The following is a 144,179-nucleotide window of genomic DNA, read 5'->3' as shown; positions in this document are numbered from 1 at the left end:
ATTGTATTGTGACATTATTGGACAAATGGGTTACATTTAATCCTGGCCCTAAAGGCAAAAAAGGACACAAAAAAACATTTCATTTGTCTAAAAAAAAGCCCTCTTGAAGGAACGTTTAAAAAAACACATAACGATGCAAATTGCACATTAAAAAAAAAAAGGGGGAGCTAATTAAAACATGATGACATTATTGTCACAATAGGCCATAAACAACAAATTGAGGCAAAAAAAACCCCAAAAAAATGTACGCCAATTGATTGTGTAATCCTGACATTAGCAGGTATGATTTCCACCTGCGTACGGTTTTGTGCTATCCCAATAAACTGCTTTCCAAACACATACCAAGCCGGTTTTCAATACAACACTAATTGCTTTTGTGACCACCCGCGATTAATCGCTGCAACATCATGGAGTCCCGGGACGGAGGAGAAGGCCATCGCCAATGTGGTAGAGTAATCCAGACCCTAAACTGTGCGAGCATTTTGAAGGGAAAGAGGATGTTCCAGTGACGTATGTGACGGTCCGTACACATTTTACGCTCGCATCTGCTAATGTATGTACGCCCCAAAAACGCCTCGCCACGCCTGCGTTTTTCCATCTCCACCCCCGTCAACACCCAAAAACGCCCTGTTCTGTCAATCACATTTGACATGTCACTTCCTGTACGCTATTTTAGGAACGACAGATAAAAAGCTCGCAATCTGCCGTACGCACATGCGCAGTGTAACACCGACGCATGCGTGGTTAGTCAACATCGGAACGCAACGAGCGTACTGCTGTTTGCGAGTGGCTCTGAATGAGGGCCATAGTTACTGCCTTACTAATATACTCTCCATATGATAATGGGTTATGTCCTGCACTGAGTGACCCTGACAATGTGATGTCTCATCTCAGCTATAATGTCATTTTTTTGTCATTTATTAAATACTAATCATTTGGTCAGTGCATAAAAACAGGGACATTTTCAAGGACAAATCATTGAAATCTGGGATTATCCCTGAAATTAGGGATAGATGGCAATTATAATATAAAATAATGACCTCTATCACAGGAACAGGCAGTAATCCTCTGAGTGCCGGGCGAGGATACTTTGGGCCAGTGTTGCAGGTTTGGGTTCCGGGATGTTTGATGTTCTTGGGACCAGTTCCTGCCACGCCTGGCTGATTCCTGGGCTGTGACATGCCTGGGTTATTAGCCTGTAACACAAGCACATGGTTACTGCCTCAGTAATAACTGTCTCCATATGAGAGCGGTGTATGACCTGCACTGAGTGACCATGATCACATACTGTCCTCTCTATGTCGTCTGGTGTCCTGGCTGCCTGGGATAAGTTTCTTCTTCCCTCTATACTGCTAATTAATACATTACAGCCAGGGGCATATTTACAGAGGATGCGGCCCGTGTTCACTCACCGTCCGGGGTCCCCTCCTCTCTCACCGGTGGCCACGGTGCACTGACAGGTTCAATAGACTCTGAGCACTAGTCTGTGCCCGGAGTCTACTGCGCATGCGCAGGACACTGGAAAAATGGAGTGGCAGCCATTTTCCTGGCGATTGCCCTACTGTGCATGCGCAGAATGCTGGGAAAATGGCAATGGTGGCCATTTTCCAGGCATCCTGTGTAGCGCCTCTCCAGCCAATGTGGGACCTCAGAGAAGTAAGTATTACAAAGTTTGGGTGCAGGGTGTGCGGTATGGGCCCCCCGGGTCCTGTGTGCCCCCCACACACCTTGCACCCATTATAGAAATGCCCCTGATTACAGCTGCTGATGGTACGGTTGTCTGCCCTCACTTGCTCAATTCTAACTAATAACAGCGACATATCAGGGACAAATCATTGAAAGCTGGGACTCGGGACCTGAAATTCGGGATAGTTGGCAATAATAACAAAGCCAGAATGTGAGATAATTACCTGTATCCTAGGTAACCTCAGTGCCTCGCCTGCTGCGGGATGAGGTACCTTCAGGCTATTTGGTTTTATACCCTGTGTCCTTGGGTTTAGCCTCACAGGGTGACCAATGACCTCCAGGTGTGATGGACATCCTGTGGTTCTCCGATGTAACTGAGAAACCTGTAACACAGGGACACAGTTACCATAATAATAAATACACTGTACAGCAGAACACAGGTAGGTGACCAGCACGGTGTCACCATGACAATGTAACTTGCTACAACTCATCAGGATTTTTATCTGCCCTAGTGACAGTCTGGCTGCACAAGCTGTATGGTGCCACCAGTTAGGGCCACAGCAGCTATGAGACCAGGTATCTGCCAGTTATTGATGCCAGACCTGAGCGTATGCTATACATAATTATACATAATGTAATATATAGTTGTGCTCACTGTCATTTATCAGTAGGTCTATGGCATGAGATCCTGCACAGTTTACAGATGCAGAATTTGTGATGAATATATAAAAACAACAGGGAAATAACATTAATCAGCACAACTTACCAGACTGGAGGTCTGAGCTCCTAGAAACGACCGCAGGAATCCTGGGTCTCGTCGTTCTGAAGAGAACTTATCAATCGCTTTCGCAGCGGACATCGTTCTGTGGCCATTCGGCCTGAATTGAGGAAACATCCCTCAATCAAGGTGTTGTGTCCTTCCTCCTCCACTACTAGACTCACACTCAATGGTGCTTTGTATTGTCAGGTGCTTTGGACAACTCTGATCAGCTGCCCCTGTGACATCACAATACTGCAGAACATGCTGTGATGTCACAAGGCTCTATTGATGGATTACATACTGTAAGAGACATTATACAGCATTATGTACAGTAACACACAGGGGCAGATTGGGAATTTACAGTGGCCATGGAGATATTCTAAAAAATATATATATATATATATATATATATATATATACACAGTATATATATATATATAACATTTATGTTAACTAGCATTAATAAAGTAAATAAACTCTTAACCCAAAGCTTGTGATTGCACTATAGCTATTTATAGTTTTATTGATGTTATAGATTAATATTACAGGGCCTATTCATGATGTTAATTATCTGGACCCCGATAATTAACATTCTGACTCGCCGCGGCTACCGGAGCAATTCATCATTGCTCCGGCGCGGTGACAGCTGATGCGATATCTGCTGTCCCCGCGAGCGGCTTCACTGCTCCTTGTTGTTGTTCCAAATAAAGTTTCTCTCCCAAAACCACATACCGTATATACTCGAGTATAAGTCGACCCGAATATAAGCCGAGGTACCAACTTTTACAGAAAAAAACTGGGAAAACTTACTGACTCGAGTATAAGCCTAGTGTGGGAAATGGCAACAGCTGGTAGTGCCCCCAGTAGTAATTCCCCCTGGTTGTGCCCCCAGTAGTAATCCCCCCCTGGTAGTGCCCCCAGTGGTAATCCCCCCTTTCAGTGCCTCCAGTAGTAATCCCCTCCTGGTAGTACCCCCAGTAGTAATCCCGCCTTTTAGTGCCCCCTGTAGTAATCCCCCCTTTTAGTGCCCCCTGTAGTAATCCCCCCCTGTAGTAATCCCCCCTGGTAGTGCCCCCTGTAGTAATCCCCCCTTTTAGTGCCCCCTATAGTAATCCCCCCCTGGTAGTGCCCCCTGTAGTAATCCCCCCCTGGTAGTTCCCCCAGTGGTATTCCCCCCTTTTAGTGCCCCCTGTAGTAATCGCCCCCTGATAATGCCCCCTGGTAGTGCCCCTTGTAGTCATCGCCCCCTGGTAGTGCCCCCTGTAGTCATCGCCCCCTGGTAGTGCCCCCTGTAGTCTCCCCCCCCTAGTAGAGAGAGACGTGATAACAATAAAAAAAAAATTAAACACTTACCTGAAACGCCCGCTCCTGGTCCCGCCGCTGTCCGCTTCTGGTCCCGCCGCTGTCCGCTCCTCCAGCCGCTTTGCATGGGAGAGACGTCGTCATGACGACGTGTCTCCCATCACCCACTGCGGGAGCCAGAAGATGGCTCCCGCAGTGGGAGCAGCAGCAGCCGCTGAGAGTCTGACAGACTCTCAGCGGCTGCTGATTACAGCAAACACATAGCTGCCGGCTCCGGCGGCTGTGTGTTTGGCAGTGTGTAGCGCTGACCGAACTCCGTCCGGTCAGCGCTACACTTGACTCGAGTATAAGCCGAGGGGGACTTTTTCAGCACATTTTTTGTGCTGAAAAACTCTGCTTATACTCGAGTATATACGGTAGATTAGTGAAGCTTGGAGTAACTCTGGTCCACATGGCTGATCTTAGTGTCTGTAAATAATATCTGTCATAAAATGATAAAGTTATGGTCAAGGATCAAACCAATATTTTCTAAACTAACTGACTTCAAAGTGTTCTAAATTACCCTATTTTTATTTATAAAATAGTTGAAACCTTGTGTTTTCTGAGAGTGTTTGATACAGTTATATAATGAGGATGGGTGTGGTATGATTGGTCGGCAGCTACCATATCAACATGGTCAATACACAGCATGACAACATGTTTAACATTCGGAGCTTGCACAATTCAACAGGACCGCAGCCGATATCTCTGATATACATACACAGGGCCTGATTCATTGGGCGATTGTTGCACGCGCATGTGTTTGCATCGCAGTGCGTGAAGTCTCCATTGCGATCATACTGTGATTGGCAGGAAGTGAGCATTTGGGGGTGGTGATGGAGAGGGGGGGGGGCTGGACCACCGGTTAAAAATCACTGATCTATACACTAGATTATGAATTGTCCACATCTATACAATTCAAAGTACGTATGTGCAATTACAGTATGTGGCCGCGTTGTTCTGCGTATGTTTAGTTGCCGTTTTTTGTGGCCAACGCTAAATCAGGCCTTTTATGTTACATATATTTTATTCTCATTAAGTATTAAGCAGTGATGTTACCAGTATTAATGCACTAGATAAATGTTAAGTATTATTTGATAGCTTCAATTCCTTATTGTGTTGTTTGTAACTTATAGAAATGTACCCCACCCACACAAGGATCACAGAACAAGAGGGGCAGATATGTACTGTACCATGATATAACTATATAATGATTTTCACATAAGAAATATTCCACAAGTAGAAAGTAGATTCCATAAGAACAACCTAAGTGACCTCTAGTGACCTGAACACCTGGGTCGTTTATCAGGGTGCAGTGCAAACACCTATTCAGTGAGGAAACGCGCCCCGGGTGATACTGGTTTCCTACCACAGTGCTATGGTTTGCAGGGTCCGTTGGTGGCGTTTGCACAGACTAATGGAAGGAGCTGATTGGAGCTGGGGCCTACCTTGGTAAGTGTGTAAGGAGCATAGTTGCAGACCCAATTGATATTCTGTTACTAATGCTGGGTACATACTAGACGATATTATGAATGATTTGGCCGATTCCGATGCATCGGAACACCAAATCGTTCGTATCACCCAGTGTGTATGCACTATGTCACTGACGATGCTCGTTCCCGCATGCAGGTCCGATGAGCAATATCGTCAGCGAGGCCATGCCACCGCCACTGTCATTCCGTCACTGCCAGCATCAGTATATGTGTATGCACTTGCCGATGTCGGCACCCCGACACTAACGAGGTCGGTACACAATAGACATCGTTTAATGTGTACCGGCTCTTAGAGTGAGATTACATAAAAGAGAATTGATGTTAAAAAAATATAGCAAAATGTCAGGTGCTACCCATCAATGTAAGCCAATATATTACATAACACTATAATAACTAAGACCCACAGAGCTGGCTGCTGCTTCTAATACAAACAGGGGATAACTGGAACCCCAAAAAGAAAATAATTAAAAAGTGAGACAATAGAACCAGTCAGCACTAATTATTTATTAAAATGTACTATTAAGAAAACAATACATAAATCACAGGATGTATTAAAAGTTAATACATATAACTAACTGGGTGACCAACTTGTGACTCACCACTACTTTCCATGGTCATATAGAAAATAGGTACCCGCCTGTGGTTGTATCCATGGCGACCCTGGACGTGAACACAGCTTCCTGTTATTTAAGATACATGTGAGTGTTAACCTGAAAGCAGTAAATATGGTCCTAAAATAGACTCATTATTACCTGAATTACAGTTTCCATCAGCTATTACAGCCAAGCCTCTTCCTCGTGACCACCTTACTGATACACTTTTTATATACAGGTTTATTTACAATATTTACCTATGTGGGTCTATGCTAGTTGTGGTTCCATACTTAAAATATGGGTTCAATATGCTCTCTCTATAGTTCTTCCCATAGGCGTCTTTATAATGGGTGCAAGATGTGCAGTGCGCACGGGCCCCTGGGTCCAGGGGGGCCCACACCGCACACCCTGCACCCATAGTAAATAATATACTTGCCTCTCCGCAGATTCCGATGTGCTGCTCCTCAGCGCTGGACCGGCACTGCAGAGCAGCAAGACTCACTGGGAAAATGGCGGCGGCCATTTTCCCAGTGATTTGCGCATGCACAGAAAAGAGGTTGCTGACGCTGAGTAGCAGCAGCCTTCTCTCTCTCATGCAAGTGTTATGGGGGGGGGCAATCACACTTATCACTCCCCCTTCTTTGGATTAGAGCCCTTCCCTGCAAGCATTGCACTTTTTAAATAAAAAATTTGGGAGGGTGAAGTCCAGATTTCCTTGAATTGGCCATGCCCCCTCCCAGTATCGGTCCCATCACTGCTCTTGACGGCCCTGGCCATATGTAGGACACACACTGCAGGCTGATCTTTTGGTCTAATGTAACAACCGATGCTGATAATAAACACGGCTTTCAAGACTGACGCGTTTCTTTAAAAACAGGAGCAATTTCATCATCTGGGCACCCAGTCAGAGAACGGGAAAGTTGTAATTCCAGTGTCCTCAGGTAATATGAGTAATACTGAAGCTTAGTGTTTCTGTGACGCACATTAATGACTTTCCTGTGACATGTCTCACACCGATGCGTCTTGTGATACAAAGTAAAAAGTGCCAAAAAGTTGTTTAGTGTGTTCTCCCAGAACCTATCATCGTCCCACCAGTTCATACCAGTATTGTGCTCCACAAGGATGCACATTGGGGTAGTACAATGGGGGTGTAGATGTCCTCTGCTACTACTAGTAGATTACATGAGGTAGATAAATGCAGTTACATAATGTGGGGCTCATTCTGAGTCATACACAAAGTGGCTGTAATGCGAGTTTCCATGGGACTAATACTAGGATCCGTGCAGCTTTACTGTATGTGAGAAGCCGCTCTGCCTACTGGTTTTGCTTCTACAGCTGCAACCGGCATCAGTAGCATCGACACGTGCACCAGCCCCATGCTAGGTGCACGAGATCCATCAGTAACAGGCTTCCCTTCCCCATGCACATGACTGAGAATCACACAGGGAACACTGGCTAGATGCCCACGGCACTCCCACAAGGCAGAACTGTTCCACACAATTGCATTGTTACCACCCAGTTCCCTCCCCAAACCACCCATTCATGGAAAGGCAGATGCTACAAAGATCTATCCAACCAGAATAGGATGGAGACATGGAAACATTCTTAAATTCATATCTGCGCATACGCTTTATATGCTAAAGCTCGGTATTTGCCTCCGTGCAACGAGATCCATCTTACTCAGAATGAGCCCCTGTGTGTACAAAATATCCGCTTCGTCTGACTCAGAATGAGCCCCTGTGTGTACAAAATATCCGCTTTGTCTGACTCAGAATGAGCCCCTGTGTGTACAAAATAACCACTTTGTCTGACTCAGAATGAGCCCGTGTGTACAAAATATCCGCTTCGTCTGACTCAGAATGAGCCCCTGTGTGTACAAAATATCCGCTTCATCTGACTCAGAATGAGCTCCCGTGTGTACAAAATATCCGCTTCGTCTGACTCAGAATGAGCCCCTGTGTGTACAAAATATCCGCTTCGTCTGACTCAGAATGAGCCCCTGTGTGTACAAAATATCCGTTCAGACAGAGAAGGACTGATGGGGACATTACATTCTTCAGCCTATTGGGAAAGAGTTGGGTGACAGAACACCCACTAGTACAGTAGCTTGGTGGGTGCCTATGACCCTGCACAGACCCAGCTATAACAGTAGCTGGTGATGTGATCCTGGGCCCAAGAGCGTCGGTTTCTCACTTACTCAGTGGTACAAATACTAACAATAAATAACAAATAATTTTTAAACATATACTGAAAAATCTAGGATAAGGTAAGTGCACCTCTATAATGCTGGTTACACAGACACAGTTATGGCTGATATTAGGTGATGGTCCAATACTCACGTGTTTCAAGACGCCTGAGAAGGATCAATCAATTCATTCTCCAGCTTTTAAGCAACCTAGAAAACCAGCTTCGTTTTTAATAAAAGATGCTTTTACATTAACATTATTTATTTTGCATTATTGTCAGTGATTAGAGAATATACAGTATACACTGTGTGTTTTATATATATATATATATATATATATATATATATATGTGTAGACCAATGTTTAATGCTGCAGAGAGAATGAGCATCCGTCTCTATTATTTAGCAAATCTAGATTTCGAAATAAATCTAGACATCTCCAATGTGTAATAATAACACTTAATGGAGCGTACACACGGTCAGATTTGTCAGACTTGTCAGATTTGTCAGATGAACGATTGAACGATTAAACGATTTGAACGATTTAAACGATTGAACGATTTTTGACTGCATTAAAATGAATGGAATCGTCCAAGTCTGACTGCAAACCCATCAGATGTCAGATATCGTTATCTGACAAACGGGAACGCGCATCGTTGATCGTCCATCGTTCAGGCATGTCAGATATGAACGATTTTCCTTCAGATATGAACGACTGAACGATTTTTAAATCGTTATCGTTCATATCTGAAGGAAAAATCTGATCGTGTGTATGCACCATTAGAGAGTCTGTAAAAAGGTCACTGTGCATGTTTGGATGGAATCATTATACCAGGAGGGGCGGGGTTCCAGTCCCTGTAGAGTTGGCTGTTTCTGGGGAAGACGTACTGTACTAAACCAACACTGTACAATAGAATCTGCTGTATAGTAGTATACTGTACAAAGGACACCTGTACTGGAGACCAGACATGACTCCCCTTACCTTACTGATGTTTTCTGAAGGTAAGAAACAATTTTTCTTTTAATCAGTGTTACACCTGTCTCCTTACAGCAATTAGACTAGCTAATGACAGCAAATTACAAAAGAACAAAACTTTAATTACATCCACCAAATAAATGAGGCTTAAACTAAACATATGTAATTACTAGATATTCATTTGTTTAATTTTTTTTTTTTTATCAGTTTTGCTAAGAACTTTTACTGATATTACAGCAGATTATTATGATAGTATTGAGAGCTACTCTATATTACAAATTATTATTTTAACAGTAAAACTACGTTCTAGTAAGATTCAGAAAACATTGTTATTTTTTAATGTATCAAAATAACAAATGAATGTATAAAACACTAATTATACCCAGTTAGGGGCAGTTATTCATGTTTTATGAGAAAGCAGCATTTTATAAAGAATAATCAAAAACTTAATGTTTCACAGGTAATTTCCAATTTAATATTAATTTCACAAAATTTTTGTTACCAATGCTGGCACTTTGGCGAGGGTCCCTGCTTTGTAATGCCCGTCATATGTTGTATTCAGCAGGGTCTCAGACTACCCTAACCTGATTTGCCTGGAAACTAATTGTCGCTAGACACACTTTAAATCTAGCAGCTATATCGCTGGCATTGCCGGGATCAGCAGATCGGAGGCTAATACATTTGGGTGTAAGAGCCAATCTGCCGGATCTGGAGAAAGCAGAGGTCCTGGCTATTTGTAAGGTCCTCACAAGAAAATAGGTACCGCACTGATAATGTTCTGCTGCTGAATCAAAGAAATTGATAAATCTCTTACATAAACTTACAACGGACAAACAAACACATATCCATAATATTCCCAAAATAGATCGTAAGACCTCAGTCTACCAGACCTGACAATTGGTAAGTCCGTCGTGCTCCCCAGAGGCAATTTGTAACCTATAAACCAGAAGGAAAAGAACAAAAGGGACTCTTTGTGGGGGCACACAATAGGTATAGAGATTATGTGGTCAATCAGACCAATTCAAATTTAACTTTTATTTGTATATTCTTAAAAAGAAATGAGCAACGGCAAATCAACCTACATGCCAACAAACAGACAAACAAAATATATATAATACATAAATCAAGGGAGATATACTTATCTTATATATACTTATTCTCCCATTTGAATTGATATACGTAAGACAAAATGATCAATCAATATGCTGGGAATGGTATTTATATGTGCTGTAAAGCACAATACTATGTTTTGCCAACTTGATCAAAAAAACATGCACATAAAATAAAATATGTCAATTAAGGGAGATATATATTCTCCCATCAGGATTAGTAGAAGGCAGGCGAAAATAATTTAAAATGAGTGAAAAAATAGTTTCTTTATGCTATTTTAGCCACGGTTTATTGTTTCGCCAAAAAATCACAGTCTAGGCATGTACTGTATATATCAAAGAATTCAATTCAAGCATATATAGTAGTATCTCAATATTACTCTCCTCAGAGAAAAGAAAATCAATATATATGCGCAATAATGCCTGCATGCACTTTAGACTATGCCTAGTCAATACCAAGATTAGTAAATAACCAGTGAATCATACACAAGTGTCTATAATAAATACAATTATGGTTTTTATATTCCAATACACTTATAGTATAGCTGTCACTGCTCCTAGGCATTCCATCACACGGATCAACATGGTGCTGGAATACTTCAATGAGTATAACACAGTTACATATAATGGTTTCTGGTCAATACTGTTACTTAAAGAAAATGTGGAGGAGGAAAATACATCAACAGCAGATTATCCCTCAAAGAATATATCAACATCAGTTTGTTCCTCATTCCGCGTAGGCATCACTGCGATCACACTGCCATCACGCAGACCACGGAGCGGAGTGATTGACAAGGAGTGAGCGTTTGGGGGTGATGAGAGGGGGGTGGTCGGGGAAACGCAGGTGTGCCTGTCCATTTGAACACCTTTCCATGGGCGTGCATGAATTAGCCACTGCTACTATATACGCAGTTTGAGTACTCACTGCGTACAGGAAGGTTAGCGGTTTCTACGGCAGGTAAGACCTGCTGTAATTGTGCGTGAGGCTCCGATGGTGCTCCATGTTACAGATGTCTGCGCTTGTTTGCAAGGTAAGACGGATGTGACATAGCGGTAGTGGGCGTCTCTATACTGCCGTGCAACTGCTTTGTGATTGCATTCATTAACATACATTTGCAGCGGCCCTGCGTACGTAATTTCATCCGTGAATGCAATAGCGATCCGCGCAAAATCAGGCCCAGAGTGCACAACAACATAAAACACACATATAGCATTGTTCAAAATAGATAGGAAAATAACATTTGAGTGTAACTATGATAAGGAGTAAATTCTCCTATTTCACGCCGGTACCTGGTGTCTCGTAAACTCCAAAATGAAATTCAGTGTTAATATTTTGCCATTTTTTTTCCATTTTGTTAAAGAAAATTTTAGTTCCATTCAAGTGTAGAGGGACATTTTATAGCAATTTAAGTGCACACCCAACATTTCATCAGGTATAGGAATGTCATCAGCGCATGTGGCAGCTGGCAGCTCCAGGGAGGGGTGCTTCAGATCCCTCTACCGAAAAAAAGTAAAAAACACAGTGAAATTTAGCCTAGAGGCTGCAATAAGCTAATGCCTGCTTGGTAAATATGGCTCCATAACAGTACCTAAACCTATAGGGAAAAAAGTATTGAGCAAAGGCTGTGAATACTTATGTACATGTGATTTCTTAGTGTTTTTTTTTTTATTAAATTGTCAAAAATCTCAAAAAAACTTTTTACACGTTGTCATTATGGGGTGTTGTGTGTAGAATATTGAGGACAAAAATGAATTTATTCCATTTTGGAATAAGGCTGTAACATAACAAAATGTGGAAAAAGTGAAGTGTTGTGAATACTTTCCGGATGCACTGTAAGTCCCCCCCGGTAGCCCCTAACCTAACACTCCCCCCTCGCGGCTGTCGGCACCCGGCTTACCTTCGATTGGTAAGCCGGGTGTCGGGCTCCCAGCGTAGGTCTAACAACAGTTTCAACGCCTATCATTAGACACATTTGCCGGGTTTCGACAGTCGGGAAGCCTGACTGCATCCCATATATCTATCTATCTATCTATCTACATATATATATATATATATATATACCCACAGTGCCCAGCAGTCCTGTCACCTATTCACGTCTAGCATAAAAAACTGACTCCGGTGCCTTCCTCGGGGGTCAGTGGCCCCCCAAGACCACGAGGCGGCACTCAGAGATTTTCAATCGGTATACCCCAAAACTTGGGTGTTTATTCCCTGGTCAATGTTTCAGGTCGAGTCCCCTTCCTCAGGACAACATACTAAATACTAGTATAACAGACTGTTGTGCCCCGTGATGATGGTGGTGCAGAGCACCGAAACGGCCGTCGGGCTGTCCATGCATCATGGTGTTTTGCTGCTATAACTGGCTCCAGATCGAGACCTATGAAAGTCTGCTGAGGATTACCTCTGCACTTTGCACTTTATAATATGTGACTGAAGATTTTTCTTGGATGCTGTTTTCTGCTAACATGCACTATATATAAAAATGTTTTTTGCATTTACAATGGCGTGCTAGCCTGTCCTGTTTTGGATGAAGTTATGATCTTTTTTTTATGACTGAGCATCTATCATATAGACAGAACACTGAGTGTGCAATACTTGTTTTTTCCTATATATAACACTAAAAGAGATCCTATCCTCCAAATACAGGCCTTACCGTGTGTCATATTGTTAATTATGGGCTTTATATTTGGGCATCTGTAAATGGCGTCGTCTATTGATTACAAGTACTGGAAAGTTTCTCTTGGGGAATGACCCCAAACCTCCATAAACTGCAGTTTTCAGAGTTTTTACCGCATTTTGCCATTAGTACTGTACATCCGGCTCTAGTAAAAGAATGAGATGAGAGTAACATAAAGGCTGCTTTTTTGCATGTATATGGGAAAGATTTCTGGACTGCACAACCTGCTCCTAACTATCTCTTTACACTGCACTTTTCTTACTATGGTGGTGCCCTGGGGCGGCTTGGCTGGGGCAGTTTTTGGGGGGTCCTGCGCTCTGGATTTGAACCCTAGTATGTTAGGGACCTACCCGAAAGAGGTTATCTGGATATGGTGGGTAGGCCCATAACCTTGGCCATGATTATGCTAAAAGCCTCTATTGATTGCAAAATTTTATTGCATTTATATATATATATTATTAATAATTTGGAGTTGTGCACCTGAGATTTGCCTGTTTCTGTGCCTGCAATTAGTCCCATCAGGTAGCACCACCCAATATATATATATATATATATATATATAGTGAGAGAGATCCAGGTCCCAGCAGTGCACTGAGGGAGAGCCTGCACCTTGGTGTCACCCCTCGGCGGGTGACACCCGGGTGCGGGCCGCACCCCCCTTGTGATGCCACTGACTTACTCTAACATTGGGACAGACAGTGCACAGTGGAGGATGGTGCAGCCCACAGCTACAGCTTACAGCTGGAGGTTGCCTCTCTATGTGCCGGGCGGCCGGTGATTAATTCCGTTCCTGCTGCTGGCTCCTGTCCTGCTGGACTCCCTGCCCACTCCTCAGTGGATTGTGGATGTCAAAGGAGGCCAGGGAGGAGGGTCGGCACAGCGTCATGGGAATGACATCATGACGCCACACATTATGGGCAAGCATCCAACCTTCGTCGGCCACACACCGTACAAGTAAGTGAGATGGGGGCTAGGACCAACCAGCAGGGCGATGCAGTTACACTTTGGAGGGGGGACTGGAGCAGCAATGAGTAATAATATTGCTGGAATTTTACACAAGCCGCGGACCCGCAGCAGAGAGGTGTTTTGTGCCGCTGAGCACACGGGGCCCCTCGGAACCTCAGGGTCTGGCACAGGTGTGCCCCTAGTACCCCCATTACTGTGACAGCGCAGGTGAGAGAGATCCAGGTCCCAGCAGTGCACTGTGACAGCGCAGGTGAGAGAGATCCAGGTCCCAGCAGTGCACTGTGACAGCGCAGGTGAGAGAGATCCAGGTCCCGGCAGTGCACTGTGACAGCGCAGGTGAGGGAGATCCAGGTTCCAGCAGTGCACTGTGACAGCGCAGGTGAGAGAGATCCAGGTTCCAGCAGTGCACTGTGACAGTGCAGGTGAGAGAGATCCAGGTCCCAGCAGGGCACTGTGACAGCGCAGGTGAGAGAGATCCAGGTCCCCGCAGTGCACTGTGACAGCACAGGTGAGAGAGATCCAGGTCCCAGCAGGGCACTGTGACAGCGTAGGTGAGAGAGATCCAGGTCCCAGCAGGGCACTGTGACAGCACAGGTGAGAGAGATCCAGGTCCCAGCAGGGCACTGTGACAGCGCAGGTGAGAGAGATCCAGGTCCCCGCAGTGCACTGTGACAGCGCAGGTGAGAGAGATCCAGGTCCCAGCAGGGCACTGTGACAGCGCAGGTGAGAGAGATCCAGGTCTCAGCAGCGCACTGTGACAGCGCAGGTGAGAGAGATCCAGGTCCCAGCAGTGCACTGTGACAGCGCAGGTGAGAGAGATCCAGGTCCCGGCAGTGCACTGTGACAGCGCAGGTGAGAGAGATCCAGGTCCCAGCAGTGCACTGTGACAGCGCAGGTGAGAGAGATCCAGGTTCCAGCAGTGCACTGTGACAGCGCAGGTGAGAGAGATCCAGGTCCCAGCAGGGCACTGTGACAGCGCAGGTGAGAGAGATCCAGATCCCAGCAGTGCACTGTGACAGTGCAGGTAAGAGAGATCCAGGTCCCAGCAGTGCACTGTGACAGCGCAGGTGAGAGAGATCCAGGTCCCAGCAGGGCACTGTGACAGCGCAGGTGAGAGAGATCCAGGTCCCAGCAGGGCACTGTGACAGCGCAGGTGAGAGAGATCCAGGTCCCAGCAGGGTACTGTGACAGCGCAGGCATCAATCAGTAAGTGTGTTTTGCACTATCACTACTACAGATTGAAAAATGGCTGCATCAGTGTCACAGCACAGACTCCCTGTCACAGCTGTCTCTATTAATGCCTGCTTCCCAGCCTGACCGGCTTTTCAGGGACTGTCCCGCTCCTGTCACTGCTGCTTAGCATAGTATGCGCACAGCGTCTGTTCACAGTCTGTGGCACAAGGCCACGCCCACTCCACCATGTCGCCCCCTTTTCATGAGCACAGTCCTGAATTGACTCTCCAAATGTTGGGAGATATGTTAATGTACCCCTGTGAGTTAAAAACCTGAATACCTTATACCTTCTCTTAGCCTTCTATACATGTCCCTTATTGTGAACCCTAAGTTATTACACGTACCTGAGAACTGAAACGCTGCTCATATTACTGTCCCCAGTGTAGTCATATGAATTCCGGGACAGTGGAGTCAGGGAAATATACAATGTGATGACTTACATAGTCCAATGTGTATAATAAGGTACAGGAACTCACCTTAGAGGATACCTGGCATTATTAGCTCCACAAACACATTTTGGTGGTAACGCTATGATACGGAATGTGTTCTCACTTGTTTAGTGATTTTCTTTTTCGTGGTACAGTAACGCTACTGTGGGATGACTGGGGATTTTAGTTAGACTCCTGTCTCCTCAGTGATGACAATGTGAAAGGTGCGTGTTCAATAGTTGAAATAAACTTCAGTAAGCTCCATAACTTTTCCAACATTTGCTCCTTTGTGTCAGTGATAGGCTGGGAGTGTGTGACGGGAGGAGGAGACAGGAACCTCACAGCACTGGTGCGCCCCCTGCTGGATAGTGTGTGGGGCAAGAAATGCAGTACCTGGTAGGTGCATTTCTTGCATTATGTGGGAGGGGCACTCTAATCGGGGCACCAAACGTGCCCAGGGCACTTCCACTGGCCACTAATTCTGAATTGCACACAAAGGCCCGTTCTCACATACTGTATGCCCATGTAGTGAGAATACAGCTGATCATGTCTGCACTCCATTCAGGATTCATTGGTGCGGAACACAGTTGATATCAGCAAAGTGATTACATGAAAGAGCATATTGTTATTATTACGCCTGTATAATCTCATGTGTGCTACATAGTTTATTCTATATTGCCACCATCTGTTGTTCCCAGACAGCTCCACACCCAGCAGCTCAGTCCATCTCCTGGCTCCTGCCCGGCCTCCTCTCCCTAACACCACTGTACAGCTGGCCTGTGTGGTACGTGGGGCTCGTCAGACACTCCATGTAACCTGGAACATCTCTGGGACTCATCACAAGAGCAGGATGATCTCTATGGAGGAGCCAGGTGGGACCTGGACTTTCCTGAGCCTCATCTCACTTCCCAGAGACAGCTGGGGCCATGGGGAGCCCGTGACCTGTGACGTCTGGTTTACTTCCTCTCCTGTCAGCGTCCACTGGGAAATACCAGAGAGAGGTAACGATGCATCATGGGAGGGGAAGTATTTTCACACTGCTTAATTCTGATTTAAAAACTTGAATAAAAACCATTAAGACTGTAAGCTCCTTGGGGCAGATTACACCAAACTCTACTGTAGTAAAATTTCTCTAATATTACTTACTTTTCTTTTTGCAACTCGTAATTTTGCATGGCTCTGTACAACGGTCTTCTGGGCCCACATGTATTAGCCTGTTGCAGGATCCGGTGCAACTTTTGTTGGAACAAGAGGATGGATCAGAGTTTAGTCTGCACAATAATGTTCTGTGATCATTTCATAGGTGGACACCTCTTTGAATTTACCACCAAGTGTCAGAGCTACCTGATACTTGCCCTGGTGAAGATATCTATTCTTCTGCTGCTGACTCTTTCTGCTAATCTCCTCTGACATACAGGCAAACAGGTAACAAAAATGGAGTTAGAAGCAGCAGACCTAGACAGCCAAACAATCCCAGAGGCCAATTTACATGTCTGGAACATGTGGGCGCACAAACCTTGTCACCTTACTGTCTGCCCCATAACTTGTCGAAAACCCTTGAAGCTGAACCTTAAGTAAATGTTCTAGTTGTGTTATAGAGTTAGAGTATAAATTTGCCCCATGACGTGCAGTTTATTATATATCAAAACGTAAAGATCAATTTACATATCTGTATATTTTAATATAATAATAATAATAATAAAACTGGAGACTCCAAGAACAGGAATTCTGATACATAGGTAAATATATATATATTTATGAGTGCATGCAAATCAGACATTTTGTTTATTTAAGCCTTTTACACATGATTCTGTCTAGGTGACCACACACTACACTACAGTCCCAATCACATCATGTTTGCTGAACTTCATGACATCTTGAGCAAATAAATAAATATTCATGAATAAAAACCAAGAGACAGGGATAGACATGAATTGCATTTAATGTACAGACATAAGAGGAATTGCACTTATTCAGCATTGACAAACCGAGACAAGAACAATATATTTAGGAGCACAAAGTCAAAATCTGGGACTGCCCCTGGGAACTGGGAGCAGTTGGCATTTGTTTACATATGGAATATCCAGTTGCGGGAATACCGTGAGTATAAAGGGTAGTGGGCACTTCTGGGTTCCAGCGATGATGAGCGGTCACAAACCCCACCCCCTTCTTCCATACTCCGCTGCATACCCCACTCAGTGCTATAAATCAGCCTCACACACAGGGCAAAGTCACCGTACCATGCATTAACAAGGGCCTGGGAGGCTACTGTGCTATCGCCGTACCCCGGCCCAAATTTTGCTATGGGGCCAGATAATGCCCTGTGCCGCCCCTGGGAACACCACTAGTGGAGATATTAGAAACTCACTTTATTGTAATGTTACACACAATGTTTTTGGAATCAGACATGAAAATATTGTTTATTTATTTTAATTACATTTTTTTTTTAGGATGGGATTGTGTGCTCACAACTGGATATGTATCATCTCACCAGGGGCAAAAGTAGCCCATTCGGGGACACTCAATAATATTATACTGCATAGAAGTCAGCTATCTAGCCGGGCAAGATATGTTCTTCATTATTATTCTTACGTGAGGAAAAAAACAAAATTGTAGTCGATGTGTTTATGTGTCGTTGATATAATAATTAACATTGGTGTATATATATATATATATATATATATATATATATATATATATATTTGAGATGCTAACATGTGTACCAAAAGTGTTACTGCTGTAAAAAGGCACCATGCACTATACAGTAAAAAATAAGTTACCTGAGTAGAAATATTCACAATTCCTACATATTACCAACAGTGAATTTTAGCCCTTGCACATTTCTCCACAAATAAGTAGAAGTTTCACCTTTAGGTAAATGAAACAGGTAATCGCTGACTTATTTAAATAGAAGCAACCAATCGGGATGGACTCAGACCAGCTGTTGCAAATTCATTAGTCAATATGTAACACAAATTAACTACGAACTAAGAATAGTAATACACAGATCATATAGCAAACATATCTTCCTATATAAAATGTTGTAATATATACCTCTTTCACATCGCAAACCTGGCTCCGACCCCGGATTCTGAATACGGGTCTAAACCAGCTGTGACCCATGTCAGAACCCTTTCACACTGCACCTTCGACCCGGGTTATTCCTGGGTTGGCCCCGTTCACACTGAACCCGGGTCAGCCATGCAAAACCCTATGGATGTCATTAAAAATTAACTTTTTCAGGCTCACAAAGAAAAGGTCATAAAAGGGAACACAAGGGAACTGCTCACAGCATTGCAGCAATCATGGCTGATGGATTACCACTGTGTAGCCCTGAGTTCAAGAGTGTTTGTGCATTACTGCTGTGTGATCAGCCAGTGAGAGCATGATGCAGCTTCTGACAGCATAGTGTACAGGTCACTTCTTCATCACTCCAATTAGCCATCACTGTAATGACAGTAGTGGTATTAACCCCTTCCAGACTGCCCGAATGCTGCCCCTGCTGTTGTCTGCAGTGTTTTGCCTGTGTTTCTGGCTTCTGACATCATCAAGTCAGACCCAGGAACATCCAATCAGAGGTGCTTACTGAGGCCCGGGTTGGATAACCAAGGTAGGACCCGTTTACACTGCACTATGACCTGGGTCCGTCCAGTGTTGAACCCTGCTCGATACCTGGGTTCAAATGCAGCAACATCCATCACAGATCCTTCCATTATCTCAGTTCTGACTCAGAATGGCTGTAGGAACTGAGACGCTGGAGCCACTTTCACTGTGTACGTGATCACAGATGCAGGATGTGACACTCCCCAAAAATGTTTACGACACTCCTGCATTCTTTGCCACCAATCCCCATTACCTCCCCAAAACGTTCCCTGACTGGCGAATTAGACGCATATACAGTAGTTTACCAATAATCGCTCAACTGCGTGTACATCGCCATAGCGTACAGCGCTGATCAGACCCTTAGTTGTGGAATGATGAAATTAATCAAAAGCATAATATCTCCCTGATGTGATAACAAAATATCATCAATATAACGTCCTCTTATTTCATCTTAATGGACCTAATATTTACATTGTTACTAGAGATGAACGGTTCGGTTTTGCTGAAAACCAAAAACACACGAACTTTGGGGTTCCGTATCGAACTGAGTCCTGGCTCACTTTTGGGGTCCCAGCTCGGGTCTTCACATAAGTTTGGAACTCTGATCTAAATACAGGATCTCGGGTTTTGGATTGTGAATAGGTCCAAATTACCAAAACTGAACCAAAGCACTCTCTCTAATTGTTACAAGGTTAATATTAACAATTTGAATATAGTCAAAGTATAAACTTTAGGGCAGACATAGCTATCATATAATGAGACCCATTTGAAATAAAAAAATTGCGTCACTCAAAAGCTCGAAAAGAGGGTAAAGATAGAACAAAGAAATTATCATAAACATACCAATGTAATGCTTACTTCTTGAATGCACTAGGGAACTTAATGGATCATTGATTACTATAATACCTGTAATAATTCTTCTTATTTTCTAGAAAACAAAAAAATCTATAAAAATTGTAAACAATAAACCCATGTGAATTAATCAGTCATATATTTGACCTTTTGAAACTTTGCTAGATATTAGTAAGCACAATCGTGTCATTCAGACATTGAGGAGGCAGCTGTCTAAAGGTAAAGATCATGTAGGTCCTCTCTTTAAAAGGGACGTTAAAATCTCTTTCCACCACTTTCAGTCACCTTAATCTGTTGTCACTATAATACAATTTGTCACTACCATGAGCTAATTAAATATTGTTTCATAGACTATGGGCCAAATGTAATAGGGTGTCAGTTTTAGTAATAGTACAAACTTGCACTTTCTCGCACTTTTAAAAAGCGCGAGTTTGTACTGAAACTCGCAAATTCAATAGCCTGCGAACTTTTCAGCTCGAGGCTACTGCATTTGCCAGTGTAGGCGAGTTTAGGACTATGTAAACGGACACCTTTTAATGCGAGTAGCATTAAAAGGTGCGAGTTTTAGAGAAGCCATCACAGATCAGTGAGATCCGTGATGGCTTCTGTGTGTGTGTAAAAAAAAAAAAAATGTGCACCCCCTCCCCAAAAGCATAACCAGCCCCGGGCTTTATAAAGCCTGTTCTGGTTCTAAAAATACAGGGGCCAAAATGCGTAGGGGGCCCCTGTATATTAAGAACCAGCACAGGGCTTTGTTGAGCTGGTCCTGGTTCTGGAAAATCAGGGGACAAAACGAGTAGGGGTCCCCTGAAAATTCCAGAACAAGCACCGAACTCTGTCTAGCGGGGGGATAATGCCACAGCCAGGGAAAACCTTTCACCAGTTTCCCCGGCCAAAGCTTTACCCCTGACCGCTAGTCAGTCCAGGCCGGGGATCCCTGGGGAGTTGGGTACCCCCCCAATAAAGGGGTACCCATCTCCAGGGCACCCCAGGTCTAGACTGATAGCCCGGGGCTATCCCCGGCACCCTAGGGCGGTGGGTGCCGGGTTGATAGTGTAAAGTGTAAAAATAAAGTTTGCATATTGTCTTTAGTTGTAGAACCACAAGTACCAGCAAGCCTCCCCTGCATACTGGTATTTGGAGAACCACAAATACCAGCATGCGGGGCATTACGGGCCCGCTGGCACTTGTAGTTCCACAACTAAAGAAATACGTAAATAAACAAACATACACCGTGAAAGTATAATTTTAATAAAACATACATGCACACTCAGGGGTGTACCTGAAAAAAAAATCCATACTCACCTCTCCTATGCGTCGATCACGTCCTCTTCTCCAAGTAGGCAATCCAGGGGATAAAATAAAAAAACGCAAAAAAACCCCGCTCCATACGGACTGTCGCGACATTGTATCATTGATGTAACCACAAAATTAACCTCAATTAATCTTGCGGTTACAATGTAGCGGCTCCCTGCATAGACTTCAATGGTGATTTCTCACCATAGAAGTCTATGGGAGACACAGGCTGGCCGCATTCAGCTAATCAGGGAGCTGCTCCGAGGGATATGCTCCCTGATTGGCTGGCGGCCCCTTCACTGACAGGCACACGTGTGCCCCGGTCATTTACGCGGAGCAAAGGTATGTGTACACACATACCTTTGCTCAGTCCGTATGGATCGGGTTTTTTGGCTTTTTTTATTTTAACCCCTGGATTGCCTACTTGGAGAAGAGGACGTGATCGACGCATAGGAGAGGTGAGTATGGATTTTTTTTTCAGGTACACCCCTATGGATTACTTCGGATACTAGGTGAGAATGTGTGAGTGTGAGTGTGCATGTATGTTTTAATAAAATTATACTTTCACGGTGTATGTTTGTTTATTTACGTATTTCTTTAGTTGTGGAACTACAAGTGCCAGCGGGCCCGTAATGCCCCGCATGCTGGTATTTGTGGTTCTCCAAATACCAGCATGCAGGGGAGGCTTGCTGGTACTTGTGGTTCTACAACTAAAGACAATATGGAAACTTTATTTTTACACTTTACACTATCAACCTGGCACCCACCGCCCTAGGGTGCCGGGGATAGCCCCGGGCTATCAGTCTAGGCCTGGGGTGCCCTGGAGAGGGGGACTCCTTTATTGGGGGGGTACCCAACTCCCCAGGGATCCCCGGCCTGGACTGACTAGCGGTCAGGGATAATGCTTTGGCCGGGAAAACCGGTGAAAGGTTTTCCCTGGCTGTGGCATTATCCCCCTGCTAGAAAGAGTTCGGTGCTGGTTCTGGAATCTTCAGGGGACCCCTACTCGTTTTGTCCCCTGATTTTCCAGAACCAGGACCAGCTCAATAAAGCCCTGTGCTGGTTCTTAATATACAGGGGCCCCCTATGCATTTTGGCCCCTGTATTTTTAGAACCAGAACAGGCTTTATAAAGCCCGGGGCTGGTTATGCTTTTGGGGAGGGGGTGCACATAATTTTTTTTTTCTTTAAAAACATTTAACATAAGTACACACAGAAACATGTACATATCTCATGGATATGTGCATGTTTCTGTGTTAATCTGACCTGCTCAGGATATACTCGCTAGCCTGAAGCAGGTCTATTATTTGGGGACTTTCGGTAATCTTTTTTTTGCGAGTCTGAAACAGACACTCTATTACATTGGGCGAGTTGATTGTTTTCAATGTGAAAACATCTGGATGCGAGTTTGAGAATGGAGAGTTTTAGTAACTCTGAAAAATGCGAGTTTTAGTGAACAGACACCCTATTACATTGGAGAGTTGTGAAAAATTGCGAGTTTAGCACCAAACTCGCAATTTACCAAAACAGACTACCTATTACATTTGGCCCAATGTGTCTTTAATCTTTGGCAAACATTTAATCCATTTTGATAAAATACTCCACGCATCAAAACGTTTTAGCGGGAAGGGTGTGCCTACAGAATTGTTGTCTCCCTCTTTCTTAAGGCTTTTCATTCCTGCTTTCTGGTATGCAGCTTTTTTTCGTAGCCTACTCCTACCTTATATAATGTGAGTGTGATTTAAGACAGCTGTTGTGTCTTTAATAAAAGCTGTATTGCGGCAGATCCCTTTTTTCTTTTCTTGCCTGCAGTTTCCGAGCACGGCCTCCTATGTAAGTGGTCAGGCATCTGTATACGTATCCATTTTCACCGTCAGGCCTGCGACACTCCCATATCACTCCAATAAAACGGACCATCTCCCTGTCACCATCCAGAAATGGCCCACTACATTTTTAATACATTTCTGAGGCTGGGCTCCTCAATCATAACTCCGACTCTGTGCCCACGCAATCAGGACCCATGCCCAGAAGGAAGTAATAACTCCACTGCACCTGACATCAGAATCGGGCCCAAAGCCTTTTATAAATCTGACTTGATTGTTGTTAGTAAATACTCCATAACGGGGATGGGTACTGTATTTTAACTGTCATCCTTATGACCATGTCGACCTTAGTGCCATGTCAACATTATTTTAGTCAACATTTTTGTGTCGATATTTTAATGGTCTAAGTTTCGACCATCTACATTTTTACTACATCCCCCATAGTGTGCGGAACTCATTGGTTTCCCAGTCATGTTTCTGTGAAATGTGTGAAATTTACTGCACAAACTAACAGTGCAACATCATATATCGCTGTAGTAAATTACCGGCATATGTCTATGGTTTTATGTGTGGGAGAGTTTGGCTTTGAGACGAGATGCTGTTCGTAATAATGTTTTATTGTGCAACACATTTGTGGACCTAAAGGTGCGTACACACTGGGCAATTAAAGTGGACGACTGAACGATAACGATATCGTTATCGTTAAGTCGTCCACTTTATCGTCCATTTTTTACACCAAAACGATGAACGATAATGACAATGCGCGTTCCCGCGGGTTGTTCGTCATTATCGTTCATCGGGTTAACATGCAACCCAACCTGACGACGTCGTCAGGTTGCTGCATGTTGGGGAATGGGGGAGAGAGCCCGTCACTGAACGATATCGTTAATGATATCGTTCAGCGGCTGTGCTCAATGTCATGAACGACACTGAGCACAGCCTGCCAGGGACACACTAGACGATATCGCTCAGGGAGCATATCGCCTAGTGTGTACGCACCATAACAGTCACAAGCAGGATTGTGAAACAGAAGACTGCGACGCCAAGTTACGACCAATCACTTTGCATTGACCACTCAGTGTAAATCTCATACCACGTTCTCACTGTATTATCTCTTTCTGTGCTCAATGTACAAATAAAGCTTGTTTGATAAAAATAAGTGTTTTGCACAGTTACTTAATATTATTAAATGTCACCATGTTCGCTCCATGGATCTACAGTGGACTATTTCTAAATTTTCACTATTGCTTCATATTTTATGAAAGACAAGAAGCATTTAATACACACGTCGCCATCTCCTCTGGTCTGCATGCCAGGAAGTCACAGACTATTCACAATGGGTTCAAATATCAACCAAAAAGATTTTATGGTGTTCACTGCTAAAATAACCCCCCAGAAACGTGAACTTCCTCTAAGTGCAAATAAGCAGGAGAATGATCCCCGTTGCCCTACACTCCTACATTATGCAAATATAGCATCATTCTTAATAATGAACGTCATAAATCACAATACGTTAATAACCTATGACCAACAAGGCCCTGGATGGTCCCACGAGAACAAACAGGAAGTACAGGATAGAAATGATGACTTTAACAAGATGGGGCAGTGAAGAACATAAGCGGAAGGAGGGCCCTGCTCATGACACCTTACAATCTATCATGGTGCTAGGGCGTGCTGTGCAAATGGGGCCCTGAGGTTAAGGTGGCCCACATCACTCATCCAGTATCCATAAACTATTCTCACCTCTCTGGCGACACTGCAAAAATCACCAGCAAAATGGAGCTGGCACCATTTTATTGGAGATTTGTGCATGGCAGTAGACTATTTCACAGTCTACTCAGCGCCGGAGCGTGGGGGCCCCTCTCAGAGACAGCCTACAATCTCATTGTTTTATCCTTTAGCAAAGTGCTGATTGTAGTCAGTGAAAATTAATGTGTAATTGTCAGTACTTATGGTGCACTGCCACCTGGTGTCTGTAGCTGGTATTGTGGCGGATCATCACAGTAACCAGAGAGAAATAGGCGCTGCTCATAGGACTAAGCCAGACAAGAATGAAGCAGAGAGTACAGACGTGTAAATACAACTTTCTAAAAAATAACTGATATAAAATATAAAATTCGGAGGACACCCTAAAGACTCCCGATTTCAATAGAACATTGGTCCATGTGCTTAGCGCCTGCAGAGCTTATGGTGATATTTTTCTTTTTTGGCATAGTACAGACGTGTAAATACAACTTTCTAAAAAATAACTGATATTAAATAAAAAATTTACAAAATACTATATTAATACAATTAAAATTAAATAACGTGACATTTGTGGTTCTTTTAAATTAATAAATACTTTTCACTCCAAATGAGAGATGTTTCAAGCCTTGGAGAAAGATAAAGTGGAGCAGTTGCCTGAAGCAAGTATTTGAATTGACAAGTAGACACTGGGCACGATTCAATTGAGCGCGATGTGAATAGCGCCGGGAGATAGCTCTCGGAGCTATTCAATTCACCGCGATGTTAGGTCGGGGAAGGCTCGTTCTCGCGCCTTAAACAGTGTGTGTAGGCACGATAACAGGCATTCCCCGACCTAACTTCCCGGCGCGAGGCTGTTTTCCCGGCGCGAAGGGCAGAAAACAGCCTCGCGCCGGGACTTTTGTTGGATTTCTTCTCTCATCCCCGGAGGGATGCGAGAAGAAATCCTTAGTCGGACTTGGCAGCGCGGTGTATTGAATACCTCCAGGAGCTCACTCCCGGCGCTATTCACATCGCGTTGAATAGAATCGCACCCACTGATTTCACAACTGCTCCATTTAACTCTCTCCAAGGCTTGAAACATTTCCCCCAAGTCACTCTAATACTGGAAGATTACTTGAGGTTGCAATCCTATAACCAGTTCTAACCGTATTCTGGCCATCAGGATCCCATACCCAACCCAGGTTATACACAGCTTATTCTATATCCAGATATTTTGGTTTCAAACCAGGAAATACTGTAAAAGTCAATTTGTAAGACGAGTCTAAAGAAAAATAAGTTATTAAAAATGTAATGTTCTCTATGTCACACTTATTCTATAAAGAGGTTGGGGACATTGGTGGAACATCCTGTTTTAATCAGTGAGAATAACAGTTAATTAGTTTTTAATTCAAATTGAGAACACCCTTAACAGTTTTCTCATATGCAAACTATATAATGAAATACTTCAAAGTTATTTTAGAATAAGTTCCTGTCTGTGGTTGCAACCATTGAAGTACTAGATAATAACACGGCTTCCTGTTTGTAGATAATGATGAATGCTCAGCCATATATAACCATATTGTAATAAATCTACATTTTACCCAATAAGTTGCATTTCTGAGTAAGGGGAAACTGATTTTGCTGATCTCTGGTTATAGTGAACCTCAACCAAGTACAGCCATGGCCAAAAGTTTTGAGAATGACACAAGTATTGGTTTTCACAAAGTTTACTGCTTCAGTGTTTTTATACCTTTTTGTCAGATGTTACTATGGTATAATGGAGTAACGTTACAAGCATTTCAAAAGTGTCAAAGGCTTTTATAGACAATTACATTAAGTTTATGCAAAGAGTCAATATTTGCAGACCTCTACAATTCGCCATGGTATGTTGTCAATCAACTTCTGGGCCACATACTGGCTGATGGCCGCCAATTCTTGCCTAATCAATGCTTGGAATTTGTCAGAATTTGTGGGTTTTTGCATGTCCACCCGCCTCTTGAGGATTGACCACAAGTTCTCAATGGGATTAAGGTCTGGGGCGTTTCCTTGCCATAGAACCAAAATGTTGATGTTTTGTTCCCCGAGCCACTTAGTTATCACTTTTGGCTTATGACAAAGTGCTCCATAATGCTGGAAAAGACATTGTTCATCACCAAACTTTTCTTGGATGGTTGGGAGAAGTTGCTCTTGGAGGATGTTTTGGTACCATTCTTTATTCATGGCTGTTTTCTTAGGCAAAATTATGAGTGAGCCCACTCCCTTGGCTGAGAAGAAACCCCACACATGAATGGTCTCCGGAGGCTTTACTGTTGGCTTGACACAGGACTGATGGTAGCACTCACCTTTCCTTCTCTGGACAAGTATTTTTCCAGGTGCCCCAAACAGTCTGAAAGGGGATTCATAAGAGATAATAACATTACCCCAGTCCTCGGCAGTCCAATCACCATACCTTTACAGGATATCAGTCTGTCCCTGATGTTTTTATTAGCAACTACTTACCTATATAACTGAATATCTATTGACACCAATTAAACCTTTGCTCACATGTGTCACTCTGAAGCTGGGAACAAGCTGTGTGACTATTCACCTTTGATCAGTTATACTATCACAGGGAAATGCGGACTGCCATAGATCTTAGTGTGGCTAACTACCTCAAAGGACTCTTTATTGTACTGATATATGATATGTCTATCCAATTCTTTTACCTATTTACAATTTATTACCATATCCTGTCATTTTCAAGCCATTTAGGATTTATTGGAATGTTATTTACAGTTTTTTATTGAGAAGAATATTATGCATTTATAACAATTTTATAATAAATTTTCCTTACTGACTTCTACACGGCGCTGCACTATTTTTCATTTTCTAAACTAAAACTGACTTCAAAGGGGGGATTCAATTCAACGCGCTATTGAATAGCGACGAGAGGGACTCCCGAAGTTATTCAAAACACCTAGCTGTTTGGGCGGGCTAAGGATTTCTTCTCGCACCCCCCCATGGGATGCAAAGAGAAATCCGACCCAAGTGCCGGGTGCGCGGCTGTTTTTCTACATAGCGCGGCGCTAGCTCGCTCCCAGCGCTATTCAATTCGCGTTGAATTGAATCGCCCCCACAGTGTTCTAAATGACCCTATTTTTCTTTAGAAAATATTTGAAGCCTTGTGTTCTCTGAGAGTGTTCGATACAGTTATATAATGAGGATGGGTGTGGTATGATTGGTCAGCAGCTATCGTGTCGACTTGCATCAGGTCAACATGAGAATGTCAACATGGTTGACACACAGCACGTCAACATGTTTAGCATTCGGAGCTTTCGCAATTCAACAGGACTGCAGCAGATATCTCTGATATACATGTACATACATATATACATCCCAGGAATGCTTAATATCCCACAAATCATTTTGATAAATATGCTGCACTTTAGAGACAAAAGATCCTGGAAGCACGCCTGATTCCCGTATAGTGCTTCCACCAATTATGGTCCTCTGGGATATTGGCAAAAGAAGCTTGGTCAGTAGCTAACGATATCCATATTTGCAATGGAAAGACCATCTTCTATGTATTGTCTGAATGTGAGATCGATGTTGTCGCTGGAATTATAACTGACACACAGTAATTTATGCCACTTAAATGTGGAAATGAATCAACAATGTACAGCTTATACAAAATACCCCATCCACATAAGGTTCACTAGAACAAGAAAGGCAGGAATGTACTGTACCATGATATAACTGTGCATCGATTTTCAAATAAGAAATATTCCACAAGTAGAAAAGAGATTCCTGAAGAACAACCTAATTGACATCTACTGACTTGGATCATTTGAACGATTTGGTTGATTCTGACGCATCGGATCGACAAATCATTCATATCGTCCAGTATCACTGACTATGCTCGTTCCCGCAGGTCCGACGAGCGATATCATCAGCGGGGGCCATGCTGCCAAATGCAGCATGGCCGCCGCCATCGTCATTCCAAAACTGCCGGCAAGTGTGTATGCCCTTGCCGATGCCGGCATCACACCGGGTCCCGTCGCTAACGAACTCGGTACAAAACAGAAAAATGTCAGGCGCTACCCATCAATGTAAGCCAATATATTACATAACACTATAATAACTAAGACCCACAGAGCTGGCTGCTGCTTCTAATATAAACAGGGGATAACTGGAACCCCAAAAAGAAAATAATTAAAAAGGGAGACAATAGAACCAGTCAGCACTAATTATTTATTAAAATGTACTATTAAGAAAACAATACATAAATCTCATGATGTATTAAAACTTAATACATATAACTAACTGGGTGAGCAACTTGTGTCTCACCACTACTTTCCATGGTAATATAGAAAATAGGTACCCGCCTGTGGTTGTATCCATGGAGACCCTGGACGTGAACACAGCTTCCTGTTATTTAAGATACATGTGAGTGTTAACCTGAAAGCAGTAAATATGGTCCTAAAATAGACTCATTATTACCTGAATTACAGTTTCCATCAGCTATTACAGCCAAGCCTCTTCCTCGTGACCACCTTACTGATATACTTTTTCCGTACTTAAAATATGGGTTCAATATGCTCCATACATTCTCTCTTTAGTTCTTACCAATGTTGTTAAAAATAAATTGATTAAACAAAATATATATTAATTTCTCTATGAAACATTACTTTACTGATAATGAATCATTCTGGTTGCTTTGCTGTTCTATACAGTTGGAGCAGATTTTATTGTGTTGAATACTGCACCTTAGCTATAGATTTACTGTTAGTTTTAATTTTAACCCGAAATTGCAAAAAAAAAGTAAAAGGTTTTTTTACGTTGTCATTGTTTTCATTAGATTGCAAATTATTACACACATGGTTTCAGTGCATTTGTCTTAATGTATGTACAGGTTGAGTCTCCCATATCCAAATATTCTGAAATACGGAATTTTTTAAGCATGACTGAGATAGTGACACCTTTGCTTTTTGATGGTTCAATGTACACAAACTTTGTTTAAGGCACAAAATTATTAAACATATTGTATAAAAAATACCTGCAGGCTGTGTGTATAAGCTGTATATAAAACATTAATGCATTATGTGTTTAGAATTAAGTCCCATTCCCAAGATATCTCATTATGATATGCAAATATTCCAAAATACGGAATGTTCCGATATCCAAAAAACCCTTGGTCCCAAGCATTTTGGATATGGGAGACTCAACCTGTACTTGTTCCTGCCAATGTTTATAATCTGGCACATACTGTATGGAGGAAATAATAGTCATGTCACCAATTAACATCTTGGCGTTGGAAAGCACATACATGTGCGATAAATACACAGAGGTATGTAATATTACTAATATTAAATGTTGAAAAAGGAGGGGGATTTAACCCCCTATTGTACCTCAGCACACTGAATAATACCTGCAACAATATATGAAGACTATATGGTCATAGAAATTCAGAGATATTAGTTGCATGCATTTGCAAATACATGGGAGGCTGCTAGGCCATGTCACGGCTTCTCTGTTACTAGCAGTCCCTAACACTAAGGGGTTCACATCCGGGGCGCAGTGCACACCAAAAAACGTCCAGCCCAGGACCCCCCCAGGGCATCATTTTCGTGTGATGCCCTGGGGGGTTCTGGGCTGGACGTTTTTTGGGGTGCACTGTGCCCCGGATGTGAACCCCTTAGTGTTAGGGACTGCTAGTAACAGAAGCCGTGACGTGGCCCTAGCAGCCTCCCATGTATTTGCAAATGCATGCAACTAATATCTCTGAATTTCTATGACCATATAGTCTTCAGATATTGTTGCAGGTATTATTCAGTGTGCTGAGGTACAATAGGGGGTTAAATCCCCCTCCTTTTTCTACTTAGTATGACCACTCCCTTTCATGCACCTGATTAGTACTGCTAGATTGATTGAGCAGCTGCCATTTTTGTTTGTTTGTTATGAGTTGCATGAAGGAGCCAGCATTAGTAGGGCATGCTGGTTCTAGTAGTGCTAGTTGTAGTTCCCAGGGGTGACTCCCAGGTAAGCTGGCTCTCAATTTGGGTGCATTTATGTATGTGCCTTTATCATGAGGCCTTATAATTGGTAAATTTTACATTTGGGGTGAGCGTTTGGGCATAGGGCCCCCGGGACTGGTCTAGCTGGGCCTCCTCAGGGCATCACCACTTAATACACATAGTTGCTTTTCACATCACCTTTTATGTTTGTTTATTATTCATGTATTTTTTCACATATATTTTAACCTCTCATTCCACACTTAATGATTACTCGCACACATCTATACTTTACACTGCACTGTCACTCTTTTTCCATTTTCGTGTGATGCCCTGGGGGGGTCCTGGGCTGGACATTTTTTGGGGTGCACTGCGCCCCGGACGTGAACCCCTTAGTCTTAGGGACTGCTAGTAACAGAGAAGCCGTGACGTGGCCTAGTAGCCTCCCATGTATTTGCAAATGCATGCAACTAATATCTCTGAATTTCTATGACCATATAGTCTTCAGATATTGTTGCAGGTATTATTCAGTGTGCTGAGGTACAATAGGGGGTTAAATCCCCCTCCTTTTTCTACTTAGTATGACCCCTCCCTTTCATGCACCTGATTAGTACTGCTAGATTGATTGAGCAGCTGCCATTTTTGTTTGTTTAATATTAAATGTTGTCCAGGGGGCATGGGAGGCACCAAAGGGGACTCTGTACCTGCAGCCTAAAGAGATATTAGGGTTTCCTCAACCCTTAGGGTACAAACTGAAATACAAAAGGACTCTCCGGCACTGGGAGGGTACAAACATAAACCATGTGTCTATGACACAGAGCTGTCACCTATCTAGGGAGGGCACATAGGGATGTATCTGGGAGGAGCCACCAGGATGTCACAGATTAATAAAGTGCAACTGGAAATCTCAGAATAAATAGCCAGATGTTATTAACATAAGAATTGCCCAAATAGGTTTCAAAATTAATTATTTATTTATAAATGGCATTTTTATAGTACTTTACTGTTTTATATTGGACAAATGTACTAATATAATAAAAACAGTTTTCAATATAACAGACAGTATGCAGCTAAGTATAAAATAATAAAAAAATACAGCATCAAAAAGTAATACACTCTATAGGCAAAACTCATATAGACCAAAAAATATAGTAAAATAAGAATAAAACATAAGAATAAGATAAAATATTTCTCACTGACAACTAAAACTAGATGCGTTTCACATCTCCTGGCTGCTACTCCAATTTACCCTTTTACTGCTAGAGGAAGTTATTATACACAGTAGCTTAAGGAAATAAGGGAGAACTTGAAGACAAGACAATACATACATAGTATAGTGCCACTAGCAGATTTACCATTAGGCAACCCAGGCGGCCGTTTAGGCCCTGGTGGGTCCCAGGGGGCCTGCTGACATTGCGAATCACGGGGGCATGTCCAATTTCAGGCGGAGACTGTGTGCTCCGCCTAAAATATCCAAGCACTGGGCTGGCTGAGTCCTAGGCCCCTGGCAAGCTGTCAGTGATTAGCCAGGTGCCGGCTAATCACTGATCACATCCTATTCAGTGTGTTGTGTTTGTGACCAGTCATGACACATACACTGTTTGAGGAAGGAGGGCCCCAAATTGGTGTCATGCTTGGGGCCCCATGAGGCCTAAATCAGCCTCTGTATAGTGCTGGTGACACTCACTTCAAACTTGAGTACATACGTATTATATGTGTTATGTACAAATAATATTTAATGAGCCATATATATCATTATAAAATTATTGTTTATTTGCAGTCATCAGTTAATACATGTTAAAACTTACTAAACAATTTAGTGGCAGATCCAGGGGGGGTGATAAGGGCGATAGCCCCCCATAACACACAGCCCCATCCCCGCCCACCTGCTGATCCTGCAGGCTGGGGTGATGTGAGTTGTGGAGGCACCCGCGGTTGCTACTGCCCTCCCACCCGCCTGCCTCTCTGTTTGACAGCCTGCCGCTGTGGCTGTTCAGAGGCGAAGAGGACTAAGGGGGCAGGCATAGGAATCGGCTGCGGCCCGCGTACACAGTCTGACTCATAAGCCTTAGCATGGCTCTAATCTGGAGTGGAGGAGGGTGGAGGCTGCGACATTGAGTGAACATAAGTGACTACAATCAAGGAGCCGTTTGGGGGTTCCTGGCACCGACTGCTCTGTAATTGTGAGAAGAGAGGACTGTAACTGCTTCCTCTGAGTCTGCTCTAGCCACCAATGCCAAGCAGACGCATGGAGGATGCCACAGCAGCCCACCCCAAGCTCACATCCTGAGGCTGACAGTAAGAGAGACGAACATTGATATTGATTGAAATTTTTTATGTGTTTTTTTCTCATGTGGTAGCTTATATGTGTGTTATTTTTCTCATGTGGTAGCTTATATGTGTGTTTTTTTCTCATGTGGTAGCTTATATGTGTGTTTTTTTCTCATGTGGTAGCTTATATGTGTGTTGTTTGCCCATGTGGTAGCTTATATGTGTGTTTTTTTCTCATGTGGTAGCTTATATGTGTGTTTTTTTCTCATGTGGTAGCTTATATGTGTGTTTTTTTTCTCATGTGGTAGCTTATATGTGTGTTTTTTTCTCATGTGGGAGCTTATATGTGTGTTTTTTGCCCATGTGGTAGCTTATATGTGTGTTTTTTTTCTCATGTGGTAGCTTATATGTGTGTTTTTTCTCATGTGGTAGCTTATATGTGTGTTTTTTTCTCATGTGGGAGCTTATATGTGTGTTTTTTGCCCATGTGGTAGCTTATATGTGTGTTTTTTTTCTCATGTGGTAGCTTATATGTGTGTTTTTTCTCATGTGGTAGCTTATATGTGAGTTTTTTTTCTCATGTGGGAGCTTATATGTGTGTTTTTTTCTCATGTGGTAGCTTATATGTGTGTTTTTTACTCATGTGGTAGCTTATATGTGTGTTTTTTACTCATGTGGTAGCTTATATGTGTGTTTTTTTTCTCATGTGGTAGCTTATATGTGTGTTTTTTCTCATGTGGTAGCTTATATGTGTGTTTTTTTCTCATGTGGTAGCTTATATGTGTGTTTTTTCTCATGTGGTAGCTTATATGTGTGTTTTTTTCTCATGTGGTAGCTTACATGTGTGTTTTTTTTCTCATGTGGTAGCTTATATGTGTGTTTTTTTCTCATGTGGTAGCTTACATGTGTGTTTTTTACTCATGTGGTAGCTTATATGTGTGTTTTTTTTCTCATGTGGTAGCTTATATGTGAGTTTTTTTTCTCATGTGGTAGCTTATATGTGTGTTTTTTTCTCATGTGGTAGCTTATATGTGTGTTTTTTTCTCATGTGGTAGCTTATATGTGTGTTTTTTACTCATGTGGTAGCTTATATGTGTGTTTTTTTTCTCATGTGGTAGCTTATATGTGAGTTTTTTTTCTCATGTGGTAGCTTATATGTGTGTTTTTTTTGCTCATGGAGCTTATATGTGTGTTTTTATGATCATGGAGCTTATATGTGTGTTTTTTTTGCTCATGGAGCTTATATGTGTGTTTTTTTTGCCCATGTGGTAGCTTATATGTGTGTCTTTTTCTCATGTGGTAGCTTATATGTGTGTTTTTTTTTCTCATGTGGGAGCTTATATGTGTCTTTTTCTCATGTGGTAGCTTATATGTGTGTTTTTTTCTCATGTGGGAGCTTATATTTGTGTTTTTTTTTGCTCATGGAGCTTATATGTGTGTTTTTTTCTTATGTGGTAGCTTATATGTGTGTCTTTTTCTCATGTGGTAGCTTATATGTGTGTTTTTTTGCTCATGGAGCCTATATGTGTGTGTTTTTTCTCATGTAGCTTATATATGTGTTTTTTTTCTCATGTGGGGGCCTATGTATGTTTTTTTATGCATAACCTATGTGTGTTTTTCTTATGTGTGGGTCCATGTGTGTGTGTTTCTTATGTGTGGGTCCATGTGTGTGTTTTTCTCAGGCAAAGCCTATACGTTTGGTTTTTTCATGTGGGGGCTTTCTTGCAGCAGCCATGCACACAGTCGGGAGGGGGGAGCGGGGGGGGAGCAGCATGGCTGTAGCTAGGGTAGTGCGGCCGGTACCATGGCACAGGGCACCATAGGTCAGGGGGCGCTGTTTGGGCCTGTCAAATTTCTGTTTATTATCATTCTTGCTTGTAGCTTCCTCTTATTTCATCCCCAGCATCTCCTGGCCTCTCCTATCTCTTCCCTGGCCCTTCCCCATGAAGCCATGGCCCTTTTTTGGGTGCGTTATGTCCCTTTGAAAAATGAGGGGGCGCCAATGCTCTTTCTGGGACAGGGCACCAAAAAGTCTAGTTACGGCTCTGGGGAGCAGCAGCCATGCACACAGTCGGGAAGGGGAGTGGGGGGGAGCAGCAGACATGAATATAGTAAATGAATGGGTGGGTAGGTGCATTGCTTTGCCCACGGCCTTCACTGCTATTAAGACAGCCCTGGGCACATAGTGTTTATGTATGCCCCGCATGCAGGTGTGTTGTCCGGCGGTAGTGAGGAGTGTGACCTGAGATTGGGAGGCATCGTGTACACATCTGTCATAGTGATCGGTGTCTCCAATGCAGCGCTCCCACCCGGCTCACTGTGTCTGTGTGTTCGGTCACTTCATTGAGAGTGGAGTACATACACACAGGCTGATCCCTGATGTGTCCTCATGAAGATAAAGATGGAAGCAATTGTAAAGCGTGATCCCCGGAGTCATGGGCATAAAATATATAAGGGGTGAAAGGAGGGGTGATGGGCATACATTTATATAATGGGTGAGGGCAGGTGGTGATGGGCATAAAATATGTGCTCAGGACTGGGCATAATGACAAGGGAGAAGAGTGTTAAATTTGAAACGAAAGGGGAAAAAAGGGATAGAAGAAGAAAAATGATAGGACTGGATACACAAAGCTATGACATAAGGCTATTGACTAAAAATGGGAGGAGCCAGAATTGGAAATGGGAGGATGAATATGTAGAGAGGGGAAGAGTCATGTTTCAAACCGCCCCCTCCTAAAAGAAAGGTCTAGATCTGCCTCTGAAACAATCCACCATCACAAATATTGTGTTGATGCAATTAGGACCTGATTAAGGTCTCATATGCCGCAGTGAGTTCCCACTTGTCTGTGTGCTGCAGTATTACAGAAGTGTTCATAATCCACATATTAGAGAATCTAATAATATTGTTATGCTCTATGGTTTATGCATGGTCTGTGTGTTCCTTTTAAGAACGATAGAAGTCCTAGATTATTTGTAAATTAAAAATTGTGTAGAGTAGACCAATGTTTAATGTTGCAGAGAGAATAAGTGTCTCTATTATTTAGCTTTAATCTAAATTTTTAGATAAATTCTAGAAATCTCAACAAACGTATAATAATAATAATAAAAACACTGTAGAGAGTCTCTATAAAGGTCACTGTGCACTTTTGGATGATAACATTATACCAGGGGGGCGGAGTTCCAGCCCCTGTAGATTTGGCTCGTTCTGGGGAAGACGTACTAAACCAACTGTGTTCAAAGGACACCTGTACTGGCGACCAGACATGACTCTCCTTACCTTACTACTGTTTCCTGAAGGTAAGAAACATTTTTATTTTAATCAGTGTTACATGTTTCCTTACAGCGATTAGACTAACTAATAACAGCAAACTACAAAGGAGCAAAAACTACATCCACCAAATAAATTATGCTTAAACTGAATATATGTAACTACAATATTTATTTTAAAAAAATGTTTTTGTATCAGTTATGATAAGAATTATGACTGATATCACGGCAGATTATTATGCCAGTATTGAGAGCTACTCTATATAACAAATTATTATTTTAACAGTAAAATCTACATTTTAGTAATATTCAGAAAACTTTGGCATTTTATTAATGTATCAAGATAACAAATTAATGTATAAAACACTAAATATACCCAGCTAGGGGCAGTTATTCATGTTTTACAAGAAAGCAGCATTTTATAAAAATAATCAAAATACCACCAAAACGTCATGTTTCACAGGTAATTTCCAATTTAATATTAATTTTACAAAATTTGTTCCCAATAAAAGTACAAGTAATAGCACTTTGGAGAGGGTCCCTGCTCTGCAATGCCCACCCTGTGTTGTATTTAGCTTTAAATCTAGCAGCTATATCGCTGGCATTGCACCGGGATCAGCAAATCGGAGGCTATTACATATGGGTTTAAGAGCCAATCCGCCGGATCTGGAGAAAGCAGAGGTCCTGGCTATTTGTAAATGTTAAGTCATCAAAGTATCTACTGTTGGGAAGGTTGGGGATTAAGTAAAATGCTAACTTCTTATTTGTTATTTAATATCTGGTTCCATTACCTATCAGACTTCTGTAACAGAGTACGCAACAACATAAAAACACACATATAGCATTTTTCAAATAAGATAAAAAAAATTACATTTGGGAATAAACAGAGTGTACATATGCTAATTAGTCCTATTCTCCTATTCCACGATGGTACCTGGTGTTTTGTAAACTCCAAATCAAAATTCAGTGTTAACATTCTGCGGATTTTTTCCATTTAGTTAAAAAAAAAAAAAAGATCATAATTCCATTCAAGTGTAGAGGGACATTTAGGTGCACATCCAACAATTCATCATGTATAGGAGTGTCATCAGTGCATGTGCCAGCAGGCAGCTCCGGGGAGGGGGGCTTCAGATCCCTCTCCCGAAAAAAACCCTGTGAAATTTAGTCTATAGGCTGCAATAGGCTAATGCCAGCTTGGTAAATATGGGACCATAATAGCACAAACCTATGGTCAGAAATGAAGGGACCGTGGCAGATATTGGTGGTCCCTCATTCTTACAACCATAGTATTGGCAATATCCCAAAAATATATATTAATAAATGTGCCCCTAAATACATTGATGGTAATAGAGGGGTTATAGTTTCATTTTTAATATTAAAATCTATGAATCTATGAACAGTTTTGTTTTTTGTACAGATAATGGACCATATTATAGTTATTTTTTTTAGATAATTTCTAGGGACACTGAGGTTTATTGTCTAACATTGCTCAAAGGTGCAATTCTGCTCTAAGACCCAATCAGACATTTATTTCCGTTGTTTAATGTGCACAGGACATTTATAATAAATGCTATTTGCTGCACCTTCCAACAATTTCAGTAACTTTCCTTCAGTGACAGTAATTATTATTGTGCAATAACCCGTAACAATCAACATGAAATAACCCGTAACAACCAATGTGCAATAACCTGCAACAACCAATGTGCAATAACCCGCAACAACCAATGTGCAATAACCTACAACAACCAATGTACAATAACCTACAACAACCAACGTGCAATAACCTGCAACAACCAACGTGCAATAACCCGTAACAACCAATGTGCAATAACCTGTAACAACCAACGTGCAATAACCTGCAACAACCAACGTGCAATAACCCGTAACAACCAATGTGCAATAACCTGTAACAACCAACGTGCAATAACCTGCAACAACCAATGAGCAATAACCCACAACAACCAATGTGCAATAACCTGTAACAACCAATGTGCAATAACCTGCAACAACCAATGTGCAATAACCTGCAACAACCAATGTGCAATAACCCGCAACAACCAATGTGCAATAACCTGCAACAACCAACGTCCAATAACCTGCAACAACCAATGTGCAATAACCCACAACAACCAACGTGCAATCAAATAATAAATAAGAGCAAATGTATAAATGTTTACTTCGGTTAGATGCTTTAATGAAAAATATCTCCCTGTATGTTTAGATTTTATTTAATTAAGATTTACAGTATAATTCCAAGTAACAATAATAATTCCAGACATTTATTTCCATTGTTTAATGTGCACAGGACATTTATAATAAATGCTATTTGCTGCGCCTTCCAACAATTTCAGTAACTTTCCTTCAGTGACAGTAATTATTATTGTGCAATAACCCGTAACAATCAACATGAAATAACCCGTAACAACCAATGTGCACTAACCTGCAACAACCAATGTGCAATAACCTACAACAACCAACGTGCAATAACCTGCAACAACCAACGTGCAATAACCTGCAACAACCAACGTGCAATAACCTGCAACAACCAATGTGCAATAACCTACAACAACCAATGTGCAATAACCTGCAACAACTAATGTGTAATAACCTGCAACAACCAACGTGCAATAACCTGCAACAACCAACGTGCAATAACCTGCAACAACCAACGTGCAATAACCTGCAACAACCAATGTGCAATAACCTACAACAACCAATGTGCAATAACCTGCAACAACTAATGTGTAATAACCTGCAACAACCAATGTGCAATAACCTGCAACAACCAATGTGCAATAACCTACAACAACCAATGTGCAATAACCTACAACAACCAATGTGCAATAACCTACAACAACCAATGTGCAATAACCCGCAACAATCAAATCAAATAATAAATAAGAGCAAATGTATAAATGTTTACTTCGGTTAGATGCTTTAATGAAAAATAACTCCCTGTATGTTTAGATTTTATTTCATTAAGATTTACAGTATAATTCCAAGTAACAATAATAATTCCCCAAATCATTGATATAAACAGTCTGCCGAAGTTGGGACATTGGTGCTGATAACATATTAGCAGATTGCCCATCTAATTGGATTACCCATCCTTGTATTCTTGCTGTCTGTATAGACAGGGATCTGTCGGGGAACCCTACTTGGGACCACAACATGATTTACATTCTCATTTTATTATTTTGCTGCTTAATCAAGGCCATAATTCCCCTTCTGAATATTGTGCACTAGAAGCCAAATGTAATTTGTGGGAGCCATCACAACTTCAGTGAGTAACCATTATATTTAATGCAGCAATTATTTTACAGGCAAAACCTTGGTTTTGGCTTAAGCACTTGCCTCTGTTTTGCTGGATTTGCACTGGCTCCTGAAAATAACAGGTTATTTGGGGGGTTTGCAGATTGTTTGTTTTCACTTACCAACAGTGACCTCTGTTACTGACCTCTCTTACAAGTGCCACTTGGCAAATTCAATCACCCTCTGATAGTAAGTGTCAGCTGTCTATCATTGTGTTGCCCCCAGTTGGAAGACAGTAGTCGCTGCTAGCCACAGGGGTCCTTCTTACCAGCCAATGGAAACTATTGCTACTGGGTTTGAAGTATATCTGCTGCAACACCTCTGGTGATAACTCTGGCTGGACCCCCTGACTACTTGCTTTGGATCAGGCATACTGGGACATTAGCAGAATGTTGAATCAGGTCATTGGACTCAACCTACAATATCCATGGTGTATTAGTGTTGGTACTTATGTGTAGGTCACAGGAATACAGCAAGTATAGACTTCTCAAAGGCACAGAGCTGGATCTTTAGTAGTCGGCCTTGTTAATGCTCAGAAACAACTATTAAAAGAGCTGCTCCTGTATATGTTACATCGTCACTTAAAGGTTGTATAGATGTTATTCAGACTTTGGGTTTGAATGTCCTTCTTATATGGAAAAAATATATATCCATCCTTGCCATAAATTCAAATATCCGGTTGAACTCAACTCAACCTATTCTAGTGCAATATAATATGAGTAGGGTGGCCAGCCTGGGACAGGGGTTAGACTGCCATGAGCCACCCAATTGGATTATAATTGACAAGCCAATGGCAAGGTTTCAACTCATGTGCAGTTCATGTATCCTCTAACCAGGCCAGACAACAGAACCAGACTCTACTGCTTGCAGCACAACAACACAACATACTAAAGTCTCGTATCGGGAGTTAGCTGTATATAAATGTATAATTGTAATATTCTTTTATATTATACAATATAATAAAATATTAATTACAGTTTTATTTAAATATGTCAGCATGGCCACTTCCAAAATCCTCAACCAGCCCCACCACTTAACTCCTGGGACGATTTCTGCTATAAATAGGTGACCGTGAGCACAGGGTGATAACTGACTCCAGGCTGGTCAGTGCAGGGTTGGTGTATGAAATAAAACAAAAAGTCAATTTCATTTTGAAAAATTTTTTTTTTTGAAGATGCCACAAACTCATATTTGGCCTCTTATTAAATGGAAAAAAAATTAAGAGAAAATTACTTTTTCTCCTTTCATTATCTCCAACTCAAATAAATAATTTAAAAAAAGGTACATACCTACACTGGGCAGCAGCTAAAGAGCTTGTGACTTGCTGTTTGGTAATGGGTATTTTAACTCATTTAACACTGGTCAGCCCTAGTATCCAGGGGTTGTTTATGTGATTTTTATTTTGCTTCTTTCTGCTTTCTATTTGGACTAAGTTGGATTTGGAAATAATTTAAAAAAAAGAGACATTTTTAACTTTTTGTAAAGTAATAAATGTGGGACTGTTGAATCTGGAGTTTTATATTCAAAGTGTATTTATATTAGGGGTGTGCGGGTTCGGTTTTACTCGGTTCTTATCGCCACTTTACCGCAAATTCGGCTCGATTTTATTCGCTATCCAAAACACATGATCGGTGATAGCCAATAAAAAGATCCGAGTAAAACCGGACCCGCTCACCCCTAATTTATATATATATATTTTTTTACTTTTTTGTTTGAAAAATATGGGCCCTAGAGACTAATATTGATTATACTGCTAGCACACGGGTGTCGCTTCCTGGATCCCAAATTTTGTTCATTACCCAAGATCCCACAGCCTGTATCAGCACATAGTTGCAGGGGCATGCTGATAGGACAGTTGCCCAGAGTGCTGAGCATGGATGGCGCAGGTGGCTGCCTCTGCCTGCTCCCGCCCGCCACCTGCCTACCCTGCTCCCAGCTGACACCCATGGCCCTCCTCTCCAACTGTCCCCATAGTACTGTCTGCTGCCAATCCGCAGCAGCCACTGTCACCAATCACAGCAGAGCTGTGTGATGTGTACCACCGCCTCCCCTCCAGCTAAAGACAGCTGCAGAAGCAATCAGGCAGTGACATATTCACAGGTATCGCATGTGCCCCCACCATCATTTTTTGGCATATATTTTTTTATCCACGGCAGCTGGGGCGGTTTCCAGTACCCGCCTCTGGCCTGATACACTGAGCAGTTCAACCTCCTGCTCTGATCAGCACCATGGCTGGCTCCTTCTTATAAGGTGCGACGTGAGGTCACCATGTGGCGCCATGTATGAAGAAAAGAGCCAACATGTAGATCATAGTGTGAGCCTGCAGCTTGGTGAAGCAGAGGTGAATAAGGATTGAGTTACCAAAAAAGGGGACTTGTCCTTTTAAGAATATTTTTTTATTTTTTTCCCCCGGAGTATAAATAATAGGACTAAAAACGCACAGACAGGTGCCTGTTTAAAAAAAAAAGAAATAAAATAGAAAACTCTTTATAGGCAAGTTAAGAAGATCAATGTTGCAAAAAAAACAAACACTTTAAAAGAGATCCAATGAAAGGCCTTACCGTGTGACATATTGTTAATATTCACCACTAGTGTGTGAAAAAATGTGGATTACGTGCACAAATGTATACTGGGGGTATCTTGTTAAAAATCCCGCATTTGCCCCAAGGGCCTGAGGAGCTTATAACATGAGAGGAGAGAAATGAGGGGGGGAGGCAAAAACGACCCAAGATGTCTGTTGCTAGGCCTGAATTTATAGGCATTTAAGTGGAATGTAATGTTATCTTGGAAGAATCTCAAATGTGTAGTCAGTTCATGCATAGTTTGCCATTTTCGAATCAAACCACATGTACTGTAGGGTTCCCACCCGAGGCTCAAACAGATAAACCTGGCGTCAATTGGTAATCAGTGCAACCTGACTACTTGCTGCTTTCAGATGAGGGAATACTCAAAACACATATAAAAACAAAGTCAAATACACATGAAAGTGCTAGTAGTCATAATTTATTCTTATAATTAATAAAAAAATGCAGTAAAAAAAATTATTATAAAACACACAAACACTGTCCGATATAATAACATTCACCAGCTTAAAATAAATGATACAAAATGCCATCATTGATTAAAAATATCCCCATAGAAAGGAGATAGAAAATACCACTTTGTAAATGAATTGACATACTGTACATGTAGATTATTTTTTGTCACAGTCAATTGTCGTTAATAAAGGAGATTTAGTCTGAATTAGTTCATTTGGTTAGTTAGTTATCTCCCATCCTGGCCAGGGATTGTATTTGGGTTTAGTATCGAGTGTATTGCAGCAGGTTAGTATAGTTAAAAGCAGTATTTTAATCACGTCTTTTTAGATAAAGTAAAATGCCGTGTTTGTATCGGTGTACCTCCCGGTTGCTGATGCTTATCGTTAGTATGCAGCCATCTCCGGAGCAAACAGCGTGTTACAGCTCCAGCTGGTGTGAGATAAGTGGTAATTAACGCGTTTCTCCACCTCCACAATCTTTCAGTGGCATCCTCAGAAACCCTATTGGATCCATGTCAGGGAGCTATGTGGAAAGAAGCCCAAAGGCTTCTATTAGGCAAGTCCATCTATAGATGGCGATACCTATCGGGTAGAAGCTCTGGAAAGTTTTGCCTAGAGAACAAGGTCAAACCTCCATAAATTGCAGTTTTCAGATTTTTAAACGCATTTTGCCATTAGTACATCGCGCCCTAATAAAGAATGAGTTACATAGTTTTTTTGCATATAAGATTCTTTTATTTATAAAGTACCCCTGGTTGTGCAAAAGCTTGATACTAAAGGCCCCCATACACGGTGCGATATAGCAGCCGATCCGATGGATTGGAACCATATCGCTGCTATATCATTCCGTGTGGTGGGATGATATAGGCCAGTGCGCGCTCCCTTGGGATCATACATCGCACCTCCAGAACTTACTGCATGTTCAGTTGATCCCATGCAGCGTTATGCGGGTGGGGGTGCCGGCATATTGAGCGGTTGACCACCCGATCGCTCCGTGTGTGGGGACCTCCCAATATGTCGGCCATCGGATTGGCCATCGCTTCTCATGGTGCATAACGCAGAAAGCACATTCAATGCTGACATTTTGGCCCTTCCTTCTGGTAGATTGTGGTGACCTGGACGTTCCCGGTAGACCAGGAAAGTGAAAGTGCCAACTCATAATCTCTTGCAAAAAAAACATTAACATTTTGTAGGTTGAAAAGCTGGCCTCGATCTACCGCCATACTTGTTTCTGTGTAATATGTATGAGCTGTCTCTCTGCATTCGGAAATGTACAGTATTAGTGCTATGCACAATTGACCGGTGACAATTCAAATATTTTTTACTGAATGCTAAACTTTTATTTTGCAGTGATTGTCGCTCAGATGGTTCTGTACCAGCCTCAGGACACGGTGTTTGCGGGTGTTAATGTCACCGCAGTTATCAGCTGTGCGGCTAATGAAAGTCTAGAAGACCAAGATAAAATCACCTGGTACAGAAAGAGCTGGAGAACAGGAGACGCTCGTGTTATATCTTGTCCAAATAATAATGGTGCACACAAATATACCTGTAGAAGTAATACAGTCACCACTGAACTGAAGATACACAATACACAGACTGATGACTCCGGAGTTTATTACTGTACTTTTATTTATAGTCGTACTCTACGAAAAATTGGCAATGGGACAACTCTAATTGCTGGAGGTAAGATATTGTATAGTACATACATATTCATGTACTAGATGTTGCCCACAGCTTCGCCCATGATGAAATCGCTTCTATCAACTTTTTTTTAATTTTATTTAAGGTGTTCTAGTTGTATTGCTTTGCATAGGGGCTTTGTCGCGGGAGTGAGTGGCCCATGTGACCAGCAGCGCTATACAGACTGGTGGCAGCAGTGCCTTCACCCACCACTAACACCAATGTCACTGTGTGCCCTGTGCACAGACTGCTATGAAGCCTATCCTATTCATGTGACCGCGGGCCCAAAGCACCTTTCCCCCCACCCCTTGCCGGCCGTACATGGTGCCACACCCCATCTCTTGCATTGATGATGTCAATAAATGTTGTTTTTCTTAATGCTCAGCTTCAACTTGACGAATCCAGATGAAACAAAGTGCAGGTTATTTCTAGGAGTTTCCATACAAAATAAAACCGTTTTCATGAAAATCGGTTCAGTAATATTTGTGCCAATTTGGAATAGACAGACAGAAAGTTCTTATTATATTAGTATAGATTAAAAATTTCATAAGCATAACTCCTGAGTAGGGAACCTTTAGATGGTGCAGCTATAGACCCCTGGACCCTGATACAATCTCAGAGGTATGATTCCCTGTTGCATAGCAAACCCAAGTTACCCAGAACCATCTCTGTGCAGAATCTATCCGTGAGAGTTCCCCAACTTGCAAGTGATGCCCATTTCCTATAGGCTTCCCAATTGCACAGAAAAAACACACAATGTTCAACCATTTTAATCAGAGAAAAACTTGGTACACGTTAGACAATTTCTCGTATGATATCCCCGATTCCGATGGATCGGGCCGACATATCATCAAAATCGTCAAGTGTGTACCCACTATGACGGCTGTTGCGCACTCCTGTTTGGTCGCCAGCCGCATCGTCAGGTCGTCCCTACATGCAGCTCAACCTGGCGATGCGGCTGACGACCCCATGCAGCGGATGCGACAGGAGCCGACATATTGGGCGGTCGGACACTGGATTGTCTAATGTGTACCGGCTGATATGTTGACCCGTCATCAGGGGTGGGTCGTCCGTGCATCGCTGGGTACACATATCGTCTAATGTGTACCCAGCTAAACACTCAGAGCACTGTTAGTATCTCAGTTCTGAATGGGCTTTGGAGCCTCTGGTAACATGGAGGCTCCAGGTGAAGAGGATATCTCAGCGCTGGCATTCTGGCAGCAATCTAGGTAGGTGAGAGAGATCCAGGTACAGGCACTGTGACAGCGCAGGTGAGAGAGATCCAGGTCCCAGCAGTGCACTGTGACAGCGCAGGTGAGAGAGATCCAGGTCCCAGCAGTGCACTATGACAGCGCAGGTGAGAGAGATCCAGGTCCCAGCAGTGCACTGTGACAGCGCAGGTGAGAGAGATCCAGGTCCCAGCAGTGCACTGTGACAGCGCAGGTGAGAGAGATCCAGGTCCCAGCAGGGCACTGTGACAGCAGGTAAGAGAGATCCAGGTCCCAGCAGTGCACTGTGACAGCGCAGGTGAGAGAGATCCAGGTCCCAGCAGTGCACTGTGACAGCGCAGGTGAGAGAGATCCAGGTCCCAGCAGGGCACTGTGACAGCGCAGGTAAGAGAGATCTAGGTCCCAGCAGTGCACTGTGACAGCGCAGGTGAGAGAGATCCAGGTCCCAGCAGTGCACTGTGACAGCGCAGGTGAGAGAGATCCAGGTCCCAGCAGTGCACTGTGACAGCGCAGGTGTCAGTAACTGTGTTTTGCACTTTCACTAGCACAGATTGAATGTCAGTAGCACAGATTGAACGTCAGTGTCACAGCACAGACTCCCTGTCACAGCTGTCTCTATTAATGCATACCTCCCACCTGTCCAGCTTTTGACTTTTCAGGGACTGTCCCGCTGTCCCACTCCTGTCACTGCTGCTTAGCATAGCATGCGCACAGTGTCTGTTCACAGTCCAGGGAGAGCCTGGGGGCATCTTCGGGATTGCTTGGCATATCCCCAGAGTAATGAAAATGGGGGTGTGCCACAAGGCCACGCCCCCTCCACAAAGTCACCCCCTTTTCAGGCACGCACAAAGTCCCAAAATGTTGGGAGGTATGTTAATGTACCCTTGTGACAGAAAAACCTGAATACCTTATACCTTCTCTTAGCCTTCTATACATGTCCCTTATTGTGAACCCCAAGTTATTATACGTACCTGAGAACTGAAACGCAGCTCATATTACTGCCCCCAGTGTAGTCGTAAATTCCGGGAAAGTGGAGTCAGTGAAATATGCAATGTGTTGACTTACATAGTCCAATGTCTATAATATGGTACAGGAACCCACCTTAGAGGTGTTCTGGCACTATTAGCTCCACAAATACATTTTGGTAGTACTGCTACGATACTGAATGTGTTCTCACTTGTTTAGTGATTTTCTTTTTCGTGGTAGAGTAACGCTACTGTGTGCTGACTGGTGAATTTCAGGTAAAGACACCTGTCTCCTCACTTACAATGTGAAAGGTGCGTGTTTAATAGTTGAATGTTCCTTTGTGTCAGTGATAGGCTGGGAGTGTGTGATGGGGGAGCAGGAGACAGGAACCTCATAGCACTGATGCGCCCCCTGTTGCTCACCGGGGAAAGAAAATGCAGTACCTGGGAGGTGCACTCCTGTATTATGTGAGAGGGGCAATGTAGCCAGGGCACCAAATGTGCCCACAGCACTTCCACCGGCCACTATGGGCTGGTTCTGAATTGTACACAAAAGCCGGTTTTTGTACACTGCACGCCCATGTAGTGAGAATACAGCTGATCATGTCTGCACTCCATTCAGGTTTCATTGGTGCAGAACACAGTTGATATCAGCAAAGTGATTACATGAAAGAGCATATTGTTATTATTACGCCTGTATAACCTCATGTGTGCAACATAGTTTATTCTATATTACCACCATCTGATCTTCCCAGACAGCTCCACACCCAGCAGCTCAGTCCATCTCCTGGCTCCTGCCCGGCCTCCTCTTCCTAACACCACTGTACAGCTGGCCTGTGTGGTACGTGGGGCTCGTCAGACAGTCCATGTAACCTGGAACATCTCTGGGACTCATCACAGGGGCAGGATGATCTCTATGGAGGAGCCAGGTGGGACCTGGACTTTCCTGAGCCTCATCTCACTTCCCAGAGACAGCTGGGGCCATGGAGAGCTCGTAACCTGTAACGTCTGGTTTACTTCCTCTCCCGTCAGCGTCCACTGGGAAATACCAGAGAGAGGTAACGATGCATCATGGGAGGGGAAGTATTTTCACACTGTTTAATTATGATTTAAAAACTTGAATAATAACCATTAAGACTGTAAGCTCCTTGGGGAAGATTACACCAAACTCTACTGTAGTAAATATTCCCAAATATTATTTTCTTTTCTCTTTGTAAGTTGTCATTTTGCATGGCTATGTACAAGGGTCTCCTGAGCCCACATGTATTAGCCTGCGAGTTACAGGAACCGGCACAACTTTTGTTGGAACAAGAGGATGGATCAGAGTTTAGTCTGCACAATAATGTTCTGTGATAATTTCTTAGGTGGACACCTCTCTGAATTTACCACTAAGTGTCAGAGCTACCTGATACCTGCCCTGACGGGGGCTATTCTTCTGCTGCTGACTCTGTTTGCTAATCTCATTCGGACATACAGGCAAACAGGTAACAAAAATGGAGTTAGATACATCAGGCCCTAGACAGCCAAACAATCTCACCTATATGCTGAGACCGATGTACATGTCTGAAATGGGATGTAGTTATGTAGGGTTAGGCACCACTGGGTGGATTAGGGTTAGGCTCTAATAGGGGGGGTTAGATTTAGGCCCTAACAGGGAGGATTAGGGTGTGGGATGGGGAGGGTTAGGATTAGGCTACAAGAAGGGAGGGTTAGGGACAGGGGGAAGGGGGGAGTGCAAGTATACATACCCGGCCCCTGTCGGAATACCAACCATCGGGATGCCACTGTCGGTATTCTGACAGGAGTCATCCCGACAGCTGGCATTACATACCCATTCCGTCTGCAACATGTGGGCGCACAAACTTTGTCACCTTACTGTCTGCACCATAACTTGTCGAAACCTTTGAAGCTGAACCTTATGTAAATGTTCTAGTTGTGTTATAGAGTTAGAGTATAAATTTGCCCCATGACGTGCAGTTTATTATATATCAAAACGTAAAGATCAATTTACATATCTGTATATTTTAATATAATAATAATAATAATAAAACTGGAGACTCCAAGAACAGGAATTCTGATACATAGGTAAATATATATATATTTATGAGTGCATGCAAATCAGACATTTTGTTTATTTAAGCCTTTTACACATGATTCTGTCTAGGTGACCACACACTACACTACAATCCCAAATCACATCATGTTTGCTGACCTTCATGACATATTGAGCAAATAAATAAATATTCATGAATAAAACCCAGAGACAGGGATAGACATGAATTGCATTTAATGTACAGAAATAAGAGGAATTGCACAGTTCACTTTTGCAGCATTGACAAACCGAGACATTTCCAAGGACAATATATTCAAGAGCACAAAGTCCAATTCCGCTCTGTAAATCAGCATGCACACAGGGCAAATTCACTGTACCAGGCATGATCAGGGGTCTGGGAGGCTACTGTGCTATCGCCGGACCCCGGCCCAAATTTTGCGATGAGGACCGATTATGCCCTGTGCCGCCCCTGGGAATACCACTAGTGGAGATATTAGAAACTCACTTTAATTGTAATATCACACACAATGTTTTTGGAATCAGCCATGAAAATAGATATATATATTTTTTTCCTTTTAGGACGGGATTGTGTACTCACAACTGGATATGTATTATCTCACCGGGGGCAGAAAGTAGCCCATTCGTGGACACTCAATAATATTATACTGCATATAAGTCAGCCGTCTGGCTGGGCAAGACATGTTCTTCATCATTATTCTTACATAAGGAGGCAAACTAAATTCTTGTCAATGTATCTATGTGTTGTTTATATAATAATTAACATTCGTGTCCTTACATACATATATATATATATATATATATATATATATATGATATGCTCACATATGTATCAAAGGTGTTGCTGCTTTTAAAAGGCACTATACGGTATAAAATAATTTACAAATAGAAATATTCACAATTCCTACGTATTACCAACAGTGAATTTTAGCCCTTGCACATTTTTCCACAATTAAGTAGAAGTTTCACCTTCTGTAAAGGAATCAGGTAATCGCTGACTTATTTAAATAGCAAACAACCAATCAGGATGAACTCAGACCAGCTTTTGCAAATTCATTGGTCAATATTTAAAACAAATTCACTAAGAATAATAATAGACAGATCATATAGCAGATCCTATTATCTTTCTATATAAAACATTTTAATTTAATTACATTGTATACTTAAAAGCAGACACAGGGCCTGATTGAGAAATGTACACTAATGCCATCCCACTAATGCCATCGTAGCTGTCATCCCACTAATGCCATCGCAGCTGTTATGCGAAAATTTGCAAATGGCACAGATGCTGAGGAATGTAGAGAGACGCCCACCTGCAGCATTGCAAATCTAAGCACCTGCGTACAAAGTCGCAGAATCGGTTGCAGATCATCGTTAATCGCAGTTCTGAATAACCCTACTGCCACGCAGAATGACTGCGGGAACTGAGATGCCAGAGCCACTTTCACTGCGTACAGGATCGCAGACGCAGGCTGTGACACGCTCAAAAAAATGATCACAACACGCCTGAGTTCTTTACCGTCAGTCCCTATTACCTCCCACAGGCACTCCCTGACTGTCAATCACACTGGAAGTAAAAAGTTTATGCAAGCGACTACGGTAATGTACCTTGACACATGCACAGTGTTACTTAGATGCATGCATAGTTTACCGATAATCGCTCAACTGCGTAAATATCGCCATAACGTACAGCACTGATCAGGCCCTTAGTTGCAGAATGATGAAATTAATCAAAATCATGAGATCTCTCTGATGTGATAACAAAATAATCATAAATATAACATCCTCTTATTTTATCTTAATGGATCTAATATTTACATTGTTACTAGAGATTAAAGGTTTGCTGGAAACCAGAAACACATTTGGGGTTCCGAGTCAAACAGAATCTCGGCTCAGATCATTTTTGGGGTTCCAAGTAGAACAGAGTCCCAGTTCGGGTCTTCCCGTAAGTTCGGAACTCGGATCTAAATACCGGATCTCAGGTTTTGGATTGTAAACAGGTTCAAATTACATTATTTTGGGTGTTTTTATCAATTTTAAAGAAATCTAAAACCAAAACCGTAACCAAACCAAAACACTCTCTCTAATTGTTATAAGCTTAATATCAACAATTTGAATATAGTCAAAGTATAGACTTTAGGGCAGGCATAGCTATTATATAATGAGACCCATTTTAAGTAAAAAAATTAAAACCTCACTCAACAACGCTAAAAGAGGGTGAAGATAGAACAGAGATTATAATAAAACATACCAATGTCATTCTTACTTCTTGAACGCGCTAGGAAACTTAATGGATCATCAATTAATATTATTATTATTATTATTAATAATAATAATAATTTCTTCTTATTTTCTATAAAACAAAGAAATCTCTAAAAAAAATTAAAAAAACCCACATGAATTAATCAGTTATGTATTTGACCTTTTTAAATTTTGCTAGATATTATTAAGCTCAATCGTGTCATTCAACATTGTGAAGGCAGCTGTCTAAAGGCAAAGATAATGTACTGGAGGCCCTCTCTCTTTAACAGAGAAGTTAAAATCTTGTTCCACCTCTTTGTGTCACCTTAATCTGTTCTCACTATAATACCATTTGTCACTCCCATGAGCTAATCAATTATTGTTTCATAGACTATGTGTCTTTAATCATTGAAAAATATAAAATTTGCTTTGATAAATACTCCATGCATCGAAAGCGTCACCGGGATGGGTGTACCTACAGACTTGATGACTCCCAGATAAAGTTTCTCCAACCAGTGAACTTGTGGTAGGAATCTACAGAGCTCTGGAACCTGAGATCTCTTTCTTAAGGCTTTTCATTCCTGCTTTCTGGTACGCAGCTGTGTTCTACTCCTACCTTATATAATGTGAGTGTGATTTAAAGTGGCTGTTTTGTCTGTAATAAAAGCTGTATTGTAGTAGATCCCTTTTTATCTTTTCTTGCCTGTACTTCTTCCTGCGTGGTGAGAACACTTTGATGAGCCAACAGTCCAAACAGAAGCAGCATTGATTGAAATGGTATAAGTATGTTACCATAGCATAAGGGCATTATTCAGAAGGGATATTTCCCAAGATATTATATTTTTTATTTCTCCTTCGGGCTTAAGTGGTTTATTCTCCTCCATCTAAGCACAGCCTCCTATGTGAGTGGTCAGGCATCTGTGTACACAATTACTGTCAGTGACACTCCCATAAGACGGACCATCTGTGTGTGTGCGCTAAGCTGTCTTCCTGTCAATGGCCAGGAATGCCCACTACATTTTCTAATCTAGACCTTTTGTGTGTCTCCTGTTTGCCTCAATTGCCCACTTTGTGCCCATTCTACACTATCTGGACCCATGCGCAGAAGAAAAAAATAGCTCTACTGCGCCCAGGATGAGAATCAGGCCCAAAGTATTTTATAATTCTGACTTAATTGTTGTTAATATATATTGCATAGTTGGGTTGGGTATTTCACTGTCAACCTTATGACCCTGTCCATCTAATGTCCATGACGACATTTCGGCAATGTTAACAGTTTGTTAGTCAACATTTTGCTGTTAATATTTTGTCCACCTACATTTTTACTGCATCCCCCATCGTGTGAGGGGCTCATTAGTTTCCCAGTCAGGTTATTGTGTTGTGTGAAATATAGTCCTTCCAGGACACATTGGGACTCATTCAAACACATTGGTGATGTTCGGCAGCTGGGACGTGGATCTCAGCGACCTCGGAGGACGTTTGCTGGTAGTCGGAGTAGAGGCTGGGATTGAGACGCGGCTGAAGCACCTTTATTGCATCATCAGGTGAGCCGCTCATTCACTGTCTCTCCGTGGACACAGCCTCCTCCGACAATAACCTTGCTATACTTACCTGGAAATATACATTATTTCATCTATCTAAACGGAGCTGTACATTAGATGCCTCACGGGACTCCTAATAACATGGAGCCAGCTGTCTGATATTACATAGGATCAGCGCTTTGGTGAGAGCATTGCAGCGGGATCAAATGTTTAGTGTGAAACATTCCAGTATTTTCCTTGTGAACTGGATTATTATTTGCTTTTTGTTGTTTATCTCTTATATTGAGACTATCTATGAGAGACATTTAATATAAGACACCTATTGCATATTATATGCTTGTTTATGTTTTGGATTCACCTCTCTCAGCATTATATTTTTTTGATAGTGTATCTAAGAATTGAATCACTATATTATGGTGACTTTTATATTGTATATTGACCGGTCAATTTGATATTGTTACATTATATTTTATTATTAGTAAAGATTTATAAATAATTATAGCAGTGTGGTGATTGTCAGTTCATCCATATCAACCCTTAAGCATATTAATTAGCGCAGGGGTTCCTTCACATATTTTGTTTGTCCAACACACCCGATTCACAGGTGTGTAACTGTGTTGCCACTAGCACATTTTTTATCTCTGCTGCTTTATACATCAAGTTTTGCTACACACAGGTAATTTGAGTTTATATATTTAAATTTAGTCAAATTAGCGCTGGATGGTTGTTTTTAGTTTTGTGTGAAATATACTGCACAAAATAAAAGGATGACATCATATGTTGCTGAAGTAAATTACCGGCATATGTCTGTGGTTTTATGGGTGGAAGTTTCTGGCTTTGAGGCGAGATCCTGTCAGTAACAACGTTTTATTGTGCAACACATTTGTGGACATAACCGTCACAAGCAGGATTATGAAACAGAAGACTGTAACGCCAAGTTACGACCAACCGCTTTGTATTAACCACTCAGTGTTAATCTCAGAACATGTCCTCACTGTATTATCTCTTCCTGTGCTCAATTTATAAATAAAGCTTGGTTGATAAAAATAAGTGGTTTGCACAATTACTTAATGTTATTAAATGTTACAGCATTAGCTCTATGGATCTACAGTGGACTATTTTTAAACTTTCAATATTGACACACGTCACTGTTCCATCTGAGCGTGGGTGTGGGCTGCATGTCAGGAAGTCACAGACTATTTACAATGAGAACACATAGCAACCAAAATGATTTTATGGTGTTATTTGCTAAAAAAAAATCTTGAACGTTCTCTTACTGCCAGACAAGCAAATAAGCATGACAACCAGGAGCATTGCTATGCACTCCTACAGTATGCAAGTATAGCCATTATTTTTAATACTGAATATCATAAATCACAATACGCTAATAACCTATGGCCATCCCATCGCTAGATGCTCCCAGGAGAACAAACAGGAAGAACAGGTAAGAGATGATGTCTTACAGGTGAACAAGATGGGGCAGTGAAGAGGAACATAAGAGGAAGGAGGGCCCTGCTCATGACACTTTACAATCTATCACGTGGCAGGGTGTACTGTGCACCTGGTGGTCCACATCACTTACCCAGTATCCATAAACTATTCTTATCTTTCCGCTGACACTCCAGAAATCACCAGAGAAATGGAGCTGGCACCATTTTGTTAGAGATATGTGCATCGCAGTAGGCTATGTCACAGTCTACTAGGCGCATGCACTAGAGTGAGAGTGCCCCTCTCAGACTGCTGCGAGCCCTCTCCTCTAATAAACCTCCTATGCTTACAATCTCATTGTTTTAACCTTTAGCAAAGTGCTGATTGTAGTAAGTAAAAAGAAATGTGTAATAGTCAGTGCTTATGGTGCACTGCCACCCGGTGTCTGTAGCTGGTATTTTTGTGGATCCTACAGTAACCAATGGAGAAATAGGCGCTGCTCATAGGACAAGGCCAGACAAGAATGAAGCAGAGAATACAAACGTATAAACACAGCTTTTCTGAAAAAATAACTGATATAAAAAATAAATTATATAAAATACTATATTAATACAATTAAAATTAAATAATGTGATGAATCCAGATCCAAAACCAATACATGGGGCTCAGTGCACATCTAGTTATTGTTTCAGTGTTATAGGAAATAATTATTATGGTGACTGATGTCTGTGTGTGGATAATTTCCTGCAGTCAACCTTAAAGTGTTTGACCATGTATGAAGCACAGTGTCAGCTCTCTGTTAGACTATTGAGAAGACCACAGCAGAAAACAGCCCACAAAATCAGCGCTCAGGCCTCACTACATACAACTAACTGGTTCCTATGATTTATAATCAGGAATACAGCAACCTGAAACTCTTCTTATAAATGTCATTATCATATATTTCAACTGTTTCTTTGCCTACCGAGGTAAACTGTATATAAATCTGTTTTTGTTTATTGCACTATTTAAGTCTTTATTGTTTATTCTTCTATAGACATCTATTTTTATATTTCTCCTATAAATCCTATACTTTTAATTAGCTTTTTTTAAATAAAAAATTAGTAGTACTAGTCACATATTATTTATTAATCTGACCACCTTTATCGGAGTTTCATTATTTTAGTTGTAAAAAGTTGCATTTTTAACAATTGTCTTGCAGTTTTTCCTACAGTACTTTTAGAGGTCTGCAACACACCATTGATGAGTTAACCAATACACCACCAATTGAGAAATCTCCTTTTTAATTAGATAAATAAACAAATAAAACGCTTGGAACAAATTTCATCATTCTGTTATGTTTGTTAGTTTATCTATAAATGTACTTTATTATTGAAGATACCTTATGGATTTAGATGTCTACTAATAAGAAAAGAGGAATTTTGGGGTCTGTTTGTTTTTCTTAAAATGCTAAAACAATCAGCCTTTTTTAACTACTGTACTTAGTATTTTTGTGGAAGCACATGTTTCAGCCAGTCCTGGTTCCCAGGGTACACTGGTTCTTGTAAAGTCATCATGCTCTAGCAGTCCCTGGTGGGCATGCTGGTGTTTGTAGTTCTAGTTAAAAAAATCCACTTTCTGCTGGGAGTTGTAGTTCAGCTACCATACTTATTTAATCACATTTTATGAATACACTGTTACTATGGCAATCATCACCCACATAGTGCAAAGAAGAGCTCCAGTGATGTACACCTTATCAGACAAGATGGGAACAATTGAACAGGTAAAATTTAGAAGGGGCAGAAGGTGGTATGACAAAACATTCATGTATATGAAATATATTATTTTTATTAATAATAATAATAATAATAATAATAATAATATAATAGTTGGAGAAGGCAATATTTAAAAAAAAAATAACAACTCCCAAAAAATGTACATAAATATTAAACAAATACACACAAAATGAGTAATCTATATGGACCTGTAGGATCTTTTCTGCCATCTAATTACATTTTTATTTTCAGTTTTCAAGTTATCAAATATCTATTAATAGAACAAAGAAATGATGACTAACAATGTATTTCAGTTAGATCATAGTCATTTAGTACATATGTAATGATATGTAGGAGCCATTTATAGCCCATTAATCTCTGTGCTTTTACTCTGTGTTCTCCTGCATATATCAAACAGCATAAGCTCTGAGTTAGTATCACACAAGTTTTGGGGTCTGATTCAGAGTTGGACACAGTGACAATGATGCACAAGGTTGGCCGATGTTGTAAGTCTGAGCATGCATGTGAGTTGCACAGAACATGTGTCCTGATTGTTACCACTCAGAGATGCAGCACAGAATGGGATGCAGGGTCTGTTGGTTTTAGTTGGCGTAGCTAGGAGGTAACAGGGGGTTGGATAAGCTGATGCAGATGTGTGGCGGGCATGCCATTGACAGTTGTGTTATCCAAAGATGCACAGCCACTCATAGAGGAGGCCATAGTTAGGCAGAGAAACTGCACCTGCCATAGGGCTGGTTCAAATTTTGAAGGTGCCACCATTGGTGCCTCTAAGATGCTCCAAGACAAAAATGTTTAAGTTGCTCCTCTGATGAAGGCTGTTCAACCAGATGAGACCCAGGAAGTGTATTTCCACATTGTCTACCTTGATAAAACTTGAGGTTTTACAGTCTGAAGACACTGCATGTGGGCATCTCAGTTTCTAGACAATCTGCTGTGGCATTAGCATAAGACACATGTGCCACTGCTGAGTCTGTGTCTGCCCAGTGATATGAAATATGGACTGTTCTTGCAGTGTTTACATAGCTATTAAGCTCTTGGGACCACAGATGGTGCCCATTAAAGTACCTTAAAATCAGAAAGAAAAACACTCACAATGGCCCTGCAGAGATAACAGAGGATGTGGTCAGGATCCCGACTGTCAGAATGCAGACGATGAAAATACCTACAGTGGCAAACCGACAATCACAATCCCGACAGATTTCACTGGTATTAGGGTTGGGGTTAGGGACTAGGAGGAGGGTTAGGGTTTGGCTGAGGAAGGGGAGGGTTAGGGTTAGGCTACAGGACAGGAAGGTTAGGGTTAGGCTGCAGGAGGGGTGGGTTATTGTTAGATTGCGGGAGGGGTGGGTTAGGGTTAGACTGCGGGAGGGGTGGGTTAGTGTTAGATTGCGGGGGGGGTGGGTTAGGGTTAGACTGTGGGAGGGGTGGGTTAGTGTTAGATTGCGGGAGGGGTGGGTTAGGGTTAGACTGTGGGAGGGGTGGTTTAGTGTTAGATTGCTGGAGGGGTAGGTTAGGGTTAGACTGCAGGAGGGGTGGGTAAGGGTTAAGATTTGGGTCAAAATATTTACCAAAATACATCTGGATTTTGACCAACAGTATTCTGACCGTCAGGATCTTGCACGCAACCCAATTAATACAACTCACTCTGTATCCAGATATTTTGGATTTCACCAGAAAATACTTTAAAAGTCAATTTGGAAGATGAGTCTAAAGAGAAAAAAAGATTTAAAACATTATTAAATTTGTAATGTTCTCTATGTCACAATTATTCTATAAAGAGGTTGGGGACATTGGTGGAACATCCTGTTTTAGTAGGTGAGAATAACAGTTAATTAGTTTTTCATTCAAATTGATAACACCCTTAACAGTTTTATCATATGTAAACTATAATAAATACTTCAAAGTTATTTCAGAATAGGTTCCTGTCTGTGGTTGCAATCATTGAAATACTAGATAATAACATGGCTTCCTGTTTGTAGATAATGATGAAAGCTCAGCCATATAACCATATTGTGATAAATCTACATTTTACAAATAAGTTGCATTTCTGAGTAAGGGAAAACTGATTTAGCTGATCTCTGGTTATAGTGACCCTCATCCAAATACTGTATATTTGTTTTATTCCTAAGCTCAATGTGATTGTATTAATAATAACTAGTTTTCAGCACTCTGATTTTTTAAATAAGTTTTTTTTAATAAAAAAATAGTCTACTTTCATATATTTAAAAAACCCACATGACTGGATTTTAGTTTAAGTTCATCCCTGTCATTGATCATGAATATAAAATAAAAAAATTCCTAATTTATCGTCAGTGTATAAAGTGATATAATTCTGCATGACTTGCTGGAGACATGGGTTTAATTAATTGATTTAGTATCCAATGAAGTTTAATAAAAGAGTTGCTTTGTATACCACCCTGATGAAGTTATTATAATGAGACCCATCAGGGAATTACCCAACACTGTATCTAAGAAAGGAAGCTGTATCTGTTGGCTTTCAGTTAGAATGCAAGATGGTCCATGGGGGAATGCTGGATATACAACAGGAAGACTAAGTTGAAATTAGAATGGGATCTAATAAATACAGATAATTCTAAAACTAATGTTATGTACATTTTGTGTATTTTAATCTGTAAGGATGAAACGTTTATGATACTGCACTATTTGCTGTGCTTTCTCTCCACTTTTTATCCCCTGCTGTTTGTTCTACATTGATTTATTTATATCCTCACTCCATAAATGCAGTTGCAAACAACAGCAATCGGTAAAGGACATAATTGTCAGATGCAAGTGTAAATTGTAGAGCCAAACAGTTCCAATGGGAATCCATTTAGAGATGTGCGAAATCTCTGTGAATTTTTATGTAAAGGTGCAAAATTCAGCCAAAACAATCTGCAAGTTCTGCTTCCCCGCATGGCTGAGTCATATTCTGCTATATATTTCTGCACAATGCAGATTGTCTAGAACTTGTATGTCAATGGTATACAATGTTTCTAAATAAATAAAAATATCAGCGCTGAAAGAATGTTTTTCAGTGGCACCTGTAAAGAAAATAGTATTCAATGTTTCTGCTTTGTGATGTGGTTGTGGTATGGAAGATAGAAGGCATTTCATATGCCTGTTGGAATTGAAACTACTAGGATGTGTTAAAATAAATTTAGGAGCAAAGGTTACAAATTTTATTGGTGTCTCCTATTTATTTTCTGATTTTTGTAGTCCTATTACATACCATTTGAGGGTGGAGTTTTGGGGTTGAGTTGCTGAATTATAATAGTGATTTCCTGGTTCAGAGGTCTTTAACCTTTTTGGAAATTCCACTACTCTGCTTTTGTGATTGTTGGCTTTATTGTTTTGTGGGAAAGAACAGCAACACTGGCTGCCTTGTTGTAGGTTTTGAGGTCCGTCTAAGCCTTGTGTTGTTGGTGATGGCTAGCAGTTGGCCCTCATAAAGGCCTTGAGTTGTTGGTGATGGGCTGGAAGTTGGCACCATCTAAGCCTTGAGGTGTGGTGATGGACAGGGCCACCAAGAGCCGCGGCGGGTCTGGGTGATGGGGCGTGGTCTAATTGCAGGAGGTGTGACCACGCCCGCTTAGGGAAAAACACACACAAAAACAACATTTTAGCTGCGCCGCTTGGCAGCCCAGCGCACAGCCAGTGGGGGCGTGATCAGCATGATTGCTCCCCCCATAGGCATAGGAGACTGCTTAGCATCTGCGAGCAGTCTCCCACTGCAGCCCAGCACACAGCAGTGTGTGCTTGGCTGCTGTGATGTAGAAGGGAGGGGGGGTGCCGGACCCAGGCCCCACCAGCAGGCCCGGGGAATTTGTACCCGCTCCTCTCTGTGCCCCTGGTGATTGGCAGGCAGTTGGCCTCCAACTACACGTTTTATTATATTATTTGGCAAAATGGCCATACTGTGTTTAGGGTAAATTTTTCTTCACCATTATACTTTTTCTCTCCAATATATAATTAAACAAAGCTTACCCTTTTCCCCACCATTATGTTTAAATGTCTTTATTGTTGATATGTTTTTTCTCCATTAACTTGTGTACAAATGTAGTCTGATATCAGACGATAGGAAGTTTAAGTAAGAAAGAAGTCAAAGCACAAAAAAAGTAAGGCTAAATTCTTCTAATGAAAAATACAAAGTTCCACCACCTAATAAAGAATGAGGTGACTTTTCCTCAAAACAGTTGTCATGCATGTATGTCACAATGGTGGTGGGGTATATATAGGCCCTATTGTATATACAGTAAACAAATGATAACAATTCTGGAATTGCCAACAGCATCAACAATACACATGGTCTGGCCAATCTGAACTCATACCTGAATAAACTGGGTTTAAGGATATTGAGGTTAAGGTGTTTCTGTTAGATTTTATTAATAAACAATTATTTTAAAAAATAAATTATGGCTCATGGGGGGTGGTGTTAAAACTTTAATAATTCCAGTATTTTGTAAAAAAGAATAGAAGATGCAAAAAATATCCCAAATAAATATAAAAGAAATAAAAATATAATAATTAATTTAAAAATTAGCACCTTATAATTAGTGGTTTGTATATTATGGGGCTCAATTAGAAGTGGACAAATATGAGTTGACTGAGATCCCCGGCTTGTTCCGACCGGCTTGAGGTGATAATGCTTACACCAAGGACGGATTTGAGTCCCGTGCTGGCTTTAAAAATATGGGGAACTCTACGCAATTTTTCCCCCTATTTTTAAAACCAGGACTGGCTCAACAGCCCAGTGCTGGTTCCTAACATAAGGGGGAACCCTACTCGTTTATTACCAGGATTTTTTGGAACCAGGACTGGCTGAGTAGCCCAGGGCTGGTTATGCTTTTTGGGGGGGGGACCCTACGTCTTTTTGTTTTTTTTACAGTTAACCCTTTTTTCAGTTAAAACACACAAGCAGCCTTCACATATCTCACTGATATGTGTAGGCTGTTTGTTCGGGAGTGTTTGGCTACGGTCAGACACTGTAAACTCGGGGGAGAAATCTTGATCAGATACACCATCGGAAAACACAATCTCAGCAAAACACGAGGCTTGGTAAATGTGAGTGTTTCAGAAGCCTAAAATTACCCGTTTCAGCGATGCAAATCGAGTTTCTAATTGGCAAAACTCAATCAGACATGATTCTTAGTAAATTTACCTCCTGTAGTATAATCATAAGTACAGATGTGTCCTCTTGCATCTTTGCTGGTCGTGCTACAAAAGTGCGCACGTATCACACCATGCGATTACCTGCAGTAGCATATGCTATGGTACGCTATGGCACACACTGAGATTTTCAGCATACATACTGTAGCAAAGATGCAAGAGAACACATCTGTACTGCTACGTATATCAGCGTTACTGAGTGATATATATATATACTGCCAGAAAATTATTTTTATGGATTAATAGAGCCCCCCTAGTGTGTATAAATGTTTACATATATTTTATATAAAATTCAATGTTATATGGAATATATGACTTTCATGTTTCATGTGCAGCCAAGACATTATTCTCTTATGTGTATATGACACTACATTATTATATTGTGTACGAATAGGGTTACGACACTTTCACTTCTAATACTGTACTGTTACATAACTTCTCTGTGCTAATATTCTGTGTAAGTATGTATACCCATTTATACGCCTAACCTGGAAATACTGCTGTACTGTGACTTGGACATCTTGTGATACCTGCTACTGAATATACCATGTACTGTAAGACCGCAATTTTGTGGCTGTCTGTATACATGTATTCCTGATCAGAAAATATACTTTCAACTCTATTACAGGACCTTAGTAAATAACTTCCTTATATATACGTATTTTTTTAAAACTAATCTTTTAGATGGATAAATTAAGTCTACTGTATTAAGGGCAAAGGATCCTTTTTTTTACAGTGCAAAAGCCTAATATTTACTATAAGATTAATTCATACAGTAGGTTATACACATTGTGATTGATGATTAGCACATGCGTTTTATCATTTATTTTTTAAATCTTCACCAATTTTTTTAAACTGTAGGGCGACTTATCAGTAACCCCCTATACATCTTTACTCTATAAATTCTCCTGAAAAAATAAAAATTACAAAAATGTATTGTACATGCATTTTAATTAGTTAATATTTAATTTATCTTCTTATTTTTAAGCAGTTAACACACCCCTGCACTAGTCGATCAGTCATTTACTATATTTATTAATTTATACTGTAAATTATTTTATTTCTCTATAAAGTGTTTACATGGATGCTGTACAGACACTCCTTATGGACCCTCTTTGATTTCACATTACCTGATTTGATATCCAAGGATGGGCCTGGTACAAACGCGCCGTGATAGTGATGACGGCAACGAAGAAAGCCAATTGTTCGGATAGGGACATTCGGTTGCACAGATGAGCAGAACTCTAGTATGGTCGAATATCCACATTTTTCTATGTGCAGTTGTGGGTGTCTTGCATGTAACTTGAACTTGAATTGGCCTGAGTATCAACTAGTCATTAAATAATTACATTTTCAGGCTAATGTCCCAGCTGCCAAACATATTACTTCTCTTTTTAATTGATTATATTTTTTTGTTTTTGAATTGTCCCCCTATGATATTAGTAATTCATGTCTTGACCTCCCTGACCTGTGCATATATCTTTCTCATCACTACAGTGCACAACGTATAAATAAATAGACATTGCTCTTTACCAAGGACCTATATTCTATGATGTACAGTAATCTTTTCAAGACCTGTACAGTTTCCGCATGTTGAGTTTGACAGGAAGCAATACACAGCAAGCACGGATCGGGCTGTATGCTAGTAGTAATTACAGGGGGAAACATGAAAGTCTGGATAGCATTGGCTTTTTATACTTCTATCCAGTGTAAGTATTATAATTATTCATCCAGCTTTTTCCAGCTACAAATTTCTATCTATAAATCACTGAATATGTCATGGCCATAAAAGGATTGTAGCTATATTATTACTGTGGCTATGTTCTAATTATACATTTATTGTGATTGGGTCTATATTCTGATGGTGACAATTTTCTGATTGTGACTATATTATAATAACTATGGCTATATTATAACGTTGTCTATATTGTGACTGTGAATTCATTTAATTCTGATTTTGACAATATATTGTTTGTACATACATTCTTATTTGGTCCATCGTTTGATTATAACTGTATTCTGATTGTGACTATATTATAACTGTCACTATTTTCTTGTTGTGACTGTATTATAACTATAACTATATTCTGAATGTGACTATATTATAACTGTAACTATATTCTAATTATAACTATATTCTGATTCCGACTTTATTAAAATGATAATTCATAGAGAAACATTTATTTAAAGAATACAGTATGCATTGACCTTTTATTAAATCACTTGGTTGGTTTTATCATATTGTTGAAGATTGTACAGTAATTCACAATATTTTTTACATTGTACAAAACAAACAACAATTTGTGTTCATGAACATTAGACCAGTGCTAATATGGTACATAAGACCAGCGCTAATACGATGACATTAATTTTATTTATATAGCATCAGAATATTCTGTTGCACTTTACATTTGGGAAAAAAATCCATATGTCTATCATTAACAATAATATTTATCTATATATCACCTATACATATTATATTCTAATTGTGCATTATTTCAAATGTACCTATATTCTGATTCTAAGTCAATTTTGATTGTTAAATTGAGATTAATGATAAAATACAGACCAAACAATTGCTGAATTACAATGATCTAAATATCAGATTTTGCTTAGCTTTGGGAGAATTTACCTGTAGGACCAGAACTATGATTGCTCTTGAAAATCAAATAAGTAAAGTTCTCCAACAGCCATTCACACAACTATACAAATAAATACTCTAGACACAGGCATCTCCTAATACATAATTTTGCAAATAAACATACACAGATATTTTTACCAAATTTAAATTGAACAGCTTGGCAAGTTCAGGTGATGAAAATGTTTGAAGAATATTCACTTCAATTTGCATTTGTCTGCAGAATTTCCCACATTTGCCTGACAGGATTAAGTTATTCATGTATAATTTCCCCTATAATTTTTTCTGCAGCAAAACTCAATTGCTTAAATTTATTTCCTGCAATTTTGCTAATTTATTGTGGCACTTTTTTATTTTGGTTTGCCAACTCTTTATTTCCTTCTCCACTTTTTTTTTACATGTATATGGATATATTGTGACTAAATTCTGATTGTTTATATATTTTGAAATTCTCTAACATGTTAAACATCCACAAAATCTTTTTCATCCAGTACTACATATTATACCTCTAAATCATGTTCAAAACATTAGGTGCTATTTTTTAGTTTATTTATTTCTTCTTGCAACTATTAAAAAAATGGGCGTGGTGGGCCCGGTGAATAATATAAACAGAAATTACAAAAAAAATAAAAAATTGACTCAATATGTTTTCTCCAGGTATCATAGCAGATGGAATAACACAAAATGTGTTGCTGGTTCAGTTTACACAAGTTGGTGAATCGACGAACATCACATGCAGTATTGCACTTACAGGGGAAAATAACTTGCACTGGTACAAAGAAAACAAGGATGGTGGATTAGAAGACATTCACAACAGTTTTTGTACTTCACATAATATTAAGGGCACTGAGAAATATTTTTCCTACTGCAAAGAAAAAGTTGTCACTGCATTGGCTATTAGGAAAGTGGAAAAATCTGACTCTGGAGTTTATTACTGTTCTATGCCAGGAATGGACCAAGTCTTCTATGTAGCCAGTACATTAGTTGTTACGGGTAAGAATGAAAGATAAATGTATGTGTAAGTAAATGGGATATATGTAAGGATACATGTTCAGTTCCTACTGCATCAAATCATAGCTATGGAAGTAAAAGTCACAGCATGTCCTTAAAGATCTAAGGCTGCAACCCATGCACCTTGGTCCTTGTACAGTAGTTGCACAGTATCTGGTAACCTACTTGCTACCTATGTATGTTATATTGTTTACCAAGTATATTATGCCTCCTACTGTACATTAGGTAGCATGCATCAGCAGCACCTGTCACATTACACTGTAATAGGTGCATTGTATATCACTGTTATAGTACTGTACATCAGTGACTTTCTAATATACATTTATGCTAAGCTAAAATCAGCCCAAACAGATGCAGCTGATAAGTGATTTCCATTAGAATGTTACTCTTATCTGTGTGCACAATTGTTTCCTGTTTGCATTGTGGCTGTGAGTCTAATACCATCGGCAGACCCACAATGCTTGTTTATCTGCATAAGCTCTTTAGAACAATGGTTGAAGAGCACCTAGAAATAATTAAAGGGACAGGACTTGATGTTTGGGACCTCGAAATGAAAAATTGAGGCTGCGCTGCCTCCTACAATGCAGATAAAGTGTGCACCTCCTCAGACACTAACTGCAATCACCAGTGTTTACCCATAAAACTGGAGCAACTGAGCAAAGTTAATATTACAAAAACAGCATTTTTATTATAGGTTTACAGTTCATGAATTACCGTTGTGTGTTTAGAGAAATTACATTACAAATACTTTTTAAGTCAATCACCATAAACAATCAAAAACAGTAACAACTGGTAAAAGGTTTGCTTTGCAAAGTACAAGACAAACACTATGTTGTCTGTCATGTGACAACTTTTTTTTATTATAGTCACACACTAAAACATTGAAGATGCATAAGGGACTCTGAAAGAAATACAGTGAATGTGTGACACTAAATTTATATCTAAAGCAAAAGCTGTAATTGTTTGTAGTAGTATACCAGTTATTATATTTCAGCTGAATGGTTATTTTTATTTAGTTGGTCTATATCGTACCATATAGTGTATCTACATAATAATTCTGGATGGTCTGTCAAATGGAGCCGGGGAAACATGTATATTAAAACCACAGAACTTGCATTATTACACACTAAAGATGATACAATGTTCAAAAAAGTAAAAAAACAAGAAGAAGAAAAAGAAAAAAGAGTGTATTGATCAAAACCTAATATTAACAAAAACATATTAAATAGATATACACAATTCAAAAAGAGAAAAAAGGCTGAATCACCATAAAAATATACTTAATGGATTGCATTCTTTTAAGGCTTGAAGAGTCACCATCCCAAGGCGTAAAATCCACCCGCTTCCAATTTTTTGGAGAATCAAGGCCGATCTCCACATGTCAGTGGTGGTACCCAATCAATTATACGACACTACCAGTTGCCAATGCTTGTCGTACCGAAGTACGATGGTTCACCATTCTCTCGCAGAGCTTACACGTGGCCATTCCCACGTATGTCAGTCCACACGGACATGTTAACAGATATATCACATAGTCCAGCTGACAAAGCAGTTTGTAACGAATACGGATGGGGCTGCCATTCTGTGGGTGTGGGAAGCTCACACCTGGGATCATAAAGCGGCATGTGGTACACCCAAAAATACATACATTTTATTCATAAAGTAGGCTAATATTATCTATGCTTTATTATATACGCAGCACTTTACCACATATCTTCTTTTGCAGTATAGCTAAGGCAACTTAGCCAAATTGAGATCTTGTGTTAAGAATACTAAAATCACACTTGGCAATATGGTAATTTTGGCATCATTGTCTGTGACTAACATGGCAATAATGTACAGATCTGATCCGTGGAGAGCAAGGGAAACAGGTAATCCAAATTACCGAAGCATACTTGGCCCCAAGTATTACTGTCATCAGATGCTCTTATCTATCCTACACCTTTTTACACTTCAACTTTCCTCATCAGAGTGATGCCCTGGGGTGGCTCAGCTGGGCTTGTTTGGGGGTGTCCTGCACTCTGGATTTCAACCCCAGTATGTTAGGGACCTACCCTCAGAGGTTACCTGGGCGCGGTGGGTAGGCCCATAACCATGGCCATGATTATGCCAAAACCTCTAATTAATTTGTGCAAAATTCTATTGCAAAATGTATTATATTATGTATTATTAGTAATGTTGGAGTTGTGCACCTGTATCCTTCTTTTAGTGTCATCAGATGACTACACATACTGACTGTACATATCATTGCAGTCATCTCTTGACCAGATTGAGGGGGAGATGTACCAAGCCTTGGAGAAAGATAAAGATGGAAAAGTGACCAATAGCAGCCAATCAGCTTCTAACTGTCATTTATCTAGTACAGTCTATGAAATGACAGAACCCGATTGGTCACTTTGGGCAACTTCTCCACGTTATCTCTCACCAAGGCTTGATACAACTCCCCCTGTGTGATGAAACCAGGCCACATTTTGGCAGTTTTCATTATTCAGGCGTCACACATTCAGCAATGTACTGTAGGGCCAATTTGGTTTAAAGTGACTCTAATGCTTATTTTTTTTTTATAAATTCTTTTTTGAAACAAATGGATGTGGCCTTTACACAGAAGGTGATCCAGTGGATCCCACACTATCTATGCTCGTTCCAGCGAAGAAAGAAAATCCAGAATCCGGGAAAAGTTTGCGACTGTGTGTTGCCCGTAATTGGACAAAAAAGTGGAGTCAGATTAAGTGGTCTATCAATGGAAGTCTATTAGATGGTTGGACGACTCTGGATTCAGAAGGGAGTCTGAGGAGCTTGATCATTGTACCTAGTGTTAGTCAGCATCTAAATGTAACATGTTACATAGAAATGCTCTCCACAGTCTTCGCTATCAGTATTACAGAGCTCCCATTCGACAATAATAACGGTAAGTACAAAATACACCTTTTATGTTGTTGAAATATTAATTTTAGTATTTTTTTCTTTTAACAATTTAATACAATAGAATGACATTTTTATTTGCAAGTTTTTTGTTTTTTTTTAAAGCTAGATAACATTTTATCGGGGCTACTGTATATTACGAAAGAGAGTAAGATTGAGTCCCTGAGGAATTGAGGAATGCTGATTCTCGGTATGAGCAAATGATCCATTATAATAGCATTATATAAATATATATATATATAATTCAGGCAGCCATGGGGTAGAACAGTTGGTGTAGTGGTTAGTATTACTGCCTCACAGCACTGAGGTCTTGGGTTAGATTCCCACTATAACCCTAACTGTGTGGAGAACTTATTAAATAAAGGAATGATTGTCATGCTTTTAAAAGAGCAAAAAAATATGGTAGTTGCTCAAATCACTTAATTGCATACCACAGGTGCTTGTAAAGGGCGGGGTTTACATTGAACACAGAAAAAAGGGATTTACCCCCAGCGCACTGCTGCAAAAACAATACTTAAATCCTACATGATAATAGAGATTCAGAGGTATTCGTTACATACATTTGCAAATATATGAATAAGCGCCAGGCCAATCGTCAAGGCTTCTCTATACTGGCGTCCTTAACATTAAGGGGTTCACGTCCAAGAAGCAAGGCACCCCAAAAAAATTTCCAGCCAAGGACCATCCCCAGGGCATCACACGAAAAAGGGAAAAAAGGTGATAGTGAAGTATAAAGAAAAGATGTGTAAGGATAAATCAATAAGTGTTAATGAAATGAGAAAGAATTAAAATTACATAAATAATATACAAACAAATAGAGAAGTGATAAAAATATTCTATGTGAATTAAGTGGTGATGCCATGAGAAAGGTCCAGCCAGAACAACCCCGGGGGCCCCACTCCCAAACGCTCACCCCAAAATAATTATTGCTACATAATGATTTATCCTTACACATCTTTTCTTTACACATCACTATCACCTTTTTTCCCTTTTTCGTGTGATGCCCTGGGGATGGTCCTTGGCTGGAAATTTTTTTGGGTGCCTTGCATCTCGGGCGTGAACCCCTTAATGTTAGGGATGCCAGTATAGAGGAGCCTTGACGATTGGCCTGGCACTTGTTCATATATTTGCAAATGTATGTAACTAATACCTCTGAATCTCTATTATCATGCTTTTAAAAGAGGTCATAAACTTGGTAACCATGTCGACATTCAAAATGTTGTCAATCATAATGACGACATGATGTCGACTGTTGAAATGTCAACATGGAACATGTTGATATCTGCAGAATGTTAACATGTTCCCTATGTCGGCATGTGAAATGTCAACTTTATGCAGTTTGACGGCATTAAGAATGGACTGTGGGAGGGGAGGGTTAGGGTTAGATTGCAGGAGTGGGGAGAGGGTTAGGGTTAGACTGCAGGAGTGGGGGGTTAGGAATAGGAAATTAGGGTGGGTTTGATTTAGGCTGAGGGGGGAGGGATAGGAATAGGTGTAGTGTACTCATTGCCACTAGATTAAATGAGTGCCGGACCCAGAAGAGACTGTTGCATTATGTGATTCAGTAATTTTAATAAAATAAAGGGGAAGTCAATCACTCGACCCTTGCACAGTATGCTGCAAAAACTAGGGCTTACGCCCCCAATTCCTCTTATCCAAAACTAGACTAACTTCCAGGTGGTTTCCAAACCTAACTTTCATGTGGTCTCTATGTGATTTACTTCATATACACCTCCACTTCCCATCAAATGTGCCCACTGGCCCCATTTGCTTGTGGCACAAGCATGATACAAGCATCCAACTTGCCAACCACACACAAGAAAAGGACAAGTGTGTGTGTGTGTGAGGGGGGGATACAAAGGACAAAAAGGCCTCAGACCCCATCTCAGCCTATAAGCCTATAAGTAACTTTGCCCAATCACCGCCCCTTAGCTTTCCATTGTTTCCTGAACAAACACACAGTTCTCAGACTAAAGTTTAACCCTTTCAACTATAATTAGTGTGTTGTTGTTTCAAGGAGCCAGTCTCGGAGTATAATGGCTCTCAGGCCTTTTTGGATAAAGGTGGGGTGGGATTCAGGAATTGGGAGTGTTGTGCTATGGCGGTGGTGTAGGGGAATAGCGTGCAGGAGCTACTCTTGATGATGGTGTCCTTCCTCCTTTTGTACAATGGTTAAGATAATGATGCTTGAGACCTGCACCTATTTCTGTGAATCGAGTCAGTGACCTGATGTCTGTGATTATATGTGGATGTTGAATAATGACACTGATGCAATTGTGGATGAATACAAAAATTGTTTATTGGATCGCATTGCCCTATAATATGTATCAGCTGTAGTAATATGCATTGGTGAAAAAAAAACATACCGGTGGGTTGATTGGCTCTTGACAAAAACTAAAACGGTAGTCTATATGTATCTCCATGTGGTAGTGAATATTGGGTCTAATTCAGAGTTATACGTAATGTCAATGTTTTTGCAAATTTAGCAAATCTTTGCCACTGCCCATTAGTAGCACAGCACATGCACCAAGTTACATTACCGTACTCACACACTGCGAGTTTGTGATCGCAGTGTTATTGACAGGCAGGGAGCGTTTGGGGGAGACAACGGGGAATGTTGGACAAATTCCAGGCATGTCTTCACCATTTCAGGGGTGTATCAAATCCTGCATTTGCGAACCCATACGCAGGAAACAGGGCTCCAGTGTCTCAGTTATGGCGGCCATTCTGAGTGACCATAGACTTAGGGAGTCTGTTTGCTGATCTGCGTCTGATGCTGCATATGTGTACACAGTTGCTTACAGCTGCGATGGCTCCATTTGGCGTCTCAATACAAGCTCCGGCAGTTGTTCCATCAGCCAATTTCGCACATCCTCAGCTGAAAAAATCAAAGCTGTGGCAGCAATAGCGTCCAACTATGAATTAGTCCCATAGAGTGTAAGTTACATTGGTCCACGGACTGGTGTGTAGGACTGAAATACTATATTCTATATAAAATGCTTTTTAATAATAAACTTGAAAGGTTTCCAATATAAAAATATATAAAAAAATATGATATCAGGCTGTGCTCTATTTTTAAAATAATATATATAAAAAAATATAATATCAGGCTGTGCTCTATTTTTAAAATAATATATATAAAAAAATATAATATCAGGCGGTGCTCTATATTTAAAATAATATATATATAAAAAATAAACAAGCAGACTGTCTTACGTTAATTAGAATAATTTACTATCATTGGTCAAAGGTGCCAGTCTGCAGTGAAACTAAGGCAACGAAACAGCAGTTACTATTTACAGTATCCGTCTAGTAGACGTTAGACACTGATTTTATTTGATTTACAGCATATTTCCCCATTTCAGGAAAGTTAGTAAATAACCCTCAATGTCCTAGTACAATGTACCCTACAATAAATAAAGTTCCTATTAACTAATTGAGAGACATGAAACAGAAGCTACAGTGTTTGTGGCCACTTCCTTTTTGGGTGGAACAAAAGACAATTTATTTCCACTGACCAAAATGTTCGTATATACTCATTATAATGGACAGTGCTGGCAAGAAATACAGTGGCTGCAGAATTTTATTTAATTTTATCATATTTTATTTCTATACTTTTGTGCATTCTCTAATTTATATTTTGCCAATATATATTTCCAATTTAAACTATTTTAACACATATCAATAAAGACTAGTGATTTTCTAAATAAAACTAATATAACAGAAGGTCTCAAAGTGCACCACATCAGCATATCCCCCTTTGTTCTTACTGCTGTTTGTGGATTTATTCTAGAGTTGGTGGTAGCACCACACTTATAAGTACCAAGAGATATTGTTTAATTGAAAATATCAATGTACCGGTATGAGATGAGACTTGTGATAGTGTATGAGAACAATTAGTATACTGGTGTGGGATTACCTTTTGTTTATGTGTTTGAGTACTGCAATCAGCTTTTTATATACATGTTGTACAGGTGTCATTTTATTATTGAAATCCGCAAGAGCCTTGGGAACATTAGAAATACAGTTTGAGTCTCCCTTATCCAAAATGCTTGGGACCAGAAGCATTTTGGATATTGGATTTTTCTGTATTTTTGAATATTTGCGTACCATAATGGGGATGGGACCCAAATCTAAACACAGAATGCATTTATGTTTCAAATACACAATATAAAATCAGCCTGAATGTAATTTTATACAATATTTTAATAATTTTGTTAAGCAAAGTTTGTATATATACACAAACTTAATTTATGTTTCATATGTACCTTATAGACACAGCCTGATGTTATACAATATTTTTTATAATTTTGTGCAGTAAACAAAGTTTGTGTAAATTGAACCATCAGAAAGCAAACTTGCCACTATCTGAGTCATGATTAAAAAGAAATCAGTTTTACTGAATATTCCGCACTTCGGAATATTTTGATATACAGTAGGAGACTCAGTCTGTACTATTCTAACTTTTTTGAAAGATATAATTTTGGGATAAAAATGTAAAAGTGTGATGTAAAATGAACTTTTGACTATAAGGTCCACATTTAATTTTCCACAATGGGAGGGAAGATTGGTGATGTTGGTAGTCGCAAGTTACTGCTGATCCTTTGCTCCAATAAAGTCAAAGTTTTAAAATCAAAAGGCAAAAATATTGACTTAAAATAACAAACAGCTGAAATTGTTAAAAAAAAATTGCCTTTTTTTCTAATTAGTTTTTTAAAGTGTTTTTAGCAGTTGTCTGTAAAAATGTCTTCAAATATTCTAATTATTTTTTATTTTTGTTTTGTTTAAGATGACAGTACCGTCTGCAATAACGTGCTGTATGTGGCATTAGCTGTCGTCATCGCTCTCCTGCTCATACATCAGATAATTCTTGCTTGCAGACGTCGGGCATTGGCTAAAAATACCACTTGTCCTGATGCTGTTCCTGGCATTAGTCCTGACACTCACTGCGGTACGTTTACACTGAGTATGGAGAGAAAAACAAATTCACCAAATGACTGCTTTGTACATTGGCTTTTTAAATGACTGTCTCTTTAAAATACGGGCAGACTCGCAAGAGCCTTCATCTCGCTGGCTAATACATAAGCTGCTAAGTTTTGCTTTGTGAAGATCTAACTTACTCACAGGTCTTCATGGTGTAAAATATGGAGTTTGCTAATAAGGGACATTTGCAAATAAGGTGCAGGGGTCGCAAAATAATTTTAATCACTTTAAGAATGTTTTATTTTAACTTTTAACCCATGGCAACCAATCAAAATATAGAACATTAATAAATTTATAAAATTAACATAGTTATTTTTTAAACCATATAAAGTCTGATTTGTTAGTCCTTTACCGTATGTAAACATTGTATATTCTCATCTATTTGTAGAACGTGCTGTGAGATTTAGGCCTGAGACTGAGACGGTACGTATGGGAAAGTGGCATAATGTACACTGTAAATTAAAAAAATAAAATAAAAAATATTTATATATTATAAAAAGATATTACATCCTGTATAAACATAATGCTGTCGGTTGAGTGCTGGTAAACCTTCCCATCCCATCAGGTGGTTGCTCCCGGCCACCAGGGAGAGGGGGCAAGTCTCCGGGAGCCGGCTGCCACCTGCCTATAGCCACCCATTACCGAGTGGAAGTGGGCCGTCCGGGCGGCTGATGACATGATTTGCACTGAATCGCGTTATCATAACCATGGTGACACAATCTTGACATCATGCCCACCGGCCTGTCCACTTTCCAAACGCATCCCCCCACTGAGCCAGGAAGTCGGCAAGTATGCTGTAAGTTCTAATATACAACATTTTCACATATGGATTAGTGATGACATCACTAAGCCACAAACGTAAGCGCTAATTTGTAAGGGCCAGAGATCAGCAACATTTAAAAAGTTCTGCTGAAAATTGCCTGTTCTACATGTACTTGTGAAATGTTGAAAAATACAGTATGTACACAACATAAGGCTTTAAGTAGCCCTAATGTCTGTGATTCTTCTCAGTTACGCAACAGCTAAATGAGCTATACATGATCGTTCCGGCACATCCCCAAACAGCAAAACATTTCAAATCAGGAACGTGGGAAACTCTTTTGTCCATGTCACTGCCCTGACCCACCCAGACAGTGTCCAGGTCTACCCAAATGTCTACCCAACTACAGGGGAAATTTACTGGTTGTTTGAAATCCTGACGAGTTTTCTGCAGTTTCCCAGTGGGTTTGCATCCTGCAGAGTTATTAAACTCAAAACTACATACTACTATACAATTGAACATCAATATTTTTACCATTAAAAGTGAGCAAATCCCAGATTAACTAATAGGTGGGATCACAACCAACCGCAAATCCGGCCAATTTGAGACCTGCATGTCACCGGCAGATTTCTCAAAAGCACTGTATAGACTGCTAGGATCTGTGCAGGCTTGTATATTAATATTATGCAAAAATTAGCAAATCAACAAAAAAAAGTAGCACAAGATCCCGTCCCGAAAAATAATAATTGTTAACCAGCCCTATAGTAGACCTTTTTCGTTGATTGATTCATCCCACCCCTTGTCATACAGTATATGCACCACATAATGAGAACTATATTATACTACCTTTGCGTGTTGACATTTGTTTTGTTTCTTTACTTTTAAACATTTATATTTCTGTTTTTTTCAGGTTACTTATGCAGCTTTGAAACCATGATCAGCTATATCAAGCTTCTATAGGCCATTCAGTGGTTATTTTTGGGTTCCATGCGAAGAAATCTAGGCTTTACTGTTCTACACTGTATACAGACTTGCATTTACATTTTGCAGAAAATGACATTGACAGAGCTAGCTAATACATACATACATACATACATACATACATACATGACAATTGCAGAGCTGGCTATTTTATATTCCGCCAGTTTTTTATTCTTAAAACTTTCAGGCCCTTTGATCAGATTTGTGTCTGTCTACGTGTGTACATTTCCCTACAGTATGGGCCTGTACCACTTGTGCTAGACGGCTGATGACAACCACCCTTCTTGTCACCGCACTGGAGCGCCTATAAAAATTGTATGGATCTCTATGCAGTTCCGGTCTGCATCCCCCAGCGGTAGCCATAGGGGCGCAAGTGCATTGCATCTTGGATGAATACGCAGATGTAAAACGGTATGCAGTCAGGAAGCCGGTGATCGAAATGCCGACTGCCAGCTTCCGACTGTGAAATCCTGGCATGGGCTAATGATAGGCGTCTAAATAACAACACTTATCATCAGCCCCACACCGAAATCCCGATGCCCGGCATACTGAACGTAGGTAAGCCGGGCGTCGGGACCTGTTAGCCGCTGTGGGGGGGTTGGGTTTAGGGATTTCCGGGGGGACTTAGGGTTAGGCACCTTTCCGGGAGTGTTAGTATTAGGCTAGGGGAAGGGAGGTTAGGGTTAGGCATCCCCCCCGGGTGGGTTAGGTTTAGGGTACGGAGAGGGTTAGGGTTAGGGTTAGGGTTAGGTTTAGGCATCCCTGGGGGAAGGTTAGGGTTAGGCACTAGGGGGGAGGTTAGGGTTAGGCACCCCTAAGGAAGGGTTAGGGGGAGGGAGAGGGGAGAGTTAGGATACTTACCAGGCACCATCGGTATTTCATTCGCCGGGCTTAGGTCCGGCGGTATGTCATAACGATTTCATGTAAAACATCTGGTACTTGTGCCCGATGTTCTATCCATCCACCTCCGTATCAGACGCCTCTGTGTTATACAGTAGATCATACAACATTTTAATAGCCCTTATTTGTGAAGTCTTTAATTTATTTCTGTCCCTCTGAAGATACAGAATTCTATACGTGATCTCACCAATGACCTACTGTATATAGTGTCATCATCATCCTTTCTCTGCTCCTAATTCCTCTTCTTATGCAACATAGTTTCACATTGGCCGTGCACATTGCTTAGCTACACTGGCTGATTGCCTTTACACTGTGTCCTACTGTAAATCCTTTCCCCCTCTGTATTTGCCATTTTTGTGCAACCATTACATTTCTGAGACCAAAGGACGATATTTAACATTTTATTACCCCCTGGTGTTTTCACCATGAACAAAAATTTTTTTTCCTTTACCAGTAGTAATGCCACCAATAAAGACATTGAAAAATACTGGTCTAATCACAGTTATTAGGGGACCTCCACTGGTAAATGCTCCCTCATCTCAATACGTTCTATTTACTACCGAGTCTGATGAGTGAAGCTCTTGACAGGGGCAGGTAAGTACCCTATTCCTCCCTTCTCCTCCCCCAACCCTCCCTTAGTGGTGCCTAACCCTAACTCCCTCTCCCCGCAGCTTAACCCTAACCCTCCCCGGGGGGTGCCTAACCATAATATCCCACCGGGGGTCCCTAAACCCAACCCCCCAGCATCTAAATCAAATCAATTAATTTAAATTATCATTCTAAAGTGTAAAAAACCTTGCTAAAATCTAGGTATGGTACATCTATGATTCCAAAGTGACCTATTTACTTATTCAGCCAGTGGAAAAATAATCAGATTTATCTTCCCTCTATAAATTAATTCTGCTTGTGACTCGTAAACACCTGAATTTCAGATCTTTGGGGGTCTATTTACTAACCCTTGGATGGAGATAAAGTGAACGGAGATAAAGTACCAACCGATCAGCTCCTAACTGTCATGTTACAGGCTGTGTTTGAAAAATGACAGTTAGGAGCTAGTTGGCTGGTACTTTATCTCCCTCCAGGGCTTAGTACATAGACCCCAAAGTACCAACCAATCAGCTCCTGTCACTTTACAGGCTGTGTTTGAAAAATGGTAGATTGGAACTGATTGTTTGGTTCGCTATCTTCATCCACTTTATCTCTCTCCAAGGCTTAGTACATACAGTGCAGCTGAAAAGTATTCACAGCGCTTCACTTTTTCCACATTTTGTTATGTTACAGCCTTATTCCAAAATGAAATAAATTAATTTTTGTCCTCAAAATTCTGCACACAATACGCCATAATGACAACGTGTAAAAAGTTTTTTTTTAGATTTTTGCAAATTGAATAAAAAAAAAAAAACTAAGAAATTACATGTACATAAGTATGCACGGCCTATGACATGAAACTCAAAATTGAGCTCAGGTGCATCCTGTTTCCACTGATCATCCTTGAGATGTTCCTACAGCTTAATTGGAGTCTACCTGTGGTAAATTCAGTTGTTTGGACATGATTTTGAAAGGCATACACCTGTCTATATAAGGTCCCACAATTGACAGTGCATGTCAGAGCACAAACCAAGCATGAAGTCCAAGAAATTGTCTGTAGACCTCCGAGACAGGATTGTCTTGAGGCACACATCTGGGGAAGGGTACAGAAAAATATCTGCTGCTTTGAAGGTCCCAATGAGCATAGTGACCTCCATCATCTGTAAATGGAATTTGTTCAGAACCACCAGGACTCTTCCTAGAGTTGGCCGGCCGTCTAAACTGAGCGATCGTGGGAGAAGGGCCCTAGTCAGGGAGGTGAACAAGAAGAACCCGATGGTCACACTGTCAGAGCTACAGCATTCCTCTGTGGAGAGAAGAGAACCTTCCAGAAGGACAACCATCTCTGCAGCAATCCACTAATCAGACCTGTATGGTAGAGTGGCCAGATGGAAGAAACTCCTTAGTAAAAAGCACATGGCAGCCCACCTGGAGTTTGCCAAAATGCACCTGAAGGACTCTCAGACCATGAGAAACAAAATTCTCTGGTCTGATGATACAACGATTGAACTCTTTGGCATCAATGCCAGGTGTTAAGTTTGGAGGATCTCAGGCACCGCTCATCACAAGGCCAATACCATCTGTACAGTGAAGCATGGTGGTGGCAGTATCATGCTGTGGGGATGTTTTTCAGTGGCAGGAACTGGGAGACTAGTCAGGATAGAGGGAAAGATGAATGCAGCAATGTAAGACCACACCCTTCTGTCTCACCAGCCAGCACCCCCTTTTGTCTCTCCAGCCAGCACCCCCTTCTGTCTCTCCAGCCAGCACCCTTTTCTGTCTCTCCAGCCAGCCCCCCTTCTGTCTTTAGTCAGCACCCTTTCTGTCTCATTATCCAGCACACCCTTCTCTCTCACCAGCCAGCACCCCCTTCTGTCTCTCCAGCCAGCACCCCCTTCTGTCTCTCCAGCCAGCACACCCTGCTGTCTCACCAGCCAGCATCCCCTTCTGTCTCTCCAGCCAGCACCCCATTCTGTCTCACCAGCCAGTACCCTCTTCTGTCTCACCAGCCAGCACCCTCTTCTGTCTCTCCAGCCAGCAACCCCTTCTGTCTCTCCAGCCAGCACCCCCTGCTGTCTCACCAGCCAGCACCCCCTTCTGTCTCTCCAGCCAGCACCCCGTTCTGTCTCACCAGCCAGCACCCCTTCTGTCTCTCCAGCCAGCACACCCTTCTGTCTCACCAGCCAGCACCCCCTTCTGTCTCTCCAGCCAGCACCCCCTGCTGTCTCACCAGCCAGCATCCCCTGCTGTCTCTCCAGCCAGCACCCCATTCTGTCTCACCAGCCAGTACCCTCTTCTGTCTCACCAGCCAGCACCCTCTTCTGTCTCTCCAGCCAGCACCCCTTCTGTCTCTCCAGCCAGCACCCCCTTCTGTCTCTCCAGCCAGCACCCCCTGCTGTCTCACCAGCCAGCACCCCCTTTTGTCTCTCCAGCCAGCACCCCGTTCTGTCTCACCAGCCAGCACCCCTTCTGTCTCTCCAGCCAGCACACCCTTCTGTCTCACCAGCCAGTACACTCTTCTTTCTCTCCAGCCAGCACCCCCTTCTGTCTCTCCAGCCAGCACCATCTTCTGTCTCTCCAGCCAGCACACCTTTCTGTCTCTCCAGCCAGCATACCAATCTGACTCACCAGCCAGCCCCCCCTTTTGTCTCTCCAGCCAGCACCCCCTTCTGTCTCTCCAGCCAGCACCCCCTTCTGTCTCTCCAGCCAGCACCCCCTTCTGTCTCTCCAGTCAGCACCCCCTTCTGTCTCTCCAGCCAGCACCCCCTTCTGTCTCTCCAGTCAGCCCTCCTTCTGTCTTTAGTCAGCACCCTTTCTGTCTCATCAAGCAGGTCCATTTTTGTCTTTAGTCAGCACCCTTTCTGTCTCATCATACAGCACACCCTTCTATCTCATCAGGCAGGTCCACTTCTGTCTACCAAGCCAGCCCCCCCTTCTGTCTGACCAGCCAGCACCCGTATGTTTCATCAGTCAGCCCCCCCTTTTGTCACCCCAGCTCCAGCCCCCGGCCCTCTGCATCCAGTCCCCACAGCCCAGAAATACTTGCCATCCCTTGAAATTTCTGACTGTGGCTGTGGCCGGCTCCTCAGTCTGAGAGTGCAGCGATGCGGCGCATGTGATGTCATGAAAAAAATAAAACTTTATTCATTGTAGACAGGCAGCCGCCTGGACATCTACATTGGGTAGGAGCCAGGGGCGTGCCCGGGACTCCAGCCCTGGCAGTCCCACCTTGACTCTACCCCCTGGCCACGGGTGGCACCACCGGTACAGTGCACCTCTCTCGGCCGGCGCCCCTGGCAAGTGCCATCCTGAACAAGGGGTAGATACGCCCCTGAATTAGATTACAAAAGAGACAGTGCTATTTCTGTGTACTTTTACAATATTAACTGAATAAAAGTAACATACAAAGCTGTTCTATACCATCCCCCTTATGGGCTTGTTTACAACTATGATGTTTTTATGTATAAGAAATGAAGTGCAGTATGGTTTTAAATGTAGTATACTGGGTAGCTTATCATGAAGTATAAATAAAAGGAAAAAGCTAAAATAAGAATGCACAAATAAAAGCAACTGTACAGGTACATTGCTTTAAACAATGCAGCGCTAGCCCTGTAAATGAGCGCTTAATGCACACTTGTCTATTCTCTCAAAATATCCGGGAGACTCCCAAATTTAATGGAGTTATCCATGATGCAAATAGCCTGTATCCCTTGGGAAGTGGAGCTATGTGACGTGATTAGCTTTGTTATTTTCCGCAATGCTTTCTATGGTGGTAGAAATATTATAGAGAAAATAAGTAAAGTAGTCTTTTATCGGGGTGCATAATAATCTTATAACATATAATATCAACCAAAAAGTTGATCTAAACAAAGTGGAGTGTTGACGTTCTCCATACTTTGTTCTATAGAGGTTCAGTTTCTCAAAAAGAGAGGAAAAAACATTTACCATATAGGGTAATAAAGTCTAATTCAAAGTGGCAATTTATGAGGTAACCATGGCTTAGCGTAGCCGCTCACCAGATTTTATAGTCCACTTTGCAAAAAGTAGACAAAAAGAGTAAAGGTGTAGTCCTTCAGGCATCCCCGGATACCACCATCAAGGTCTTACATGAGCCAGCTAACCAGTTCCTGCACAGTCCTCTCAGCCTGAAGTGGGTACGGTGAGCGGCTACCCTATTTCCTGTAGATGATTTATATGTTGCTTATTTTTACCAAATAAAAGTACTGTATTACACTATTTGGATCCTTCTTACCCATTCTCATATATACCGGAGTGGTTAAGACAAGAAGGAGAAATAAGAAGGAAGGATAAGGATCAGTCCAGAACGAGATCACCCATAAACCCCCCCAAAGCTGATGTGTCTACTTATCTTGTAGACCATTTTCTCTGGTAGGGAGCCATGGTTACCTTATAATTGCCACTTTGAATTAGACTTTATTACCCTATATGGTATATTTTTTTTATTCTCTTTTTGAGAAACTGAACCCCTACAGAACAAAGGGCCTGATTCAGACCCGCTCACGAGCGGGTCAATGTTGCCCTAGTGTGCATGCGCCGTCGTCGCTATGGGCCAAGCCGTCGCTATGGGTCTCGCACCAAAGGGGGCATGCTGTCGATGGTAAGTGACAGCATGCCCCCTTTGGTGGGCGTGCCAGGGGCGTGGCTGCCCAGACGGAGGCGTTCCCTTGGGCGTGGCTGCCAGACGGAGGCCTACCGTCTGGGTCCAGCCCCACTGACATCACTAGTGATGTCAGTGGGAGTGCCTTTGGCTCTGATAGAGACAAAAGTACTCCTGGGCTTGCGGCAGCGAGACCCTACCGCAGGGTCTCGTCGCAAGCCCGATGGTCGCGATGGTCTTGACCATCGCGACCATCTTTTTGGCCGCTCACATAAGCTGTGGGTCACCCACAGCTATGCGAGCGGCCAGGAGGCCGCTCCAATAATAGGTAGGACGGCCCTGATTCAGAGCGAGCGCTCTTGTCAGAGCATCCGGCTCTGAATCAGGCCCAAAGTGTGGAGAACGTCAACACTTCCCAAAGTCTTTGTTCAGTCCTAGCACCTGTGGATCCACTTTTTGGACCATACTGTTTTTTTATTTTGCACAATAATCTTGTGTCTCAAAAAGAATAAAATGTATCCACACACCTTTTTATTCCCCAAAATTTCTTCACAATGGTGAGTGTCAGTTCTTTCGGATCCCCATTATGGTATTGAGAGAAACGTCTTGGGACACTATGATTAGTTAATTTCTTCTAAATGTTGCATCTATGCTCCCGGAATCGAGTGTTGACAGATCGAATAGTTCTTCACACATACTGTAAGTGGCAAGAGCATTCCAGAACATAAACGCAATATTGGGATTCCCACAAGACATAGTAGTTGTTTTTTTTTCTCAATGTGTAATGGACGTATTTCTATTGCATCGATAACATCCAGTAGGTTTGGATGGAATCCATGTTGTAAAGGAAGGGGTCGATGGAATTACTCTTAGTTCACTAGGTGCCCATAAGTTTTTAGGTTTTGAATTTTCTTAAAGACAATATTTGGATTGTCTTGGAGACAGCCAGATAACATTGGATCTCGTTTTAAGATGCTAACATTAGATTTTGCTATTCTTTTTATGTCCATTGACTTGGTATTATATTTAGAAATAAAAGGAATAAACTCTCTTTTCTTATCAAATGAGAGGAAGGGGATCTCTGTCTCTATTAAGGTTATTTGGGTTATTAGATTCACATCATCTTTTCTTTCTCTAGGCCCTTGTATATGAAGTAATGTAGATCTATTAATGGACAGAACATGTTTTTTTTTAGCATCCTCTAATAATTTATTTGGATACCCTGAACAAAAAATCCTCATCCTCTTCACAGTTCCTCCAAAATCATAATAATTGATTTTTTAAATATATTTTTGATCCATGAGCGGTGATGTCCATTCCGGAAATGTAAATAGTGATCCGCTCCCATTGGTTTAGCAAAATTTGAAGAGACCACTGCATTATTCCTGATGGAGAAGGCTATATCCAAAAATTCCATGTGATCATAACTAAAGGTGTGCGTGAATCTAAGATTGTAGGAATTTCTGTTTAAATAATCAACAACATTTTGTGCTTATTCGTGACCCCCTTCCCAAATAATAAACAGATCATCAATATAACGGCCATAGAGGACCAGGCTGAAACAGTATCTAGAACATGGTATCAAATTGTTGCAATGCAATGAACTGAGTAATGGATTTTGGAAAGGCTTTACTAATGTAATTATCTTTCCAATTAAACAATTTGGATCGGTATAAATGGAGGTTTCTTGGGCCAGACATTTATCTTGAAAAAGTCCCTAGATAAGAGACAAAACGTGTTGATCTAAAGCCAAGATATTTGCTATTGATATTGGAACCTATCAGGGTAATCTAATTGCTGTATGAAAGCCGAATCTACTGTGCAGAGGAGGACGCACATGCTATTGACTATTACCACCCAGTGTAAAGGCTAACCAGCCCTGGGTGCCTTTCAAGCCCAACATTACTGCTGTGGAGTGTCTTGCCGTCACCGGGAGATCAGCGTGCCATATCTGGGCCTCCGCTGTTGCTCCCACTGCCAATTTTTACTCTTGGCCCTGCTGAGGGATACTAAGATACTAATGCAAAGGGGCACCCACCAGAGCAAGGACCTCCCATGCACATAGGACGGGTGCAGCGGGCGGTTAAGTTGAAACGTACAGCAGCTGCTCCCCGTTTTGAGTCTGTATACAAATATACTACAGGATACTGCATAAAATAACATTTGGAGTACAATACAGATTAGAACGTGAAATTTTATTGCTATCATATACTAATCTGTACTCTCTGGATATTTTTGTTCTGACGGTCCTGGATACATTTGATACAAATGTATTTAAATGATTAAAGATACCTGAATTTTCAAGGATTCTGATTGTATTATTGTGTGTTATTATGTAAGTTTAATTGTGTTTTATTAAATAAGTGTATCTAAGAAAGGCTACTTCCCTTTGCATTTATTCCATGAACAGATAAATATAGTTTTCATTTAGTATGTCCTCCACTGACGCGGTCTTCGTACATGTGATTTTATTGTAGTTACACAAATAATCATGTATTATACTGTACAATGTATTATTGCTACTTTACCTACTATAAATAAATATCACTTCTCTTCTATTGTATGGACTGAGGTGGTGTTAGCATAAGAAGTGTTGTGGTGTTTGCACCATACATGGTTAGGCTGAGGTGGAAAAAAAGCCATGTTACCGGCAATAAGGCTTATTGCCCCTTGATAAAATAAAGCCAATAGTCTATTTTTTTTTACAAGACATACTGTATGGCAAATACTATAGAGGCAAGACAATAGTATTGGGCAAACTGGATGTAGTCGGAATCCCGGCGTTCAGGGTGCCGATGGTCTGAATACCGGCACCGAAGTCCCAACAGGTCGGGATCTCGACACCAGTATCCCGACCGCCGGCATCCCGAAGGTAAGTATTGGGGTGTTAGAGGGAGGTTAGGGTTAGGTATCGGAGTTAGGGTAAGGTATTAGAGGAAGGGTTAGGGTTAGGCACCGGGTAGGGAGTGTTAGGATAAGGGTGCAGAGAGGGGGAGGTTAGGTTTAGGCACCAGGGGAGGGGGTGTTAGGCTTGGGGTGCAGGGAGGGGGAGGTTAGGCTTAAGCACTAGGGAGGGGAGGTTAGTGTTAGGTACCGAGGAGGGTGGGTTAGGGAAGGGGTTAGAAAAATACTTACATTACTTCCTATGGGTGTCGGGGTTCTGGTTATCGCAATGCCGATGTCGATATTCTGACCAGCGGTATCCCAACAGCCGGGATTTCAAACCCAACCCTGGAAAACACCATTAATTTACAGAGTGTTGTTTGTCCACACACAGCTGGATTCTGAGTTGGACACATCCGCGGGCACATTTCCATTCAGCTGCGGTAGCCTACTTACTTCCTAATGTTAATGTGTGAATCACTCGTGTATACTAAAGTCCATCCCGCTACTGCATCCGCAGTCGCAAGTATCATAATTAGTATCTGGACTTGCACATACCCCATGCTGGGTGCAAGCGATCTGTCTGAAACAGGTGCCTCACCTCCATCCGCATGTTGCGATCAAGCACGGGGGGCGGTTTAAACGCCTATACCGCTACCAGGAGACAGAAGAGTTCCATGAATCCTCATCATCGCCCAGCTACCACTAGCAAATGCCCTTTTCACGGATAGTGTGCGTAGTCGACCGATGGATCAATCCTCATCTACTAGCGAACTCCGATCATCCATGTGCAAAAGGCAATTTCTTTGGTGCATGTGCAATATGCTGATATCCGCAACATCCATGTGCACTGCGACGTGGATTGTGAATCAGGCCCACACAGTACAGTAAATGAACCCTGTGACTTGCACTGCTAAAGAAACCCAACATACTTTATATATCAATCTACAAATATGACACTTCATATAATAACACTCCTAATATCCCCTTATATACTGTATATTACATAAATAATACTTTAATGGATGTCAGACAAGCAATACATGAGAAGAAAACAGGTACATCTCTACTACATTAAGTGTAGCATCCAAACAGAGAAGTAAGTGGTGCTTTTATCTGAATTACGTACAGTAACTCCCGTACAGTACAATGGCACAAAAGGGGCAATGTCTGTGCAAAAACATGGGGCAAATATACATTATATGACTCAACTTAGAATTGAGTGCAGAATTGGGCACTATAGCGCTAGAGTTTGTTAGTGCAGTGACTAATTATCTATTTATTAGAAACATGCGGTTCGGTTCTTCAAAAATCTGAAGCCACCAGAGTTTCGTGAATCCGGACTGATCCAAGTCACTGTTCTAATCTCCGGACGAGATCTGGACAGATCCAAGTCAAGGTTTTCATCTTCCCGTGGTTCGGAATTTGGATTTTAAATCCTAATTTACGGTTTTGGATTTCAAAAAAATTCATGATTTTAGCTGTTTTTTTTTTTTTTAATTTGATCAATTAAAAAAAAAAAACCCAGATCCTTAACCAAAACATGAAGGGTCAGCGCACATCTCTATTATTTATATACTGTTCGAGAAAATTTCTTCTTTAGGGTTCCTTTGACATCCTTATTCCTTATACTGTAGATGATGGGGTTCAGCATTGGGGTCACCACCGTGTAGAGTATGGAGACCACTCTATCCCGATCTGGGGAGTAACTGTGCCGGGGACGCAGGTATATGAACATAATGGTGCCGTAGTAGAGAAAAACCACGGTTAAATGTGAGGCACAAGTGGAGAACGCCTTGTGTCTCCCTGTGCTGGAGCGGATCTTCAGGATGGTAGAAATTATGTGAAAATAAGAAAAAATGGTCAAGATGAATGAGCAAAGAGCAACTAATCCACCAGAGATGTACACAGCGACCTCATTGAATAACGTGTCTCTGCAGGAGAGCTGGAAGACGGGGGGAATCTCACAGAAGAAGTGGTTAACATGGTTGGATTTACAGAAAGGCAGCTGGAAAGTGAATATAATATGGATCAAAGAGGTAGTAAAGCAAAATGTCCAGGAGCCAGCGGCCAGGCAAAGGCACAATCTCTTGTTCATAATCATTTGGTAACGCAGAGGGATGCAGATAGCTACATACCTATCGTAGGCCATGATGACCAATATTATGCACTCTGTTGCTTCCAAGGCTAAGGAAAAATACATCTGGGAGGCACATCCTAAGAAGGAAATGTTTTTGTCCCGAGATAAGGTATTGGCAAGTAGTTTGGGCAAAATGCTGGTAGATAAACAAATGTCTATGATCGACAGGTTGGTGAGGAAGAAGTACATAGGAGTGTGCAATTGGCTGTCAGCTCTCACAACTACAATCAGGAGAACATTTCCCGAGAGTGTGATGGTGTAAATCACCAGGAACAGCAGGAAGTATATAGCCTGGAGATACGGGATGCTGGAGAGGCCAAGGAGGATGAATGTGTTCACAGATGTCTGGTTTCCTTGTTCCATTACACTTCTGCACCTAAGAAAAATAGTACCAAAGCTGTAGAATAAATTCCATGGAGAGTTTTTAGAAGTGAGTTTTAAAAGTGATGTTGCCCATAGCAGCCAATCAGATTCTGCTTAACATTTAACTAGCACCTTCTAGAAGATAATAGCTAGAATCTGACTGGTTGCTATGGGCAACATCACTTTTAACTCACTTCTAAAAACTGTCACTTTAGTATATTTACCCCTCAGAGTCAATCTCAAATGTCAAATCTTAAAGTGTCACGAAAAATATAAAAATAAAAAATTAATATACATAGAATCACGAGGTGGATCACTATTTAGGACAACAAAGCGAACTTTTTTACATCAATAAATGTTTATTAAAATTTTTGAGAAGGGAAATTGGGTACAGATAGCAATAGGGGGGATACACATTTGGATTATCATGTATAAAAAATAATAAATCATACATTTTAAATAAAAACAAAAGAACAAGAAGAAAAAAAACAAGACACAACTATACAAACGGCATCCTCTAATACGATTTAAATTGGGGAGGTGGAAGCAGGTACAGGCCTTTCAAGAAGACTAAAGTGTGGAGGTGTTAAAGCAACCTTACTGTAAAATAGAGGTGCCACGGAAAACATATGACTATAGGAGAAGAGTTAGAGGTAAAATATGTCACATTAGAGGTCTCCATTGTAGGAGCAAACTATATTTTGGAAACCATTCTATGGAGCAGTGGGGGAGCAGATTTAGGAAGCTCACAATGATATACAGTAGATAGAAAACTGCCACTTCTAGAGAGAAGTCTAAATGGTCCGAAGCATTTTTCAGAGATCAGCTAGTGGACCTCGTTCCACAAAGGCGCAATGTAGGGACAGCTCCAGAACACATAATAAATGTCTCCAACCCAAGAACAGTTCCTCCAGCATAAGGAATAAACACCAGGCCACATCTTATGGAATTTAGTAGAAGTAAGGTATAAACTAAATTTTGACCTGCATTTCAATATGCTTGGAGCAGTGAGATACTGTAATTGGTAGGAGTGAAGATACATCAAGTGCCATTGTTCTTAGTAGAGGGTTGAAACTAGGTCGGCTGAGATTTCAGCGAGGCTGTCGGGTTAGAGGTTTGGAGAATCGAGTACCTAAATGTGATAGAGCCCCTACTGCCACCATGTGTAACCTTAGACAGGAGTAACTGGAGAGCACCTCTAAGTAAGAGAGTGGTAGTTATTGAATGATAAATTTGGCAATATTTGTAAATGTCTTTGGAGAAGGTTATAGTAATTTTTGAGCAGTGTAAAAAGGAGAAGGGAATTACCCAGGAGCAAATGTGCAATATAGGAAATGCCTCTTGAGCACTGAAGAGTCATATGGAGGTTAGAGATCAGAATTCCCAAAGTTTTAAGGGGGCAAGAATGAATTGGAATGCAAAAGGATTTTTCAGCAGACACCAGGGTGTCCCAGACTCCTAATTCAGACAAGACTGAGTAATGGAGATAATCGGGATTGGGGGAACCTGTTTTGGGGTCCATAATAGGTCAACCAAAGGGTAGGAGGGAGATAATGATTGATCCAAGTCAACCCACTGCTTATTGGAGGAAGGCAGATACCAATCACCTAGTTGTGCCAATAAGGATTGCCTCCTGATATTTAGCTACAGTATATATGGAATGGCCAATCTCCCTATAGATTTGGTACAAGCCATGTTAGCATACGCCATAAGAGGTGGCTTCCCTCATCAGAAAAAAACTACAGTAGAGAAGTTAGTGAATTTGAGACATATATAAGCATTGGGCAGTGTAGGGTGTAGTCCTAAACAGATACATCAGTTTGGGTAATACAGTAATCTTAAACACCCCTAGGCGGCTCAACCAGGAGGCCTCAAAGAAAATCAACGACCCCAGCAGCTCAGAAAGTTGACGACAAAACAGGTCATACATACAGTAGTTGCACGTAAATACTTTAAGGAGACGGGAATATTTCAGCGCAGCTAAGAAAGTTGATCAGACTTCCAGACATATTTTTATTTTGATTTAAGATTTTGAAACTTTGTTCTGAGAGCGAACTGGGCAAGGCCTCAGTCTCGGAATTGTTCAATTTATACAGAGAAACTTCACTATAATGGAGAAGTATGTCATGCAAGGCAGACAATGAGTTCTTCGGGTCAGTAACAAACAGTAACGCTTTTTTGGCAAAAAGACACAGTTTATGTGAATCCCCTTACACCAGAAAAATCAATGGACATTCGAATCTTAGAAGCCAGCGGTTCAAAAGCCAGGAGAAGGAGAAGAGACCAAAGCAGGAATCCCTAGCAGGTACTGTTTGTAATAGGTAAATGGGCAGAGAGGAAGCCAACTGCTGAACACTCTAGCAGAAGGGCCCATATGGAGAGCGTGAATAGAGCTAAAAATATCTCCATAAAATCCAAATGTATCTTAAGACCTCATATAGAAAAGACTAGTGGAGATGGTCAAAAGCCTTCATCCACGTCTAGAGAGAGAAGCAGCAAACATTCATTAGTGCACAAGGCCATCTATGTCAAGGTCTCTGTGGGTATTTTCAGATGCCCGACGACCAGAAATGAAACCCACTTGGTCCAGATGGATCAACTTTGGAATGTAGTGACTTAGTCTAGTCATGATCAATTTAGCATAGAGTTTAATGTTCATGTTGAGCAGAGCAAATGGGCTAAAGTTTTTACAATCTTCTGGATCATTTGGGAATAGTAATAACCATTGTCATTTCAGATAGGAAGTATCCATGGTCTGTGGCTGCATTAATTAGGGAGGCAATGGTGTGGGTTAAACATCTTGATGCTGTAAATAAAAGTTATTAATAAAGTCATCTGGATGGGGGGCTTGTCTATGTGCAGTGATTTTATAGCAGTCAGGAGCATTGCTTAAGACCAAGGAGCATTGAGAGATTGTAAATCATCCTCATCTAACTGAAATTGTGGTAGAAGATGACTGTAAGTTATCACATCATTCTGTAAGTTATAAGCCGAGCATAGTATTTCACAAACTCTTTGGCTATAGCAGCAGGGTTAAGAATTTTAGTACCTTGTGAAGTCACAACAAGTTTAATGTGATTTCTGACTCGTTTCCCCCAAAGTTTGTAAACCAGATATCTGCGTGCCCTACTACTCGCCAAATAACATTTTTGACTTAGTCTGGTTTGTGCACTCTGCAAGTGGAACAAAAATAAATTACGAAGTTGACTACATACAGTCAGGTCCATAAATATTGGGACATTGACAGAATTTTCATATTTTGGCCTCTATTCACCACCACAATGGCTTTGAAATGAAACAAACAAAATGTGCTTTAACTGCAAACTTTCAGATTTAATTTGAGGGTAATTACATCCAAATAGGTGAACGGTGTAGGAATTACAACGGTTTCTATATGTGCCTCCCACTTTTTAAGGGGCCAAAAGTAATGGGACAAACTAAACAATCCTAAATCTAACTTTCACTTTTTAATACTTTGTTGTAAATCCTTTGCAGGCAATTACAGCCTGCAGTCTGGAATGCATAGACATCACCAGACGCTGGGTTTCATCCCTGGTGATGCTCTGCCAGGCCTCTACTGCAAATGTCTTCAGTTCCTGCTTGTTCTTGGGGCATTTTCCCTTCAGTTTTGTCTTCATCAAGTGAAATGCATGCTCAATTGGATTCAGGTCAGGGGATTGATTTGGCCATTGCATAACATTCTACTTTTTAGCCTTAAAAAACTCTTTGGTTGCTTTTGCAGTATGCTTCGGGTCATTGTCCATCTGCACTGTGAAGCACCGTCCAATGAGTTCTGAAGCATTTGACTGAATATGAGCATATAATATTGCCCGAAACATTTCAGAATTCATTCTGCTGCTTTTGTCAGCAGTCACATCATCAATAAATACAAGGGAACCAGTTCCATTGGCAGCCATACATGCCCACGCCATGACACTACCACCACCATGCTTCACTGATGAAGTGGTATGTTTTGGATCATGAGCAGTTCCTTTCCTTCTCCATACTCTTCTCTTCCCATCACTCTGGTACAAGTTGATATTTGTCCCATCTGTCCATAGGATGTTGTTCCAGAACTGTAATGGCTTTTTTAGATGTTGTTTGGCAAACTCTAATCTGGTCCTCCTGTTTTTGTGGCTCACCAATGGTTTACATCTTGTGGTGAACCCTCTGTATTCACTCTTGTGAAGTCTTATCTTGATTGTTGACTTTGACACATATTCACCTACCTCCTGAAGAGTGTTCTTGATTTGGCCAACTGTTGTGAAGGGGTTTTTCTTCACCAGGGAAATAATTCTTCTGTCATCCACCACAGTTGTTTTCCGTGGTCTTCCAGGTCTTTTGGTGTTGCTGAGCTCTCCGGTGCGTTCTTTCTTTTTAAGAATGTTCCAAACAGTTGATTTGGCCACACCTAATGTTTTTGCTATCTCTCTGATAGGTTTGTTTTGATTTTTCAGCCTAATGATGGCTTGCTTCACTGATAGTGACAGCTCTTTGGATCTCATATTGAGAGTCGATAGCAACTGATTCCAAATGCAAATATCACACCTAGAATTAACTCCAGACCTTTTACCTGCTTAATTGATAATGAAATAATGAGGGAATAGCCCACACCTGTCCATGAAATAGCTTCTGAGTTGATAGTCCCATTACTTTTGGCCCCTTAAAAAGTGGGAGGCACATATTCCTACACCGTTCACCTGATTTGGATGTAATTACCCTCAAATTAAATCTGAAAGTCTGCAGTTAAAGCACATCTTGTTTGTTTCATTTCAAAACCATTGTGGTGGTGAACAGAGGCCAAAATATGAAAATTCTGTCAATGTCCCAATATTTATGCATACCTGACTGTATGTTCTTAATAAGCTCATCCAATCACTTGAATGGAACGGTTTATAAAACCCTATGGTGTTGGAGGTTAAGATTGCCTAATTTTCTACATTAATGGATGCAATGTGTGTGTGGGTCGGGGCATCACCTAATTTATAAGCCTTGTTACTAAAACATCATCTGTCACCTACACACAGTGTGGTCTAACTCATTATACATAAGAATGCTGCCTATCACTTTACAAAGGATCAGTGACTTGAATGTATTATGCATATTGCCATTGAAGTGTCTCTTTGAAGTAATTGATGCATAGCAAATTGTTATGCTGTCATCTCCTGGATAATGTTTCAGCTCCCAGATGTTTCCCTGCACTGGACCTAAAAGGCACTTATAATATACAACTCATAATACTTTATAGAACCAATTAATTGGTGTCACTTTTATTTTTTAATAAAGCTGGGCATCCACTATACAATTTTCTGTCAGATATCTGTCCAATCTGGCTGGTTGGAATGAAAACCTGGTAATGTATGGGAGCAAATGACAATCGTCCATTTGCTCACAAACACTGGAAAATAGGCAAAAATGGTCGTTCAGATAAATCGGTTAAAACACACAAATTTAACCAATTTGAACAATTTTTGTTGTCCTTTTTTCAGTGTTTAAGACCATATGATTGACTGTCATTTGCTCCCATACATTACCAGGTTTTCATTCCAACCTATCAGATTGGACAGATATCCAAAAGAAAATTGTATATTGGATGCCCATCTTCAAATTGAGCAAATTTTTTAAATTAAGAAAAAAGAAAATTGAAAAGGTGAATTTTTATTTAGTTTGTGTTAACGCAAATAGGTTGAATCTGTGAATATATGAAGAAAATGTTTGATGGCCCTATTGGTCTCCATGAGAGCAAAAGTAATAATTTGATAATGTTGCCGATGTTTCGTCTTTTGTACGTAAGCGTCGGATGTGAGATGCCGAAGGTGAGGGTCTCTGTGCTAAGTCATTAGCATATTTTTGCAAGCCTGCTGCATCCAAAATCGCTGTTATGAATACAACTGTGTCCATCTCTGAATAAAGACCACATTGAGAACATGATTCAGAAACAAATACTAAAACAGAATTGTCACTATTGACAAGACCAGAAAAATACATTTATAGAGCATGAAGAAATTGTTTTATATGATGTAGCATTTTCAGTCATATTGTTTAAAATCCTCTACATGAAGACTTTGGCCATTATCCAATTAGCCCCGATATATTTTCGGGGGCGAAAAACTGGGATTTTTCACAGATAATCCCCATTTTTTACAGATTTTCTTTATCACGATATCGGCCAATCAAATAGGATTATTCAACCGCTAACACATAGGAACCGTGATAAGTTCACAGACCTATGTGTTTTCGCCATTGCAGCGGTGAAGACACAGCACTTTCCGGGGAATATTTTTCGGGACCCATCAGGTCCCGAAAGAAATCCCAGATAAGTGCCTGCATTGGGCCGGACTTCAGGGCTTATTGGATAGCCCCTGGGGGTTCCATTAGCAGCAGTAATTTACCGCTGCCAATTGGATACCGGTTTTTATGTTACAGAAAGGGTAGAAGCGATAGCAAGATATACGCCTAAGCTTAGTTTAATAAATGACTTCATATTAAGTAGAAAGGATTCCTGCATCTAAATTATCATTGGTCAACATGAACATTTTCACAGGAAAACTGAATAGTGACTTATATGTGATTAGAATGTTTCCATCATAGAGTTTTGTGACAGTTACTGTTCTTTTTTCATATTTTAGTGTTCTTTATGGCCTGTCATACACACACAGACAGACGGGCATATAAACAATATGTCTCCCTGTAGTCCCTCCCCACTCTTCCCTCCCCCCTGGTCGGGTCAGAGGATCATGTGTGCTGGGCTCCTCTAATCCATGACTCCTGAGTTGTCTCTCACCATAGAGGAGCCTGTAGCACAAGTATTTGTTGTATTAGCTGTTAGAATATTTTAAATAATGCCAAGAAAGTGTTTAAATCATCCAGACAATCTCTGTTATGTGTGTGGTGAAGTCACCTTCAAATCTCAGAGGGAAATTTCACACCACTTGTAAAAAAGTGTTATGGACTTTACTTTGGGTGTAAAGTTGGTGATCTGGCTAAGTACTGGGCCCCTTGGCGTTGGGCTGTCAGTGGTGAGCATGGCGAGTGTTTCCAATTCAACACGAAAAACACATTTAGATTCAGTTTATTTAGTTCTTGTGAAAGAAAAAAAAGTTTATTTTTGTAGACCAGTTATTAGCCAGAATTGGAATGTTAATGAGAGATCTGACATGCACAGTAATTCATTGAACATACAAAATTATCTATACTTACAAGTAAATGCGATTTTCATTATTTCCATAAATATACGATGACTGAGATTTCCAAATCTTAATAACCATCATACAGCACCTTCCATTATGACAAGGGATCAGCACAGCAAAATAAGAATACAGTAATCTTCCCCTTTATATGGGATGTCATAGGTTGGCTTACTGACTGGATAGTGTTTTCTGAGTGTTACATGTCTCAGTACAATTAAACATCTTTAATGCTGAAACTCCCATGTTCCCTGTAATTGAAGTCTCTACGGCATCACTACTTATTTCTGAAATGTATTTTGTCAGTTGCAAAAAATGTTGTAAAGATTACATTTTCTTTCTTAAACTAACTACGGTGTATCATCTATCTATACATAGTATAAAATTAAGTCTCTGGTAGGCATCTGTCTGTGTGTTCGGGCTAATCTCGGGAACCACTGGATGGATTTTGATGCAGTTGTTACTACATGTGTGGAGGAAGGGTTAGGTGTATGTATCATTAATGTATGACAAAAGGGAGCCGGGCAGTGACAGTTTTAGTGAAGAAAGTCAATGGAAAAATGGACGTTTGAGCGCTTTCTTGGCTTACGCTGCCTAAACCATTATAGATATATCACAACGGTATGCAGTCGGGAAGCCGGCGGACCTAATCCTGACAGCCGGCTTCCCGACTGCTTAATCCCGGCGAGGGTTAAATGACAGGTGTCTAAAGCTAGACGCCTGTCATTTTACCGATGCCGGGAGACCGGTGCCCGGCGTCTCGATTGAAGGAACGCCAAGCGCGAATAGCCGTGGGGGGGGAGGGTAAGGTTTAGGGTTCCCAGGGGGGACTTAGGGTTAGGCACCCCCCTAGGAGGTTAGGGTTAGGCTATGGGAAGGGGGGTTAGGCACCCCCCAGGGGGATTTAAGATTAGGCAGCGGGGAAGGGGGGGGTTAGGTTTAGGCACTCCTAAGGGAGGGTTATGGTTAGGGGTGAATTAGGTTAGTTAGTACTTACCTGGGGATGATTGGGATTTCCTCCTCTGCCGGGATGCCGCTGTCGGGATTCCAACCGCCGGGCATGGGTTCGGCGGTAAATCATACCAATTCCATCACAACGATGGACTTTATATTATACCATGTAGAGATTGACACGTATTATGTAAGCTCTGTTTACTGATACAAAATTTCAGTTTTTCCCTTGTTTAATATTCATATTTAATTAATGTGATAAATAATTCTTTAATTTCAAATGAGTCCAACTCCAACAAGGCGTGGGATATGGTAGATGGGATCTCTGGAAGTAATGAATACAAGTTTGACAGGTGGGGTGTCTGGCAGCAGGAGAACAAACATGGAAGATGAGGTGATGCATGTGGCAGCTGAGGTATCTGGCAGCAGGGAGGCAGAATGTGGTAGGTGTGGTGTTTGGGAGCAGGGAAGCAGAATGTGGTAGGTGAGGTATCTGGCAGCAGGGAGGCAGAATGTGGTAGGTGTGGTGTTTGGGAGCAGGGAAGCAGAATGTGGTAGGTGTGGTGTTTGGGAGCAGGGAGGCAGAATGTGGTAGGTGTGGTGTTTGGCAGCAGGGAGGCAGAATGTGGTAGGTGTGGTGTTTGGGAGCAGGGAAGCAGAATGTGGTAGGTGTGGTGTTTGGCAGCAGGGAGGCAGAATGTGGCAGGTGTGTTGTTTGGGAGCAGGGAGGTAGAATGTGGCAGGTGTGGTGTTTGGGAGCAGGGAGGCAGAATGTGGCAGGTGTGGTGTTTGGGAGTAGGGAGGTAGAATGTGGTAGGTGTGGTGTTTGGGAGCAGGGAAGCAGAATGTGGTAGGTGAGGTATCTGGCAGCAGGGAGGCAGAATGTGGTAGGTGTGGTGTTTGGGAGCAGGGAAGCAGAATGTGGTAGGTGGGGTGTTTGGGAGCAGGGAGGCAGAATGTGGTAGGTGTGGTGTTTGGCAGCAGGGAGGCAGAATGTGGTAGGTGTGGTGTTTGGGAGCAGGGAAGCAGAATGTGGTAGGTGTGGTGTTTGGGAGCAGGGAGGCAGAATGTGGTAGGTGTGGTGTTTGGCAGCAGGGAGGCAGAATGTGGCAGGTGTGGTGTTTGGCAGCAGGGAGGCAGAATGTGGCAGGTGTGGTGTTTGGCAGCAGGGAGGCAGAATGTGGCAGGTGTGGTGTTTGGGAGCAGGGAAGCAGGATGTGGCAGGTGTGTTGTTTGGAAGCAGGGAATCAGAATGTGGCAGGTGTGGTGTTTGGGATCAGGGAGGCAGAATGTGGTAGGTGTGGTGTTTGGGAGCAGGGAAGCAGAATGTGGTTGGTGTGGTGTTTGGGAGCAAGGAAGCAGAATGTGGTAGGTGTTGTTTTTGGGAGCAAGAAGGCAGAATGTGGTAGGTGTGGTGTTTGGGAGCAGGGAGGCAGAATGTGGTAGGTGTGGTGTTTGGGAGCAGGGAAGCAGAATGTGGTAGGTGTGTTGTTTGGGAGCAGGAAGGCAGAATGTGGTAGGTGTGGTGTTTGGGAGCAGGGAGGCAGAATGTGGTAGGTGTTGTTTTTGGGAGCAAGAAGGCAGAATGTGGTAGGTGTGGTGTTTGGGAGCAGGGAGGCAGAATGTTGTAGGTGTTGTTTTTGGGAGCAAGAAGGCAGAATGTGGTAGGTGTGGTGTTTGGGAGCAGGGAGGCAGAATGTGGTAGGTGAGGTGTTTGGGAGCAGGGAGGCAGAATGTAGTAGGTGTGGTGTTTGGGAGCAGGGAGGTAGAATGTGGTAGGTGTGGTGTTTGGGAGCAGGGAGGTAGAATGTGGTAGGTGTGTTGTTTGGGAGCAGGGAGGTAGAATGTGGTAGGTGTGGTTTTTGGGAGCAGGGAAGCAGAATGTGGTAGGTGTGGTGTTTGGGAGCAGGGAGGCAGAATGTGGTAGGTGTGTTGTTTGGGAGCAGGGAGGCAGAATGTGGTAGGTGTGTTGTTTGGGAGCAGGGAGGCAGAATGTGGTAGGTGTAGTGTTTGGGAGCAGGGAGGCAGAATGTGGTAGGTGTTGTTTTGGGGAGCAAGAAGGCAGAATGTGGTAGGTGTGGTGTTTGGGAGCAGGAAGGTAGAATGTGGTAGGTGTGGTGTTTGGGAGCAGGGAGGTAGAATGTGGTAGGTGTGGTGTTTGGGAGCAGGGAAGCAGAATGTGGTAGGTGTGTTGTTTGGGAGCAGGAAGGCAGAATGTGGTAGGTGTGGTGTTTGGGAGCAGGGAGGCAGAATGTGGTAGGTGTTGTTTTTGGGAGCAAGAAGGCAGAATGTGGTAGGTGTGGTGTTTGGGAGCAGGGAGGCAGAATGTTGTAGGTGTTGTTTTTGGGAGCAAGAAGGCAGAATGTGGTAGGTGTGGTGTTTGGGAGCAAGAAGGCAGAATGTGGTAGGTGTTGTTTTTGGGAGCAGGGAGGCAGAATGTGGTAGGTGTGATGTTTGGGAGCAGGGAGGCAGAATGTGGTAGGTGAGGTTTTTGGGAGCAGGGAGATAGAATGTGGTAGGTGTGGTGTTTGGGAGCAGGGAGGTAGAATGTGGTAGGTGTGTTGTTTGTGAGCAGGGAGGCAGAATGTGGTAGGTGAGGTGTTTGGGAGCAGGGAGGCAGAATGTAGTAGGTGTGGTGTTTGGGAGCAGGGAGGTAGAATGTGGTAGGTGTGGTGTTTGGGAGCAGGGAGGTAGAATGTGGTAGGTGTGTTTGGGAGCAGGGAGGTAGAATGTGGTAGCTGTGGTTTTTGGGAGCAGGGAAGCAGAATGTGGTAGGTGTGGTGTTTGGGAGCAGGGAGGCAGAGTTTGGCAGGTGAGGTGTCTGGTAGAAGAGAGCAGGAGTTTGTATAAACACTGATATTTCTTACAGCCATAAGGAGGTTTATTGAGAATCAGTGCTGCAGATTTATACAAAGGTGGTTCCATAAATAAAGTAACAAAACTTCTCATTGCTTACTTTAATACAACACATACATATACTTACAGTATAATTCATAGTATGTAATACTGGGTTTGGGATGTGCTTTGGGGTGGTGGTGTTGTTGTGGGATATAGGGGTTTGGATGATGGAGGTGTGAGGACAGAAAAAGGAGGGAGGGGAAGAGAGAGAAAGAGAGAGAGAGAGAGAGTGTGAGTCCAGGTGTGGATGGTGCTGCACCGTACAGTAGGGGTACCTGATCGTACTATTGGATAGATATGGTAAGATTGGAGGGTATGAGCGCTCCTTGGTTGTGTGTGTGTGTGTGTGTGTGTGTGTGTGTGTGTATTGGTGGGGAGAAGGAGGAGGGAAAAAAATTGGGGGAGGTTGGGGGGAGCAGATGGCTGTGTATTGTGGTGGATGTGTTGTGGTAGAACAGAAATTTTCCCTGTGAACTGGATTATTGATTTTTGTTTTTTGTGTTTTATCTCTTATATTGAGACTATCTATGAGAGACATTTAATATAAGACACCTATTGCATATTATATGCTTGTTTATGTTTTGGATTCACCTCTCTCAGCATTATATTTTTGTGATAGTGTATCTAAGAATTGAATCACTATATTATGGTGACTTTTATATTGTACATTGACCGGTCAATTTGATATTGTTACATTATTTTTTATTATTAGTAAAGATTTATAAATAATTATAGCAGTGTGGTGTTTGTCAGTTCATCCATATCAACCCTTAAGCATATTAATTAGCGCAGGGGTTCCTTCACATTTTTTTTGGGGGGGATACAGCAGGTTAATTAAGCCACACAAACCAGTATCTGGGAAAAAGGTATAATTTATTACAACAAATGACAAGATATAAAAGAATAATAATTACTTAGCTTCAGAATATAAATGGTTACACGATCCAGGAGCCTCGTTTCTCAGAATGGAGAGCTGGAATTAACAATATCCTGGCCACCAACTGCAGTCTTGGTCCAGGCTTAGGGCAGGCCACTGGAATCTCCTTTGTTCTTCATTTATAAGGTATCCTACTTGTCATACCCATCTAACTCTTACTAATATGGGCATAAACATACTTCAAACTATTCTAATGGTTAACTACTGATAAGGACTTTCTAAAACTTAACGTAAGCGTACATCACAGTATACAACACCTTGTGGATTTATGGCCTGTCTGCTTTCCACATTCCTATACCACAACATGTCTGATACCACTTCATGTCTGATACACACATAAGAACCATGAATAGAAATGGCTGTCAGTAGCCATTTTGCTATCCCAATACAGAGAGAAAACAGGGGGAGGTGTTATCATCCTAATTGTGTGGAACCAGTCTCTATTATAGTCATAACAATATTATGGGGTGGGTCCAAATGGGGAAATCAATTGGGACTGTGAGTAGATACATACTGTAATGTGGTGAACATAATATGTGCCAGTTATATATTAGCCTGTGGGGAGAGTAGCTGTTGCTAAAATAAGTAATATAATAGTGACTAAGTTAATGTTTATGTAAACGAGGGAAGAAGTGTAAGTAATAAATACAAAAGGGAAAGGAATATATATAAACTTGATCATAAAAAGGAGATGAGTAAGTCTATGCCAAGGTCCTATTCCCTAGTGACCTTACATATAGGTTGTAAAATCAAAAGAAGTGCACAGTAATTGTGAATTGATGACAGTTGACAATGATTGGATAAATATCAATGTACTTATGAGATCCAGAAGGCACTGAAGTTAATGTTTTCATTAAGTCTCCCTGGTGTAACAGTCTCAAGTAGAAAACTCCAGTGGCTTTCACTCCACAGAAGTTCCTTCATCATATCTCCTACCCTTATCCATAGTCTGATCCTTCAAGTCCAAGGTTGTCAGGACTTTGGGGAAGCTTTCATTTTCTTGCAGGTAATGTCTTGCTACTGATGGGATCTTTTTAAAGTTGGCAAGAACAGAAGAGGCATGTTCAATATTGCCAATGAGTTCAAGGATACCTTGTTTCAAAGTCCTTGAAGTCATTCCAACATATTTTGTCCTTGCAGATAAATTTTAGGCAATAAATCGCTCCCATGGCATTGCAGTTTATAAACTGCCTAATGCCCATTCTGTCTATGGTGGTGTTCGTCTTGACTGTGTGTGCAAGTTTTACAGTACTACATGGAAAGGATCCTGGCTGTATACAAATAAATCAGGGAGTTTGATAGACCTACACCAGCTTAAAGCCAGTATCTTATCTGTGAAGGTCATTGAATAGCTGTCCATCATCACGATTATCCTGAGATCTAAAATTGTAACCTGTTACTATTCTCATGTGTCAGTTTAATATTATGATCATTAGTATTAATATCTTGATAAATTCCAGGAGGTCTTCTTCGTGCTATCCCACTGCATTGCCTAGATCAGTGGCACCTGACAAGCTGCAAACACGCAACAGGACATGGAAGAACACTGTGCAGGAGAAGAATCGGGACAGAAATGAGCTGGCAAGGGGTAAGAGCGGATGCTGTCAAGTCCAGAGGAGGTGAGTTCCCAGATAGGAGGGGGAAAATGGTGACTGGTTCTTGCGAGCCACAACCATTTATCCCCCCCTTTGCACACCTAGCACTCTATCCGGCAGGACACGCCAGATGTTGTCAGGTGGCCTGAGTGGTCTCCGGCATTTATCCCTCAGAGATAGACACAGTGTTTGAGCTACACCTCCCAGTGCACTCCAGCCCAAGTCCATACTGCTTACTTCGGGAACAGTTCCCTGGTGATCACTTCACACAGCACACCTCTGCAGCACCTATTATCATTCAAGTGCAGGATGCCGCACCAGCTATTACACAGCTATCTCAGACACACTCTTAGACTGAACTCAAGGGTCTCCAGACCTCGCTCCCCCCCTTTTTGGACATTTACTTTGGACTATAATTTATTGCAGCATCCTGCTCTATTTATCCAACTTTTTACTCTTGTTTTATTTTTATTTTTGTTTTTTGTTTACAATCTATATCTCCAGTTGAGTACAGATTACCACACTGGACTCACTGGCATAGATTAACTACCCTCAGTGTCATATATGTCCATATGCTTGGTATCAATCAGTAAAGTATTGCCATTTTTCAATTATTCACAAGTTGTTTTCTATTTACTCCAACTACTACTATAGCCAGCACTCTTACTGACATCTGGCACACACCATCACTATTAGGGGTATAGAGCACATTTAACTGTTATATTAACTACTGTATTTCTATATATCTTAGAAGGTTAGACACTCTTCTATAAGTGCAGCCTACCCCGCACATCTAGCTCCAATCCAGTGTGCATTATCGCCCCCCTTCTATTCCACGTCATGAGAATATCATCAATATACCTCAACCATGTTATGATTTTTAAGGTATATTGGACATGCATATCATTAAACAATGTTTCTCATTCCCACCAGCCCAGGAAGAGGATGACATAGATGGTGGTGCACATGCTGCCCCATGGCTGTTCCCCTGATCTGGAGACATAATTTAAAACCAAAGGTGAAATAAGTCTTATGAAGTATGATTTCCAGTAATTCTAGGAATAAGTGTAGAACAAATTCAGGAAATTCTCTTATTCCTTCCATCTGGAGAAAGAAAAATCTTACTGATTCCATAGCCTCTTTGTGATCTCTGCTGATATAGAGGCTGTCAACATCTATTGTAATTTTTTCTGCTTAGAACATCAATTGCATATTGTGGTAGGATGGTAATCCTTTGACATTTTCCTTATGAACACATGCGCTTACTCTAATAGACCTCCAATCCCAGATACTTTTGGTGTTCCTATCAGATCACTGTTATTTTTATAGTCAGAAGACAGAAATTTGGTGGAGTTCCACACTGTCAGAAATTCAGTTCCTGTTTGGTTATAAGTCCTCTTTCCTGCTGTATTTATTTTTCTGGTATAAAAAAAATCAAATGGTCATCAGTGAGTTGAATTGCAATTTTAAATACAAAGTTTTATGTGACTGCAGTCTATATACTTATTTAGTATAGAGATCAGTGGGTCAGATTAATACATTGCCTCCCTTGTCTCTTGGTGGCTCATAATGTCCATCCAGCGTTTGTTACATGTTTTTATGCAACAGACATTGGTCCATATCTTTGCCCACTGATTCTAACAAACCACTTACTTCAGGACATACATTTTCCTGGTCACATGACATGGTACATTTTCTGGAATTAAATGCTATTTCTTCCCATTTAGCCAGGGATTCTTTTTCTTCTTCTGTCAGTGTTATCCGTTTTTTTTTATTCTGTATTTTCTGAATTGGGTACAGAATCAATATTTTCCTCTAAGTTATATATAAATGTTTGCTTGCTGTTGTTACAAAACATTTGGTTAAAAGCAACTTGCACCCAAAAAGGTGTAAATTCTTCTCCCAATTGATGGTTTCGGTTGGAAAGAAGGAACGTCCTCTGTCAAGAATTGACATTTTACCATTGCTCGTTGCTGTCATGCTTGATAACTTAAAGGTGATAGTTTAGTTTATTTTGCAGCCACATGTAGACTTACCGTACATAAGGATAGTATGGATTCCAATATCTCCTGATGTTGGCCCTCTCTTCTTCCTGATCCTCCTTGTCATCTACTTTGATTTTTTTCAACTTTGTTCTCTGCTTATTTCTGAAAAGAAAGAAGAGGTTGAGCTGACCTGTGATCAAGCCCCAGGTGAAACGTGTGTCTGTATCACTTCCAGGTATCTCCATTATGCACAAATAGGGTCCCAACCTCTCCAAAGCATCAGTCTCCTAACTCCCACCTCTTGTACAAGATATTCCTCACTACTGTCTCTATTTGGGTACTTTCTTCAAGAGATCTAGCACAGTACTAACCATGTGGTGTTGCACCAGGGAACTGTTGACTATGGTTTTGACTGACAGCAGATAACACTTTTCTTATTTTCATGCTACATTGGAACGTAGGGCACCCTCTCATCCTGCATTCACTGCAATTTTTATTGCACATGCAGGACAGCAGAAGTCCACCCACTGTATCCATTTGGGATTTCTTTACTTTCTTCTTACAGAGAGATTACCATTTCAGTAAACAAGAGACCATACATTTCTATTGTAGAATGAAATATCCAGAATAGGCATTAGATTAGTAGCTTTATTATTATTGTTGGATCATTTTGTTGTGGTTATTTTAACCTGAGTGACTCTCACCCACACATTTTCCTTATCAGTCGCATATATTGAACTGAAAATTATTGAGACACCCCATCCCTTTCTCTACACCTATTTCTCTTGTCTTTAGCATCATATATTATTGCCATCCTTTAATGCCAGTCAATAAGTGGAGGGTTATTTACTTCAAAGACCTGGCAAACTATGGTACTTCCTTAGTTGTTTGCAGCATATATGTATATTGTTTGTTTCTTTGTGTATTTTGTATATATCTATTGCTTTTTTATGTATGTTAAGTGACAAATAAAACTTACATTTTAATGATACCTACAGTATATGCGCTATTTTGCTAAAGGTGGAAAATTATAGTGTCCCTATAACCTGGGTCTATTACTGTCCCTTTATGACTCTCAAAATACCTTTTTATACCTTTTATATACAACTACCTATAATAATAGCCACCTATATCAAAAGGGATTTATTATCAAATATGGTCTGATATTCCAATATTCTGGAAGTAAGTTTCATGTATCCGTATGGTCATGTGCAGAAAATACTTATTCCAGATGTTCCGATATGTCTAATGATTTGCAATGTTTCCATATACACACAATTATATTCATGTAAATACAATTAAACTCATTCATTTCTGTCCATCAAGATGCCCTATAATATCCATGGTGTTTGGGCACTCAGTATGCACATGGGTTATTCTGTTCTTTCTCATGCACTTTATGTGCAATCACATTTGGTTCTAAAGGTGCCCACACACATACCGACTTTTCATCCAATTAGGCCGATTTCGACGAATCGTGACGACGAATCGGGTAAAAAAGTACAAATCGTGAGTTTATACTCACAAGCACGATGCTGATGCGCGTCCCCGCTCGTTGTACCTTGCATCCTCTGATCTGCCGTGCTGTAGGGCAGATTAGCCAACCATGAACGCGATGGAAGCCGATCATGAGGGTTTTTTTCCCTCACGACGAATCATATGATCCATCGCACAACGCGGAATTTGACTGACAGGAACCTGGACACGCCCCATCACCATCTTGTGCAGCATCGTGTATGGAGCAAGACAGTCGCACATTGAGGAGCCTGCACACTGGATTCTTGTTTTGGACAATTTTTGGTGAGTATTGGTACAGTTTAAATACAACCACACTGACCACCAATATGTGCTCCCCACTGCCCACCAATTTGTGCCCCCAGGTAATAAATGCATGACCCAGCCACCACCCGCTGTAATGAGGTGGGCGGTGGCTGGGTCATGCATTAAGCTCCTACTGCCCACCAATGTGTGCCCCCAGGTAATAAATGCATGACACAGCCACCACCCGCTGTAATGAGGCGGGTGGTGGCTGGGTCATGCATTAAGCTCCCACTGCCCACCAATGTGTGCCCCAGGTAGTAAATGCATGACCCAGCCACCGCCCGCTGTAATGAGGTGGGTGGTGGCTAGGTCATGCATTAAGCTCCCACTGCCCACCAATGTGTGCCCCCAGGTAATAAATACATGACCCAGCCACCACCCACGGTAATGAGGCGGGCGGTGGCTGGGTCATGCATTAAGCTCCCACTGCCCACCAATGTGTGCCCCCTACCTAACCACTAACTTGCAAACAATGTAGTGGGGCCACCTAATAATTAATAAGAAAACCAATCAATTTTTAAAAAAATTAATAGCCAAAAATATTTAATCAAGATAAACAAATACATTCCAGGAAGATTATTCATATTGAAATAACATATTATATCAATAATAAACATGTATAAAATTAATTCAATACAGAAAAAAAAATTTTTAAGTAATATTACAAAAAATAAATAAATAAACACGTATTTAACAAAATAATCACCATACATTATATTTAAAAACACACATCATTTAAAGCTGGGGTCTTCTACCTTTTGGTCTCCAGCTGTTGTGGAACTACAGATCCCAGGATGCCCTGCCACCCACCCTTGGGAAATAACAGCATGTTAAAATTGTTTTTAGGGCATCCTGGAATCTGTAGTTCCACAACAACGACAGACCCAAAAGTGGAAGACCCATGCTGTCAAACAAAGAAAAACATTATATTACCAATATATGAACACATGACATTCCTGTTAAAGAAAACACGATTACAATACAATACCAAACCTTTAAAAACCTGTAAAAAAGAAAATATTAAAACATTAAAAATGTGAACTATAACAACATTACATTTTTATAACCTGTAAAAAAGAAAATATTAAAACATTAAAAATGTGAACTATAACAACATTACATTTTTAAAACCTGTAAAAAAGAATTTATATAAAAACATAAAAAATGTGAACTATAACAACATTACATTTAACAAAACTATATACACAAATATTTAAATGTCCTTTTTTGTCTTCTTCATAATGTCCATGAATTCTGAACGTGAATTCATTACAGGATTCATTGAAATCCTGCACTCGAAAGAGTGTCTGTGGAAGATCAGTTCTCGGAAGTACCACAACAAGTCGCACAAGTTGGCCGCACTAGAGAAACTTTTGGTGTATACGAAAAAATACATATCTGATGCAGACCTGAAAACTGTACGGCAAAAGATTCAAAATCTCAGGACAGTGTACATCAAAGAAAAAAAGAAGGTGGATGACTCCCAAAAATCAGGAGTGGGCACAGATGAAATATATAGTCCTGAAGAGGAGGTTGCAGAAGTCTTGGTAAGTAGTGACACAGTTTAAACCAAAATCCTTAAAGTTTTTGTTGTTAAATCCCAAATGTCCAATTTAGTCAGTAGTTCACAGACAGTCCTCCTGCCATGGTACAGCACCTGGTCCAATAAAAAAGGTCATGTACTCCTCCCTCACTTCTTTGGCACGTGCGGTGGATGTTGTTGTAGTTGGTGGTGCAGACACAGATGTCAAATGTTCAATGTCCTCCAGGGGTCCTACATCTTCTGGTCTAGCTGGGACTGGTCCTCGTTGAGTAAATTTTCTTTGCAGAAAGTTGTGCAGCACACAGCAGGCCATCCCGACCCAGTCTATCTTCTACACACGTAGATTGATGGTGGTGTGGAAAATGCGGAAGCGGTTGCTCATTATTCCAAATGCATTTTCCACGTTGCGCCGTGCCCGGGATAGATGGTAGTTGTAGATCCTTTTCTCTCTGGTCAGGCCCCTCTGTGCAAATGTCTTCATCTCATATTCATGTAATACAAAAGCCTCGTCTGCGACGAAAACGTAATTTAGGCCGTGCTTACTCTGGTCCAGTGAGGGCAAGTTGAGGGTTTTGTTGGCGAGTCTCTGGTAGAAAGCTGTCTTTTTGAAGGACCCACCATCCGAAGCACGGCCATTCTTGCCGACATCCACAAACAGAAATTCGTAGTTGGCATTCACCACTGCCATGAGAACGATGCTGAAGAATCCTTTGTAGTTGTAGTAATATGATCCGGTGTTGGCAGGTGGGTTGATGCGGATGTGTTTCCCATCAATGGCTCCTCTGCAGTTAGGGAAATTCCAACGTTGTTCAAAATCTTCTGCGATGCTGGTCCACTCCTCCACGGTGTTAGGAAACTGTAAAAATAGTAAAAAAGGGGTTAAAACATGACTATAATATTTTTTATATCTTTTTTCCCTATATAGACTCCCACCCAAGACCCTGATTTAGCATCCACTCCGGACCTCAGTCTGCTCGGTGGTGACAGTGAGCTGGAGAATACCACACAAGTGGAAACTCCACTTCCACCTGGACCCTCATCTTCTCAACAACCCCAAAAAAGAAGAAAAAAAACAAGGGAGAAAGGAGAACCTTACTGAACGTGAAGACAATTTTTCCAAAATGCAGAACGGCTGCTGCAGAAACCCCCAGATGCAATAGATGATTTCACAGCTCATGTGAACAGTACATTGAGAAATATGGATACAGATATCTAAAGAAATTTTCTCAGGTTAAACTACGACCTGTTGAGTCGCTGTATGAGCAAAAATATCTCAAATTCTACATACATAGCAGACCCAATGCTATTTTTCCCTGCCCCAAATAGGTATGTCCCCCCCCCTGCCCAGTTAGATATTACTCCCCCACCAAGCCTTGTATAATGCTCTGCTGGATGCAGCGGATGATTTGCCCCAATGTACAGAGATATACATTTTTTCTTGCTTTTAATATCACCAAATGTTATGAATTATAATAGGTGCTTGCTGCATGGGATAGGGTGGTGATGACGCAATTTGGACAAGGTCACTACACACATGGCACAAGTACACATTGCTGGAAGCCGAGGCCACGATGTATACTTGTGCCATGTGTGTATTGGCCTGTTCAAACTGGCATCTGACCCACCCTATCACATACAGCCGGCTACCTATTGGGATTCATAAAATTTGGTGATATTTAATTTCGTTGTTTTTTGTCTTGCTTTTAATATCACCACATTTTATGAATTCTAATAGGTGCTTGCTGCATGGGATAGGGTGGTGATGACACCATTTGGACAAGGTCACTATGCACATGGCACAAGTACACATTGCTGGAAGCTGGGGCCACAATGTGTACTTGTGCCATGTGTGTATTGGCCTGTTCAAACTGGCATCTGACCCACCCTATCACATACAGCCGGCTACCTATTGGGATTCATAAAATTTGGTGATAATGTTCTTTTGTGAAATTGTTACAAAAAAAGTATATTGCACACAGTTTAGTGCACACTTTCAGTTGCCTGCAGGTCAGTGCACCTTGTACTAAATGAAGGCTATTTTTTGCTTTATATTGAGTAAAAAAAAAAAATTTCTTTACACAAGAAACCAATGTGTGGTGTGTTTTTTTTTTTTACTTTCCTTGCAATAGTGGTACTGTAGCACTTTAACGATGGCTTTACAGGTCTCCGGAATGATGACGCCCAAGGACTGCGGGGAGATGAGTGTCCCAAACTTCAGGTCTTCAAATGACCTTCCTGTAGCAAGGTACCTCAGGGTAGCCACCAGTCTGTCGTCAGCAGGGATTGCCCTTCGCCACCTTGTGTCCTGTCTCTGGATGTGGGGGGGTCACCAGATGCAGCAATTCCTGGAAGGTGGCGTCATCCATGCGCAGGTAGTTCCGATAGTCATCCAGGTTGTTCTCCTTGATCTCCATCAGCAAGGACTTTTGAGAGCGGGTATCCCTTTGTAGAAGCCACTCCTTGGTCCGACATGCTCTCGTCCTTCTTCGCTGGGCCCTCTTCCTAATCTCCCAGACCCCGGCTTCAGCGACCAACACTCTATACCGATAGGGATGCATCAGTACAGAATTCAGGAACAGGATAGAATGCAGGTAGGTAGCACACACTTGCAGGTAGAATAAACTTTGTAAAAGGCAAGCCAAATACAAAGAGCACAGTAGCAATGTACAGGATTCAGCAGGAATACACCTAGCCTCATCTAGTAGCAGAGCAAAATTTACACAGATTTTAAAGGATGCCTGCTTTTTATACTCCCTAGATAGCCCCTCCCATTGTTATGGCTATTTAAATTTCCCACCAATAATCAAGAGTCTGTTTTGTTTTTTTTAAACTCACGATTTGTTATGGCCAATCTTATGATGCGTACGATGCGATAGATCGTGAGATCGTAAAACAGATTGGGTGTATTTTTTGCAAAATCGTGATCACGACGGCAAGGGAGCTCCCGTGAAAGTTCATGAGGATATTGGATTAGAAATCGGATCGAGAGCACATCGGTATGTGTGTGGGCACCTTGACAGTTGCACAATTGCAATTTCCAATAATACTATTGTCTACTTCAGCAAAAGTCTAAGTGGATTTTGCTAATCCATGAGCTCTAGGGAACCACCTGTTAGCTCTTAACATTACACCACATAAAAGTGTTCGACTATGGAATTATCAATAGAATAAATGAAAATGAAACTGTTACATATGGAGGCCACTTCAACTCAGGAATTGGTTTCAGATATTTTAGCGCCTACTTAGACTATTGATTATGGTGTCTTTTACGTCTTTATTCCTCACACTGTATATGAAGGGGTTCAACATTGGAGTCACCACTGTATAGATAATAGACACAACCATGTCTGTTTCATGAGAGTATCTGGATTGGGGTTGCAGATACTTAAACATAATTGTCCCATAGTAGAGGGTGACAACATTGAGGTGGGAGGCACAGGTGGAGAAAGCTTTATACCTCCCTTGGGAGTAACGGATCTTCAAAATGGAGGAAATAATATGGACATAGGAAATTAGTGTCAAGAAGAAAGCACACATAGCAATAATCCCTGCTGAGATATACATTAATAACTCATTGAGCCATGTATCTCTGCAGGACATTCGAAGGAATGGAGGTACCTCACAGAAGAAGTGGTTGACATGGTGGGACCTGCAGAAAGGCAGCTGAAAAGTGAGGGCCACATGAAGGAAGGAGTTTATGAAGCCCAGACTCCATGACCCGGCAGCCAAGTAGAAGCACAATCTCTTGTTCATGATTTTGTTGTAGTACAATGGCCTACAGATAGCAGCAAATCTATCATAACCCATGACCGCAAGTATTATACATTCTGCTGCCCCTAATGCTAAAGAGAAGAACATCTGGGCTGCACATCCTAATAGAGAAATACTTCTGTCCTTGGCTAGGGTGTTTCTTAGGATTACGGGTACAATGGAAGAGGAGAAGCATATGTCAATAATTGAGAGGTTACTCAGGAAAAAGTACATGGGACTGTGTAGTTTGGGGTTGATCCTCACTACAATAATCAGTGAAAAATTTCCTGATAATGTGATTATATACATCAACAAGAACACGAGGAAGCAGATAACCTGGAGGTAAGGGACACTAGATAACCCAAGGAGTATGAACCCTTCTGGAGCAGTTATGTTTGAGTCTTCCATGATGTCCAATTGATACCTAATGGTAAAGAATGGAAGAATAGTTAAATGAAATTGACCTCAGTATTTTCTTGAAGCATCACCAAAATCAATAAAAAAAAATTATATATATATATATATATAAATATACATAGTGGCGTATCTATAATGGGTTCAGTGTGTGTGAACCACAGGGGCCCCCGGGTCCAGGGGGCCCTGCACACCCTGCACCCATACTTTTTTTAACTTACCTGTCCGTGGTCCCGCGTCGGGTGTCGGCGCTGCTCAGAACATGGGAAAATGGCCGCCGTGGCCATTTTACCGGTGCTCTATGCATGCGCAGTAGACTCCGGGCACACTCTAGTGCCCAGAGTCTACAGAATGTCGAAAAATGGCCGCCATGGCCACGTTTCCTGCGTTCTGCGCATGCGCAGTAGACTCTGGGCATACTCTAGTGCCAAGAGTCTACTAATGCTCCGGTGGCTGGCCAGCCGCATCAGTCAGCTGCCGGCCACTGGGGGAGAGGAGGGGGCCCCACACGGGGAGTGCACATGGGCCCCCTCCTCTGTTAAGATGCCCCTGTAAATACAGTATATATATATATATATAGTATATATATATTTTATATATATATATAACCTATAAGCAAAACATTCATTAATTTAACTTTGATACAATCAGAAAATATATGATTATTCCATTTTTAGAAATTAAAGAGGGTTATTTCTATTTATACAGCTGACCTGCAAAAATGTGAAACTTTAATTTAATCTCTTGACGACCAAAGAAGCTTGTGACCTTAAGGATTCAACAGTTTAGTAAATTAAAGTGGTTGTCCATTTTAGGAATGTTTCCATCTTCTGCAGGATTGATTTTTGCCTCAATTTAGCCACCAAGTGATTCTGTTTCAGCAGCTATATTAGGAGGCGTATGTGTAATACAACATCTGCACTCCTCTGGTGTGTGAAACTGCCTGGTGCCTATATCACAGATGATAGAAGAGTGCTGAACTGAAGTGAACAACCATTAAAAACTGTCCAAAATATAGATTATCTTCAAAAACTTTTGCATGACAGATACAGTATATAGGGGCATATTAAATTGGCCAGAAAGGTTTTTTTAATTCAATTAGGGGTGAGAATTTCAGTTGTGGTAATGCCAAAAGGAATTAATGCTGTTTATTTCTGGCAGCCCCAGAACATGTTTAAAGTAATTTCAGTAAAAATTGTCAGGCCACCACCTCTTATCACTAATTAGGCAATTGGAAGTTTCCAATTAGCTTAATTAGTCCAATAATTATATGTCATTATTGGAGTATTAAAAGATGGCCACAAATTATTCCTAAATCAATTTAAAAATATATATATATTTATACACACCCCAAATTTAATTAAATATTTATTCAAATGAAAAGGATTGCTTTTTATAATTTTTTTAATTAAAATTGGTCTCAAATTACTTTTTTTATTTACTTTTTTTTTAATCTTTTTCATTGCTTTTTTATAATTTTTGAAAAAAAATTTGAAAAGCACAAATCAGCCATTTATAGCATTTTAAAAGCGGGAAATATGTTTCTTTGGTACAATAATACCCCCTAGTGGTGCCTAACCCTAACCTCCCCCCAAAATCTAACTCTAACCCCGCTAACTTACCTAAACCTCCCCCCCATGTCTAACACTAAGTTTGCCCTGGCTGACCTTTGTTCGGGCACGCATCTCGCTGGATTCTGGCATCAGGATTAAGATAGGCATAATTCGATGCCTATGTTAAGTCCTTATTGGGGACAAGCGTTGTGATTGAGACCGGCGGCCTCGTATTCAACGAGGTGTGTTGAATATTACACCAGCCCTATGGAGGCCCATATTATCTGTTTGAAAGATGTAGTCGCTGACCGTGACATGCCCACAACATGCCGGCTTCTGGATAGCCACCCCCTGTTACCTCCCAGGAACGCCCACCAAAATTGCCTCTCTCTGCATCCAAAATCATTCTGTGTCCACCGGTGGTCACCAACAGTACAAATGCTAAGGTTTGTAGTATACCTGTGTTAAAGTACCAGCAGCAACCCGTGAAATTAAGGGTCTCTTACTAATCAGCGCAGCCTTTTCTTCTATATGATTGCCTATTTGCGTCCGACATCGTTCCACGATCTGAGTCATGCCCACATTCTCCACAGATCCATTTAAAGTGGGGCTGAAGTTCAACTTTTGAAAGAAGATGCCGTAAAGTGGACATCCCCTTTTTTGGATTGTGAAGGTCCAATCATCAATTCCTGACTTTCCTTTAAGCAGACGTTGTTGGCAGCTTTTGATGATCTTTGTAGCTCTATGGATGTAGCTGCCTTAACTAGGTTATGGCCACAGATCCATCACAGACTATAGTATGGAATTTCGGAGATGGGTGGGTGGAATGCATTGGAACACTGCAGTCAGACATCTCAGTGTGGGTATCAAGGATGAGTTGTCACTCATGGATTGTCCTAAGGAACTGACACAACTCTTACAGCATTTGGGAGGAATGGAGAAGGGATTGGCACTCTCCTTAAATGCTCCCTCTTATCATTGGAGATACTGCTCACTCTTGGGCCCAAAACCCATGAATAGAGAAGAAAAAATACAACAACAGAGTGAAAAAATATCTGCATGCACACTGTGCTAGTCCAAATCGAGTTCTTCAGGGATGCTCCTTACATAACAAATGCAGATGGGGAGCAACAAAAGGCCTAGCACAGTCAATGTAAAGCAGGTTTACTGGGTCTCACTAAATCTTCCCCTTTGACTATTTTCAGCTCTTTGACTCTATAACACAAAATGGACTTGTAACACAAAATGACCATTCTCCAGAAATTCTCTCTGGTTGCATGTACAATTCATAGGTTTCTCTTCGCTGATTAATGCAAATAGAGACTTAAAGCTAAATAAGCACAGTATTACACGTATGCAGAATGAGGAAGCACTGCACAGAATCAATAGACTGGAACTCACATGTAAAACCCCAATGGTTTAATAGAACAATATAATAAACTATCACGCACATAGATAACATTTATAACATAAAAGTAATATGTATATATTCCATTTGGATAATTGTACATACAGACAACAGATCCACTAAATATATATGATCACCAGCTGGGAGAGAATAAAAAAAATCCACAAATGGATACAATGTGTATGTATGAATCCTATGTATCATTGAATCAGTGGTAATAATGTATCCACAGTAAATGTAGTTGCCGTTTAGCAGAGGCTAAGGGATAAGTAGCTGTATGAATCCCAATAGATCTGGGAGCAATATATGTCCAGAGACAGCAGGTGATAAAATTATATAGAAGTCTGCTCACCCGTCCATCTGTCGGGGTACACCTGACAGTCTCCTCACTGCCTGTGATTGTGTTCCCATCTGCTCATGAATATAAAGGTCAACAAAGTCGATGAATCATGCCCAGGGCTCTGATGTTAAGAAGGTAATTGCCGGTGTCTGAGTCCCTGTATCGGAGCTCGGTCTGAGTGCACACAGGCAGTGCAGTGGGACCACTGCTCCTGCTCACATGCAACACTGCAACAGATGGTGACATGGGGTACACACTGCTCCTGCTGGTGAGGTGGGCTAAGACCGTTCTGTAAGGATGCTGGCTCGGTGGTATCATGTGGCTGCACCACTGAGTATTAAGGCAGACACAGTCCAAATGTAGTATAGCAGTGCAGATAGTGAGGATCGCAATCAGTAGTAGTTGCTCCCGGTTTACACACTGTGTCAACCTTAACGCGTTTCATGGCACTAGGCAGCTTTCTCATAAGTAGAGTATTACACGTGCTGAGGTTAAATACAGTATTGCACGAATATATAATAATTGACATTGGCATGTCCTGAAATGAAAACGCCTTTCTCCACTCTATGCTAACAGCACCCGCGTTGGCATAGGGTAAAACAGTCAAAGTCTGGGATAAGTGGGGCCAGGGAGGCCGAGATGGGGGGGAGCGGGTACTAAATACCCGGGCCTGAGCTTGCCCCATTCTCCCTTTTACTTCACATCAGCCCAGCACACACTGCTGTGTGCTGGGCTGCAGTGGGAGACTGCTCGTGGCTGCTAAGCAGCAGCCGCAGCAGTATCCTATGCCTGTAGGGGGGGAGCGATCACACTGATTGTGCCCTCCCCCCTGGCTTTGAGCTGGGCTGATGGGCTCTCGGTGCCCCCCTCCCCAGTGCTTTTATCATAAGGGGGCATGGCCATGTCAGCACAATTAGGTCATGCCCTCGTCCCCCGGCCTGGCACGGATCTCTGCACCCCTGTGTGGGGTGGGTGTAAGATGTGGGCAGGCTAATGTGACCTGACATAGGCAGGGGGCATTTTACCCATTGTATATAAAAAGTTAATAATTATTTGCACCAACGCTAAAGGAATAAAAAATGTGGTGTTTTGAATGCATAACAAACTGTAGCAAATAATCTTGTATTGAACAATATACTACAAATCAGATGATCAGCTGCAGAAAATGTGCAGTCTGCTAAAAGTATGTATGGATATCGGAGGGCAGGCATTGAATGGTGGCCAGGCTTCAGGCTTCAAACCATTCCCCATACGCAAATAATCTGTGCTGCGGATACCATTTCCACAGCTGAATACAAACCGGCAGCCATCGGATGGGCCATTGGAAAGAAGCCTACAATGGCCAGCAACCTTCGCAAATTGCTATTTGATGGGATAAGCATTTCCATTGAATCGGGAACAACTGTGGTTGCTAACCGTTGCTTTCCGATGTCGATTCCTTGATTGCATTGCCATTTGCCTTATTTTGAAACCATTTACTGTATAAAACATATTGGCCTTGATGTACTATATATAAACTCTGCTGATGCTATTAATATAGTAAGGAAGAAATATGTAGCTACAGGCTGAGTCTCCCATATCCAAATATTCAGAAATACAGAATATTCCGAAATACGGAATATTTTTAGCATGACTGAGAAAGTGAAACCTTTACTTTCTGATGGTTTAATGTACACAAACTTTGTTTAAAGCACAAATTATTAATAATATTGTATAAAATAACCATCAGGCTGTGTGTATAAGGTGTATATGAAACATAAATGCATTCTGTGTTTAGATGTCGGTCCCATTCCCAATATATTTCATAATTTTATGCAAATATTCCAAAATACGGAATATTCCGATATCCAAAATACCCCTGGTCCCAAGCATTTTGGATATGGGAGACTCAACCTGTACTACAACACAATCTCATTTCAAAGCACTGTCTATGGGTTTATCATAATGACAAGGTCGTAGCAGAGGCGGCAATTTGAGTGCAGAATAATAAGATATACTGTACATGTAGCTGCAAACAAGAAATCTGTATAATGTTAGAAATTTCCAACTGCCAAACTTGCGCTGATAGTCTGCCAAGCATATATCACTGTACATGGACGCGCTGTATTAAATTTAGTATATCACACTGTCACATGTTGAGATGAATGCTAGAGAGAGTGACAGTTGGTTTATGAGGATAGTAAAGCACAATTCATGTGTTCTATTTAAAATACCATATAAGCATTATAGCTAGAAGCATCTCCTGATATTTACAAGAGATACATTTGGTATTGGATGATATAAACCATAATATAAACCATTGGCTTATAACATTCAACATCTATGAGACTAAAGTGATAGTACACTGATTTATTTATTATTACAAGATTAAATTCTTGACCTTTAACGTGCTGCTTTGAAACCCATAAGCTAAGAGACACAGCATAAATTAAGCTCATATTGGGTTCAATTCTGAGGTGCAGGCAATGCAATGTAGCTGTTTTTATTACTACTGTCTAAAATGTGCTCAATATCATTATAGATAATATTATTTAGCATGTAAGCTCTTGAGGACAGGAAATGTCCATTTACTATTGTGGATACTGATGAACATATTTGTTTGTGGTGTTGTAAAAACTGTGCACACTTGTAGTGATACATAAAGAAATGCTACACACGTACTACATTACTGTAGTGCGGTTCGGTTTTCCTGAACACACCCAAACTTAACTGTTCCAAGTCGAACTGAGTACTAGCTCAGAATCACTTTGGGGTTCTGAGTCGAACAGAGTCCTGGTTCGCTTCTGCAGTCAGAACTCGGATTTTAAAACCAAACTTGTGTTTTGGATTGCATGTAAACATATACAAAATAGCTGTTTTATCAATTTTTGTTTTACAATTTTTGTGTATCAAATTTCATAAATTTTTAAGGAATCCAAAACCAAACCAAAATACTTGAGGATGGTTTTGCCAAAACCAAAATACGATGATGAATTAGAACCCAATCTAAAACACGGGGATCCACACACATCCCTACTAACTGATCATCATAATCATCATTCAGAATGCGACTTTAATGGATACTTGGTAAATTCCAGACTCTGAAAATCATGCCTCTGTATTTGCAAATGTGATTATCTATAGCCATTACATTTCATTACTCAACACCTTATGGAATGCACCTTTATTTTTTACCTGCTTTATATGCTCTGTCATGTTACACATTAAAAGGTGTAATAAATGAAGAAGTCCAGAAAGAGAGAACACTTGGTAGAGTACTAAGTCAAAAGAACTGAAACTTATGTTTAAATTTAGAAAAGAAACTGCCATTACAGATAAAAATAATTTACAGATAGTTTTCCCAGTTACTCCGAAAAAGTAATGTATCTATCCCAAAATGATTCTGTAAGTGCTCCGCAATTTCCTTAATTTTGGCATTGTTTTATTAACTTCTAGTTATCAGTATAATTATATTTTGTGCAATACATTCATAGTATAAAAATTGTGGTCACACAGACTTTTTGGAAATAATGTATTAGTATTGTAATATATTATTGTAATTTAAAAAAAACATTCTACATTTTTTTAAGCAATTGTCAAGTTTACCTTAAGTGGAATTTATTTTATTGCTTATAGCATCCTATGCATTATTTATTTATTATTTTGTGCAATTAAAATTTTATATTTATTCAGGCCTTCCCAATGTGTGACATGGACCCGGATTCGGCCACCTTCCTACATACCCTGCCTCGACCCCAAAACCATCCTCTTTCTCCTCTGCTTCCTCTCCATTCTCTCCTTCACTCTTTTACATTCTCCTATGATTCCCATTTGCTCTTTTTTTGTTTTTGTTTTTATTGTTTTGTTTTGTATTGATATTTACAATATATTTCAAAGTGTGCTCTGATATTTAGCAGTTTTTATTTCTCTATATTTTATTTATTTCTCAAATCAGTTTATTGCTATATGTGTCTATATGCTAATATGTAATTTTGTATATTTATTTCTTTATATCCCCAATATTTTCTTTGCCTATGCACATATTGTTGTACTATTTTATTTCTGCAAAATTCTAAATAAATTTGTTACAAAAAAATAAATAATTCTACTCACGTACAGAACTTTTTTTGTAGTAAAAGCAAAAATGTGAATGTGTGAGGTGGATTTTGTTAATGACTACATAGCAACCTTGAACGAGAAAATAATTGTCTTTTATATTATGTTCCTTGTTCCCTGGAGTAGAATGTTAGAAATATTAATTCTCCTAACTCGTTTATACAATACAGTGGGTCTCTAGAGCTTGCGAGACAATTTATGATCAATTCCCTGTTACTCTATAACAAAAGTTTTAGAATTATACAATTTTCAGTTTCAATGGATTTTATTATAGCCTGCACTAAAGCTGATTTATATCTGAAAATATGTGGCCCTATAGCATAACACATGGTTTAGTGGGGTGACAATGACAGCACAAAATGGGGTACCGAAATGTTGCATCTGATGGACAAAACTGCCTTAATTGCTAAATGAATGCTCAATGCACTATTTATCCTCTTGTTGCACCAGTGTGCTAACATGAGATTTCATGTTGCAAAATAAAATATATTTTTATGAAATTTCATGAAATATTTCTTATTCATAGAATAAGCATATTTGCCCTAGCTCTCCATTGAGGGCCTTTATCTATGATCTCCTATGATCTACAATTCATTTAGAGTACCCTAGGTGTTGATGTGTTAGCCACCTACCTGTAGTAGTCAGTAGTCAATTGTGTCTATTCTTGAGCTCTGTAGGCCAGTGATGAAGGTGACCATAGCAACCAATCAGCTTCTGCCTAATATTTTAGAGAATGTACTCGATAGATGCTACATCAAAGTTGATTGGTTGCTTTGGGAAACTTCCTCATTGTCTATAGAAGCTGATACTGTGTACTGCGCCCCCTATATGGTTTGGTGTGTGAGGTTATTTGTGTTGCCTAAATACAGATGACTCTTGATACACTACGCTCTCAAATCTTTTTCTGTGGTCCACTTCCGTACTCTTTACACTGCTTGATGCATCAACCCCTTAGGGGGTCTATGTACTAAGCTTTGGAGGGAAATAAAGTGGACGGAGATCAACCAATCAGCTCCTTTCTCTTTACAGGCTGTGTTTGAAAAATGACATTTAGGAGCTGATTGGTTGGTACTTTATCTTTATCCACTTTTTATTTTTTCCAAGGCTTAGTACTGTATATTGTCCCCTCAGTCTGATAAATATCTTATATGTCATCCCAAAGCTTATTCCTCCTCTGCAATCCCATCTCTTCTGACATTCTTTGTGCCTTAGACCTGCTCGCTACCACAATATCTTGGACCAGGATGAGCTCTTTCTTATACATGTTAAGATTAGGAAAGCGCTGAGACAACCATGCAAGATACAGAAGAGTGACAGTCGGTGAGGTGATGATGGAGAGGGAAAGGTCAGGGAGGAGAAGTAGGTTTGTGTATCATCAACATACAGTACAGGAGCTGATGAGATTACCAAGTGAGGAGGAGTATATGCACAGAATGAAATTATTCTTATTGACCATTAATTATTTTTTAATTAATGATCTATACTTATAATAAGTTGTAATGGTTGTGTCTGTACATAGATTTTTTTTTTGAGAAATGTACTTCCTGGGACTGTGAATAAACTATGGAGGCCAAAAAAAATTCTGAATTTTTGTTTATTTGTTCTTTTGTTCCGGCATCACGCAAAAACTAAATTTTCAATATTGTATAGCTTAGTCACCTACAAAGAAACTGAGGTTTGTATTATCCAAATGTGACATCTGGGAGAGGAGCAATAAAGGAAAAACCAGACACTTGACACTCGGCGAGTGCAGTGTGCAGGCTCCCCAAGCCAAAAATGACTAGATGTATATAAATATAATTTTTTGGGACAAATATACTTTTAAGGATGGTCCTCGTCCTTCTTTTCTTCCACCATCAAGGTGCTCACTCAAAGGGCTAACAATATTACTGCAGTAATCAATAAGAGTCCAAATTAAGAGGGCACACTTTTCAGATCAGTATTAGAAAAAATTATTCCTTTTAATGCATTCAAAGACAGGACATCTTCATCACCACCCAGTGTGAAATACGTTTAACTCCTGGCACATGTTGGTATTGTGCCAATAAGATAGTAACAATGCAGATAAATCATCCTCCAACAATGTAACATGGTGTCATCACCAAATATTAGCAAACTAGCCATGTATTAATAATCAATCCATAATGCTGTTTCAGTCAATCATTTGATACTCATTCAGTAGACTGAATGAGTTAAACTTATTTCACACTGGGTGGTGATGAAGATGTCCTGTCTTTGAAAGCATTAAAAGGAATAATTTTTTCTAATACTGATCTGAAAAGTGTGCCCTCTTAATTCGGACTCGTATATACAGTATATACATATATATATATATATATATATATACATATATATATATATATATATATTATATATATATATATATATTTATATAGTTACTGTACATATATTGCACACCCGAATGCAAGTAGTTATTTTTATATATATAACATGTATGTATAACATGTAGAAGGGCACTCATGGATCAAATATTCCAAATGCTGGGGTACCATCCTAGAATAAATATATCCAACAGATGTCCATAAGTCATGGAACAGGTGGCACTCCAACGGACTTTAAATATGCAAAATGGATTTTTATAAAATAAAATCCATTTCGCATATTTAAAGTCTGTTGGAGTGCCACCTGTTCCATGACTTATGGACATCTGTTGGATATATATATATATAGCAAGCAAATGACGGTGACACTCCCAATAAAGCAGTTACAAAAACCGGGTCAATAGACCACAAATATTTATTTCAACGTTTCAGTCCTTGCGGACCATTGTCAGGAAAAGCATGAATACATAAAACAGGCTTACCTAAATATACAAGAAGACACCATGAGTGTACACCCCGCCGGGGCCGGACTGGCCATCAGGCACTTCTGGCAAATGCCAGAAGGGCCGATGGGCAGTTGGGTCAATGCGGATGAGCACAGGGTTACCGCCGGCACTGCGGCGTTCACCCTGTTTTTTTACATTCACCACGGCTGCATCATTGCGAAATGATGTCATGAAGCGGCCACGTCATGACATCATTACGCTGCTGGCGGTCATGTGAATCTGTGCTGCTGGAAACTATTTAGCCAGCTCCTGTGAGCTGGCATCTTGCTGCGCTGCCCGCTGTTATGTGCGGGCGCTTCATTACGCGGCCGCATCATGACGTGTCCGTGTCATGACGTTATGATGCGTCGGCCAGGTTTGAAGATGCACGGCGGGGGCCAGGGGTTATCAACACTGAAGGGCTGCTCAGGAGGCTGCCGTGTGAGTGCTCTGTGCTGCAGCAAGTGTGTGGGGCCAGCAGAAAGAACAGCAGCAGGTCAGTGCTCCCATCCCAGTGTTTTACCCCTTCTCCAACCAAGTGTTCCCCAACATTACTGACCCCCCATCCCAGTGTCTCAAATCCTGCAAGCCCAGTGTCTCCCTCCTTCCCTCTCCAACCATCCCACTGCACCCATCTCACTGCCCCACCTAGAACCCCCAAGCCAGTCACAGTGATGTCCCTCATTCAGCCTAGTGTTCCCCCCTACCAACTTTCTCTCAGCCCTTTCCCTTCCTGCCCAGTCCCCCTATCCACAGTGACCCCCCATCAAGCGCAGTGTTCCCCACTATCTCACTGACCCCTCATTGCAGTGCCTCCCACCCTGCCTGCCTAGTGTCTCTCCCCTTCACTCCCCGATCAGCCCACTGTCCCATCTAACTGCCCCTCAGCAAGAACACCCAGACAGTCCAGTCAGTGCCCCCTCTCATTCAGCCCAGTGTACCCCCTTTTCCAGCCTAGTGTTCCCCCCTCCCACCACCATCTCACTGCCCTCTTCCCATCTAGCCCAATGCTCTCCTATATATCACCCACTGCCTCTCCCCATCACCCATTGCCAGGCATCACCCACTACCGCTCCCTGTCACACACTGCCTTTCACCATCATACTCTGTCACCTACTGCCTCCCCTCTGTCACCCATTTCATGGTGTCGCCCACTGCCTCTCCCTGGTGTCGCCCATTGCCTCTCTCCATCACTTATTGCCTCTCCCTGTCACTCTTTACCTCTCTCTACATCGACCACTGCCTCTACCCGATACCCTCTCCCTGTCACCCACTGCCTCACCACCTCCCACTATCTTTTTCTATCACCCACTGCCTCACCCTATGCCTGTCTCCCTCTGCCTCTTCTCAGTGTCACTATCTCCCTGTCACCCTCTACCTGACATTGCCAACTGCCTCTCCCGGTCAGCCTCTGTCAGCCGCTGCCTCTTCCCGTCAGCCTCTTCCTGTCCCCTGCATCTCCCACTGCCTCTTTCCTCTGTCAACTACTGCCACTCAGCAGCATCGCCCACTGCCTATCAAACACTGCTAGAGGCAGTGGGTGACACGAAGCGGGTGACACTGGAATGTAATCCAGGTAATACATCCAAGTGACAGCATACTTACACTGTTCCATCTGTAATTATGGCGGTAGGAGTTGTTTAGGCAGCAAGAGTCAAAGTAAGAGCAGCAATATTTTGTCCTGTAAAATCTAGATGTGTACCAGATAGCCTTACAAACTTTTACTAGAGTAAATATTGCTACCATGTATAGTGTTCCTGCTAGGCTGTTTCAGCGGGGCACCGCGCCCTGCCCTATTTCTGAAGGGCAGAAAGCACCCTGCCCTCCAGCGCGGTGCCCCATTGAAACAGCCTGTGGGTTCTGTCCTCCACCCGCGGGCCGCAGTGTCCCACGGGTTGGGAAAACGGCAGAGCAGCGGTCACCATTGGTGAATGGATGCCGGGAGCAAGCGCCCGGCATCCATTCACAGTGACCGTGGCGCTTGGTGACAGCCCAGTATGTCCGTAAGTGATGGGCACACCCCCAAAAGTGACGAAAAGGGGACGTGTTGTAAACACACGCCCCCTATTTGGGCGAGCGCAAGCTTTCCCTAGCTCTAGGTCCAGCTCCCTGTCTGCCGCTGGACCTAGAGTGAACACTACATGTACATCATATATGAGCCCAAAAGTGATAGCCCACGTTTTACTAGCACCAGCATGTTTTTTGTGCATGAAGTCCACAGCAGGTGGGCCTGTGTGCTTTAAATGCCAGGGCTGATTTTTAGTCCCAGTCCGGCCCTGCACCCCACCATCCTCCCGAGGCTGAGCCTGACGTCATCACTGAGCACCGGACAGCAAGTGCGACGTCCGGCAGTAGGCTCATCATGGCAACACTGTAAACAATCAATAACAGTGAAGCCGTCACCAGTGTATATAAACATGACAAGAGTACTAAAAGCAAATGTACAATACTAGCAGCTAGAAATAGAACCTAAAGATATGTATGAAATACTCCAGAGAAACAATAAATGTAAAAAAAAATTTAAAATAGGAATATATCAAAAGCATGAAAAGAACACGAGGAAAACTAATTAAAGCATGTCAGAGATAAAGTTTCATTCAACCCATTCGGCTGTACTGTGTTTAAGCAAAAGATCCAGCGAGCTTCCGATTGTAATAATAAATTAGACCTATCACCACCTCGTTTATTGTCATGATTGTGGTCAATCATTTTATAGCATAGTGTAGCTGCCATCTAAGTTTTGGACAGGTTAGAACGAATATGTTCTGGTTTGTCACATTCATTAATACAGGATTCCACAATGTTGGTAAATCCTTTGATGGTAATGTTGTTGAATTGGGGTCAAATGAAGATTTGGTTTTTATTGGACAAAAATTAGTGTTGGAGGAGGAGTTGTCTGACTTATTGCCGAAGAATTCCTTAAGATGTAACTGTCTGTTAAATCTGCTAAGATCAATACGGCTTTGCAAAGAATTATGTTGTACAGTGGGTACAAAATTTAAGCCCCGCTATAATACCCTGCATTCATCCACAGAGAGTGTTCATGAAGAGAGGTTATAAATTATTTTCTCTTTCTTGGCGCTGCTCTTTTTTTGCCTTTCACATTGTCCTCCTCTCCTGGTAAAGGTTCTACAGGAGGGTCTTTTTTGGTTCTGGTAATCACCCCTAAAGGGGGCCTGTGTGAGGGGCCTGTACCGGCACATTCTGCATCACTTGTTTGTCCCCCACTCGAGGTATCAGTATCCAGTGGGAATCGTTTATTGTCAGGAATGTGGTCAATCATTTTATAGCATAGTGTAGACAAATTGTGTCTACACTCCCTGAAATGACGGAGGTCATGGGGACCCGTTTGTGGGGGTCTACGGCCTGTTGGATTATTAGCCCAAGAGTATACTCTCTTCTCCTCGTAATCCCTATTAACAAGGGTTAGCTTGTTCTGTTTAAATTTAAATCTTTTTTGTATGTTTCAGTTTGGGTTTGTAATTTATTGAGCTAATCACAAATACTATCACCCACTATTTTAGGTAAGTGGGTGGTTTCAAAAACTTTGATTTTGTCCCTAATAATTTCCTATTCCCGAGCAGTATTAGATCAAAAGAAGCTTTGTTGGGGGGCCGTGGCCTGACTAGCAAGTGGAGAGGCTGTGTTTGTTTGGAGCTCCTCAGAATCCACTTCAATTTACCTCAGCATTGCTGCCATGTTTGTCTCAGCGGACCCCTTCATTCCTTCTGACCTCCTGCCACTCTACTGAACCTCTACCTGAGCTCTGGGAGCGATCTCCGGCTCCAGCAGCTTCACGGCCTACTTCTCCTCCAGAAGCCGGGGGCTCAATTTTGGAGCTTCGCAGATCGGCGGCGCCACGGCCAATTCTGACTGCCGCCACGCTACTTTCCGGGCCCCCCCCTGAAGTCCACTGGCAGTGTGGGGATCTGCGGAGGGGTGTTCTATAACCCGGTGACCCCTTAAAAGAAATCGCGTCTGGAGCCGCAAATCGCTGGAGGCCACCGTCTTGAAGACGGCCCTGGAGACTGGCCTGCGCTTCAGAGCACGCTAGACCACTCACAGCATACCCTGGTCCCCTTCTCCCTGCTGTGCTATCTCTCCCCTGCTGGATCTGCTCCTCTGACCTGCTCTGCAGCGTGTGGGTCCCCAGGTGACTCACCCTCCCTCCTGCTGGACCTCCTCTCCACTCTAATTCTCTCCCCTTGTGTGCTGGCCACTTTGGATTGAGAATCCTTATAACACTGGGAATCCTTTTTGCAGTCTGTGGTCCACCAACTACATTAACCTACACAGCGATCTAACGTCAAGGGTCGTCCTCACCCCGGTCACATCGTTTTGGCACCTGCTACTAACCAGAAGGGTAAGTGCATTCACAATATACTGAACATTTGATTATATAAAAAGTGATTTTATTGGGGACGTGGCTTAGCAGGCAAGCTAAGCAGACGTGGATAAGTGCAGATCCTGACTCACCCATGCTTTACATCATAAAGACCATACCCCTTCTTATGAAGACCGCATCTGATAGAGGTTCCTAAACCCTTTCATTCTCCGACGCCACTGGCCGGGCTGAAAAATAACTTTGAAGTGAGTACACATATCCGACTCCTGCGGAGCCTCACTGCCGCCTATAAACCGCTCTGTGATACTGAGATAAATGTGTATACAATTTGAAGCAAAAGTGAGTGTTGGGGTAGTGCCCTCTTGTGGTTCTCTTCTAGACAAAGGCTGCATAACTCCGCTCTGTGCATATCTGCAGATGCCCACTATCTCGAGTCCTCTGTCACTGTTCAACTAGGCTAACAGAGTCCTTCCAGTCATCATACTCACCCCTGACTACCGACCCCCCTACCGCCACTATGAACAGGTCAAATACTAATACCAGAAAACATGTGGGTAGTGATATCTCCCAACATTTTCCTAAAGGTGACAAGTCCTTGGTGGCTGCCAACCCTCCTTCTCCCAGTCCACCCCATGCAGAGGGAGAGGATACACCTTCAGCTCTATCCACAAAAGAGGACATTATGGCACTGCGATCCCTTATCACAGATTTTAAAGAATCTCTAGAATCCAAGCTGGATAAAGCAGTCTCCTCGATCAAATCAGATCTATCCTCACTCTCTACAAGAACCTCTAAATTAGAATCCCGCCAAGACACCCTTCAAAAATTCCAAAACAAGACTCATAGGGACATTGATCACATTGTCCAGGATCTCGCTAATCTCCGCACCAAGAATGAGGATCTGGAGAATCGAGAAAGATGAAACAATCTCTGCATACGAAACATCCCAGAAACGGTGTCCCCGGATAATTTAGATAATTATCTCCACAACGTGTTCTCCTCCATTCTCCCTAACCTAAGCCCTCATCAGCTGCCCCTTGAAAGAGCCCATCGAGCCCTAAGACCTAAACCAAGAGATGGTGAACCCCCAAGGGATGTAGTCATACGCTTCCTAAGCTTTAAGGATAAAGAAAGAATCTTGGCCCTGACACATGGAAAACCCCACATTCTCTATGATAACATCAAATTACAATTCTTCCAAGATCTAGCCCCCATTACAATTTTGAAACGCAGAGAACTTCAAGATCTAACGAGGGCACTATGAGTACGGGGGATCCGTTACCGATGGGGTTTCACCTTCAAACTAATGGTTGACTTCAACGGCAAAACAATTATCATCAGAGACCCTAAAGAAGGCAAAGACTTTCTTTCCCATCTGGAAGACTCTGGCCCCCCTCCAACCGCTTCAGAGGACATATAATGTGAGTAAGGTTATATGCTGCTGTTCCTTCCCATTTGGGTTTACCCATGATAACTGGACACTCTTCTGAGAAACATCTTACTATATAGCAGAGACTACCCTTCTCCGTCATAAGATCCTCGTCTTGGCCCTGAGTCCCTACACAGATGGGCATTTCATATCCTTTTTTTCAGTCATATTACTATGTATTATGATATTTGCACCTGCTTCATCTGTTCTACTGTTTCATAGTATTATGTTATGGCTATATGTTTATTTTATTTCATGTAGCTGTATCTTTAGTAGTTTATGACTCCATCGGGGCTACCTGAATGTTCTGCCCATCAGGATCCTGCACATGGGTTTCACGCAAGTAATATTGCCCCATTCTTTTTGTGCACCTAGGAATATCTGGTGAATATACAATATACAATTGTAAAGTGCAACGGAATATGCTGCGCTATATAAGAAACTGTTAATAACTGTTAATAATATATTTGAATTGTTTATACATGTTATATGTTTATTTATAATTGACATTATAATTTGTAATTGATAAGTATAACCTCATCTGGGCTTTTCAACTGTATGCTTTCTCTCCCCCCTTCTGATAACTCACAATGACATCTCTGCAATGCTTACTAGGTCTCTATCTACTCCTACTACACAGCCACAAATCGAGGGCCAAGGCTCTCTGACACTCTCATTTCTTTCCTCTATACAAACTCAGTACTCTCTGTTATATGCAATTATTTGTTTTCTAATCTATTTTAATTAGTTACCTAAAGGTAGTTCGGATTCGCCTCCCTACTACCTTCTTGGACTGCTTAGTCCCACTTTCCGAGTGTGTTTTCCCCTGCTGGACACGGGAAATCCCCACCCGGTTCTCTCCCCCTTATCTGCCACTCTTTTAACCCCTTCCCATTTCTCCTTCCTTCATTCTTCTCTCTCTATTCTCCCCCTTTTTTTTATTTTCTTTTACCCTCTGCCCCTTAGCGAATTGGGAATTCCCCACCTACATTATTATCCACACTGAGTATTGCATCCCAACCAAATGTCGCTAACTTTTGCTTCCCTTAACTCCAAGGGCTTTGACTTTTGTTGCATGAGGCTGTATTTAGGTTTAGAGATGAATTTCTAGACATTTTTCTGTCCGAATGCCAAATTCTTCCATCTGCCCAAACACGACTGTCTTCAGCGACAAAACATCCTCCACTTCATGTTTTCCATTCGTTGACTTCCTGTGTTTACATTTCATCTGAGAGCTGATTGGTGGACAAATGCTCATACTTAAAATGTGTTAGAACTCCATAAGGCCCTCAGTAAAGTATGTGCTTTATATTATGTTTTCATTCTAACGTAAAACCTATTTATCGATTACTTTACAGAATGAAGATAATGCAGACGCTCTCCATTATACCGATTATATTGTTGCTGGCAAATATACGGCTTGGCACATCTCTCAACCCAAATGACCCCAATGTCTGCAGTTACTGGGAAAGGTAAAAAGAAAACAAGGCTTTTACGTTGGGGCCATGCATTCTGCTCTGCTTGTAGAGCCAGTGTAATTCATACCATAGTGCTATCATCACACAGAGAGGAAACAGCTGGCCACGCTAGTCTTCCTGCTTCCGGCTTTGTCATTGGATCACTCTGGCTTAATAAACTTGGTTTATGTCCTCTAAAGGTTGACGGCGTCATACACTGTACGTTACATGACAATAGCGGCAATTTACAGTAAATATCTACAGTTTTAGCAATAACGTGCTGTTTATTAAGCTGTGTTAGGAGATAAAGTGAACGGTATTAAAAAGGTACCAGCCAATCAGCTCCTAAACTACCATTTTTCAAACACAGCCTCTGACATGGCAGCTGGGAGCTGATTGGCTGGTACCTTCTTAATACTGTTCACTATCTCCTAATACAGTTTAGTAACTAGACCCCATAGTTGCCTTTTTATCAAAGCAAGCCATTCTCCCACATAAATCTGGGCAATAGGAATGTTTTTTTGGGAATGTTTTTTTGGGGAATGGGAAAGTGGATTTCCTGAAAGGAAGGATGCACTCGCCGCTTTAAAACAATGTTTAGGATTTATTCATCTTAGAGCATCATTGTGGAATAGATTTAAATCTGGACCTTTCTCAAGACCTCAGTTCAACAAAGTCACAATGTATGGAATTTAGACAGCTGATGTAACAATATCTCCACTCCACTGTATTAGCGGCATGTGGTAACCAGGGGTGGTCTCAATATAATGATACAGGAGCGTAGCAAACTAGAGACTCTAATGTACTTGTCTTCTTGCACAGTTGTGCACCGGGGCCTCACACTTCTCTTTCTACTCTGGTTAGAGCCTGTTTGTGCTGTTCTCTGAAGGGAGTAGTACACACCGTTGTAGGAAATGTTCAGTTTCTTGGCAATTTCTTGCATGGAATTAGCTTCATTTCTAAGAACAAGAATAGACTGTCGAGTTTCACATGAAAGTTCTCTTTTTTTGGCCATTTGGAGAGTATAATCGAACCCACAAATGTGATGGTCCAGATACTCAACTAGCTCAAAGGAAGGCCAGTTTTATAACTTCTCTAACGAGCAAATCCATTTTCAGGTGTGCTAACATAATTGCACAAGGGTTTTCAAGGGTTTTCTAATCATCCATTAGTCTTCTAACGCGCTTAGCAAACACAATGTACCATTAGAACACTGGAGTGATGGTTGCTGGAAATGGGCCTCTATACATTTATGTAGATATTCCTTTAAAAAACAGACATTTGCAGCTAGTATAGTCATTTACCAAATTAACATTGTATAGAGTGTTTTTCGGATTAATTTAATGTTATCTTCATTGAAAAAAACAGTGCTTTTCTTTCAAAAATAAGGAAATTTCTAAGTGACCCCAAACTTTTGAACGGTAGTGTATATCTCAAGATCTATTTTGTAAAACAATCCAGCTATATATTAAGCACTAATCAAGCAGCTTATCTTGACTCATGAAGTTGCAGTATACATGTCAATCCAGTAGATGGTGCATAAAAGACAAATACTACATATCATAGAGTCGCTACTAATGTTACTTGTAACCTTTCAGCATGACCATAGGTTAAGTATCTGCGGATTTGAGATCTACAAGATAAGATTTTTTTGACTAAAGTGAACTTAGACTGGACTGTGAGATTGATTGCCCCTTGAATTGGATTTTGTGGTTTACATAAAAAATAGAAAACTGTGGATTCTTAATGTTTACAAAGATATTGTGTGATCAATGTCTACAATCTACAATATGCATCACAATATTAGATGCCACTGCTGTTTTTGTAAAATTAGTTACGCTGAGCAATGACATCTACGCGAGCAAAGCTGCAGGCAAATGCTAGTGGACAAATAGTTTTAATGCATGGAAACAGCTTTCCATGTTTCAAATCTTTTGGTTCTTCAAGGAAGTACAGTAACTAATAACTTCTGGGCTGCAGGGGGCCATGCTGAGTCTAGAATATCATCATCTTTCCAATAGTCCTAGTGCATTCATGTGTAACTACTGCTTATACAAGACACTTTTATTTACTTTCATTAAAAAACACATTTAAATAAATTTAATGACTTGTGGATTAGAGGTGGAGAGTGTCATTAGGTGACTGGGTGACAGAAATAAGAGGTGAACAAATAATAATTATTGTACAAGAAAAAGTATCTGGACTTAAATAAATTCAAATATTTCACATTTGTATCATCTCAGCAAAGTAATTTTACATTATATATTATTAGTGTGCGGTTGTGCCCTTACACGAAGACTGCCTCATAGAAAAACTAATTCCTCCATGTAATTTTTAAGAGTAGGGCATGGTGCTTGAGAGGCTATGTTCCAAAAAGCATCAGAGATATTGAGATGAAAATGCTGCATGTCAAATTTGACAAAAAAAAAATTAAAAATAAATGAAATTCTGATGCGTTTCTTCACTTACTGTTTTGCAAAATTACACAATTTTTCAGTGTTTTTTTTTACATTTATGAAAACATAAGTCAAAGCACAGATTGTCTTGAGTTTTGCAAGAATCCTATCTTTGGGGGGAGATTTTTGAGAAAGTTACTGATTTTTTTTTTACAATTTGTTAAAATATGTCCCATTTTAAAGCCAGGGCATTTCATAACATTGTCCATGACAAATGGGCCCTACATGGGTGTACTTGCTTCACATGGGAATACAATATGGCACACGTGCTTCCGTTTACAAGTTTTCTTCTTTGATCAGGAGGGGAATAGCCAAATGTTTCATAAATGGGAACTAGTGAGTGTGTTGAGGTTGCAGGGGGCAAACTGTCACAATATTATATCTGGCATTCCTATTTTGGCATATAATATGTCTGTGGGGTGTCATGTTTTGGGGTGTCCCTTACTTTTTGATCCTGTGTCTGCACCTGGTCCATTTTTGCTCTGCCTGTTGCCAAGACTCTGATTGTGGCTCAATCTTTAGCTGATATTGGGTCAGGATTTCATGGTCCCCCAGTTGGATCAGTGTCTGGGATCCAGTATAATGAGGTGCTCTAACAGTGCAGAGATATAGGGAATATCATATGTACGTGCAATCTGTGCAGTGGCGACACCAACACAAAGGCCTGGATTGTGGCTCCCATATAGTCCAGGGCATATAAACAATGTGGAATCCTGGTGTAGTGTAGCGAAAGTCAGGAGCTGATTTGGGTGCTTTGCTATAGGCTGTTCATGGTCTAATGGGAGCAGAGTGTATATGTGAGGTGATATGCTTGAGGGTGAGCTGAGCGGAGGTGAATAGAGTGGGTGGAGGATGTGAGCAGTACTGGAGTTTGCAGAGTCGAGATGAGTTGGTTGATGTGCTGGAGCTTGAGCAGGGACTAGAGGGAACAGAACAGTACTGGATAGTGAGCAGGGACTGAAGGTGAGCATAGCCTAGGGGAGTGGGGATAAGCACTGGAAGGTGAGCAGGACTGGAGGGTGCAGAGAGGAGTGGGGGAATGTGCTAAAGGGTGAGCCAGGACTGAAGGTGAGTACAGTAGAAGTAGTGGGAAGTGGTGGTAAGCACTGGAAGGTGAGCTGGAGAATGTAGAGCAGAGCTGAGTGGGGTGAAGTGCTGGATGTGTGCGGTACTGGATTTTGCAGAACAGAGGTGAGTGGGTTGATGTGTGAGTGTTGAGCAGGGACTGGGGAGCAGAGTAGAGGTGAGTAAGATGGTGTTGGAAGGCTAGTGAGACTGGAGAAAACAAAGTGGAGGTGAGAGTATTGACATGTTGGAAAGTGAGCAGGGACTGAAGGGAGCAGAGGTGAGTGAGTGCAAATGCTGGAGGGTGAGTTGGGATTGGAATGAACAAAGCAGAGGTTAGTGGGAACTGGAAATATGAGAGCAGATGTGATTAAGGTGAAGTGCTGCAGGGTGAATGTGGATTGGAGCAGAGAGCAGGTGAATGGGGGGGACTGGAGAAAGCAGAGCTGTATTGGGTGAAGTGCTGGAGAGTGATTGGGGACTGATTTAATAGAAGAACAGCCCGAGATAGTGGTAATGATATACTTATATCAGTGGGACTATAGCAATCCTGATAGTAGGACATACTGGTACACTGATATATAAACAGCAGATTAGGAGTAATGGAAAATCAGTGGACAGTAAAACATTTCTATACCGTATGACAATAGCAGCAAGTGCAATGATCTGAATCTAACAACCAGCTGCCTGAGATACTGTATTGCTGAGGGAGCGGCAGATAGAAATATACTTTGTAGATTTGTCCAGCGGAGGATGTGTGACAAATTGAATGAATGAGACAGCTGGTTACTTCTTCCTCTCAGGATGACTGATCCACTGACAACTGTAAGGAAAAACTACAGTTTTATTACTTATTAGACTTATGCAGGGGCGGATTGGCTGTTGAATTCAGCTGGAGTTTTCCCGGTGGGCCGGACCGTTTTGGGGCCAATGGAATTAATTATAAAAATTTTTAATATTTTTTTTTTAATACATGTCCATGGCAGCACTAATCAGGAGACAGCTGAAACGGACTTTGATTTACTGATGGTGGCTGACCTTTCACTCCCAAGGACCAGCCACCCATTGCTATGCTTCATGATCAGCCAAGCCCGCCTCTTCCTGATTCTGTGCTCACCACTATTCCTGATGGATTGTGCGCTGTCTGTCACAGTCAGACCATCCCCCCTGGTACAGCAGCCTGGCCGCCAGTCCCTTCTGCAGCGCCCACAGCCCTTCCGGAGCTCCCCTTGCCCGGCAGTCAGAGCAGCATGCAACATAGGTCCAGAGCTCTCCTTGTGGCTGCAGCTGCTGCATCTTCACCCCCTCCAGCTCCGTGAACTCAGCAGCACACCGGCCAGACAGCGGCCCTCACCCTCAGCACTAGGTCCACAAGTGGGGTGATGTACATGGTCAGCCAAGGTGGGAGATGGGGGTTAGAGTAGAGGTCATGGCTGCTGGAGCTCAGACTCACACACTTACACTGACCAGGGGCCACTCTCACACTGACCAAGCACTGCCACTCTCACACTGACCAGGGGCCACTCTCACACTGACCAGGCACTTACACTCTTACACTGACCAAGGGCCACTCTCACACTGACCAGGCACTTACACTCTCACCAAAGGCCACTCTCACACTGACCAGGCACTTACACTCTCACACTGACCAGGGGCTACTCACAATCTGTCGCACTGACCATGGTCACACTGACCAAGGTCCACTCACACCCTGTCACACTGATCAGGGGTCACTCACACACTGACCGGGTCCAATCACACACTGTCTCCCACTCCAGGGGCCTATCACGGTCACACACAGCCTCAGCAGCACTACTGCAGGAACCCGGGGGATATACATTGTCTCCTTTCTGTGGCTCCGGCCTCTCCTGACCAATCACCGTACTCCGATATGCTTACACCTTCAGGAGGTGGCAGCTTGCTCATACATGTTGGGGCTGCACTGTGTTGCCGAAGAGAAGGAGAGCAGCTGGAGGCGCACAGGCAGGAGACATGGATGGTAAGTATTGCTTGCTACTGGAGACACAAGAGAATGGGGCCGGATAGATACATATGGAGGTGGGGCAGAGGAGATGGAGTTAGGGAAGTTTATTATATACCATTAGACATGATAACAGAATCATACATAGTAGGTCTGCCTCAAAGTCTCAAGAAGTAGATATATGTATCTGTTGATTGGGTTTTAAATGTATCTGTATTTGATTATGTTGATGTTTTGCACCTGACGGGAATCAGTTGCTTACTAAAGAGGGTATATATACCCAGTTAAGTCATACAGACAGTCACCTTTGACAGAGCTTCACAGGACAGAAACGAAACGCGTTAGTTGGGCTTCCCCATACAAGCAAGGCCTTATTGCTGACCACTGTGGAATACTTGGACCAGGACTGGACTAGTGGCATTATTCAATTTGGACTTCACCCTGGATGCCGTTATCCTCCAACCTTCTGTGTCCTCCACTACAAGACACCACATACCTGGTGAGGACTTACCCTTGTGAATTTTTCCAGTTATCAACATATGGGACTTTCCCTACAGTGGTTATAGATATGGTAACTACCATATGTGTGGACTATGCCTCTATATTGAATGGAGCTTTACAATCACTGACTCTTCAGCCATTTTCTAGTTCACTCCATTCAAAAAAGGGACAAGTTATAACACACTTAGTGGTCTATGCATTAAGCTTACTGGACATGATGGTCCTTAACGTTACAGCTGATGTGATGAATTGTTTTTAGATACAACTTTGTGCAGTTGTACTATATTATATCTATACAGATTCCTTTATTATTTATTACATTTACTGAATTAATGTTATAATTGAATATCATGTATTGAATTAGCACTGCAATTCCTTTGTTTTGTAATTTTAGCTCTATTGGAGTAGACTACTCCTTTATTTATGGCAGCAGCTTTAGAACAACATCCCACAGGTGCACCTCATTTTGTACCTTTGGTAATAACTCCTGTTTAGCCTTATGTCTTGCCTACCAACAAGTTACTTTCCATGTAATAATGGTAAACAATATAATGGAGAGGTATTAACACGATGACATGTGCTAACACTATACATAGACATTAGAAGTTAAATATATGACACCCTGATTGAAATAGATTAATTTGATGTGAAGGATACACTTCATAATCCATTGGGGGAAATGCGGAGAGAGAAACAGTCCTTAATAACTGTATACAAATAAAACTTTAATAATCTCATTATAATTACTGAAAAACTGAATTGTTTCATATGGTGCTGATGCAGAGTTTTATTTCATGGATGGATGTTGCTATTGTTAGCACTGCACATGGTCTATAGCATAGGGCATGCCACTATGAGCTACTACTGGCGAATCAGAGTAGTACACGGATTACATGCATCTCCACTAGTTGCTGAAGGAGGGTAACTCAGTAATAACAGGATTTACGCACATAGGTTATCTTGGCTAAATGTTGCCATACATGGAAAGACTACAATTCAAACCAGCCAGCTGGTATGAACGATAGTCGCTAAGTGGGAGTAAATGACCGATTGCTACAACACTCTCAAAAACATCCAAAAATGGTTGATCTTAATAAGATGCAGAAATCAAACCAGTCTGATGTCATATAAGATTTTTTTTATTTACTTATTTTTTACTTTTTTAATATATATTTTTTTTTATTTACATTTTTTTTATATTTAATATTTGATTTATTTTATGTTTCATTCTATTTTCTCTGCCTGTTTTAACAAAACAAGTAATTGGACAGTGCAAGGGGGTACATTTGCTTCCCTCAGCGGCTGACCCTGGCCCCTCCAACAAGCCTTATCTCACTAATCAGTACCTGCCCCCCCATCCTCCCCTCTTAATGCCCCTGACACTGACTATAATACAGTGATTAATTTTATATATTGAATTTTAAAACACAAACTTCTTCAGCATATGAAGGCTTATTGATTCATTGAAGTTCCATTTTGGGATATAATCGCAATAACAGTAAGTTCTTATAGTCTTAATTATACCTGCTAAATGATCTTATGAGAGTACTGTAAAATGATCATAGTTATGATGCAATAGCTAGTGTATTACTGTGCAATTCAAATAATTGGTGCTTGTATAAAAATAAACATACAATCCGTACAGGGCTTGAATAAAATCAGTTACCAATATTTTATTAAAAAGACCAGTACTAGCAACATATTTTAGGAATCTATAGACCATACATTAGTTGTAACAGTCAATAAATAAATTGTCACTAATTTTTTTTATTATCATATTTTTGTATAGACAATTTGATGATAACCTAATTATTTAAATTAAGTTACAATTAAATGTAGTTTTAATAATTGTGGCTATGCAGTGTGACTTGTTACAGAATACTTATCATGTGCATATTTATATATCATACTATATGTATTCTGTAGAGCATCTACAGTGCCAGGTGAAAGAGGACAGTTTGGACTATTGATTTGTGCAATAGGAGTGATACTGGAATAAAGCAGAAATTACAATTAAATTGGTTTTCTATGCTGAATACATTAATTTGTTGAATCTGAAATAAATAATGTAGAAATGGAATTCCACAATTCTCAAATGTACTGCCGCTAAAGGGATTAATATCAGCTCTCTTCCCTACCTGCCAAATCCATTAATAATTTTCCACTACTCAAATACCCCTAATTATTAAACGCATCTTAAATTCACAAGTGGAAAGTTACTTTATGTTTACCCCTCTCACAATGCGTTTCGTGCACAGATCACTACAGACTATTAAAGAGACAGTACAGTAAGTGCTACATTTTTCTTTATTTGTGTTGTGTAGAGAAAAGTAACTGGGAAACACTGTCTACTATTATATTCTGTCTGTTATTTATTTTGTGCCGCTCCCATTTGCCCCTTTAAGGTTATAAGAGAGTAATGACCTTCATTATGAATTATGGAAGAGAAGGGGCTTAGATGAACAGGGAAGGGCTGCTACAGTACATAGTTGGACATATGCCCTATTGCAGAGCATGGGTGCATGAGTGGGATGTATAGTATGAAGCCTTCTAAAGAGTGGACAAGTGGAGAAGTTGCCCATAGCAACCTTCTAGCTAGCATTTATCAAGTACATGCTATAACATGATAGATACAGTAGAGGTTTATTTTTACACATGCATATAAAGTGGGAGCATCCAAGTAGCATTCAATTCTGCACCAGGCCTGGAAGGTGAACGTTTAGAATACACTAGGGGTGAGCGGGTTCGGATTTCTGAAATCCGAACCCCCCCGAGCCCCCTCGATCCGAGGCCGATCCGAGTCAGGCTCGACTTTTCCCACCTGACTCGGATCTGAAATCGAGGCAAAACGTCATCATCCCGCCTTCCGGGTCTCGCGGGTTTTGGATCCTATATAAGGTACCCGCGTCGGCGCCATTTTCTCACTCGGCAGTGGACAGTGAAGAGGGAGGGTGGGAGTTAGGGCTGGCTGGGCTGTGTAGTGTACCGTAGTGTAGTGCAGAGTAGTGTTGTGCTGTGCTGTGCTGCGCTGTGCTGCTGTTGTCCATAGGGGCTGTGCCCACTACTTCAAAGTCCATAGGGGCTGGCTGTGTTGTGCTGTGCTGCTGTTAATAGGGGCTGTGTCCACTACTTCAAAGTCCATAGGGGCTGGCTGGACTGTGTTGTGCAGTCAGTTCTCCATAGGGGCTGTGTCCACTCCAAAGTCCTGTGCAGTGTCCCAGTCCTAAAGGGGTGCTGTAGTGTTGTCCAGGGGGTGCTCTGTCCATCAGGGGTGCTCCCCCCAAGTGCTAAAAAAATAATATTTTTTCTGTGTTTGTGAATTGTGTGCGCAGTAGCCGCACGTGCATCAACAAAGTAGTGCCAAGCGTGCGCCTGTGTCATAAGTAAAGGGCCAGCTGGCTTGACCGTTAAAGGGTGCTGTAACCCCCAAAGTACACTACAAACCAACTAACAAAATATTTTTTCTGTGTATGTGAATTGTGTGCGCACTAGCCGCACGTGCATCAACAAAGTAGTGCCAAGCGTGCGCCTGTGTCATAAGTAAAGGGCCGGCTGGCTTGACCATTAAAGGGTGCTGTAACCCCCAAAGTACACTCTAAACCAAAAAAATATATATTTTCTGTGTTTGTGAATTGTGTGCGCAGTAGCCGCACGTGCATCAACAAAGTAGTGCCAAGCGTGCGCCTGTGTCATAAGTAAAGGGCCGGCTGGCTTGACCGTTAAAGGGTGCTGTAACCCCCAAAGTACACTCCAGTCCAAACCAAAAAAAAAATTATTTTCTGTGTTTGTGAATTGTGTGCGCAGTAGCCGCACGTGCATCAACAAAGTAGTGCCAAGCGTGCGCCTTTGTCATAAGTAAAGGGCCGGCTGGCTTGACCGTTAAATGGTGCTGTAACCCCCAAAGTACACTCCAAACCAAAAAAATATATATTTTCTGTGTTTGTGAATTGTGTGCGCAGTAGCCGCACGTGCATCAACAAAGTAGTGCCAAGCGTGCGCCTGTGTCATAAGTAAAGGGCCGGCTGGCTTGACCGTTAAAGGGTGCTGTAACTCCCAAAGTACACTCCAGTCCAAACCAAAAAAAAAATTATTTTCTGTGTTTGTGAATTGTGTGCGCAGTAGCTGCACGTGCATCAACAAAGTAGTGCCAAGCGTGCGCCTGTGTCATAAGTAAAGGGCCGGCTGGCTTGACCGTTAAATGGTGCTGTAACCCCCAAAGTACACTCCAAACCAAAAAAAATAATATTTTCTGTGTTTGTGAATTGTGTGCGCAGTAGCCACACGTGCATCAACAAAGTAGTGCCAAGCGTGCGCCTGTGTCATAAGTAAAGGGCCGGCTGGCTTGACCATTAAAGGGTGCTGTAACTCCCAAAGTACACTCCAGTCCAAACCAAAAAAAAAATTATTTTCTGTGTTTGTGAATTGTGTGCGCAGTAGCCGCACGTGCATCAACAAAGTAGTGCCAAGCGTGTGCCTGTGTCATAAGTAAAGGGCCGGCTGGCTTGACCGTTAAAGGGTGATGTAACCTCCAAAGTACACTCCAGTCCAAACCAAAAAAAAAATATTTTCTGTGTTTGTGAATTGTGTGCGCAGTAGCCGCACGTGCATCAACAAAGTAGTGCCAAGCGTGCGCCTGTGTCATAAGTAAAGGGCCAACTGGCTTGACCATTAAAGGGTGCTGTAACCCCCAAAGTACACTCCAAACCAAAAAAATATATATTTTCTGTGTTTGTGAATTGTGTGCGCAGTAGCCGCACGTGCATCAACAAAGTAGTGCCAAGCGTGCGCCTGTGTCATAAGTAAAGGGCCGGCTGGCTTGACCGTTAAAGGGTGCTGTAACCCCCAAAGTACACTCCAGTCGAAACCAAAAAAAAAATTATTTTCTGTGTTTGTGAATTGTGTGCGCAGTAGCCGCACGTGCATCAACAAAGTAGTGCCAAGCATGCGCCTGTGTCATAAGTAAAGGGCCAGCTGGTTTGACCGTTAAAGGGTGCTGTAACCCCCAAAGTACACTCCAAACCAAAAAAATATATATTTTCTGTGTTTGTGAATTTTGTGCGCAGTAGCCGCACGTGCATCAACAAAGTAGTGCCAAGCGTGCGCCTGTGTCATAAGTAAAGGGCCGGCTGGCTTGACTGTTAAAGGGTGCTGTAACTCCCAAAGTACACTCCAGTCCAAACCAAAAAAAATATTATTTTCTGTGTTTGTGAATTGTGTGCGCAGTAGCCGCACGTGCATCAACAAAGTAGTGCCAAGCGTGCGCCTGTGTCATAAGTAAAGGGCCGGCTGGCTTGACCGTTAAAGGGTGCTGTAACCCCCAAAGTACAGTAAAAAAACCAAAAAAAAAAATATTTTCTGTGTTTGTGAATTGTGTGTGCAGTAGCCGGACGTGCATCAACAAAGGAGCAGCGCCAAGCGTGCGCCTGTGTCCCATAAGTAAAGAGCCGGCTGGCTCATTTCTTAAAGGGTGGTGTAACCCACAAAGTGCACTACTCTCCAGCAAAAATAAAAAAATATTTTCTGTGTTTAGCTGCACGTATATATCAAATCGATATAACATAAATGGAGGACCAAACTTTCTCCGATAAAAATAAAATAGAGAAAGATCAAGAACCACTTCCTCCTAGTGCTGAAGCTGCTGCCACTAGTCATGACATAGACGATAACATGCCATCAACGTCGTCTGCCAAGGCCGATGCCCAATATCATAATAGAGGGCACATACAATCCCAAATGACAAAGTTCAGGAAAATGACCTTGAAAAAAACATTTAAATCAGCTGAAGAGAAACGTAAACTTGCCAATATGCCATTTACGACACGGAGTGGCAAGGAACGGCTAAGGTCGATCCCTAGTATGTTCATGACTAGTGATTCAGCTTCACATGACGATGGAAGCCCTCCTCCCACTAAAAAAATCAAAAGAGTTAAGCTGGCAAAAGCACAGCGAAGAACTGTGCTTTCTAAGAAGATATCACAAATCCCCAAGGAGAGTCCAAGTATGGTGGTGGTTGCGATGCCTGACCTTCCCAGCACTGGACGGGAAGAGGTGGCTCTTTCCACCATTTGCACGCCCCCTGCAAGTGCTGAAAGGAGCACCCACAGTCCACTTGCTGATATGCAAATTGAAGATGTCACTGTTGAAGTACAACAGGATGAGGATACTGGTGTAGCTGGCGCTGAGGAGGAAGTTGGCGAGGAGGATTCTGATGGTGATGTGGTTTGTTTAAATCAGGCTCCGGGGGAGACAGTTGTTGTCCGTGGGATGAAAAAGCCCATCACGGTCATGCCTGGGCAGAAGACCAAACATTCCACCTCTTTGGTCTGGCAATATTTCTATCCAAATCCGGACAACAACTGTCTTGCCATATGTACCATATGTAAAGGTGAAATAAGTAGGGGTAGGGATGTCAACCACCTAGGAACATCCTCCCTTATACGGCACCTGCAGCGCGTTCATAAAAAGTTACTGTCAAGTTCAGAAACTTTGGCTAAGACCGTAAGCAGTCCAGGGACACCTAAATCCCGTTGTCCTGTTGTATCCAAGCGCCTGCAAACCACACCGTCAACTCCCTCCTCGTCAATTTCCTCCTTAGTCAGGATCGGAAGTAGTCCTGCAGGCCATGTCACTGGCATGACTGACTCTCCTATCCGGGATTCCTCCGGAGGATCCTGCATTGCTACGCCTACTGCTGCCGCTGCTGCTGTTGCTGCTGCTGGGAGTTGTTCATCATCCCAGAGAGGAAGTAGGAACACCACTACTTTTACTAAACAATTGACCCTCCAACAGTCCTTAGCGAGGAGGATGAAGTACGACAGCAGTCATCCTGAAGCAAAACGTATAACTGAGGCCTTGACTGCTATGTTGGTGTTAGACGTGCATCCGGTATCCGCCATTAGTGCAGTGGGATTTAGACAATTGATGGAGGTAGTGTGTCCCCGGTTCCAAATCCCGTCTAGATTCCACTTCACTAGGCAGGCGATACCGAGACTGTACAGAAACGTCAGAAAAAGTGTCCTCAGTGTCCTGAAAAATGCCGTTGTACACAATGTCCACTTAACCACGGACATGTGGACAAGTGGAACAGGGCAGACTAAGGACTATATGACTGTGACAGCCCACTGGGTAGATGTATCACCTTACGCAGCAACAGCAGCAGCGTCACCAGTAGCAGCATCTCAGAAACGCCAGCTCGTTCCAAGGCAGGCTACGCTGTGTATCACCGGTTTCAGTAAGAGGCACACCGCCGACAACCTCTTAGAGAAACTGAGGGAAATCATCGCCCAGTGGCTTACCCCACTTAGACTCTCCTGGGGATTTGTGATATCTGACAACGCCACCAATATTGTGCGGGCATTACATCTGGGCAAATTCCAGCACGTCCCATGTTTTGCTCACACAATAAACTTGGTGGTGCAGAATTTTCTGAAAAGCGACAGGGGCGTGCAGGAGACGCTTTGGGTGGCCCGAAAAATTTCTGCCCACTTTCGCCATTCAGCGACTGCGTGCCGAAGACTGGAGTGCCAGCAAACACTCTTGAACCTGCCCCGCCATCACCTGAAGCAAGAGGTTGTGACGCGGTGGAACTCAACCCTCTATATGCTTCAGAGGATGGAGGAGCAGCAAAAGGCCATACAAGCCTATACATCCACCTATGACATAGGCAAAGGAGGGGGTATGCACCTGACTCAAGCACAGTGGAGAATGATTTCCGTGTTGTGCAAGGTTCTCCAGCCCTTCGAACTTGCCACACGTGAAGTCAGTTCAGACACTGCCAGCTTGAGTCAGGTCATTCCCCTCATCAGGCTTTTGCAGAAGCAGCTGGAGAAAGTGAAGGAGGAGCTAAGACGGAGCAATTCCGCTCGGCATGTGGGACTTGTGGATGAAGCCCTTCATTCGCTTTGCCAGGATTCCAGGGTGGTCAATCTGTTGAAATCAGACCACTACATTTTGGCCACCATGCTCGATCCTAGGTTTAAAGCCTATGTGGTGTCTCTCTTTCCGGCCGACACAAGCCTGCAGAGGTGCAAAGACCTGCTGGTGAACACACTGTCAGCTGAAGCGGAACGTGACACGTCAACAGCTCCTTCTTCATTTTCTCCCGCAACTGGGGCTGCCAGGAAAAAACTTAGGTATCCTAAGCAACCCGCTGGCGGTGATGCAGGGCAGGCAGGACCAAGTTTGGACATCTGGTCCGGACTGAAGGACCTGGCAACAATTTCTGACATGTCTACTGTCACTGCATATGATACTGTCACCATTGACAGAATGGTGGAGGATTACATCGGTGACAGCATCCAAGTAGGCATGTCAGACAGTCCATACCTGTACTGGCAGGAAAAAGAGGCAATTTGGAGGCCCCTGTACAAACTGGCTCTATTTTACCTGAGTTGCCCCCCCTCCAGTGTGTACTCCGAAAGAGTGTTTAGTGCAGCCGGGAACCTTGTCAGCGAAAGGCATAGGAGGTTGCTTCCACAGAATGTGGAGAAGATGATGTTCATCAAAATGAATTATCAGCTCTTCCAGGGAGACCAGCCTCCAGAACGTACAGAGGGACCTGTGGTGGTGGATTCCAGTGGGGACGAGTTAATACTCTGTGAGGATGAGGATGTACACAACACTGAAGAGGGTGAGGAATCGGTGGATGAGGAGGATGAGGATGACATCTTTCCTCCGTAGAGCCAGTTTGTGCAGGGACAGATTAATTGCCAGCTTGTTTTGTGGGGGCCCAAACAAACCAATCATTTCAGCCACAGTTGTGTGGCAGACCCTGGCGCTGAAATGATTGGTTTGTTAAAGTGTGCATGTCCTGTTTATACAACATAAGGGTGGGTGGGAGGGCCCAAGGACAATTCCATCTTGCACCTCTTTTTTTTCTTTGCATTATGTACAGTTTGGGGCCTAGTTTTTCAAACTGCCATCCTGTCTGCCACTGCAGTATCACGCCTAGATGGGTCACGTGTTTGTGCCGCCCACTTGTGTCGCTTAGCATAGTCATCCAGCTACCTCGGTGCAACCTTTTGGACATAAAAACACTATTGTGAGGTGTGAGGTGTTCAGAATAGACTGGAAATTAGTGGAAATTAAGGTTATTGAGGTTAATAATAGCATAGGAGCAGAAAAACCTACAAATTCTGTGATTTTAGCTGTTTTTATGCTTTTTTTCAAAAAAATACAGATCCAAAACACAAAACTCAGAACCCAAAACACGGAAGGGTGGTTTTGGCAAAACCAATCCAGATCCAAAACACGAAGAAAGATCCAGATCCAAAACCACAACACAAAACACGAAAAGTGGCCGGTGCACACCCCTAGAATACACACATATTTGTGGGAGGTCTTAAATGAAAAGACAACAAATGCAATAGCAGAGCTTCAAATTGCCTGTTTAACTGCTTTTTGCAGCATGTACTGTCACCTCACTTAGATAATTAATAGATGAACAATTACATATATATAAATCGAGTTAGTGTGCTCAACTGACATTTTTTTTTCTTCTAAAAACTGCTCAGAAATTGTCAGTTTTTTTATGAGTAAATTAGGTGAGGAACATCTATTTCAACTTATCCAAAATGATTTCATTAAATAAAAAAAGATTTTAATTTTAATATTTGTAAAGAAATTGGTTAATCAATTTTTTCCCAGCGGTTGCTAATCTCTGCAGCCACTGGGTGGGGGATCCTGCTTTGCTGACTGATCAGCAGTGGACGGCGGCACAGCAGATACTAAGGGTGGGTCTCAGAGGGACCGGTAGGTCCCTCTGAGAGCAGCAGTTTTGGGAATATCCTTTTCTTGCAGCCGCCCTTACTGTTTATCTGACTGTCGAAATTTTGCGATCAGATTAGATAAAGAACTGCCTGGTGTGGTCGGAAAATTGCGACCATGCCAGGCAAATGGTCAAAGTAGAATTGTGCGCTGAACCCTGTGTTTTGGTTTTGGATCTGGATACATCTTCATGTTTTGGTTTTGGTTTTGCAAAACCACCCTCAAGTGTTTTTTTTAAATAATAAAACATTTTTAAAAACAGCTAAAATCTTGTAATTTTTACAACCCAAAACCCAAAATTTAGATTTAAAATCCTAATTCCGAACCGCTGGAAGATCAGAACCATGACTCTGATTATCCAGATCTCCTCAGGAGATTGGAAGTGCAACTTGGATCTATCCAGATTCACAAAATTTGAGTGGATTCGAATTTCTGGAGAACTGAACCCACACGTTACTACTTTAAAGTGTGTCTTTTTAAAAATGACAGCCCCTTTGTTTCTGTTCTATATACTGGCTCAAACATTGGAAGCCTTTCAACAAAATTCTTTGTACATTTCCCCCAAGATTGTATATACTTATTACTGTTTCGGCAGAGATAAGTCCACACTTTCATCAAAGTATTTATCATTGATCTGTAATAAAGAATGGCATCCATGATCCATTAAATAATTTGGATAAATATAATTTGGCACTCATGAGGAAAGTTGAGAATGGGTCTCTGTGATGAGCATCCTTCTCAGACTTCCCTTGACTTCATTGTTCCTTATACTGTAGATAATGGGATTGACCATTGGAGTGACCACAGTATACAGGATAGACACAGCCCTGTCCTTCTGTGGTGAATAACTGTTCAGAGGACGCAAATACATGAAGACAATGGCACCAAAGTAAAGACAGACCACTGCAAGATGGGAGGAACACGTGGAAAAAGCCTTGTGACTGCCTTTCGTGGAACGGATCTTCAGGATAGTGGAGATAATTTGAACATAGGACATGAGTGTCAGCAAAAATGCACAGAGGCCCACAATCCCTCCAGAGACATATACCGCTATTTCATTCATTAAAGTGTCCTTGCAAGACAGACGAAGTAAAGGAGGCATCTCGCAGAAATAATGGTTGACATGATTAGACCTACAATAGGGCAATTGAAAGGTAAAGAAGGCATGGGAGATAGAGTTTAGAAAATTTGCAACCCAAGTTCCAACGGCCATATGGATACATATTCGTTTGTTCATGATGGTGTTATAACGTAAGGGGTTACAGATGGCTATATACCTATCGTAGGCCATGATTGACAAAATAATACACTCTGTTCCTCCCAAAGATAAGTGAAAATACATCTGGGTTGCACATCCTAGGAAGGAAATGCTTTTGTCTTTAGCCAGAGTATTGATTAGGAGTTTTGGCACAATGGTGGATGAGAAGCAGAGATCAATGAATGATAGGTTAGAAAGAAAAAAGTACATGGGGGATTGTAATCGGGTGTCGATTCTCACTACTACGAGGATGAGAACATTCCCTAGGATGGTGACCATGTACATCACCAAAAATATTACAAAATACAAAGTCTGAAGGTAGGGATTGGTGGAGAGTCCGATGAGGATGAATCTCTTTGGAGAAGTGTGGTTCATGTACTCCATAACATTTATCAACATCAGCCTATATCAATAGACAAAAATGAAAAGTATGTTTTAGTATGTAACTACCGCATGTGTCCAGATAAAATGTTTTTAGCTCTAAATGGAAGTTATACATTTAGGTTCTAACCTTATATGGACGTACTGCACTGTGTTGTTTTTATAAATTCAAAGGCTTCAGCACTTCTACCTTGTAGGGTTTATACGTATACTGTATATACAATTAACTTTATAATATAGTGTGTGGTAGAATAATAACAAGAATTATATATACCATGTCTTCGCTTTTATCTGCTTATTTTTGATAACTGGCTATTCACCTGTCTTTAAGGTTTAAAGCTTTTGGAATATGTGTATACAGGTGGTGGTGGTATGGTAGAGTAGTTATTCACTACACCCGATAACTTGAGTCAACCAACAGCCCAGTACTTAACCAGTGGTGTGGTTTCTTCTGCAGCAGTGTGAAATTTACAGCCATACTCACAGTTATGAATACACAGACTTACAGTGACTGGCCAGAAGGGGAAGACTTTGGAGCAGTTGATCAGCTCAACATGTATTCTAATATTTGGCATTAACAATCCCTGTTCGTAATACAGCGTGTCTCTTGGCGTAGCTTCAGAAATGTCTTAGCAAACGGCAAAGAATTATAATTTTTTTGGAACTACTATGATTGAACTAAATAGAGATATTTTAAGCATTGCAAATGCTACTGAGGGTTTTTGAAGTTT

At 41.6% G+C, this 144,179-nt stretch overlaps 5 protein-coding genes across 5 annotated transcripts; 2 read left to right on the top strand and 3 right to left on the bottom strand.

Moving 5' to 3' along the window:
* Window positions 1–36,270: 36,270 nt before the first annotated feature.
* LOC148522283 (uncharacterized) lies at window positions 36,271–48,016 on the top strand. Its single transcript, XM_088474151.1, has 4 exons — window positions 36,271–36,304; window positions 43,974–44,306; window positions 47,253–47,555; window positions 47,862–48,016. Exons 1-4 carry the CDS (start codon window positions 36,271–36,273, stop codon window positions 48,014–48,016), a joined length of 825 nt encoding a protein of 274 aa, XP_088330277.1.
* Window positions 48,017–62,358: 14,342 nt separating this feature from the next.
* On the top strand, window positions 62,359–73,970 carry LOC148522282 (uncharacterized). Its single transcript, XM_088474150.1, has 6 exons — window positions 62,359–62,428; window positions 64,015–64,350; window positions 66,974–67,276; window positions 72,080–72,241; window positions 72,662–72,696; window positions 73,944–73,970. Exons 1-6 carry the CDS (start codon window positions 62,359–62,361, stop codon window positions 73,968–73,970), a joined length of 933 nt encoding a protein of 310 aa, XP_088330276.1.
* Window positions 73,971–84,570: 10,600 nt separating this feature from the next.
* On the bottom strand, window positions 84,571–85,506 carry LOC148522281 (olfactory receptor 5V1-like). The gene has a single exon (XM_088474200.1). The coding sequence runs from the start codon at window positions 85,504–85,506 to the stop codon at window positions 84,571–84,573; it is 936 nt and encodes a 311-aa protein (XP_088330326.1).
* Window positions 85,507–107,654: 22,148 nt separating this feature from the next.
* Window positions 107,655–108,581, bottom strand: LOC148522280 (olfactory receptor 5V1-like). The gene has a single exon (XM_088474198.1). It carries the CDS (start codon window positions 108,579–108,581, stop codon window positions 107,655–107,657), a length of 927 nt encoding a protein of 308 aa, XP_088330324.1.
* A 33,922-nt stretch (window positions 108,582–142,503) lies between these two features.
* On the bottom strand, window positions 142,504–143,451 carry LOC148522279 (olfactory receptor 5V1-like). Its single transcript, XM_088474197.1, has one exon. The coding sequence runs from the start codon at window positions 143,449–143,451 to the stop codon at window positions 142,504–142,506; it is 948 nt and encodes a 315-aa protein (XP_088330323.1).
* Window positions 143,452–144,179: the final 728 nt, after the last annotated feature.

This window comes from Taudactylus pleione, unplaced genomic scaffold, assembly GCF_031769625.1.
Source record: "Taudactylus pleione unplaced genomic scaffold, aTauple2 ptg000148l, whole genome shotgun sequence".
NCBI classification, from domain to species: domain Eukaryota; kingdom Metazoa; phylum Chordata; class Amphibia; order Anura; family Myobatrachidae; genus Taudactylus; species Taudactylus pleione.
This window is presented reverse-complemented; position numbering and strand designations above follow the sequence as displayed.

What these genes read in the sequence shown, in the direction of transcription:
- LOC148522282 (XM_088474150.1), top strand. Translation starts at nt 62,359, where the DNA reads ATGCTAGTAGTAATTACAGGGGGAAACATGAAAGTCTGGATAGCATTG. An exon ending in CAGTACATTAGTTGTTACGG is followed by an intron (nt 64,351 to 66,973) that starts GTAAGAATGAAA and finishes GCCTTTACACAG; the next exon opens with AAGGTGATCCAGTGGATCCC. An exon ending in TTAGGCCTGAGACTGAGACG is followed by an intron (nt 72,697 to 73,943) that starts GTACGTATGGGA and finishes TGTTTTTTTCAG; the next exon opens with GTTACTTATGCAGCTTTGAA.
- LOC148522281 (XM_088474200.1), bottom strand. Translation starts at nt 85,506, where the DNA reads ATGGAACAAGGAAACCAGACATCTGTGAACACATTCATCCTCCTTGGC.
- LOC148522280 (XM_088474198.1), bottom strand. Translation starts at nt 108,581, where the DNA reads ATGGAAGACTCAAACATAACTGCTCCAGAAGGGTTCATACTCCTTGGG.
- LOC148522283 (XM_088474151.1), top strand. Translation starts at nt 36,271, where the DNA reads ATGACTCTCCTTACCTTACTACTGTTTCCTGAAG. An exon ending in CTTACTACTGTTTCCTGAAG is followed by an intron (nt 36,305 to 43,973) that starts GTAAGAAACATT and finishes TTTATTTTGCAG; the next exon opens with TGATTGTCGCTCAGATGGTT. An exon ending in CTGGGAAATACCAGAGAGAG is followed by an intron (nt 47,556 to 47,861) that starts GTAACGATGCAT and finishes ATAATTTCTTAG; the next exon opens with GTGGACACCTCTCTGAATTT.
- LOC148522279 (XM_088474197.1), bottom strand. Translation starts at nt 143,451, where the DNA reads ATGGAGTACATGAACCACACTTCTCCAAAGAGATTCATCCTCATCGGA.